The sequence below is a fragment of the Pleurodeles waltl genome, chromosome 12 (assembly GCF_031143425.1).
Source record: "Pleurodeles waltl isolate 20211129_DDA chromosome 12, aPleWal1.hap1.20221129, whole genome shotgun sequence".
NCBI classification, from domain to species: domain Eukaryota; kingdom Metazoa; phylum Chordata; class Amphibia; order Caudata; family Salamandridae; genus Pleurodeles; species Pleurodeles waltl.
In genome coordinates this window covers 663,496,480-663,618,375 of record NC_090451.1, presented here as the reverse complement: position 1 = coordinate 663,618,375, position 121,896 = coordinate 663,496,480, and the positions used below count along the sequence as shown (strand labels likewise).

At 42.2% G+C, this 121,896-nt stretch overlaps 1 protein-coding gene across 1 annotated transcript; it reads right to left on the bottom strand.

Moving 5' to 3' along the window:
• Positions 1-271: 271 nt before the first annotated feature.
• On the bottom strand, positions 272-112,633 carry HCN3 (hyperpolarization activated cyclic nucleotide gated potassium channel 3). Its single transcript, XM_069218439.1, has 8 exons — positions 112,369-112,633; positions 58,586-59,015; positions 57,278-57,439; positions 30,840-31,058; positions 30,229-30,375; positions 29,227-29,467; positions 25,855-26,019; positions 272-18,582 (listed from the first exon to the last, which is right to left on the bottom strand). The coding sequence occupies exons 1-8, from the start codon at positions 112,512-112,514 to the stop codon at positions 17,273-17,275; spliced, it is 2,820 nt and encodes a 939-aa protein (XP_069074540.1). The 5' UTR covers positions 112,515-112,633; the 3' UTR covers positions 272-17,272.
• Positions 112,634-121,896: the final 9,263 nt, after the last annotated feature.

Genomic DNA, 121,896 nt, shown 5'->3' with positions numbered 1-121,896 from the left:
AGATCTGGCTCTGACATGCAGCATCCATACTGTTACCCCCACTGAACACCACACACTGCTCTGCAATGCACATCAGCCCTGACCGTCGACCACCTCTTACACTGTGGCACGGGGAGCTACTCATAGTCTTGCAAGCTTCCGTTCTTCCTGATCTGCAGAGCGCTCTGCGTTTGCAAAAATGCCAACAGCGTATTTGCAATCTACCCCTGTTCTACGGCACTTTTTGCATCGAGAACTACTGCATCTCTACCAGTACACCATATCCATACCTCACTTACCAAGCGACCCCCCTCTCTGTCAGGCGCCTTCAGGATCATTTTCTATGTGTACCATGGAAACAAATACTTCATTAATAAGTCATTTGGTTATTCAGATAGAAACATAGTAGATTAAAAAAAACAAAAAAACAGGAGCCAGTTTAAGATGTTTGTGCTTTTATTTACAGTACCTGCATTTACAAATGTATTTTTTGAATTATTTTTATTTTTTTAGTTAAATTCAGATATGTACAACGTTTAAAAAAAATTCAAGTGTCAGCGAAATGAAAACTACAAGCCCTGTACATTGAAAAAAATAAAACAAAAAAAAGTGCAAAGAGTGAGGAATCGTGGTCTTTGGCGACTAGACATGCGAGCACACTTAGTGCCTCTACTCCCCGATATGCATGTGCACACACGCCACTTGCACATACATTCACACTTGCACACTAAAAGTCAATTGACACTTGCTTTCAATTTCATTCACTCTGGTCGGTCACATTAGACATAAAACTGCAGGATCTTCACTCATCATGGACAATTCGACCTAAATTAAATTGCACAGGAAATTATAAGAGGGATTCTTTTTTGATAAATCGATGTGCCCGTCCCAAGTGAAGATGTTGAGATGCATCAATCCCTCCTAGGAAAGGAAGGGTCCACCTTTTCCCAAATGTCGCTTGAACAGAAATATGCCCCACTTACAACTAGCACATGCCAGACATCAGTGTGCAGCAAGGCCTTCCTGACCAGAAATAAACATTTAGCACCGGGCCAAAACAAATGTAAAAGTTGAGTGCGGATCATTTTTAGATTCATAATGACACCAACACCCAAAATTAATATTGTAAGTCAGACAAATATACTAAAAAGTCTTGTTTCAGTGCATTTCATCGACTAACACTAGTCATTTTTTAGCTTTCTGTTTTATCCGATACATGATTCGGCCCGGTGTGAGCGACAGATGTCTGGTCGGTTTTCAGGTCTCTTTTTTGCAGATGATGCTGGGAAGGCTGACGGTAAAGGGGTGGAGTTATGTAGTTGACATTAGTCCTGTAAGGGTCACCAGAACATCTAGGTCAGTAAAATGTCTCTACAGCAAGTTGTGCCCTATATATGTGCATGGAAAGTCCTGTAAACACTTTTTTTTTTTTTAAACCTGGAATGTTACAATATACGCCTTCTACTAGGCTATAGGTCCATCTTGAGCAGTTTGGGTTACCATGGTGCATGGAAGGGTCAATGGTCAATGTTTTGAACTACTTGTACAAGGCCTGGGGAAATTACTGGTCTTGTTTGATGGAATGGTCAGTGTGATGGAAATTCCAAATGTCGCACTGGTCACTTATATTGGTCAGTTGACCTGTTATTACTGAATCTATTGAATGAGAAAATTCCATGAACTATTTGTGAATGCAGATTGGTTAGATTTGGTACTTTTATTTAAGGAGTAGACTGCACATTTCCTCTGCTGGGAATACATGGTCCAGGGTTCAAAACTCATATTCAAGTCATTTGCAGATAGCCTCCTCGAATTTTCACTAGGGTAGTTAGCAACCAAATTGATAAAATGGTGGCTAAGTGCAAAAATTAGGGAAACAGGTGGTGGGGCATGGGGCCACCAGTCACATCCATTTTAGCCTCTATGTCTCAGACTTTCGGGTTAAAGTGGAGGGACATTTTGAGCATACCAATCTCTCCACTGGTATGAAGACACACAGTTAACAAAGGTTTCCCTGCTGTCCAAGCACGCCTCTGGCAGGACACGGGATCTCTCCAGTTGGACGTAAATGAGCACAGAAAATTAGGGAGCGTCAGTAAGTGAGGGAGGACAGAATGGGAGAGTAAGACGTCAGCTGGGGGAGCATTATAAAGAAACATAGAAATCGTGGAGTTTGAAAGTTAGTTTGTAGGAGTACAGGACATATGGGGGCAAACAGTGGAGGTGTGCAAGGATGTCTTTCGGATGTGCACTGTGGATGATGTCACAAAGAACTCGTTCTGTGCAGCACTTTTGCTCATTCCATGCAGCATTGGTACTCACTGCTCTAGAGGGATTATAGCTCCACAGGTGGGTGTTAGACAGCCAACCACCCCAAAATTACAAGGAAAATACAAAACATGTCCCACCATTAGTCATTTTCTTGTTAAGGGTACTGTGTTCAGAATAGGTATAAACTAACACTGTGACTACATTTTTCCTCCATATAAATATGTATCTATAGATTCCGATATATTAGTTAAGTATATATATATGTATAAGACTTGTCACTTTTGTCTGACCATGTCAGTGACCATTGTGACCATTCAGTGGCCTGCAGAGGGAAGAAGGTGCTTTTTTCTGATGCTTTCCTTGGAAAATTAAAGCTTCAGTTTTACAGCGCAAAGTCAGGTCAGAAGAGAAAAGTAATACTCGCTCCTCAGGGGTATCGATCTTCAGGGCTAGCCCCCAGGCATCCTAAAGTAATCACAAGATCCCATGCAAATTTCCACAGTTTATTGGCAGGGCAGGGGTCTGTCAAATTACTAGGCAGTATGTCCATACAGGGAGAGAGGACAATACCCATGTAAATGAAATTATTAGGCAGGGTGGCCAGAGGAATGGCATGAACTGTCGAGAGAGTTTTACAAAAGTGCCCGAAGTACAGGGCGTGACATGTTTCTAGGACATTTCAAGATATTGTTATCAGAAAGCTTCAGAAGGTGGCATAAAACCAACACCTTAGTGTCTGACATTTCGAGGCATCTAGCAGGAGTAATGGACCTATGGGTGTATCGTAGCAACTGTGTCTATAAAAGTGCAGAGCAATGAGCTGGAGTAACAGAGGTGGCATGGTTTTGCTGTGCCTGTGACACTACAAGACCATCTGATCAAGGGTATTGAGAAGCCCATCGCATGTCCTGAGACTATAAATTTTAAGTTCAGGGTGAGGGAGCAATTGGGTAAACACATGGATTTGTAACTCAACCAGATCAAAATTGGAGAAGATAAAGAACACAGTACCTGAAAGAAGGAAATGCATCATAGGACAACACATAGAATATAATGAATATATCATTGAATCAGTGACAAATATTAAGGACGTAGCAAGGTATTGGCCACAGATGATCAAATGAATGTTACTTTAAAAGTATAATCAAGCAAGATAACGATTAAGCCCATATCATGGAACAGATAGTGGATAATAGAAATATCGAGTAAAGGACAGAATGAAATAAGATCAATTAAATAGTTTAGGGTCAAAGAGAGAAGACTAGCCATATAGCATAGGATCAAAGATGGAAGATCTACAAAATGTTATAGGAATCAAAGTGAAAATTGAGGAAATAACAATGAGATATATGAGAAAGAGAATATTTGAATTAAGAAATAGCATAATCTGAGAGATAAGAGGTGTTTTAGTTAGCGTAAAGTATTGCATTTGCAGCAAATGGCTTTATTGGATTTAAGACAGTAGTTGAGGATTGTATTATCAGATTAAAAAAAGAAAGTAATGTAATGTGATGTGGTCTAGGAGAAAAGACAAAACAAATGTTATGGAATCAAAGACGGACGATCAAGGAGGCAAAAGAGGGATTGTCAAGGAAATACAATGGATAGATAAAATAAAAGTAAGGGACAGCAAGGCAATCGAGAAAAGGACAGCAAGGACATATGGAACCATGCAGAGAATATAATGGAAATAATATGTGACAAAGGGAGCAAAATCAATTAGGCCAGAGAGACATTTAAGAATGTAGCATTGGATTAAGAAAAAAAAAAGACAAAGATCTTTCAGGAATGTAAGGCTGGGAGAAAAAAAGGAAACCGTATAGGCTCAAATACAAAACCTAAAGAATTTATGTAATGGTATCAGGTAGAGCAGTGGTTCCCAACCTTTTGACTTTTGTGGACCCCCACTTTATCATTACTTGAACCCGGGACCCCCACTGAATGATTATTGGAATCTGGCCCCCCCCCCCCCACTGAGTCATTAGTGGAGCTGAGGACCTAATCTGTTAATATTATTTCATTTTCTAAGCAGTCGCGGACCCCCTGAGGGAGCTTTGCGGACCCCCAGGGGTCCCAAGACCACAGGTTGGGAACCACTGAGGTAGAGTAAGGAAACGTTATTTAATTCAGGAGAGATTATTGCATAAATATTTTGAGATTATGGACAGAAGATGAAGCAATTGATGTAAATTCAATGAAAGAAGCAAGAATATATTGAGAGCTAGAAAATATAAGCAATCAAATATTAACTGGATTTGCAAGAAAGCTTGAAGACTATGTTAAAGAGGTTACAGAAGATAAACAAAATATGGAGTCAAGAGAGAACTGCAAGGCTATTTTATGGAGTTCAAGGTGAGAAAAGCAAAGCAATACCAAATGTTGAGCGACAGTCAAAGAGCTAGGGGGATAAGGAACAGGGACATATGGGTAAATGGAGGCAAAATCAAAGGAATATCATTGGATCAAGGAAAGAAGGGCTTTACACTGTGACACAACCAACAAAATGAAAGACAGCAACATATAATTGGTCCAAGGAGAGCAGATCACAGGTAGAGTGATTTAAGAGTAAGGGTAAGATTTTAAAATAAAAAATTAAAATAAAAAACAAGTACTGCAAAAAGAGGATTTCCCGCCACTGAGAAGATTCAAAATTGTGGCACCTTGCACAAGGGAAAAAGAAGGCGTCTTATGTTAAGGTAACATAATGAACCAACTGTACACACGGCCGAGCTACAATACAGAGTTTAGCCTCCCAGATGCTGTAACCTAGGAGCAGGCAGACCTGAAAAGACCGTATTGTGAATGCCAGACACTAAAACACGTACTCTAGGGTCTTATGTACATAGACTGCTTGGCATTTGTCTTCAAACCCACAATTCCGTTTTTATAGTTTTGATGACCATTTCTTCTTAGAAGATGTGGCAGCACCAGCTCTTCAGAAGACCAACACGACGTGTGCGATGGGAACAAAACCTAGATTTGCAAATTTTAGGTTTCTGAAGGCCCTGTTTTCATTGCTTGTGAAACAGAATGAAGCCTCGTTTCTCTTGGATGCCTTGACGTGCTTCCTTGGTTTCTTGTGTTTATTTTGGCAAGGATCAGGGCATTCATCTTCATCAAGGTCCATCTCTCTTCAGAGTGCTCAGTTTTCTTTACATGTCAAGCATTCTGCAATTTAAATGGACTTCTTTGATGCAACTTCTATACAAGTTACATAAACAATAGATTGGAATGTTTGAGTAGGAGCTTCAACCATGTAATCAAGCAGTCAAAACAGACATCATGATTCAAGCATGGGAAAAGGTGGAGACAGTCAAGAGCACGCAATGGTTCGTTAAGAAGAAACTAAATGGATATACTCTGGGACTACGGGAGCAATTCTTAAAAAATCACGAAGGACAAAAGAAGATGGTAAAGGTCATAACTTACATATTATTGATATACAGAGTGCACATTCTGATTATACCATGAAACAAAGTTAAACCATTTTGTCATAAGAAAAAAGAAATTCATATATACCATAGAACAAATGTAACTAATACTTGCCATTGGGCGATGGAGAGAAATGAAAGATGCATAATAGAAAAGCGAAGTTTAATTATGGCATGAAAGTAAAGGCAGTTGTATCCATTGCAAGGTAGAGAATATCAATGGGATACAGTTGGACCACTGGCAAAAAGCACTAATGTATCACGGAAATAAGTAAGACCATATATTCCAGGGTAGTAAAGAGGCGTATCAATAGGACCAAATGCCAACAAAGTACCAAGAAGAAGGAAAAGCTATACGGACTGTGGTAGTAGGAAGAAAAAATTAAGGGAATAACCAGTGCCTGAGGAGGATGAATGGATGGCAGCTAGGAGACCAAAGATAGAATATCAAACATGTACAATAAAAGAGCAAAATACTATATACGGGAGCAAGGAGCTGACATACACATAAGGATGAAGAAGAAAATATTGAGGGAATTCTAAATGGATGAAGGCAGACAATAATCTACAAAACCAACAAAGAAGGCCGCAGGTACTGCCGAATAAGTAGGGACTATCAGGCAGCTTTGTAGGAAGAAAGAAAAAGTAGAGACAGGGTCCATTGAGTAAGAGAGGGTCAAATTTACTTGGGACTCTGATAACAGGATCATGGTCAAAACAGAAATATAAGGTTATTCGCTTCAGCTCGAAAGGGGATCAAGACAACACAGGATTGTGAGAACATGCAGAAGTCTATCACTGGGCCATAAATGGAGGATTGGATGTACAGCATGAAAACAAAATGGGAAATGGGTAAATGAATGAGACTAAGTAGGAATGGTCAAGAATACAACATTGAATCTTGAAGAATGTCCAAAATCTGCCCAGTTTTGTGCAGTAGATGGATGCTGGACCTTATCGAAAATTATGTTTCTTATCTTATTCTACTGTTGTAAGTGTCATAACATAGCATATTGTTGTTGCTTCCTTCCAATAATTCTATTATATAGATTACCCTAAAAAACTATTTAACAAAGAAAACTACCACGGACCCAATGTGAGATGACTGAGCATAGACAAAGAACCTACAATTAGGGTTAATGATATACCATGTGATTAAAGCGGAAGTGCTGGAGCTATAAAGGATACCTTCCGAGAGGATCAAGCCAGACCTGAAGAACCAGCTATAAATACCTTTGTGTACCAGGCAGCCAAGAAGATGGAATTAGGATATACTTTGATGCTATGGAAAAGATGAACACTGCAACAAGGGAACAAATCTATAGGATCAAAGGAGGGAGTTTTTATCACCAAAAAGAGATGAAGAGATCAATAAAATCTCAAAGGAACAAAGGAAAAATCCATTATAAACCAAAAAGGGAGGATTACAAACAACTTTCTCATACTCCACATTTTCCTAAATATAGTAAGGAATTGGTAAAATGGGCTAACGTGAGAGAGGATTAGTCATCTACCAGGCGAAACAGGGAAGAGATTAGGAATATGCCAAGGGATGAAGGGACACAGCACACATCATGAATCATAAAGATCTGGGTCAGGAAAAAAAACAGTAGCACAAACCTTGACAAAGACAGAGTGGGCGTGAGGCTGGTAAAAGAGGTCAACAACTAAGCAGGGCATTTGGGGGGTTGCAAACAGGCTGATATTCTGAAAAGGCACCATTCATGTCAAGTTCATCAAGCAATATCAGATTTGTTGATGCAGCACCCTAGACCATACCTCATTAAAATAGGCCATCTGGCCTATCTGCATGTGCAAGGGCAGTAGTTGTACAAAAAAGAATAATTCACATTCTTTTGTTGCTAAACCATACATAACTACTATAAAAGCTTACAGAATAATTTCCTCTTGATATTTTTATTTCAAATAGGTCTTGGTCACAAGTATCAGGCTGTACTATATGGTTACCCCAACCTTATCCAGGCTTGGTAATAGAGGCCTGTCTGTACAATTAACCAGCATAATCTAAGGTAGGAAAAAATGACTCCTATCTACAACAGTGTTTTAGGTATTAAATACATTACCATTATCTAAGGTTTGTGACATTTATTTTCCTTGCATCAATCACTGATTGCTGTGCCTACCTGGTAAATTTCACTTATTCGCTTACACTAGTTCAGATTTACTCTATGTTAATTTTATTTACTTGTTATTTCTTGCTTTGTTTTCTATAGGGAAGAGTTTATGTGCCTTTCTCAGTGCTCACCGGCCATGCTTAAAGTATTTCCTCCCCCCCACCTGTCTGTCCATGTGGGTTCATGATTTCTTCACTCCATGCTGTCCTTTTTTATATTATATTGTACATATACAATAGAGTGAGCTGCCTCATACTCCACATTCTCCTCAACATAGTAGAGACTGGATACAGTGGAAGAATGTGGACAATGCAATAATCTCAACCTAAAGAGGCAAGCTGCAATGGTACCCCCATACAACTCAAGCTAGGAAAATGGTCCTGTGCCAATAAATCAGATACAGCAAGATAACAGCAGAGTAGTTAAAAAAAAAAAAAAGGCAATCTAAAATGAAGTAAGGGTCCCGGGAACCTTACGATTACCTTTACATAGTCTGTGCTAAGTAAAGAGGAACTGTGCATACAGTACTTTTAACTCAACATAACATGGATTTTGTAAACATCATCTATGCATGGATAAGAATCTATGTATACAATGGAGCCTCTTCATCATAATCTAAACTTAGTGATCTGAAAGGATGAGGTACCAGAATATCATATTCAGCGTATCATTTGACTTCAACTTCACTTTCTAAATATTGTTTACAAAATCTCTCCACTCAAGGTAATAATAGAAAATTTACTCCCACTGGAACAATATTTTTCTGAATTATATTTAGGACAAAGTATTTATGTCAGACAGTATTCCTGTATACAGTATTCTGACAGGCAACCAAAGACAGCCATTGTGTACTATATGGTTTTCTTAAACTAATCTAGGCTGTAGACACATCTACTAGCACAATACAGTAATCACAATAAGGTTATCTCAGCCTAAATACGGCTTGTTTGTAGGAATGTATATCAGACAGTGACGTTGTGGACCAAGCTCAATTTACTTTTGAGACTGGTTTTCAGTAACGTTTACAAAAAAGTATCATTAAATTCTCAATAGAGGTCATTGGTATGTTGGTTGAGGCCCTGGGACCTATGCAGGAGTAGGAATGGTGGTGGTTAAAATGTTCACACTTTCATGAGTGGATGATGAACCTGTTTTTCAAAACTTTAGGAAGACACCAGTGAATTAAGTCACCTCTGGGAACTATTTTTTTACGAATAGACAGAAATTCTCCTAAAAGCATTCTCTGAAAAAGAATTTCAAGTTCCTCAGACATCTTTCTACTTAGCCACTGAAGGCAATAGAAAAGCTTATGGATATTGTTTCCTCCTATTTGGAAAGTAAAAATTGTCACATTGTAAAAGAATACCTGGAAATGTAATGAAATTCAGCTGAGCCTTTCGGATAATGCGCCAAACCCGGGAGACAGAGTATTTACAAGAACTCCATATGTGATGAGCCAATCACAGGAAAATAAGTTTTGCTTCTGAAAAGTATTAATCTTTACAAATGAATCATTCCAGACCCTTTTGAGACATTCCATATTTCCCTATATGCTAGTAGTGCCCTCTTGTATGATATATTAGTTTCCTTATTATTACTATCAGGTCTGTTTTTTTAAAGTGCTTATCACTGAATCGCCTCCGAGCGCCAGAATAGTAAAAAAATCCACACTTGTTCTTCCTTCCTTCCTTTGGGAATCTGGAGCAAGGCTCAGTTAACACAGAAATACCATTGAGGAAAATAAACAAGATTCTTTGGTATTTCCAGTGGTATGCTGCTGCTTGATAAAACCAGCTCCAGTAAGAAAGAAGCAACTGTTTTGGTGCCATCATGAATCTCAGCAGTGCCTCCAAAATAGTATAGGGTTCAGATGCAGCCTAAATCTCCAGAAGGTGAACTCAGTTTGATTGCTCTGGAAATCCTTATTAAATAAAAGCAAACCACTGTGCTCCTTGTAGCAATTGCAGTTTATAGATACTACTCGGTGGCTATAACAGATGAAATAACAAAAGAGTTTGGACTGTTTGCTGGGCAGTAAATTGTAAACAAAGCATCCCTGTTTTGGGGTATAGACCTTAATGGTAGTATTCATTGTCATTCAGAGATAGATTTTGAACCGTCTACTTTGACAGGTCTGAGAACCTTGCTCGTGGAAATTTTTGTGACTAGAAAAGACAATTTCCCATGACTATTTACAAGCCTAAGGCAGCTCCTAGCAGCCTTTAAATAATTTTACTCTACATCAATGATTGAGTATAAGCTGTTGGCGCACGTTTTCACTCTGAAGATAACCCTTTTTAGTTTCAATTATTTCACGCGAAAGCTGAGAACAATGTCTCATGCCAATTGCAGGACACTTTTCACCATGACTTACTCAACCAAAAACAGACTTCTTGTAAAAATATTCAAAAATTAAACATATTTTGTGACTTATTGTGCCCTGTCTATTGATTTGGTTACATTTTTCGAAGGCAGCATATTTGTTTCTATTTGCACTTTTCTCATGTTTTGACTGGAGAGAATATGGCTGCTGAATCAATCTTTGTTTGAAGAAGTTACATTTTCAAGAAGGTCCAACCATGCAAAACTGACTGTAAACTTTCAAATATATAAAAAGCCTTCCCGCTATTTTGTATAAGTTTAAAGGCTTTGTAAACACGTGGGCTTGCACAGGGAGAATAGTGTACTTCTTTTTGTACACCTCCCAGACATGAAGTCTTTCTTCCATTTCTCCTTCCGAAAGAGGCAGTTCTGTGATTTAGCCCCTCAGTCATAGGAAAACTGATCCCAAGGAAAGTATGGAGATTTTAAGATGGTTAGGAGATTTGATTTTCTAGTAAATAATGTTATCTTCCAACTAGATGGGTCCATCTTATTGACCGCATAAGAAGAGATGTGAAATCTCACTCATCAGTGAGATTCACACATTTGGCGTTCGGGTTGAGCTGTCACTCACAACAGGTTAAATGTCAACCACTGCCTTTCAGCCTACCGCTCATGGTCCCAAATTTCAGTTTTGAGTAGGTGCAAAGTGACTTTTCAGGAAATTTTATTTTCTCTTTACTGTCCAATATCTTTTCACCAGGAGGTCTTTGGCGCAGATTACTTACTTTGCAATGGATTTGTATCACAAAATTGACACCAAATGGCATGAAGTTCACAACTGAGATTTACTGCCCAAACTACTTAAAGTAATACACAATAGCACTACAATAATGCAAAGTAGCTTTATGCAGTATTTTGTTTCAGTGGCAGATAACGTGTGGCACATGGGCACTCCCATACTACCACCGATGGATTTTGTCACAAAAAGCTATCTACTAAAAAAAGGAAGCCATGAACTTGTGTCAAAATAATTACACTCCCTCAAGGCAGCCATATTGTTGGAGAAAAGTTTTTTGTTTTTTTTAAACGTTCCCAGCTTTGCATGTGTGCTGCACTAGACAGGACAAATTCAAACTTGAAAAAGTGTAAACCTCTGGCAAGGAATAGTATTTTGTACTGGAAGAGTATACTTCTAGTATAGAACCTGTGCTAGACATCCCCATGCACTAGTCAAAAGTGCGTCAGCGCAGAGGGAGAGAGTGAAACAGCTACATATCTGATAGGTGATATGGCGTTGTTCTGCCTCTTCCTTCAACGCAACGCAGCTTTGTTTCATCACATCATTGTTACGCACCTCTAAATGAAAATGCTAAACCATAATTAACTACACTCCACTAATGTTACATTTCCCAGTTTGATTAATTATTTCTGTTTATTTTGCTGTTGCAGTATAATGTAGTGGATATTTTAAAAAAATATACAATTTCAGCAGCAGTGGAAAAAAATGATCTTTAATTTAAACCTAAAAACCTTGTTCAGAAACAATTTTATTTAGTAGCCTACGATAATTTTGAATCTGCTTTTTTTCCGCTGCAGTCGAAATTCAGCTTCTGAAATTTACATTGCCAAATGGCCTCTCTCATGCGGCAATGAAGTCTCTCGAGTTGGCATGCATAGCCTTACCAGAGCCAGCTGCAATACTGCAATCCTGAAAGGGTGTGGGGCAGACAGCAAAACCACAGCCACGCCCAGTTGCCCTTGTCATTACCTGAAGGGGAGGGGCATGCATTCCAAGATGGCTGCTTAATTTCAAACTTGATATCAGTCAGGGCTCATTAAGGCAGGTCTGGACCACATTTTAAAGTGCTTTCGTCTTATAATTATTGTTTTACATTTGAACTGATGAGGTAAAGAATGCCAACTTTAGATGATTTTCCTAATTTTTGTACCAGCTGGATTTTGAAATACTGGTGGTGCCGGTAAAAAATGGGCCAGCTGGCAACACTGTGTCCTTTTTTGTTGTTGCTGTTTTCATGGATAAAAGCTAATCTTTGTAAGTCTTATGAATCATGGGTGAAGGCACAAAGTACGATGTTTCGGGTAGCACTACTGCTGAAATAATACAGCAGCAAATTAACTCCATTGTTAGGCACAAACACTGCTTTGGGGTGGAACCCTTCAGTTACATATCATACCAGTTGATAGTGAGGGAAAGGCGGGTACCCTGCTAGTTTTTGACGGATAAAGGATGACATGGGTGCGGGAAGACTTAAATTCGGGTCCCATCTAAAGATGGCCGTCGTTGCACACCATCTGCAGTCAAGCGAGGCACAACGTGTCTTTTCTTATTGCACAGCCGCTAATAAAATTGATGATAGCAACCATTTCTGTTGCGGACAACACAACCATCTTGTCTCCTGGTCCGTAACAACAGGTGTTGATATTACACAACACACAGTGGTGCTCATTCGAAGAACCACTTATTGATGAAGGCTTTATTTGGCCTTGCTGTCAATTCCAGATTCAGATTACTCACAGTTCTGTGAGGAGGCGTGCTTAGCTCACTGAGGTTTCTTCCCCAACATAACACAGAGACTCTAACATAAAGAACTCTCAGAAATGGATGGTCTACTGACACATTGGGCTGAAGGCGAGGCGAGCGGCAGTTCTGGGATGTTTCTACTTAGAGTATATGCTTTCTCATTTACAGGGCAGAGAGGGAAGTCTAGAGTGTACAAAGCTGTGATGCTCAAGAGATATTATGCAGCTGGCCATAAAGCAGGGCCACTGTAATTGTGTGACGGGGAGGACCAAATTATGGGACAGGGTTTACTAAATTATGCAACAAGAATAGGTGAATTATGCTGTGTTATGCAGCACATTTTTTGATAGCATTACTTAATTATTTTGTCAGTAGAAATAGTTTAACACCCAGATACAGCAATCAGCAACAGAAAGGTGACCAGCGAGAAACATTTGTTTAATGTTAAAATCTGCAAATTATGCAGCTGTTGGTGGATATTTTTTTAAAATGCAGCAAACATGCAATTATATAGAAAATGCAGCAAAATTGCATAATTCCATTGGACCTGCCATTGACTGAGAGGAACTCTACTGAAGGACTGCTCACTGGTCTACAGCATCAACCTATTGCCACGAAAGCCCCGCTCCAGGATGCGTTGGACTGTGAAACAAAATCAGCCAGACAAACATTTTCAAAGCCACAGGCCAAAGGTAGAAGGGGCCTCTGGGGCATGGCTTGTCATGGCTATCCAGCTGGGTTGAAAAACAGCCCCCTAGCACGCTGGAAAAATGTCAGGGTGACAGAATGGCCTGTCCATCTCCACCCACAAGGATAAACATTGTGACAGATACAAAGACATAAGAAAGAGATGGCGATGGAGGGGGCATGGTGCCATCATAACTCCCCCGGCTTCCATTTTTAATTGATTCCTTAGTTCCCTGGCCCAACCAAAGGCATTCAATGAGTTTTGGAATGTTGGCAAACTCCTGATATATGGTTCCTCTAGAAGGCTAGTGGTCCTAAAATAATCTCTAGTCCGTCAATAGCCTTTTTAGAAACACTTCATCTCCCTACAAGAAATCACGACCTCTGTAAGAGCATCTAGGTTCTTTATTACAGCGAGTTGGGAACTCTTCGTGTATGCCACTAACCCCCAGAGCTATTATGCTTTTTTCACCACAGAGCAGCACACCGTTTTCAACTTCTCTGCTTTGACAGGACTAAAGCTATACGCCAATCATGGCCATTAGAAGAGAGTGCAGAGGGGGAAGTCTGCCCAAGGCCCTGCGCTTTCAGAAGTCCTGTTCTCCATCAGTAAAGTTTATTTATAGATATTAACTGCAAACAAAATTACCATTGTCATTTATAACGACGACGCTTAGCTGGTGACACCGTTTCATGGCTGCCGAAACTGTGTTTAGTCTTTCCTTGCACTACACTTTTTTAATACTTCAAAATAAATGCTTGTGGTCCTGGTCAATGGGGGAAAAAGCTTAAAGAGGTCCCTTCATAAAGTTTTGTCCCCGGGCCTGCAAAAACGTCAGACAAGCCTGCTACCAATTAATCTGATGTGCCCTAAAAGAAGCAGTCCAGCCAACGCTAATAGGCCATGACTTCTTTGCCTTGGTTAACAAGCAGCCCCAATGCATGCATCCCTTGTCATGGTTCATCAGCAAATAATTTTATGTTACTTCAAACCCCAAAAAATGATGACATGTAGACAAATATAACAGCCCCAGTAGTTTATGAATAGTGGTGGAAAATAGTCATCAGGTTTGGTTCAAGCATTTCACACAGCTCACACAAGGTCGGTGATTATTGGCCTGATTAAGAGTTTGGAATACAGAGTAATGGCAGTCAGGGTGGCAAATGACTTTATGTCTGCCAGTCTGCCTTTACTCACCTGCCAGATTCGGAGTTCACCTCTTACCATGCATTGAACCCTATGGGTTTGTATCAACCACAGTCATAGCAGTTCACTCAAAGCCATTTAAAAGTTTTGTGTGTCCACCATTGATGATAAACCCTTACACCAAACTTTTAAAATTTTTACTTTTCCCAAAAACAGACTCCCAGAAAGGGATTTGTTTTTGATAAAACAAAATACTAATGGCCATAACACCTTGGGGATTTTCTGTCATGTTTCAGTATCGGCGTTTCCCATGTCGGGGGGAGCATTAAAAAGTTTCACCGTTCCAGGTTTTACCTAGCGGTAAGAAAAGTAAAAAGAAAATGACTACATGTCCGCCCATTCAAAATGGGTGGCACAGCTAGTCATTTCTTTGATGGCCCTTGCACCCCAGGGCGATCGGAGGGGGTTAATCCCAGTGAAGACAGACTAGTCTCCGCCGTGATAAATCCGAAGGTCCGCCCACGTCTAAATCCACTGTACCACAATCTTGGCAGTGAGGACACTTCATTACCACCAATAATTACATTGGTCCCAAAGTTCTCTCTAAAGGAACCTGAGGTAAAGACAATCCCTGGGCCTCTCACAAGGACAGTGACAAGGCACCAATTTAGAGTTTGGCTGACTGAGTATTCTTTCAAATACAGGACAGAGGACTGTACTAGCTAAACCCTCGGTCCTCCTGCATCATGTAGAGACAAGCAGACCTTAAGGAGCATAGTTAGTCTTTAGACAATGGGCTGCCATGCACCAACACAGGCACCCTTACACCATGGTGCAGGGGTGTCTGTGTTGTGGAGATGTTTGCAGAATGAAGCACACCTAGAAAAAGGAAAAAAATGAGAAGAACTAAAGGTATTTCTGCTCGTTGCTCCTCCCTTACGCCACCCCTGTGGAGGCGTAGGCTTTTGATGCATTCCCAGGTTTACAAATCCTTGTAAATCTGGGAATGCATCAAAATCTATGGGGAACATCCACCACAACACTCATAGAACCTCCATATCTACAAGCTCCTGAAAAGCCACGCCAAGTGGCATTGCGTGGTCTTACAGATATGCGCTGTTGGGGCATCAAAAAAAGTGACTCACCGGCAGTGCAAGCCACTTGTAAATATGGCCCTAAGTTTTCAGTCAAAGGGGTCCTTGTTGCCTCAGTCAACAGAAACTTCCTTCAAGGGCACGACAGATCAATAGCCATTGGAAGGACATTACACCACTTGCCCTATTTAGGGTGAACGTGTAATGTCTCTCTTTCCTTTCTGTCACTACCAGAAAAAACACCAGTGCTGCCAGACAGGGAAAAACATGATGATTTTGCACACTATGAGAAAACTCCTGTGGAGTGGCGGATCACTAGTGTTTTGTTTTACACAAACAAACTCCAGTTTAGGGAACTGGTTTCTGAAAAGCACTACATGTAAAAGGGTTGGTGAATGGTTGCCAAAAGCAACAGCGTCCATGCACCAAATCTTTTGTTCACTGAAAGGGCGGGGGTCATTTCTAAATTAGACGAAAGTTGTACCCGTCAGGATGTTGGAGGTAATGTCCTCCACCACCCCAATTGGTGGAGTATATTCATCAAGTGCATTATCATAAACTGGCCCACTGTTTTCTCTAAATGGACCCCTAGTAAGGAGAATCCTTGTATCTCTTTCTAAACCAGTTAAATACTTTCCTTTAAAGGAGCCCTAGGTAATTCCCTGCATCTTTCAACTGGACACTGATGAGTTCCATGTAATTGTCACAGACCAAGACAATCTTATACATTTTATAGCACATCAGTGATCACCTTTCCTCTAAGGTGGCTCCGAGTTGGGGTATCTGGTCATAACATTGACAACAAAAATGTCTATGATGCAAATGCTGACAACCAATATATTGACAGCAATAATTATTCATGTATCAAATATCTATAAAAAATATGAAAAGGGTTTCCTAATTCCATTTATTAACAGTTACCACCAAATATGCTAGAAAGTTAAATATAAAAGCAACCCAGCCGCTTATAAAGGGGGGTGCCAGTTTTTCCAGTGATTTACAAATGGCTAACCGCATATATTATAATAGGTCATTAATAAATGTCCATTCAGTTTGCATTTGTACAGTAGACATTTTGGTTGTAGAAATGTGACCTAAAACCCACATCAGGACATTTCTCATTCCTGAAAGGTACCACTATATTAGAGATGAAGCCTTAACACCACCAACCCCTCCACTAATGCCCTCTGTCATGCCCTTGGAACAAAGTGAGACAGATGAGAGACACTGCTCCCCTTGCACACCAAAGATTGTTTCACACATCAGGCAGCCAACACGCCTGTCAGCAGGTGTGAGGTTCAACTTGAAACAATGAAGAGCTTACTGCTTGGCAGACTGTAATATCAACAAAATTAAAAGATATGCATATATATATTAAAATAACAAAAGTAAAGCTGTAAAGAGATGGACTGGAGTTACAGATAAGGCATGTCCATGTTCTTCTCGGGGTTGACCGAGGCACATCCTTCAGGATGTGCTTCTTATAGTCAGGCATCATGCCATCTTCCTTGAATGTTTGCCAGCGGGGGTGTTGCAGCTATTTCTGCCTCCCCATCTGGTCCCACCCTGCACGGCTGATGGCACAGAGCTTCATTGCTTCTCCTCTGCCTGTGTTCCCTTTTTCCTCCTTTTCTCTTGGCAGCCATTAACCCAACTGAGTCTCACATATTAGATGGCAATTTGGGCTTCACACCAGTTTCTAAGTCAGGGCTGAAAACCACGGAGCCTTTCCGCGAGCCAGAGGATGATGCAGGCCTAGTGGTGGACACTGGGGACTGTAGGGCTGCAGCTGCGCTTGCAGGCCTAGTTGGTAGAACTGATGGTCCTGAAGGCATTTGTTGAGCATAAGGTGGCTGCCCTGGCACAGCACTCGGGCACAAAAGTCCAGGGACAGAGGGGGTAGACTTGTTAATGGTACTCGATGACTCCGTGGGCGCAGAAGGCATCTGTGAAGGATAATATGGCTGCCCAGGGACACCGAGTGAGGGCTTGGCTAAAATTCCTGGAACAGAGTGGGTAGACTTAGTGGTGGTGGTACTAGGTGATTCAGTACCTTGCTGGGAAAGACAACCTTCTCCCTGTTGGGCATCTTTATTAGGCAAAGATGGTTGAGATGCTGACAGGAGGCGGCCATCTTGAGTGAGCCTCCCAAATGGCAGGCCTTGAATGCTCTTGTGTTTGACAAGGTGCTGTGGGCTGCTGGAGGCTTGCTGCATCAGCAGAGAGATGTGGGAACCTGTAGCCCGGGACAGGCTGTAGTGTAGAGTTCTCCCGCTCCTGTGGCCAGAGCTCCGTTCAGCACCAGAGGGGACCCCCACTGTCTGCTGGAGAAGAGAGGTTGAGGAGGATGTACCTCTGGATTTTGAAAGCTGTGGCTGGGAGCCCATGAGCTGTGGTTTTGCCATTGTTGTTCGGTCTCCTCTTTGGGGCTGTTGGCTCAAACCTGCTGATCCCTGAGGTGGCAGTCCTATATTGGTGTGTTTGCGCACTCCGCTTTCCAATGGCAGCTGGGTTTGGAGCATGGATGAGGAAGGGGAGCTGGCGACTGGTGTCTGGTGTTGTGATGGGACTCCAGAAGGAGAACTAACGGATGAAGGTCTAGAACCAGCTAGACTGGGCTGGGACCTCCGGGCCTGGCGTGTGAGTAGAGCTGCATCTGGGGACAGTGGGCTTGACAGGGAGGATGGTGGCAGGAAGACATGGGCTTGAAGGTTCTGCTGATGAGTTAGCGCAATGGCCACATTAGTGGTGGCAGCTGCTGTCTGCAAAGGTGCGTGTACCAGAGGTTCCCAAATAACGGCCCTGCCGCCAGGCTCCCGGCCGACTGAGGCCATCAGTTGGAAGTGCTGTAGGTCCTGGATATTGTGTGCCGTGTCCCTGTCATGCTTCACAATCTGCTGCACCATGTCAGTGTTCACCGAGCCTGTGCTGTTCTCCGCTCTTTTGCGCAGAAGGATAGAATTCTTCTTTCCTTGAAGAGGTGATGACACAAAGAGAGGCATGTGACACAAGGAGAAGTATATAACACCAAAGGAGGCATGTGATGATGGGTGGCATGCGACAAAGGAGAAGGCATGTGACACCAGAGCATGCATGTGACACCACCAAGGTATGGAAACAAAAGAGGCATTTGATGAAGGAGGGCAGTTGACAAAAGAGGTGGCATTTGAGAGCAGAGCATGGGCATGGCACAGCTGAGGTGTGTGGCACTAGGAGTGGTATGTGATAGAGAGTGTTATGTAATGCAAGGAGATGTCTGTGACACAGGAAGAGGCAAGTGTTTGAAGTCGACATGTGCCACAGGAAGAGGCATGTGACGGGGAGGAAGGAATGTGATGCAAGAGGAGACATGCGACTCTAATAGAAGCATGTGATGAAGGGTGATATGTGACACAATTTGGGTCTGTGACACCGGGAAGTGCATGTGAATGCCGGGTAGTATGTGAAACCAGAGGAGGGCGCTTGTGATAGACCATGGCATGAGGCACAAGAAGAGGCCTGGGTCACCTGAGTAGGTATGTAACACCAGACATGTCCTGGCGAATCCCAAGTGATACAGGAAAAGGCATGTAATAGCAGAGAGGGCATGTGAAGGAGGGTGGTGGCATGGGAGACTTATATCTCAATGGAGGTATGTGACACCTAAAGAGGCTTGTGATGGAGGGTGGCATGTGACACGGGAGGAGGCTTATGACACCACAGAAGGCATGTGATAAAGTGCAGCATGTGGTACAGAAGGACAGGTTACACATGTGATGTATGTGACAATGGGAGAGGAAAGTAAACACTAAATAGATGAGAATCCATTAACAGCATGCACTGTTGGGTGAGACGTGGGAAGAATCCAGGAGATACAGTGGAAGGAAACTGGCACAAGAAGACAGATGGGTACACATTTTTCAAGGAGACAAATGTCACATGGGAAGGCTGCTGACAGTGAGAGGATATAAGGTGCAGGAGTGATATTTTACACAAGGGGAAAGAGTGAAAATGTGGGAACCAAGTGGTGCAGGGGAGACGTGTCAAGGTGGACATAAGGAACATGGAAGATACAAAACAGTAGGGCATCATGAGACAGAGTGGATAGGTGCTACATATCAATTTCAAAACCATTCAGAAACTGACACCGGGTGGTCACCTTGCCTCGAAAACTTTCTTGAGGAACTAACTTCACAAAATCTAGCTCGACTGCTGAAACTGTACACAAATGCACTTCTTTTGGGCACATCACATTGGTCTGCACCATTTCCTCTTGGTATTGGAAAGGTATCCTTGCCTTACGTGTTAGACCAATGCCACATGATAGTTTGCGTGTTGATATTCATTTAAAGACTACAATATCAAGAGACACAAAGACTACGTGTTTCATAAGATTGGTTTGGGGAGTGAGGCTGTGGAGAACTCATATTAACTTAGGATGCAGGAAGTAGCCCAATCATTAGCAAAATAAACTGACCAAATTCCCGCAGAGCTCTGGAGTACAGCAGAGAGGGAACAGAGGATGAGGGTGCTATATCTCTGAAGGGCGCAGGACCCAACTTGATCACACAGAAAGGAGTACCTCTCTAGGTGGTAATACAATATAATAAATGCTTTACAGGCATGACTAAGGGTTTGCTAAAGGATGACTATTTCCAGTAGAGCGTGTCCATTATTTATCTATCTAGCTATCTATCTATATGTGTGTGTGTGTGTATATATATATATATACATATATATATATATATATACATACACACATGTATATGTATGCATATTCACACATATATATGTGTGTGTGTTTATATATATGTAGAAATATATATATATACACACACACATACATATATACATACATACAAGGCTGTCTGTAGCGGCTGAAACACGTCATGCAGCTATTCTCAAATAAAGGAGAGGTTTGAAGCAAGCTTAGATTGTTGGCACCTGTTTCTTGTTAAGCAGTTTGGTGGGATATATATATATATATATTTATTTTTTTCCCGTGGTGAGTTTTTAGCTTAATGTGAAGGAATCGTGAATGGTACTGAGTGCAGGAACACAATAGAGGATAGTACTGTAATACAGTACTTTTAATGGGATATTATTGTGTTTATAGATTGATATATATCGAGATTATCATCACTTAAATTTACTATAAAATTTAGGCTATGCTATAGCTATATGGTATTATAGTCAGGTTGTATTCAGTAAGGTACATAGGTGCCAATATTGGTATAATGCTATAATGCCAATACCATAGCGATGGTTTTATGATTAGTAAATTGAATATTTCTATAATCTTTGTGGTGTATAAAATAATTATGATTGGCACAGTGTGAATGAAATAGTACTTATACTGGAATATATGTGATTATTATCATGGATATATTGCAGCCTATGCTATAACCATTCGCAAAATATATAATGCTATAATTTTAAAGATTCAAAATGCACTCAGAATACTGATTTGTGATAATTGTAGAAGATTATGTAATACAACAAATAGAGTTGATATCTCTGTTGCCCAAACAATATATGTATTGGTGATTCCTTTAAATGTTTTGGATGGGAGGGGCTTTTGTGGCCTCCTTTTAAATGCACTTTATTTGTTTTCATGGTCAGTCGAAGGCTACGGCTGAAACGTGTCACAATGTCTTGTGAACAAAAACCACTCGTGCACTACTATGTTGACGCAATTATGTATTAAAGGTACAGATTTTGACCTGAATTGTGCCGCCTTCATCTACGATTTCCGCGTGGCTGTGTGGTGCCTGATGAGAAATTGGCCTACATGGGGAGCTGGAAAGGGGTGAAACTATATATCTATATATATATATATATATATATATATATATATATATATATATATATATATACACACAATTTTATTTTCAAGGATTAACATTCTCCTATCAAGGGCAAAAGAAGGGCAATCTACATTGGATAAGAAAATTAGTTTTCATATTCTGTAAGATCCATAGGCCTTGCTTAAAGATCCTGCTTTCCTCCATTCTCCAAGACGTTTGCCTATCTTTATCAACAGTCTGTGGTCACTTACTGTACATTTTGGTCATTATTTGCCACTATTTAGTGTTTTTTTTTTTTATCCTCAGTAGGTATCCTTCAAATTAGTGACCCTTGTTTAATGGTCTAAAATTGTGTGAGGTATCATTATGTGACTTTCCCCAGTGGGTTACTCACCTTCTTAATGCCAGGACTGCAGGGATAGATTTTCTGTTTTTTACGCTCCAGCTGGATGTTCTCAGCTTTGAAGTGGGGGATCTTGCTATTACTTTTGCTTATAAGTCCTGAAATGTGTGCTACATTTTCCTGTACATGGATTACATTTATCTGCTACCGGATGCTTCACACACACTAGTGGGGAGCTTCTGTGCACTTTAAGAATTTGTTTACAAAATAGAAGATACATCTTTTGTTGGGGGTTAGGCCTCACTTAAAGTCTTAGTTATGAGTAGCAGCCTTATTTACAGTTTGGCAGATGGGGTACTCTTTCAAGACTTGGTGGCTATTCCGTCCACTGCATTACGAGTGCCATGGGTTACAATACTGTAAACAAAAAAGTGACAGCAACTAATAATTACTTGGGGCTAAAGCCCAGTTCGTCTTTTTTTTGCTCGCCACACAACCCCAGGTTAGACCCAGCCATATGCAGATCATTCTTGGCTCTGCACCCATAGGAACAGTCCAGCTTGAACTTCCAAGCCAGGTCCTCTCTCATCAAGAACACGAGCAACACAAGACCAGATTTGCCCTAGTTGGAGCTCTTCAGTCAGGCACATCATGGTTCTGGTGGCACAGTGAGCACGGGGCCCTCGTATGGGCATACCTGTTGCACTGAAGTAAACAAATGGATGGGTGAAATGCTTGAATTAATCTCCGCCACTGATAATTACTAGGGACCTCATCCATACCACGTCAGGTTAGACCCAGCCAAGGCCAGTGGCTGAGATTATTTAAAGCATTCCATCCATTATCTTGTTGTTGCAGTTGTTGTTGCAGTTGACACTCTAAATGTGATGTTTATGCCCAGACCTAGATCCAATGCTCTTTGTGCTATATGACTCAAGGAACACACTAGTGACGAGCCCCAACTAGGGGAAAACTAGTCTGCCGGTGCTTATGGACCATTCTCCAGGAGGCATCACCTAGAAGTTCAGGACAGGCTGTTCCCTTGAGGAGAAGGGTTTGAATTGATTTGCATAGGGCTGGCTTTTGAATGCTGTTGCATGGTAGGTGAAATACAATGGATTGGAATGCAGCCTGACCTATTGGCAGTGGCTTGGATTAATTAAAGTATTCAAACCATCACCTTTCTGTTGCCATAACTTATAATGCACGCGTAATACAGCAGGTGGGACATCAGCCGTATTTGTGACGGAGTACCCCATCGGCTAAATGAAGCCCTATTGGTCTCCAGATTCTCTGCCATACAGGGGGCTTGGGTTGATGATAAAGTCAATATTTTATTGATGGGCTTATATGGAATAATAAGGATTTTACAGCATGTATGTATCTTTGTATAACTGTGCTGTGTAGGGGAATGTAAAGTGAACTTTAATACATTAGCAGAACATACACCATGCCACCCCACAGAGATTGTCATGGTTGTGAAATGTTGTGGGACAAGTGTCCAACGGCTGCCTGTCTGTTCTCCAGTGTCTATTAGTTCATCTTCAGTGGTTAAGGGGTTACATGATCCAATAGAACAAATAAGGGAAGAATCAGAGAGACCCTTTGCCTTTGACTATGGTCCACTAGCTCACAGACTTCATCTACTACTTGAACGCACACAGGTCTAATACATTTAATTACATGAGGCTTGTCAAGGTGTCTGTTGCATGATGCTTTTGGTTGGTATATGAGTGAGCATGTTTGCACCACATTGCAGCTGTGAATCTGACTTCAAACATTTCTGAGGCTGAAGAATTGATTTATCAGACTTCATGAATAAAGTTGGCCTGCAGTACCTGCCCAGTGAAATGTATCAGAAAGTGTCATTCTGTAACATGGCAATGGTTTATTTACATGTGACAGCTATTGTGACTGTTGATCAACATATCTTACATGCACCAGACCAGTCTGAGAGGAAGGGCTCGTCTGAGACAGGTTTGAATATGCCTCAAACAGGCCATGGTCACAGGACTTTGTGTCATATGGGTGGTGGGATTTGCATAATGTGAAAGACCTGATTTATAGAGCAGTCATCATTCTAGCCCGAACACTGTGACAATCTGTAATTAATTAGTTACAGATTGTTCGCCCTAAACAGGTAATCACAACAATAGATTTTGTTATGATTGCATACATATTTAGGTACAGATTCTGTCACCAGGAACTGTCTGCTTTCACACATCCATAAACAGGTGACTTTTTGTGTGGGCTGCGGGATGCATTGATTTTGTGCATAAGAGGACTTAGAGCTTTTCTAAGAAGCCCTAAGGGAGAGTCAGCATTCAGTATACTAGGTAATAGTTTAAATTAGGATTTACCTAATTGACATCTAGGATTGAGTTGGGACTAATGTTTTTAAAAGATAACTTTCAGATCAGTCAATCATCTTTAGAAAGAGACAGAGCTCTTCTCCTTAGAAAAACCTCTGAGCTAATAAGCCATAAGAAATTGCAGAGGCTCCTTTGCCTGTTAAATGCCCTAGTTCTTTTCAATCTTGACAGTCTACGTAGCTGTATAACTCAAACCCACCACCATACTAGGGTGGAATAATGCATCATGGGAGTGAGACCAGCATTCTTTAGACTCTTGTCTTACAACACCAATATCTATTATGAATTCAGTCAAGTGATGTGCCTTGAACCCCTGAAACATCACTGTGCTATACTGGTGTGTCTGTACATTTAGAGTAGTGCTTAGAGGCAGGGCTAGCACCTACGAGTAGGTAGGGATATGTAGGAACATAGCAGGATTAGTTAGTTTTCCAGAACCCGAGTGGTGCAACTCAGCATGAACAAGGTGCTGAAGGAAGCACTGTATTATTAACAAGTCATGGTATGCTTCTGCAGCAAAGCATGAAGAATGACTGAGATGTGTTGATTGTAAGAAGCCAACATTTTTTAGATAAGATTTAACTTTGGAACAGAAGAAACAGATCCTGCTAAAAAACAAGTGTCCATGTTGCTACAGTACAGCTTTTCAGAGCGTGAGCATGCAGGTGAATGGTCAGGTGCTATTTTGACCTGTGACAGTCTTGGGACCAGCCTTCACAGGACGTGAGAAGGACCAAAAAGGTACAGCAAAGGGCTTGGTTGGTTTTGAGCAAGAAGGGTTTCAAATGGACAGTTGCCAATGTGTCATCTATGTAAGCCAAGTTGCATACATGTGGGAAGAGTCTGCGTAGACTTGAGCCACATTGCTGCATCATAAGGCTGATATTATTCCACCCAGTTATTTTTTATTATGATAAATGTCCCCTGTAACCTCTACTCCAGGATTAGCTTAGTTCCTTGAGTTGGGATCTATGAGGTCACAGCTTTTTCCAAAGGACCCAGTGTCTGAACTCTGAAATTCCAATTGTTGCTTGACAGGGTTAATTTCTTAATAGCAGACACATGCTGGACAGATGTTGGCATCTTGAAGTATATAACCATTGATCTAAATATACCGTCTATCACCGGTCTAGGCAATTGTGGTTCATTGCATATTCCCAAATAAAGTAATCAGTGGCATAAACTACAGGTCTGTGGACCAAAGGGGAAGACGTGGCTCAAGCAGGTCTTGAATCACAGGTCGACCATAGTCCATACTCGGCATGGTAAGAGAAGTTGGACATTTGAAGAATACATCATTAGACAGACAATGCAGGTTTCATCTGTGTATAAAAGGGGCGTGCTTATGAATTAGCAGACAGGATGGTTGACCAGTGGGACTAGTGATGTGTAGAATTCTTGGATGTACACCAAAAGGAAATAAGACAATGTGAAATTGCATTATTTCACCTTGATGTTGTGAAGTGACTTCTTTGATGTGCCCAAGTATCTTTTGTTGTTCAAAACAATTGTCAGTTTCCCTTTGTTACCTTCTGGTCTATTCATGCAATTCATGCAGCAAGACGAGAAAGGAATGATACTGCCCTATCACCTTCTCAACTCACTTTCCTTGTGATGGTGGTCAGAGACGGCGTTATAACTTTTTTGCTCCTCAAATTCCATGAAATTGACTCAGCTTTTGGAAATAAGCAATGAGTATTAATAAATATGAGCCTAAACAGTGAGAGTGAGATGCTCCTTACCTATTCGGTCCAGCCGGTCCATGGCCACAGTTTCAAAAGCACGCCTCATCATGGGGTACTCCTCAAGCACTTCGTTGAAGTTGTCCACAGAAAGGGAGTAGAGGCGGCAGTAGGTGTCAGCCCTCACGCTAGCCGTCCGTCTCCCCCTCGTCAAGAGGCAGATCTCTGTGTGCAAATATATCAAAAAATAAGTGTTGCATTTCATGTTTGTTTTTTGGTTGTCTTTTTTAGCAGGCACTCTGTTTGCTAGCCTAGAGCAATCTACCCAAGACATTTTATCCACAAAACATCCTGCTCCTAATTTTGTACGCCAAACATGTTTTGTCAATAAGAGGAAATTTAAAAATTAACCATAACGACCTGCACAAATATTATTCCAAATTGGGGAGACATTGTTTGCTTTAACCCCGCATAAAGTGATAAAACTTTGACAAGAATAGAAAATATTTGTAAGGCCCATACTTTTCACACTTCTTTATTCAACACAATATTGTTTTCTGTCCCGTGACAGAACCTCCAAATCAATTGTGACATTCAAAGCCAGGCTCTGCTGAGAAAATGCTCTGGGCGAAACCAAATTTGGCGCCTTTCCTGGTCCTTCAAGACGCTCCCCTCTCGTTTGCTGTGGCTGGTGATCCTAGTACGGTGGCTCTCTTCCGTTTATAGGTCAGACCCTCACTGATTATTTTAGAGCAATGACTGCATCTGAACACACATTTCCCCTCCTCCGCTTCATGTGAATGGCCAATGCACATCAAGCTCCTGTTGATCTGGGTCAGACAGAAGATGAGAAACGAGGTGAGAGGCTGGTCAGAGAGAGCAGGGGGTAAAGTGAGAGATGGCAGGGGATGAGAAAGACAAGGAGGGAGATGTGGAGGAAGCGGAACCGAGGGAAACTGGAGCTAGTTTTATGGAAAATCAGGAAAAGAATCAACTGCCAAGTGTGGGTACAATTATTAAATTAGTTCCTTAGGTCAGCTCCCTGTATGCCAATCTGAATTTAGGTACTCTGGACCTGTGCCCATGCCCATTTCCAGCCCTGGTGCCCATGCCCAACTCCGACCATGGTGACACTATCAGTAAAGGTCTGTGGTCCTTATGGTTCATTATTTCACCAACTGGGGATGCTGCAATACTAGCCCTACTCAGTTAATCATTACAACGATAACTTAGAGTTATAATTAGTACAGGAAGTATATTATAGTATGCTTAAAAGACCTTCAGACTGGGTGGATTCCAGAGGAGGTAGTTGGCTTCGGTATCTTTAATCCCATCTTGGCATTTGTGTCTGAAGGATTTGCGTCTTCTCCCATCATTTAATGTAGTAAAATGAGGCATTCATTACTGTCTCTAATGTTAAATAACATGCTTACACTTTTGGCGTCCATCAACAATTACTATTGTGTTATTGCAGACTGTAAGCAAGTTAGGGTAGAGATGCATCTTTGTTGTCCAGACGAAGAGCTCATTAGAAGTGGAGGTCAAAACATCACCAAATTTGAGCAATGGTGTGATCTCAAAATAAACTCTTTAAATCAGGCACATTGAGTTACCAGACCTTTGCCCTGTCTGGGCTATGAACAGCACACATACATTGTCATATCTCTACGACGGTGGGGGAAAGGGAACAGGTTCCCTACCAGATGCTACTCAGGTGGTCTTGAGACTCAGGATAAGCTCCCTTCGGGGCATGGGGTGGTGGAGTCACCTGATGGCACAGATGCCCCTTTGGCACATCCGTATGCTGCCTCAGGTATCCCATTTGGAAGAATTTTGATCCTGGGACATCGGCATATCAACCCTGGGAGACGTTGTGCAGGGTGAGGAGCTTAAGTCATACCAAGACTTCCAGTCAGAATATACCCTACACCGAAGTCAATTTCACCGATCGCTCCAATTCAGACATGCCCTTACATAAGACACCTTCCAGAATTTAACACCCTTGAGGGCAGGCTTCTCTTGGGCAACATTGAATCACACAAAATTACTTACATTTACCATACCCTGATTAACTATAGTACTAGCACACTACACACTATCCAGGTGGCATGGGAACAAGACTTAGACCCCCTTGATAATGATGATTGGGCAGAGGCTCTGGGGGCTCCTAGTGGTGCCACAGTCTCAACCCGCCTCCACCTCATCCAGTGTAAATATCTGCACAGGGCCTACTATACCCACCACTGCTTGTGATGTATGGGCCTGGTGGCTTCCTCACTGTGTCAATGATGTGGTGCAGCCAAGGGCACCTTCCTGAATTCGGTTTGGAGCTGTCTTGCACTGGAGACTTTTTGGAAAAAAATATTCTCAAGCCTTGGTGAGATTCTCTCCTGGACCATAGAACGAGATCCAAAATTGGCCTTGTTTCACACTTCGGAGGGCCTTGGAGGTGGGGAAAGGAATAGGTTTAAACACTCCCTTTTATTTTAGGGCCTTACCTTTGCGAAGAAGGACATAGCCAAACACTGGAAGGCGGACGCTCTGCCTCCACTTGCGGGGAGGGACCAATGTATAGGGCTTGAAGTAGCTGTGTATGAATCCCAGGGCTGCTTGCAGAAACATTGTAATATCTGGCAGCGATGGGCTGACTACATAGGAATTGTTCTGGAACCAACACACCTCCATGATCCCTTGGCTGCCAATAACATTTAACTGTAAGTCTGAGAGAGGGAGTTGTGGTTCCCGAACTTTCTTTGTTAGTCCAGCATTGGTCGATGAGGGGATGGTCTGGGGGAAGAGGAGGGAAACGGGGGCTGACCTGCGCATGTAGTCATTCTAACTGTTTTTCGTTTGTTTTTTGACATCTACACACTCTTGAAACTAGGCTTTCAGCTCATGTTAGGTCCTTTTGGATCTTTGTATGGCTTATATGTAAATAAAAACCTAATAAAGTCTGTTCTTAAAAACAAATTATGCAAGATTGACTTGCAACATCATTTACCTCATGATGTTGAATACAGCAAAGTTTGATAGGTACACACACATATATATATCACAGGACGTATTTGGTAAGAAATATAGACCACTCAGTGAAGCCTCAGTTTCTACTGCCACTTCCACTTTGTCCCCAGTTTGGAAGTCTCTGCTTTTTCACCTGACTTCATCCTATAAACTTTGCTAAACAAATCTCAAACATACATGATTCTAAATCATTTATCCAACTTCCGAAGACCCTCTGTTGTCATAAATCATATTTTCAATGCCCTGTCATTAGTAGATTTTAATATTTTTGCATAGTGCTCTCAAGTTTTAAAGTCAAGACTTGCCTTTTTCTCAGGACTGAAGGTACACAAGTGTGTTATCCAGTCAAATGCTTTAAAACATCTTACAATATTGCCTTAAACATTCCTGGAGTTCTGTAATGTGACCCACCTCCAAAGTAGGATCCATCAGACAACTTGGTCTCCTTGTTGCCTTTGGTGAGGATACTGACCACGCCATGTTGGATGAAGTACATCTTCTTCCCAACAGTCCCCTCACGGATGATGTAGTCAGCCGGCTGGAAGACCTCAAAGCGCAACTTGGTTAGCATGGCTGTCACAAAGTTTGGATCCGCATTGGCGAACAGTGGCATATTAGCCACCAGGTTCCGGCAGTTGAAGTTGACAATTTCCTATTGGGAATAGAAAATAGTCTGTCAGTGGTCGAGGTCATTCTTCTTTGACAGTGTGACTTTCTAGCCCCAGACTATCCTATAAGAAAAACAAAACACTTCTTAACAGATAGAAGCATTGTGGAACCTCTGAATCATAGAGTTACTTAACAGAAGTATCTTGTGTAATCCTGGAAGGAAACCTAGAATTAGACCGTTTTGGAAATGCTCTGACTCCACAAAAAGACTATCTTTCACTTTGCTATCCTGGACAGCAGAGAAAGACTAGTGGTCTGCATAATACTTCTTAGAAGCTAAGTATGTGTGGGTAAATGATCCTCTTTTGGCTATTTTATGAAAGGCAATCTTATAAGCTACTTTCAGTTTCCTGTACTACAAATAATGCATGGGATAGACTGTGTGTCATGTAATGCCTTCTGGGTATAGGATTTGCTGAGATTTCTAACTCCTGGGCATAGTAAACATTGAAACAGCCCACATTGTCTCCCCCACTGGTATAGGCTGGAATACCATGATCTGTCTGCTTTAGGGCATCTTGACAGTTACCCAACATAGCAGTACTCATATCAACCTCATACAGATGAAAGGCTGAATGGACCGCCTGGAATTTGAACCTGTGAGTATGCTGTGGATGCATTATTCCTCTGAGACACAAAGCCCGTGTCAGGCTAGTCAGATGCCCTTTGCCTCCTGAGTCTGCCAGTTGGATATATGTCTGGTCCTCGACTGCATTCTCAGGACTAGACCTCTTGGTCACCTACCTCCTTCAATGGTTCACTCAGCTCCCCAAGAATATTTTCTTCATCAAACATCTTGCCCTGGTACCGGTGTTCATAGTATTCATGTATTCGCTGGCGGGTGTCAGCAGGCAGCTTGTGGAATGACATATACTGCTCCACTTGTTTGTACTGAAAGAGAAAGTGGTCCAGAGTGTATATGAAATGGCACAATTTTATAAGTAGACCTTAATAATAGGTTAGCTCATTTCTAGGTGACCCTAACATTTCCAGGCCAGGCCGTCTTGGAGACAAAGTATTGTGTCCCAGAACACTGAAATGCATCCTAATGCGGAAGAAGGGAAAATAAGATTAGTAAGAGGCCCATTCCCCCTTGGTACTCTTGACACTGAAATAACAGATGTTTTTTGCTAACAGTCACAACTGTGGTCACTTTATTGACTTCAGAAGCATGAACAACTGACTGGACCAACTGGGATTCAATCCTGTGACCATAAGGCTAAATACAAGGTCACTTAGTGGATACTTTAGTCCTGAGCCACCACTTGAATGCATATCCACCAAGTAAGGAGGCTTGATAGCCACCAGACTGTAATATCTAGGCTGTCTATTTGTTCTAAAAAGTTTCTGCTCACCTTTTCCTGATACTGGCGACGTGAGGAGTCCAGCGACTGTATGAGCGCTGTGGCGTGGCCAATGAACATGGCATAACAGGTGGCTCCAACAATCATGCTGAGCATGGTGAGCCAGACATCAGTCATGCCCTCCGGGGCCTGCTGTCCATACCCAATACAGAGCATGTGGCTCATAGCCTTGAAGAGTGCGTGCGAGTACTGCTTCCCCCAGGATTCATTCTGCAGCAGACAAAGAGATCAGAGAAGAAGGGAGAAGGAGGAAAAATACATGTGCACAATGAAGGTAGGGAGAGCTGGTCCAACACTGTACGTTTCGCAGATATCTCTTAGTTAAGTTTCACATTGCAGTTCAATAGCCAGATTACAGTTCATCGGAGACATTCAAAGGAAACACCTATTTTGCAATAGGTGTACTGAAGAGAATACAGATTTCAATATAGTCTTACTTACTGAAGACAAGCGCAGTAGCAGTTGAGAAGTCGGCATCCCTCAACCATTGGAGATCTCATATATCTGAGATGCAAAAAAGAATCTGTATTTATTTTACACAATTGGGGTCTTGTGGATCTGAGGCACAAAGGGAATACATACCTCACAGTGTGTTGGTCTGTGGCCAAAGTCTATAACCTTCCAACCCCATGCTGCCCATTGCCTTCAACCATGAGTGGCAGGGGTTGTTCGCAAGGCCTATCCTGTCACCAGGCCTTATGGCCAACTCCATTTAACCATCCAGAAAGTTTTTCTAAATTCTTATTAATTATATAGTTAGAATGATATATTTTAGTACAAATTGAAAAGAAAAATGTAATTGTTAAGTTAGGAGTGAGATCACCTTCCAGTGTAAACCTTGAATGTTCAACTTTGAAAATAAATTAAGTTAGGCAAACAACCAGAGACACACTAAGACAAGAACCCTCAACCTTAATTTTGAGGGTCAGAGACCTTAACCAGTAGTTCAGAAAAGACTCCTTAGTATATATAGTGTTGAGACATATCTTTGACATTCAATCCAAATATTGTGTTGGTGAAAAAGACAAATGTTCCATCACTAAGAATATTTAACATTTAAAACACCTGTAAATAAACAGACACACTGCACAAGATACCAGGCCTTGAACCTTCCTTCTAGTGAGTGACAGTCCAATAGCGTTACCAGTAGGCCAGATGTCAGTCAGTCAAAATACTTTATTCGGCTGCAATCTGCAAAAAAAGATGCACCAAATCCATATAATCATCACACTGTAAAACCATTAAAACTCTACTATATACAAGCTCAACTACTTAAATAAGAGCTCCGTAACTTAAAAACACTTAAAATAAAATTTAGCATGGCCACAGTCACTTCATCCTTGCCCAGGCCTTGCAAATAGGCAAATGCTGCTTTATGAGCCCTGATCCAACGCCCCGCAGAAGTGGGCGCAGAAAGCGCTTTCTCTCCTTCGCATAGAATGTACAAAATAAGGTCAGATGCAATGTTGATTGATTTTCCGCGGGTTTGCAATGGCATGATAGCAGGGATGAAAGCCATGTCTCTCTATTAGGGAAAGCCAACAGAAAGTGCAATGTTCCAAGACGGAATCTGGTCAGCAAAAACGTGTGCCTCTCATTATTCACAACCTGTTAAGAAAGTGCCATGGACACTGTCCCACATTTCTAGGGCCTTCCCTTCCTCATGATTGGATTACAGGGGTTCATTGAGCATAAACTCTAGACACAGTTCCTTCACCCTGCTCAAGGACATGCAAGTCAAGGTGTCCGGATCGGAGTAATACAATGGAAACTCCATCCTCTCAAAGCTCTTCCGAACATAGTTCAAGCAGGGAATCTCCAATGCTCCATCCATCTTTAGGCAATCCTTCAAAATAAGTCTGTACCGATGAGCTTCGAGGTTCTTCCAGATATGTGCCCATAATAATAGGGGTTGCAATTTAACAAGATCTTCTAAAAGAGTCAGCCCCACCTCCTTGTGCCAAAAAGATGTTGTAGTGTATTGCAGGACTGCCAATAATCTGCATATGAACTTATTCTGCACTATGTGCAATAAGGTGCAATTAATGTATCCCCAAATTCCTGCACCAAATAGGGCAATAGAGACACATTCGTTTATATAAACGTTAAGCATATCTCTCGCAGATTTATGACCCAGCCTTTTCGCAAACCTAAAGACCGCATATACAGACCTTAGAAACTACAAACCTTTAGATTTAATATACATCTCCAATTGAGATCAGTATCAAAAGGAATACCTAGGTATAAAAAGTGCAGAATTTTCCTAATTTCTTCACCTCCCAGTAAGAATGTTCTTGTCTTGGTCTGCCTAGGTCCACATTTCATTGCAAAATATTTAGAGCGATTAATTACCAGGCCTAAGTTATCCAGAAAAGAATTACAAGCATTCAGCAAACCCTTAGAGGCCATTAGCTGTTCGATCCATAAGTACAGCATCGCCCGCATAGAGCGGAACTGGTATTTCCCGAGTGCCCAACTTAGTGATATCTGTCCTCACTCTTTTCAGATGATTTTCAATACCATTTATATAGAGTTAGAAAAGAAATGGTGCCAGGACACATCTTTGTCTTAACCCAGAAGTTATAGGGAAGTCGTCAGTTAAATCGCCCTGTCTTATATAACGGACTCCAGCTGTGGTATGAGCATGTAGTCTCTGGAGCAGAGAAATAGCAGCATCAATACCCCTCTGTGCCATAATCCCTCACCGCTTAGAGCAGCCTTTATAGTCAAAGGCACAGGACAGGTCCATGAATGCAAGGTGTACACTGCCTTTTTTTTGCCTTAGCATATTTCTGTATTATCAAGGACAAATTTAGGGACTGCTTAACTGTACACAGCCCTGGGTGAAATCCAAACTGAAGATCCGAGAGCCCACGATTCTCTGCCACCCAATTTTCCAATTTCGCCAATGTCACCCTATCCAGAATCTTAGCTGTGCTATCCAACAATAAAATTGGCCGGTAGCATTGTGGTAATCTTTTATCTCCCTTTTTAAATATGGGCACAATCGTAGCCTCCCCCCATGAACGAACCAAGGGGCCACAAATAGCACTGTTCAACACATTGGTAACTATAGGTTCCCCAGAACTGTAAATTAGACTTTAAAACATCCATGGGAATACGGTCTGGACCAGGGGCCTTACCAACAAACTACTCTCTATTGCATGATTTATGTCCACTACATTAATCGAGCTGCACAGATCTAGAGTAGTTGAATCACTTATAACGCCTGCCACCAGAAGTAATTATTATTATTATTTTTAATTATTTTACAGCTACAGTTCCGCGGTAGGAGCCTCAAGGCCCCACGGTCTTAGCCAGCTCCCCGCCTTTTGTGGCAGCCGTCATTGCTCCCGTAAGCAGGGAGCTATTTGAAATAGCAGCTCCTGCTTGTGGGAGCAATGTTTTAATTTGTTTCCCTGCACACATATTTGCATGCAGGGAAACAGATGAAAACTCTGCTTTCACCAAGCAGGCGCCGTTTGACAGCTCCTGCTTGCAGAAAGCGGTGTTTGTTTGCTTTTTTCTTGGTGGGAGCTGTCAGCTTGGACATAGCAGGAGCCGGCCTTAAGGGGTGGTGGTGTTCCCCGGGGGTCCATGAAAGACCTCCTTCCTTCTTTAAATTCAGCCCCTGAGAGGTGGCTGACCCTGGGCCTGTGAGGGAGGCTGCACATCCCCTCTTGATTAACATAGTCAGCCCTGAGCCCCGGAGAGGTGGCGGTCCCTGAGGCTGCAGGGGGGCGCCCTTGCACTCATTGTGATTAAAGCCCTGGGGGGATGGCCGTCTTCAGGGCAGTGAGGGGGGAGTGCATCCACCCGCACTCATTATCATTAAAGCTCCAGGGAAGTGGTGGTCCCCAGGGCTTTGGCGAGGGCGCTTGGCCCACCCACATAAGTATAAGCAACAGAGACCCGAGGGCATAAAAGTGCCCTAGGTGGCATGCCCCATGCACCCCCGTCTTTATTTTCATATGCCCCCAGGACCTTGCCCCCACCAGGGGCTTCAAAAAAACAAGGGCAGGAGTACACCCTTGTTTTTTTCAAAATATTTTGCTGAGAATGACATCACAAATTCACTGAAATGTTTTTTTAAAGTGTTTTAAGCCCAGGGGTGCGGGCATGGTGGGGGGTGCCCCTACCGTGGCCCCTTTTCTTATTTTTTCACTTTTTTGGTGGAAATCTGTTTCAGCCAAGTCCCAGATGGCTGCCAACACTTCCTAGTTGAAGTGTTGGCAGACAATCAGAGCTCTGCCTTTTTCTGGGGACCTGGTTAGTGTTCACAAAGTCATCGGGGAGTATCCACGCCCCTGGATATACAAATTTATTTCCCCTTTAATCTCTCTAAAACTATTGAGCAAATTTACAACAAATATCCAAAAGCACACTCTGTGGAAAAAAATCTCGCTTTCTGCCAGATTCGTACAATTCCATCTAGCATTTCGGGCTTTAGTTGTGTTCAAAACTCCTATGGAAATTAACATGGGAAACACATGTTTTTTCACCTTTCCTTTTTCTCGGCCCCCGCTTGACAGATCACCTCAAAACTTTCAGCGTGCAAGAAAAATCACCGGCATACTTTTTGTGAAAGTTTCCGAAAGATTCGTCAAACAGTGCCAAAGATATAGGCAATTCAATAAACACTTTTTCTATGGAAACACAGCCCTAACTATAACAACTTCATGGTGACCGCCACAAGGTAATGTATAAATAGTCAAGGTACATGTATGTGGAGTTAAGTATTTGAATTCTCTTCCTTCTTGCCCTTTTCATTCTCGTTTTTGCGTTTGGGTTTCCCTTTTTTCCACTTTGTGGATGCTGTAATCACTTAGTACCACCTCGCTAACTTATCTTGCTCAAAATCAGCCTCTTCCTTCCAGATCTTTTTCTTTCACTTTATTTTTGTCTTTGGTTTCTGCACTATTTTCCCTCCCACCCATTTTACATTTTCAAATAAACTAAAGGAAATACATACATTATATAAGCTGGATAAATTGTACTTAAAACAGTTGGAATTTGGAAGTCAGGGCCCTACTAACTAATTGTTCACAAGTCTTTATGGCAATCACTCCTCAGCGGGGCAGGCGCAGTCACATGTCAGGTTTGAAAAGGCTGGGAGGGCAAATGCATGGGTAGCACAAATAGGTATCGGTAAAATACGTAATCTTAGCCATCGGTAATTACTCTGGACTGTATTAATTCCATCACTTCTTGGCTTGAAAGTGTCACTACTTACTTAGAGAACAACCACAAACAAGTCAATGTTGACTCAACCCCAAAAGTGAATGTCCATTAGAAACTGCAAGGCCACGTTCCCTCTAAAATGAATTGTTTTGCAGCCAGCTATTCCGCCTCTAAAAGGCTATTATTTCTGGGCACAGCACATACTGTGTAAGTCAGTGACTGTGAAAGGAAAACTTAGCTGGGTCAGAGCCAGCAACATGTCGTGCTTGGCTTCTCTGCCTGAAAGGCCTCTGGGGTTGATACAGAGTCAGTCAAATACTGTCCTTCTCTGCTTCTGAAAGGCTGGCAGGGCTAGGGTAGAGGTGGTCAGATTTCTTGCTTGTTTGCCTCCGAAGTGCCAGTAGGGCGGGGGTAGTATCATACACATCATCCTTACCCTTGTGGAGTTCTAGTGGTGTCCCTTGCCGGGCCCGTACCATCTTAAAAACCATCACTACCAGCACCCACCCTTATTTTGCTGATTTGCGTACCATCTCTGGTGGGACTTGGCACACCCTCAGCCAGGGCACCGCGAAAGAAGTGCAAAACAAGGAAATACAAAGCAACAGGCCTTCTCCTTCTATACACCCAAGATCAGAAACGGCATTTCCATATCCATCAGGACTGCCACAACCCTGTTCCAATCACGTTATGGGCTGTAGGCATACCTCTTTAAAGTACGCTACATCATGGCCCACTAACAGCCGAATTCTCCACTCAGACGCCACTACCCTCCAATCTCTTGTTGACTGCATCTTTGATTTTGACTCAGTATCTGCTGCCTCTTGGCTAAATTTTTTGTTCGACTAATAACAAATGCAGTGATGCATAAAGTCTAGTGCCTGGCAAAAAATAAAAGTCTAGGGCCTGACTATCAGCGTCAAGTATTTGTAGCTAAGGGTAGGTCCTCCTCCCTGCTGGTTTGCACTTTCCTACCACTTGTCCAGCTCTTGCTCCACCTGTTCCCATGGGTCATAAAGACAGCAGTGGGAAAAGAAACTAAACATAGCTCTCAAATTCCTGTTTTGTTCGCACTTTCCACGTCCAGTCCTTCACCAGCAACTAGTGGGCTGCTGAAGGTCTAAGAGAGAGCAAAGAGTTAACCTGTGTTTTAATAGAGGGTCAAAGGGCGTGTGATGTCACTTCCGCTGCCCCTAGCATTTTGAGGTATCCATGTCCTTATGGTTGCCACTCCTGAGTCTTAGCTAGAAGTCATCAAACTACCGATTTCACCACAGGTCCATATAGTTTTTTGGTAATTTTATGTGTGGTTGTCTGGAAAGCAGAAAACAAAATATAATTCTCACCCCCAAGTGCATTGCGGTTATTGTGCCAGGTAGAGCATTTTCACCCCAGGCACTGCCACGTGGAGCAGCCCTGCGTTTATTTTTTCCACTTTGAGCAATGTTAGAACAAACTCTGCAGTGAAGGCAGAAGCAACTCGATGCTGTAAACCCAAGGGACGTTTCCAGGAAAATGTCCCTGAATAAATGCTGTCAAGACGAATACAGAACACATCCCTTGAAGGCCACAGAGATAAAAGCAGGAGCACAGTGTAATACGACGAGAGCGGGGGAGAGAGAGATAAACGGAGCGACAGACAGACAGACGATAGATAGATAGATAGATAGATAGATAGATAGATAGATAGATAGATAGATAGATAGATAGATATGTGAAGCAGAGAGCAGCCAGACGGAAGGTATACCCTCTTAAAGCAAAAAGTGGATAAAAAAAAATATTTCATTTAGGAACCTGAATCACTGATGGACTATCATACAGGAAAGTTTTGAGATTTTCCAACATCTTATATGTCTAGTAGGCTGGAAGAATTTGAGAAGGGTCAGTCACATGTCACATCTGTCTGTGTATGAAGGGCTAGTGTGGTTAGCATACATTCAGTCACAAAGCAGGCCTACCTTTCTCTGAAAGCCATGTGGTGCTGGACATCATCACATGATAGGCTCACCTCCTTCTGAAAGCCCAGTGAGGCTTTAGCAGAGCCAGACATGTAAATGATGCTGCAATAAATGCATCCCTATGCTCCACGATAACTGCCAGTATGCTGAGGTCACTGAAGAAATCTAATTTCAATAAGGTTGCCATTTTAAGAATTACAAAGGGTATGTTAAGAACAACGACCTTGCCAAAGTTTGCAGGCCAAGCAATACTCAGCAAACTTGCCCCAAGCCCGGTGCCACAAATACCAGTACTGAACTGTCGGACAATATGAAGCTATGACAGTCATGTGGCAAAAAAAGGGACGAAGTGCCTTCCACATAATGTATGTTGTTGAAGCCTCTGGTTCAAATTGCAGGTCACAAGCTAAGTGCTGCTTCACTTTCTAAGGACACCGTATTATAGAGCTGATCAAGACTGGCATGTCTTTGAGCTTAACAGTTCATGACAAAAGCTAGACATATTTACCTTTAGAAATAACATGGCACAGAAGGTATTTCAGTCAAGGTCGACTATCAGAGTCACCTTTATTTTTGTGCAGGCTCAATCTGAAGGTATTGGAGTGCTTTACACGAGCACCAGTTAGATCACATCAGGTCACATTACTTTTTAATTTTTTTGTTTCCTGGACAGGGATCTCAAGTGATTTGCTCAGAATTACAGGATGTTCAGCCGAGGCTCGAACCTGGTTTACCAGTTCAAAAATCAGCAACTCTGGCTGTGTCACCACATCTTCTCCCCACTCCCTCTTTTCTGAGACTATTCATTTAAAAGACAGGCTGTTTATGGTGGGAGAGTTCCTGGAGCTTTTCCGAGACACTGAGGCCCAAAAGAACAAACAGGCAAAGGTGCATACCAGTGAATCTGCTGTCCTGTCACTCTGTAATACAGAAAAGAAGTGAAAAGGGGCCAGAAAAGTTGGAGAGGGCTGTTGTCATAGGTGGTATCCCCTTGTAGTTGTTGCCCATAAACTGAAAGAGGCTGATGAAGTGTGTATCCGTGACAACATATGGGAAAGAAGCACTGGTACTTCATTTTGCTATGGCAATCTCTGAGCTACATGATCCAGGGTGCTCAAGTATCTGAGGACCTTTTCTGAGTAGCTCATCCAATCCAAGTGGTTTGCAATCTGTAACTTAGGGCGTTGATTTTATGATAGACTTGACAAAACCTAGATCCTGGAAAGTATAGAAAATACTTTGAAAACTTGAAAGAGCTGAAATAATGAAGGAAAAAAGAATCCTTAGAGAACCTGAATGCATTTCACTAGTAGGTGCAGAAACTGGGACAGACATTACAAATAGACTGAGGACTTGCTAAATGTCCTTGGGAGATACAGGCAATGAGTGTGATGTCACAGGAGTCTTTTGGATTTGAGAGAGACATTGTTTGAACCTGGACCTGACGGAGATGTTGTATGAGGTTCTGAGCAAAGGTCTTATTTTCATTTGATTGACTTGTTAAAGACATAGAGAGATGCAGGACCTGTGGAAGACATAATTGAGTTGTAAAAGAAGGGGAAATTAGCAGGTATGATTATCCTTGGAATCCTGTCTGCAGGAAAATGTGAAACACAAAAGATGATGGGAGGGATGCTTGCAATTTGTTTAACCACTGGCAATAGCTAAGGGAAGAACTTAATTCCATTGTTCTTTTGCCCACCAAGCTACCTCAGGTTAGACCTAGACATATGCAAATCAGTCTTGGTCCTTCTCCAATAGGCACACTAGAGCCCCAACCTTCCCTTTTTAAAGTGGCTGCGGTCGAAAATCCATAGGCCATTTCTCTCTTTCCACCCTTGATGAGTCCTAACTTCCTATATTTATATGTTATATAAATATATATGCAATTGTAAGTTATTTTATACTTTTCTGTATTAAGTAAACATTTTAGAAAATTAATCAAGCATCAAAAGGAAAGTAGGCTTTTACGATTAGAAAAAATTGTATTTTCTACTTCCAAGGACACAGCAAGGATTAAAATACTCCTACCTTAACAAAGTACTTTCCACAGATAGCTTTACTCACAAAAGCACTCTACGCTTGTAGAGAAAAAGACAAATACATGATCCAGCTCAGCATTATATAACACTTGGAAACTGATTAGTAGTTCACAAACCTGGGGTGTGGTTCATAGACACACAGAGTTTGATGATCCGGCCTTGCAGTTCTTCGGGTACAAACTGGGGAAGCAAAGTTGTTCAGAGATGTAGGGACAAGAAGAGCTCAGCCGGTGCGTGCTAAGAAGGCATTGAGCCGAAGGAGAAGGGTGGGCGTGCAAGGGAAGGAATCCATGCGTTAACAGGGTGGGCATTGAAGAGATGTGTCAAAGTGGAAGACAGCAAGAAACCAAAGGATCCATTAGGGATATGTCTAAAATGCAACGTGCAGACTGCAAAGAACTCTTCGATAAAATGACCACCAGATCAAAGGTGGACTGCTAGCCTTGGTTAATATCTTGCGACTTCCTTACAGGTTGGTGTCTCAGAAGAGCTGTCAGCGTTGGAGAAGTATTAGTTTAGCTTACATCCAATATCTGAATGATGATGCTATAGCGGTAGAGGGTCACAGTATCATGGTCAAATATCGATCTATATCAAAATCAAGTCCACATTATCGCCTATCTCTACAATGTCAAGTTACAGTGATGCGGGGTAAGAATAGTAAATCTGTACTTCCTTGATCCACTTACCTTGATATAGTGGTAGCCGATATTGTGGAGTCAATATTTGTAGTTGATATTCTAGACTTCAATATTGTGACATACAACGTGCCTTAGCACTGTCAGCTTTTTAAAGTCACCTGTTTGCCAATAAATCTCATAATTCATTTAAAGGCTAGTCCACATTTGCACGAGATCTGTGTTATTAAGGGTTGTTTTTGTAATGCAGAGGTTCAAGACATGCAATTCAGAAAAACAGGGTATTAAGACAGGTTCAAACATTGAGGATCTTCAAAAACAGTTCTATCGCACATGCTCCTGATGCTTTGTGTACTTAGCAAGCTTCTTAAATCTGCTGAGCATGCACACAATCCGAACCAGGCACCCTTTTAAACCCAATTGAGAAAGTTCAGAATCTGTATACATTGGGAGTACAGTTGAATGCTAATAAATAAGGCATGCTACTGAATCCATATTTGTGAACAGATAATATTCCAAAACGCATGGAAATTGGACACATCCCTAAATACTGAGTAGGCTCCTGATTGCTCTATGACCTGGGCATACTACTGATTGTATATTGACTTAGCATGTGCCTGCTGAATTAAGGCAATTGACTAGGATCCTGGATTTATATTAACTGGGAGCTTTCGCAGGATCATATGAATTTACTGTGTTCCTGAATCTTTACGTGTACCTGAGCATGCTCCTGTATCTATATGAGCTAAGCATTTTTCAGAATCAGAATGAACTGAACATGATGCACATTGCACGTGAAATGAACATGCTCCTTATGAACCTATCTACCTATATATACTCCTGAATCCATGCTCCTGATCCTACATGAACTATTCATACTCTTCATGAATGCATATAATGAAGCAGTCTCCCGATTCCTTAAGAAATGAGCCTGCTCTTGAAGCACACAACTAGAGCATCCTTCTCTCTAACCAATCTAATCTGAGTAAGCCACTGGATTTATATGCACTGAACCTGCTGCCAAATCAGGATAATTGAGCATGTTTTAAAATTTGTATGAATTGTTCATGCTTGTCATAAACCTAACTTTATTAATCTTGTTCTTGAAATCATAGGAACTAGGCATGCTTCTCATCGGTCATGAACTGAGGTCGCTCCTCCTAATGATTGAGATTTGAGCTAGTCATACTCCTGAATCCATGTATGCTCTTCCTGAATCTATTGATGACGACCATGTATACTATATATATCCTGTGCATGCATCCAAACTCACAGAAGTGAACATCCTCACAAACCAGACCATGTTCTTCCCAATTGTGAGCCTGGTCCAAGTCTATATAAACTGAGCAGCATTTCAAAATGTTTATGAAATGAAGACTGGTGTAGACAATGTATAAGCTAACATATATGCTACTGAAAGAACCCACATTGAGCATGCTTCTGAATCAGTGAGCATTCAGTAGGCTCCAGAAGAAGAGTACACAAACATTGTACACTTATGGCCTGATTTAGAGTTTGCCGGAGGGGTTACCCAGTCACAACAGTGACGGATATCCTGTCTGCCAAAATTTAAGTCCTATGGGATGTAATGGGATTTATATTTCGGCAGACAGGATATCTGCCAAGGTTGTAATGGAGTAACCCCTCTGCCAAACTCTAAAACAGGCCCTCAGTCTTCAATTGAAGCATTTTATACTGAACACGTCCTCATGCAGTCTGCATTGAACATGCTTCTGAAGCCGTCTGCATTGAACATGCTCCTGAAGGAGTCTGCATTGAACATGCTCCTGAAGCAGTCTGCATTGAACATGCAGCCTGGATTGAACATGCTCCTGAAGCAGTCTGCACTGAACCTGCTCCTGAAGCAGTCTTCACTGAACCTGCTCCTGAAGCAGTCTGCACTGAACCTGCTCCTGAAGCAGTCTGCACTGAACCTGCTCCTGAAGGAGTCTGCACTGAACATGCTCCTGAAGCAGTCTTCACTGAACCTGCTCCTGAAGCAGTCTGCATTAAACATGCTCCTGAAGCAGTCTTCACTGAACCTGCTCCTGAACCAGTCTGCACTGAACCTGCTCCTGAAGCAGTCTTCACTGAACCTGCTCCTGAAGCAGTCTGCACTTAACCTGCTCCTGAAGCAGTCTGCACTGAACCTGCTCCTGAGGCAGTCTGCATTGAACCTGCTCCTGAAGCAGTCTGCACTGAACCTGCTCCTGAGGCATTCTGCACTGAACATGCTCCTGAAGCAGTCTGCACTGAACCTGCTCCTGAGGCAGTCTGCACTGAACCTGCTCCTGAAGCAGTCTGCACTGAACCTGCTCCTGAAGCAGTCTGCACTGAACCTGCTCCTGAAGCAGTCTGCACTGAACCTGCTCCTGAAGCAGTCTGCACTGAACCTGCTCCTGAAGCAGTCTGCACTGAACCTGCTCCTGAAGCAGTCTTCACTGAACCTGCTCCTGAAGCAGTCTGCACTGAAAATGCTCCTGAGGCAGTCTTCACTGAACCTGCTCCTGAAGCAGTCTTCACTGAACCTGCTCCTGAAGCAGTCTGCACTGAACCTGCTCCTGAAGCATTCTGCACTGAACCTGCTCCTGAACCAGTCTGCACTGAACATGCAGCCTGGATTGAGCATGCTCCTGAAGCAGTCTGCACTAAACCTGCTCCTGAAGCAGTCTGCACTGAACCTGCTCCTGAACCAGTCTGCACTGAACCTGCTCCTGAAGCAGTCTGCACTGAACATGCTCCTGAAGCAGTCTGCACTGAACATGCAGCCTGGATTGAACCTGCTCCTGAAGCAGTCTGCACTGAACCTGCTCCTGAAGCAGTCTGCACTGAACCTGCTCCTGAAGCAGTCTGCACTGAACCTGCTCCTGAAGCAGTCTTCACTGAACCTGCTCCTGAAGCAGTCTTCACTGAACATGCTCCTGAAGCAGTCTTCACTGAACCTGCTCCTGAAGCAGTCTTCACTGAACCTGCTCCTGAAGCAGTCTGCACTGAACCTGCTCCTGAAGCAGTCTGCATTGAACATGCTCCTGAAGCAGTCTGCACTGAACATGCTCCTGAAGCAGTCTGCACTGAACCTGCTCCTGAAGCAGTCTGCACTGAACCTGCTCCTGAAGCAGTCTGCACTGAACCTGCTCCTGAAGCAGTCTGCACTGAACATGCTCCTGAAGCAGTCTGCACTGAACCTGCTCCTGAAGCAGTCTGCACTGAACATGCAGCCTGGATTGAACATGCTCCTGAAGCAGTCTGCACTGAACCTGCTCCTGAAGCAGTCTGCACTGAACCTGCTCCTGAAGCAGTCTTCACTGAACCTGCTCCTGAAGCAGTCTTCACTGAACCTGCTCCTGAAGCAGTCTTCACTGAACATGCTCCTGAAGCAGTCTGCACTGAACATGCTCCTGAAGCAGTCTTTTGTGAGCATATTCCTGAGCCATTGTGTGCAGAACATGCTCCAGTAAACAGATATTACTAGGACATCTTTGAAGCTGTGTGTTTGAATGAAGTTCTAGGAACAGTATGCACTGACCATGCTTCTGTAACAGTCTCCACTGAACATTCACCTGCATTAATTGTACTCCTAACATGCAGGCTACTGAACATGCTCGTGACGCAGGTGCCACCACTTACGATTCTGAAGTAGAGTGGACTGAACATGCTCCTGACACAGACTGCACTAAGTATTCTACTTAACGAGTATGTACTGAACATGTGCCTGAAGCAGGATGCTCTCAGCCTGCTTCCGAAGAAGAGCTTTTGAGTATGCTCATGAAGGAAGATGCTTTGAACGTACTCCTGAATCGGTGTGCCCTAAAAATATTCCCTGGCCCTCCAGTGCATATTCTCCAGACGCAGTGTGTGGTGAGCATGCTAATGGAGCCTTATGAACCAAACATGCTCCTGTAGCAGGTTGCATCAATCATGCTCCTCATGAAGTGTGCTGAGTATGCTTCCGACAGAATCTGTACTAAACATACAGCTGATGCAATGTGACGACCCATGAAGCAGTCTGTGCTGAAAATGTTCCCAGAGTCGACACTGCAAATGCACCTTGAAGCCTCCTTCACCCCATCTTAGTCGTGCCTCATGCACTCATGACATAGCCCCTGCTTCGCCATGCCCGCTCATGCTCTTCCATCATGGTTTCATGCAGCAGAGAAACAGTCAATGAATATGTACGATACCTAGGGAAGACCTAGGAGGTTCATTGTGTCAATACCTGAGGTTAAAAAAATGTGACTGATTAATGCTTTAATTCACAAGCCTCAAGATCCACTTGACACACAATCCTCAGTAGAAATGTTCTAGCTATCCATCTCAACCATAAAAATTACTAAACAAATACAAGTAGTTGCACAGTCAAAATTATTTTTAAATGTCAAATTTACTCCCTTTACAGTCAGATGGATGAACACGTGACTATTTTCAGAGAAAACAGAAAACATCTCGGAGTCCAGGCTTAGGTTTATGGGTTATCAGTGACTTTTAAAACTCCTACTTAAGGGCTATGGTTCATAGTTAGGGGTTAAGAAAATACATTGGTAAAACTAGTCATCTGAATTAAGAATGGGGTTTTCTGCTTTGCGTGCATGTTCACAGATAAGAGAGTGCAGCTGTCGGTGTGGGTAAAGGGTTTGGAATTATGATTCAGTTCATGGTTGTATGGCTACTATTTAGTTTGGTTTGGTTTACTATTAGCATTAGGAATTTAGATTTGTGGTTTGTCTTTAGTATTGTGGTTTGGGTTGGACTTAAAGCTGAAAGTTGAGGGATTATGGACAGAGCTGAAATTAGTTTTGGGGTTAGGTTTAAGAATAGTTTTAGGAGGTTCATGGATAGGTTTGAGTGCTAGTATTGGATTTGTAACTGTCAGCATAAAGTTATTTTGGTTTGCACTATGGTGGTGTTAGAGTCTGGTTTAAAGTTTGGTTTAGGCTTTTGTTAAAGTCAAGGTTAGGTGTAGGGTTGTGAAGGTGGTTTAGGAGTTACATTCAGGGTGAGGGTGAAAAGTTGTTTGGTAATGTTTGAAATATACGGTTAAGAATTGGACAGTGCAGTGTTCGAAGGGGTGCTTAATGGTTAGAATTAGTATTAGAGAAGCGGTAAGGGCAAAATTATGGTTAAGTGATGTGTCCAGACTTTGGGTGATGGTAGAGACACAGGCTTGTCTTTAGAGTTATGCTTAGCAGTTAGAGTTAAAGTGGGCGGTCAGAGGTTAATCGCTATGTCTGGGTTAGTAGTTAAAGTGAAGACTAAGGGACGATGGTTACCCTAAAAAAACTGCAGCCAGAATTGGTCCAATCAGTATAGAGAAACACCTGGATGGGAAAGAGGAATAATGACCATGAGCTAACCTTTCATTCATTAATTCATTCATCCGAGTGATTTATTTCCTCCATAAAATCAGTAAAGTTGCATAAAACCCATACAGACAACAGTTCCTTTGAAAACAATACATTTCCTTTGTCATTGATTAAAAATCCATTATTTCATCAAAACAAGCCTTTACAAAAAGTGAAAACAGTCCTAGTATAATGCCAGACAGAACAATGCACAATAATGTCCATAACAAACAAAACACATGTATAAGTTTCTTAGAATGTTACTAAACCTATTAGGGAGTTTAGCCTTGAAAGTGGTCAGAGCAATGCATTAATTAAGTAAATAGTCCCAAAAGGTGCATTTACTAGGTTAATCAACCCTTGATCAAATTGAAAATTTGCAATATAGATATATTTGCAATTAAATACACTGCTTACTTTTTGAGGCATTTCTAATGTATTTCCCATTCTATATTATTACATTTGAAACTGAGTTTTGTACTCTATCAGTATCTTCTTTTTTTGCATATCTGAGCTCATCCCATGAATTATTTATGCTGAACTCAATAACGAGAGGATTCAACCTGCAGTTTTAAATTCCATTGTACAGGAAACTGAAAGATAAGGATGTAATTTAATTTTCCCTGCCTTTTGGAACCAGGCATATATTCCAGTGTTGCCAGCTATAAAGCGGAAATGTTCCTCTTCTGGTTGTAAAGAGACCTTGCTTCAAAGGTTGGATCAAAATGTCAATGTAACTTTCTCTAGACTGAAAGATATTTCGCTCTAAGGTTGTACACGGAACTCAGCACTTGAAGTTCTACCTGCCGTTTACTTTTGCAGGGTCGCCTATGAAGAAGTTAGTGCTCTCACTCAAATTTCAGACATGGATTGGTATTTCTGGACATGACTTCTACAACAAGTGGCTCATGAGCCACTAGTAGCTCTCAAGCTACCTATAGGTAGCTCTCGTGTGTGCAGTCCACCCCACTAAATTAGAAGTTTTTGATTGGTTGAATTAATACATGTAGACCAAAACTGAAACGTGTGCATTCAAGATGTAAATATGTGTATTCTCAGAACTGATAATCTGATGTTTGGAGACAGATGCTTGCATTTACAAAATATATTTAAAGCTGTTATTTCAGTGCTGCATTATGCAGCGTTGGGGAGACTTATTATGAATATCAGCTATGGCTGTTAGTATGCATTGGCATTAATTGTGATACGCCATTTTTACATTACCTTTTGGTTACATTTTTTACCTTCTGACATCACACTTAGAATGAACCAAATAGAATACAACCTCAGTTATCACCACGACAGAGTTCTCAACTCTCTTGATTACATGGGCAGCTCGCCCATTCAAGAGTATTTTGTATTCTAGTTCTTGTAGTGTTCCTATCTCATTAGAAAATCTGGTTCCCGAGCACTAGGATGCTAAATCTATTATCACTAAAAGCCACCTTTTCGTGGTATTTTGGTGGACATGCTGATGACCATTTAACCTATATGATATCATAATATGGTGCATTCTGATCATACACATGTCCTGGAAGGCTTTGACGAATAAGATCATGTTTTAGGTCTTTTTATATCACCAAGCGGGTTATATTAATGCAATCTGAGGGTGGTACAATAAAATCCGGGTGAGAAAATAATAATCATCTCTCTGATCCATAAATACTAGTCTTCACTCATAATTAGCATTATTGCTACATGTATATTTATCTTATTTTGTGACTTGTTTGTAACTGTTTACATCAGTAAAAAAGACAACAATTTTTTGGGGACACACACAAAGTGCATAACATTAAGGTTCAGCCTGATTAAGAGACAAACGCTAGCATGCTGGATAAGCCCAGCACTACACATTTCTGCCACTTAGCAGCCATTCTCAAACCCATCCCCAACCAGAATCAAGGCCTCAATTAGCTCTAACAAGGTCAGCTATGTCTCTCAAGATTAACACTGCACGAAACCCAAGATCTAAAAAACAACCTTAATCCATTTTACGGCCAGATCCTCTTTGAGATGGAAACCAGGTGACGTACTTCCAAGAAGGGTTGAAGTTTACAAGGATATGCCCCTGCGTGTAGTAGCATGATCATAGTCTAAGAATAACCGAACTCTAGAGCCTTAGGACCTCTGAAAAGAGTCCAGTTTATAAGACATCAGAAGCCAAATCACTCTTATAAACAGCCCCAGATTCTTGTCAATAAAGGCCCAAATACCAACTCTAAGACACCACACCAAAATCTAAAGGATCATGTTGTATCACATCTGGACATGACCCAAAGCTCCTTAACAAATACAATCCTTGAAAAACTCTTCACTATGGGCCAGCATGCCCTGTTCAGCTCATATGTACATGGCTCAAGCCACATAAATGCAGTTTTACAGGAAAATCCACCCAGACGTGATATTCATTTATGGAATGCATGGGCATGCCCAGAATGCCACATGTCTCAAACAATACACACTTTTTATTAAAATCTGTGCACGTATGTACTAGAAAATGTACACTCCGATAAACTACAATCCAAAGGGCACTGACTCCCCTCTTGAAATCATTACAATCAGGTGCAGGATGTTAGAAATAGCCTGGTATATCGGTAGGTATTTAATGTATCCCAATTATGAAAACATACTCATGGCACAGCAATACTGGCCTCACTGTGAGGGGTGTTTCGAGTTGTTGCTCCCAGCAGGATTATAAAATCTGCAGTAAGTCCACGGGTCTTTTGTGTTTAACCTGGAAATGTCATAAATGGAACTGTCCAGGTGAAACTGTGGGGAGCAATGAGGTCTTCCTGCAACTTTTGAACCATCATAGCGTCCTCTTTACGGCAAACACAGTCTGCTGCATGTATTTATAGAAAAATGTCTTATAAATGAAGAAACATCCGGTTGCAATGAATCACCGCCTTGTTTGGAGCTGGTTCACTAAATAGCTCATTCTTTATTCTTCAGTTGTTAACATGTTGAAAAATACACACCTTTGTTATCAACACAAACCTAAGAACAATTTTCTATGTAGATAATAATTTGATTTTCAGTATTCTGACAGAGCAGTTTTCTCATTGTTTTCTTATTGTTGTTTAATGGTATGTTCATTCACGATGAATTCTTCTGTGTTTATTGGTGCTAATTAGCTGTAATTAAAGCTCGCTGTTGGAAGTAATTTACTGTTCTTAGTAAAATGTAGACGATGCTGTCAACTTAAAAATAAGCATTGGCAAAGCTAATGGGTCTCGACTTAGGGACCTGTTGGCTTTGGCAACGTTTTTTATTGACGCTATACAGCATCGAAGATGCTATGCAACATGGCCAAAGAGCAAATAAAAATCCAAAAGGCACTGAGACAAGGCCACATCATTTTATATGCATGAGCCATGCATGTACGTACCAACAAAATGGCGCCGGTGCGGTTTTCTCTTTTTATTTACAGATACAATCTGAGTAGGTAAATAGAAAGAAGTAGGTGAGGGAAGCAAAATGGGGTTGGGGAGGAAACAATACAGGGGTGAGACAACACTGAGGTGTAAGCAACACGCAGGGTGCATGTGGGAAAAGTAACACGGAGGGAGACAGCTGGAAACACACATGCACTCTCATGGAATGCTTAACCAACAAGCATTAGGAAAGCCAATAGGTCTGGCCTATGCAAGAGCTATTGGCTTTGCTAATATATTTTAGCCATTTTGTACACCAGAGTGGTTGCTGTTCAGCATGGTTAAAAGTCAGTAGAGTACTAGAGGGTCACGTGGAGTGCCGTAGAATGGAATGGTGAAGAGTGGAGTAGAGTGTTATATAGTGGAGTGGCAGAGAGATTTGTGTAATGGGGTGGCATAGTATGGAGTTGTGTAGAGTGGCATACTCTACAGTGGCTTAGAGTAGGGTGGACTGGCGTAGAGTGCATTGGCTTACAGCTTTGCAGAGTATAGTGGTGTAGAGTGCAGTGACACTGAATTCATCTACATACAATGCTGCGTTGTAGAATGCGGTGGTGTAGATTAAAATAGAGTGGCACAGAGTGGAGTGGTGCAGAGTAGAGTGGCATAGATAAGAGTGCCATAGAATGGGTCAGAGTGGAGTGGCATAGAGTTCAGTGATGCAGAGAGAGGTGGCTCAGAGTAGAGCCAAGTGGCTTAGTGTTCATTGGCGTGGAGTACAGAGCAGCGTTGAGCTGAATAGAGTTAAGTGGCGTAGAGTGGTGCAGAGAAGAGTAACACAGAGTGCTGCAGAACAGAGTATAGTGCCATAGAGTGAAGTGGCATAGATTGTACAGTGCAGTGGTGTACAGTGGAGTGGGGTAGAGTGGCATAGAGTGCAGTGGCATAGAGTAGATTATTTCAGAATAGAGTGAATTGGCGTAGAATGGAGTGGTGCGGGGTAGAGTTCAGTTGCATAAAGTGACATAGAGTGTAATGGCATACAGTAAAGTGGTGTAGAGTGCAGTGGCATAGAGTGGAGTGGGACCGAGTAGATTAGCGTTGCTTACAGTGGATTGGCGTACAGTGCAGGGGCACAGAATTGAGTATTACAGAGTAAAGTGCATTGGCGTAGAGTGTATTGGAAAGGAGTGCAGTGTTGCACAGTGGCATAGAAGACAGTGGTGCAGAGTGGAGTTGTGCAGAGTAGATTAGTGTGGCCTACACTGGAGTGGTATAGAATGCAGTGATGCAGAGTAGAGTGGTGCAGAGTGCCTTGGGTACAGGGTAGACTAGAGAGGCGTAGCTTGAAGGGGAATAGAGTGGAGTGGTGCTGAGTGCAATGGCGTGGAGCAGTGTAAAGTGGAGTGGTGCAAAGTTGAGTACAGTGGTGTGGATTGGTGCAGAGTTTAGTGGAGAGGCGTATATCGGAGTGTGCATGGTATGGTAGCTCACTGCCATTACAGACAACACATTTTCAATTGAAATGACCATTACATATGCACAGACCTACAGTTTTGCTTGTAAAACTACACAGTGCACAAACAAATAGGTGTGGAAATTGCATCACCTAGTGTAGTGATTTGTTTTGATCACATTAAAGTATTTGTTTCAAGCACACTTCAGAAATATCAGAATAGTGCTTAATGTGTGTTCCTGATACATTCTGAAATACTTACACAGTTCATTTAAATATTGTTGTGTGCTAGAAAAAAAAACTATTCCCTAACCCCAGTATCCAGCAAGAGTGTCACATAAATCAGCTCACTTTGAAGTCAGAGAAAGAAAAGTAAACAAGCGCCATTTGGAAGACAGCACCTGACATTTGACCTCAGTATTTGAATGCACAGGAAATGTGACAAGATAAGAACAAGATTTAAAGATCTGTTTAGAGAAAGGGAATTTGTGGAAGAATACAGTGAACAGGGTATAGGCAATGGGAGGGATGAATTAAACCTGAACCAAATACAGCCAGCAAATAGAAAGCCAGAAAATGCGAGTTACAAACCACAAAGCCAATGGTAATCAACGGGCGGAATGCATTCCTAGTCAACTTTCTGTAAGTCCCCAAGATGTCGTTAGCAAACCAGACAGCTGCACTGTCTGGTAGGCTGCAACCTAAAATGAAAAAAGTAGTGCCCGAAAAGTAAGCAATGGAAGGACACAAGTAATGATGCCATGCTCCAGTTGAGGGGCAAACACAAAAAGAGTAAGGAAAACACCCACAAACTGATGAATAAAAAGTAAGCAAATGAGAGTAACAATAAAACCAATCAATGCCAACCAATGGGTGGGCACTATAGACTGTAAGCTGACAATTGATCTTTTCGTAAATAGACAGCTTGAGCTGTCTTTCATGACTTGTATTAGAAAGCTTTTTGGACACGATCACCACTTAAACCTACATTCAGACTATAAGGTGGTGCTAAATGGATAACATTTGCAGCAGGTGATCCATTTATACCATTTCTGTCAGACCTTGCTGTGTGATACAGACAATTATGCAAAATGTATTGATTTAAGATTTTATGCTGATTTTAAAATATGTCCCATTATGAAGATCAGCTCATCGTTATATGTTATAATCGAGTTGTGAGAACCTTAAACTTTTTTTAAAATACATTCAAAGCACAACCACCATGCTTTCAAAACTATGCATTCTAGAATGTAAGCACATTCCTGTTTTATAGGGCATTAACAGTATTTCACTGCAAGTAGTTACTTTTCAAATGGCTTAACACCTTTAGTATGTCTACTAAAGCCAAGAAAAATACCTTTAGCACACATAAAACTGTTCGTCTGTTTGCCCTTTATGGGTCCGTTAAAGCACAGTTTTCTATCATGTCTACTAAAACACAGAACCAACCATGTTTTGCAAATTTGCTTCACTGAATGTAACTTTGCAAATGTTATAGGATTTCGTTGTGTTTTGCAAAATATCCCAAGACGAACCTCCTTGAGGTACCACTACCACCTCAAACCACCACAAAGCCGAAAAATGTCACATTTCGTCTTGGATGGCATATGTAGGATCAGACAGCTGGTCAGGCATTTCAAATTTCGCAAAACAAACAAAACACATTAACCCAGGACTATTCAACACCTAAAGTGCGTTTGACACGCAATTTTTATTCTTTTAGGCTATTTTAGGCTATTCTTTGAATTTCAGCCAAATGTATTACTGCATAAAGTAATGCTGACTATCATACATGTGATGGCTAAACTATTTTGTGGTTTAAAAGCACATACAGGCATGTCCAGAGTAGTTTTACGGGCCACATTAAATTGGCCATATTTATGCCTGGACTTGTTCGAGCCCTATTCTGAACATACTCATGCAAACATTTCTTAATCCCGCATTCCTGTGCTGGACTGGGCAGGTGTGGACACGCTCCATCTCTGACCGTCGCCTGTTAGGACTTCTCCATCATGCACTACCTCTGGTTGGTTAAAATCTGGCCCGATCCTACCACATGATCCTCTGGGCTGGGATATGAGTCCTATTTTGTTGTTTATTACTCGCTTTCTTCATGCAATCTATTTTAAATACATAGGCCTTCATTATGAGTACTCCTTATTGGGCCTGGGAGATCTTCCTGTGCTTCCAAGAGCATCATTTAATGCGGTAATTACTCATTCGGTTTTCATTTTGCATCCTGGGACTTGTGGTCTTGCCTTTTCAAATACAAAACCAGGACAAATCCTAAATTCAAATAAACAAAAAAATCGACTGAAGCAGGTTATCTGATAGACCTGTGAGACTTGACAGCTATGTTCTTAGCTTGGGCCATGTTTTGGTAAGGTAACCAACTCGAAAATAGGTCTTTGCACTTAGCTGTCGAACCAAACATTTTTGCGGAAGAGAAATACTTCACGTGGCCCAAGATTTTTGATGGTGACTGTCAGCTTTTTTTTTTTGGCCTAGTAGTTAGTCATTTTGAATCCAAACTCTGTGATGCTACCCGCCCTGCCCCAACCCGGCTGTCTTGCTCAGAGCGACGTTCTGGCGCCACTAGAAGATTTTCACAAGATGCAAAGTTTTACTGCCTGCGTCGGTTCAGGCTTTATCGCCTTCATCAGTATATCTAAAAATAAAATAAAAGGTCTCAACATCCGTGAAATAAACAACTTAAGGGACAAAATTAATGGAATCACGAATATTTTCACGAATCGTTTATTGTCATTTTTAGCCTTCGGTCTGGGAATCTGTCCACAAAAGGCTTTTTAAGGCAAGAGTGAGAGAGGCGTTTCCTCTGATGTTTTACACTGAAATAGTAAAGTTCATGCAGGTCGATTGGGAAAGATTTGAGTGCTAATTTGTGGTGATTACTGTAATTAATTTGTAGGCTCAAGCTATCCTGCCTGGTAAACTGATAATCACGTTACAAACTGACACCAGAAGAGAAAAAAAAGTATTGGGTTTTAGGGAGATTAGCCCTGTCTCGGATAAATCCAGGCAGCGAAAGCCGAGATGGAGAAGAGGAGAGGTCAGACTTGACCAGGGATTCTACTTCTTGCCTAGAGACCTCACAGACCACCCTTATCCAACACTGCAAGCCTAGAAGAATTTGGGGAATATCACTGACGTCGAACAGATTTGTCCAATGAGAGCTTAATTGCTGGTTAAGACTCTGTAGAGACCGCATTGATGATGGCAGTCCAGAAACACCTTCACCAGAGACCCCAGGTGACCTCTAGAGAGCTCGGGAACAACAACTCCTCAGAAACACCTTTCCGATGAAGATTATTCAGAAACACCTGTCCCTGCAGACCTCGCAGATAACTTCCAGAAAGTTCTGTCTACGGAGACCTCAGCGATTGAGATAAGACTTTCAGAAACACGTTTTCCTAGAGACCACAGAGATCACAATTCCAGAAACATCTGTAGAGACTTCAGGGAAGAAGGCAGTCCAGAAACACGTCTATAAAAAACACAGGGAAAAAGGCAGTCCAGAAAAACCTATCTCTAAAAACAGCTGTCTGTAGAGCCTACAGGGAAGAAGGCAGTCCAGAAACACCTGTGTGCAGAGACCCCAGGGACTAGAGCAGTGCATAAACACCTGTCTGTAGAAACCTCAAGGAGGAAAGCAATTCATAAACACCTATCTGTAGAGAACTCCGAGAAAAAGGCAGTCTAGAAACACCTGTATGTAGAGACCACATGGATTAAAGCAGTCAAGAAACATGACTCCATAGATAACTAAGGGAAAAAGGCAGTCCAGAAACACATGTCTATAAAGAACAAAGGAAAGAAGGCATTCCTGAAACACCTGTCCGTGAAAAAGCCACTGAAGAAATATATGTCAATAGTAAACTTACAGAACAAGGCTGTCCATAAACATCTGTCCATAGATACCACTGAGAAGAAGGCAGTTGTCTATATGGAGTAGAGCTGCAAACAGATAAGTTGGTCTTTGGCTGACAGTCATGTTTGGCCCTGTTGAAGTTGACAACAGGAGTTTCCAAATGACGAGTTGGATATCCTTACTTTCTTGGTTGACAGCGGATCTGGATGATTCTTTCTAGGAAGGCTGTGCATGGTACAGTGGTAGTGAATTGTGTGGGCTTTGAGGAGTGTAGATGGCATGTGAAGTGTTTTTATACTGCACTGTACAGTTGATACTTTTCACCCCACTCATTTTCTTACCACTCAGTTTCACAGAGTTAATTGCAAATCAATGTGTATACACTTGCCCACTCAATAATGAAGGGTTAACAAGAAGTCTACCATCAAATGTTATTTCTTTGATTTCTTGGCTGGTGGATCTGCAAGTTAGATTTAATGACTCATCCTTGACGGTGAGCCCTTACCAGGGAAGGTGAATTTTCTCATGTGCCTCACCATTCTTAAATATAATAGAAGACAATGGCACCGTCATGATCAACTTAATGCCCTTCAACATTGGGGGAGACAAACCACCTACACAAATCATCCAGCATCCACCTCCCATCACTGACAACAGCTCCAGCCCCTCCTCCTGGTGCAAAAGGAGATGCATGGTCTATATCATGTGCATGTTGTAGACTTCCTTTCCCATCAACCCCCTGTGTGGTGACTTAAATTTGCTGCTGTTGACCTCATCTCTATTCCCAAATCCTCCCCTGAAATCATCCCTATATGATCATCGTGCAGGCCCTCCCCTCCAGAGAATCTTAGGGTACATGTGAAATGCAACCTGAAGATAAATATTTTGAAAAATCAGAGACTCCAAAACATGAACTATCAAACTATCCACAGTAAATATCACTAAAACAATTCTGGAAAATGCTCATAAATCCAACACTAACCTCTAATTGTTGGAGTTAGAGTGGTCAAGTGTCTTTGGCTGTATTTAGAAATTAAACATAGGTCAATATTTTAGTGAAGGGATATTTTTGTAACTCCAGTGTTTTGACAATATTTATTTTTGAGTCTTTGAGGCCTAGTCACCAAGGTTAATCCACACGAGTAAATCTACACATGTGTTGTCTTACATTTTTGAGTAAGGTTACCACTTTTGGCTTTCCACCATTTACAAGTTAAATATACTCAAAAATATAAACATGCATTTCCTCACCCCCTGAAACAAGTAGTCCAGTCAGTAAAAACATCCCATTCGACTATTAAATTACTACTAGCAGTGACTTTACAACCATATTTGATGTTAATCAAACTTTGCAACAACCTCTGCAATCAGGGCTGAGATCTCCCTATGGTAAGGTATAGTACATTTAAAAAAGTTAAAAAATGTAGGTTGAATGTTAATGCAAATTAATATAATGTATGTATTTTAAATGTAGATTCTTTTTTTTTAAATCCTATAACACTAACTACATTTTGAATTGAAACTATAATAAATGTAAGCATATAACATTAAAATCATTTTTTTAAAGATTTATTTAAAACAAACACGTCACACATGCTGCTTCCAGTAACCAAACTGAATCATGCCTATGTGACCAATTAACAGGTTCAGTTTTGAGAGAAGGTTGTAGTACAGGAGTACTCCTTTACCTTCTCATGCAAGCCTTTGTCAATTGGCCCCAAAATGCCAGACTCCCTATTAGTAAAAGTGCATTGAGGGTACAGTGTTTTCTACCTGTACTAGTTGTATATGAATATTCCTTAATAATCACATTTTATTCCCATTTTAGGATTTTCGTGGACAATTCACAAAGATATATAAGAGTAAGCAAAAGAGTATTACAGAAAGACTATTTTGCGTAATCCAAAATGTCTTTACGGTTAGGCCAGTATGTGTTACTACCTCTGAAACAGATTCAGATTCTTCTCCTGTTCCTACATATTCCAGTGCTTATGTCTCTCCCTTAGACCTTCGCTTGTAACACATAATCTAATAATTTAACAGCATCCTTTCTTAATGTACCGTGACCGGTTGCTAAGGGCAATAGATGTTGTGAATAACAATGTTGGACATTGGGAAGAGGAAGTGAAATTTAAGAACCTAAGAAAGCATGCTGGGAAGCCCTTATACACCAGATATTACCCTCTCTTTGAAATGTTATTGAAAACAAATAATAATTGTACATTCTCCACAAAATGCATGATTAAGGTTGCCTGAATAACAGCCTTTTACCATTTGTTAACGTTCTTAGATTTCTCCTTCTTTAACAATTAGAGGGTGGCATTATTATCTCATTTCCCTGGGCCACAGCATTAGGTTTAACATTGACTTTGTGTTCTTCTTTGATAGGGATAGGCTGAGAATGAAATGTCAGGGTAGCTTGAGGGTGAAGGGCAATCAGTACAGCATCTTGTTTTTAAAGACTGGTGGGTTAGAAGGGAAATGTATGCCTACCCAAGGGTGTTGGAAGAGATAGACGTAAGGAAGGAAATGGGGTCCAAATAATGACTTACCACCATGTGGTTAATGGAGACCCAGCAGTCCTCTGGGAAGTCCTGCAGCATTGGGACCAGGAACTGCAGGCAGCCATCCCAGTGACACAGCAGCAGCATCATGCCAATCAAGTTAAAAATCCGCACCACAGCGCTGGCGAGGTCGTAGGTCATGTGGAAAATCTAGCCAATGTGGTGAATGGAGGAGAAGAAAGAAGTCAAAATAATTGTTAGTAAGTGGATACCAAAGGGTAAAGCTGGATATACTGTATTCCCTGCGTGGTAGAAGAGGCTAGCTAAATGACCAATCGGATTGGCCTTCTTGTTTTTATCAGTAGACATATAATGAGGCAGAATGTTCCTAACTGGAGCAGGTGGCTGCAGGAGGTGATCACCGGCACACCTTTTTGAGGCCCACAACTCCATCAGACATAACCCAGAGAAAGAGTAAGAACGGTGGGAAGAAAAAGAAGAATGACAACAAATAATGGAAAATAGTGACAAAGGTAGAAAGTAGGAATGAAATAGAACCGCCGTAGTGAGCTAAACAGTCTGGAAGTGTGGAATGAGGGGACAAAGAGATATGAGGTGGGAACAGATTTGGCAGCTAAGTGAATTCAACAGCTTTGGCTTTCGGCAGCACCTGCACCAGCCTACTACGAAAAACATTTGACTTCTGCTCTTACTGGTTCACATATTAGCCAGTGTGTGATTTCATTGTCTCAGGGGAAACGAGCAGGTGTAAGGAGCTTTATTTTTAACCGACGGAAACTGCCAGCCAGAATGGACCTTTGGCTTTTTCTAATTTTTAGGAAATTGAGCAGGATGGATGGTTCTCATAGTTAAAGAGAAATTGGCCTATTGTTAGTGTATGTAGTTCACAGGATGAGAGTGGCAGGAAGGTGTGTAAACTACATGTGTCAAGGGTTTTAAGTATTAGACAAAGAACAGATAGGTCCTATCTGTATAGACATTTGGTCTGGCCAGATTGGTTGGGTCTTATCTCACTCCTGGAGTCCATCTACAGGGCAATTGGTGTGTGTAGTTGGCCTGGTGGTCTCCTGCAAGTGAGATAAGCAGGGTGAATGGGTGTGGTGGTCCTACTGTGCAGGGCCGGGTGATATGACCCAGTGGATTGTAGCTTTATGGAAATGAGCACACTGGATAGATCTAACCCTACTTAGCGAGCCTCAGACTTGGCCAAATTCTATTTTTCTGTCTTACATAAAGACTTTTTAGGGAAAAATGTGCTTTCAGATGTCAAACCCCATCATACAAAATACTGCTAGTGGCAAATAATGTACACGCCCTACTGCTATGGGTACACACCTCTTCCCACTGATGGATGTACCGAATCAACCGGGAGAGCCGCAGCAGCCTCAGCAGGCTAAGGATTTTGGTGAAGCGCACAATGCGGAGGGCCCGTGCAGTCTTGTAGACCTCCGAGTCCACCTGCGTCTCTAGGTCAACGATGAGGAAGATGTAGTCCACAGGGATGGAGGATACAAAGTCCACCAGGAACCAGCTGCGCAAATACTTCATCTTTATGGTGTGCGGCTCCAGAATTATCTCAGTGTTGTCCTCCACTACGATGCCCGTCCGGAAGTTCAGGACCAGGTCAGCCAAAAAAAAGGTGTCAGAGAGGACATTAAACACAATCCATGGTGGAGTGTTCTCATCTTTGAAGAAGGTGATTCCCACGGGGAGGATAATCAGGTTGCCCACCATCAGAAGCAGCATGATGAGATCCCAGTAAAACCTGCGGGAGGTTGGGGTGGGAGAAAGGGGGCAGGAAGAGAGGTCCATAAGAGGGACAGGCAGGGATTCAAGATAGGGTGAGAGGGAGAACAAGAGAAGTAAGTGAGAGACACTTGAAAAAATGGAGCCCGACAGTATGGGTTTACTTCTTAAGCACCATGCATAACTCACAAGCCACCTACACTCTGACTTTATTCAACATATATAGGCAAGTGTTCCAAACAGGCTTGTACCACTGACTGACTAAGGGTTTGAGTGCCATTAGTTATATGTCATGCATGTTTGAGTACCATTAGTTATATGTCATGCATGCATGTCTCTGAAAAGACCAAAGTTGGTCACATACCAGACCAGACCAGGCATGCCGTGTGACAGCCTAGTGGCATAACGCAAAATGCTGGGGGCACCTGCAGAATGTGGTGAGGGACTTGAGAGACTACTATGTCTAACAGAAATTCATAGGTCTTATGCTAAATGTTGCCCGAAGGTGGGAAGGGCCTGTGTTACGCCCCTAACTGTGCCCCTGCCCAGCACAGCCCCTCATGAGTTGTAAAAGGACTTATTAGTCACAAACATTTGCAATTTTCTACTGGCAAGGACGCGGAGCGTATGACTCAATTCACCATGTTGGATACGGCGCGGATAAAAGGGCTATGCTAACACAGAAGGAGAGAAAATTAACTAGGTCGCCAAAAATAAAACTCAGAATTGCATCTGAGGGGAAAATGTGACCCCTTAAGTATGTATATGTAATTTTATACGGCAACACTATTGTCCACCAATATCATCTACTAGTGCCAATGTTATGATTTTACCTTAATTTCCTGCCTTTTATTTACACAAAACGCAGTGTTCCGTGTGTGAATTATATTTGAACATTCTCACCCAGGGTGGTTTTAATATCTGATCACATTTCAGTGGTGGTTAAGGAACTACATTGGCTCTCAGTCTAGGCCAGAATAAAAGTCTGAATTTCCTATCTGACGTACAGTGCTTTTACGGATACCCCACCTTGTGTGAAACTTTCTTTGGTTATCTCGGGAGGTCTAAAGGCGCAAGAAACAAAGACACTTTTTTGACTGAAAGTCCAAAATTTAAAACATCATTGAGTATGAAACAATCTTTCACTGGTGCTGCATCCAGTTTAGAGAACTTTCTTGTGCTCTACCCAGATCACAACCAAACCTTCCCACTTCCATGAAAGCGTAGAAAACACACTCAGATTTAATTTAAGCGAAATGTGGATTATTCAATGCTCTTTGTACCCTCCCATCATTTCAACATTGTCATTGTAAACATTTTGGTTGCTATGTCCAGGAGTATGTTGAAATATGAACTTCTATTGTCATATGTAGAGCCAGGTCAGGGGGGTCAGCGTACTTAATGCAGTCACTAGAGGAATCTGTATTTGATCTCATGGTTATGGGTTCAAATTGCAGTGGCTTCACTCAACTTTTCATCCTTCCGAGGTCAGTAAAAGGAGTACTATTAAATTGTCTAACAATAATGATCTGGTATTCAATGCCAAGGTATGAATATGCACTTTACAAATATGCATGTTATGTTACATTGTGGTGCTGCCTTTATGGTACAGCAAAACAACAGAAAAATGGAAATAATAAATAAATAAAATTGTGTCAACCCAGGGAAAGCGGGGAGAATGTTGGTTTTGTACCGGGAAGATCCTGTTTAGACCTGAGTGCCACAGCTTAATCAGTCCCTAAGAGCAGATCTACTGGAAGACCAGTGTGTTTTCCAAAAGCAACTTAATATGAAGAAGATGATCATGTCCCCCATCCACACCTGCATCTAATTTTCTGCTTTGGAACTCTATAAAGGTGTGAATTAAAATGTGTGTTTCAAAGGATCAAGGTTGGAAATGAAAGGCAAATCCGAATAGACCAAGCTCAGACCTGCTATTGGTTCCTTTAAAAAAAAAAATCTTTATTAGCTTTCACAAGTAACTGACAGTAAAGTAACCAAAGACCTAGGTAAGTGTGTATATACCACCACTCACCAGTAGAACATCCTGGTGAACCAATGAGGAAGACAGCAGAATGTTACATATTAATGCCACCCATGCCTGCCAGTCAGAGTGGTGAGCATACTCTTTGAAGCAACCTCAACAGAATAACAACACACTGGTCCCTTTTTAAATACACATATGAAAGGTACATTGGCTTTTCATTTATTTTATGTAGCTTAGTGTCACCTGAGAGCCACTTCAGTGTGCTTTCTGGCAAATTAAATTGGTAGACTTTTTGAAAAACTAGTGCTTGATGGTTGGTGTCCTTCCTAAGAAATTAATCTCCCTTTCCTCGACTTCACACACTTTTCTCATTTTTATCCCCTCTTGTGGCCACACACACCAGGAAGCAAATCACGTCACCTCTTTGTTACTCTTGCTTTGCTTATTACGAAATGAGAGTCCGTGTGCCTTGTCGACACATCCACATTTAGCACTTTGACCATAAAAACCCCATACCAAGCTCTTGTTGTAGTTGACCCAAGCCCTGCAGAACACAGTTGGCCTGGTCCCCACAGGGTAGGAGTGAGGGTCTAACTAATCAAAGTAAGAGTCAGAGTAATTCAATTACCGGTAAGTATTTGAGGCGTTACAGAGAGGTGGAAGCTGTGCAAATGTACCTTCCTTAACAAAGTCAGAACTGCTTGGTGTATGTTAGACGGCTTGAATCACATTCACCAGCCGTTATGGGGAAAAAGTGCACAAACAGGGTCCACTCGCCCCACGTAGCAACACTGGCTCAATCCCAACAAAATGATGAACCAACTCTGAAGTCACTGCTCAACAACAACATTGGTATGTCTTCCAGACACAATTAAACCAGACGTGCAGTACTGTTTTAGCGGGATAGAGTCTATGAGTTTGAAGTTTCATCCTCTCTAATTGGGGTTTAAGGCCATCGCTCCAAACTCTTAGCAGATGGGTGCATGCCTCGAAAGCTTTAGTCTATAGAGAAGCCAAAGTTCCTCGTCCAGCAATGGTTGAGGGCATTTCAACAAGTGTCATGTCTTCTCCATACCACAGTAACAGGGGGCATCCTTTTTAAATATTATTTATAACTTTCCAAAAACAGAAACTATAACAATAAGCAGGAAGAAGGGGTATCCTACATACAGCAGTACCTACGCAGTGGGCTTATGAAATATTTCACAATTATTACATCAGGAGCCTCAGACGCAGTAGATGAGAATATCTAGAGACTGGTATAATGCTACAGTGCGGATAGTGAGGCAAACCAGGCAGAGCCCAAGCAAGCATGTGAATGAGTGCACTTATATCCCTGCTCTGTGTCTGAATTTTGCAGATCTGAATGCTCACAGGTAATGTACCTTCTTAGAGGGACACATGATTGCTCATGGTTTTGCACATATGCAACCTCAACATGCTCTGTGAGTTCCAGATATGCACGATTTACTGTGATCCATGTCCTTGCCTCTGCATATATGCATACTCTGCTGTGGTGCATGATGTGGATAATGTACACGGCTCTGATGTGCTGTAGATGGCCACTGAAATTATGCAAGCGTACAGCTGCGCCATTTTCGCATAATTGTTTGCCACAGACTCGATCATCTGCAGATTTTAACAAAAACTTTAGTTTCTAACTCAAACGGTTCAAAAGTTCCTAAAAATGCAGTGACACGTTGTCGCAAAATGGAAGCCTCATAGCAAAGGTTGACTGGTCACCTTTCTGTTACTTATTGCTGTATTTGGGTATTAAACTGGTACTAATGAGGTGCAACCAATACCTAGAAAGTGTAAAAATGACAAAATAATAAAGTAATACTATAACAAAATGTCCCACATTATGCTGCTAATTTGTCTTTTCTTGCTCCATAATTTACTCAACCTTGCTGCATAATTTGTCCCTCCCATGCCACATAATAGCATTGGCCCTGACTGTAGTGGACAGTGGTTCATACAGTATACATGCCTGAGTTTGCCACATATTCATGCTGAACTGCATATTTGCATGTTTGCTTTGCCCTAATGCATTCTTTAGATACTGACATAGACATGCTCTGTTGCAATCACAATGCATGTGCTATGGCGCTTTGTATGTACTTATTTTACAGGATGCATGTATTTTCTAGCTACTGACATAAGCATGCTCTGATATGTGGATGATATATCTCGTTGTAAAGTGCAAATGAGTTTCTTCTCCCCTGGACACACATTTTTTGCGGAACGTATTCATTATCTTGGGGCCCAAGATGGACAAGTACTTGTGATATAAGCTCTCTATGTCATAAATGTGCAAACCTTGCTTGGGTGACAGCCCCATATAATGCTCACATACATGGTCTCCTGTATTTAATGTTCTGGAAGCTGTATATGTGCATGCTCCGCGGTGCTGGGTGCTGTACATGTGCAATGCAGTGCAAGTTTTAGCTACATAAGTGCTTGCTGTTCTATAGATCATATATTTGAATTAGCGTTTGTGCACGTTCCTCTGTCTTGCTTTCTCTTTGTGTAGACTGCACCTGAATCTGCTCTGATGTGATGCATGCTCTGCGTGTATTCTGTCTCTGTGTGCTTCTGTGGTGCATGCTTTGCATTCTTCATATGTGCATGTCCCTCTGCCTTGATTGCTCTGGTGCCCCAGACTGCACCTGTATCTGCTCTGCAGTGATGCATGCTCTGCGTGTAGTCTATCTGTGTGTGCTTCTGAGGTGCATGCTTCATATGTGCATTTCCTTCTGTCTTGATTGCGCTAGGGCCCCAGACTGCACCTGTATCTGCTCTGCTGTGATGCTTGCTCTGCGTGTAGTCTCTCTGTGTGTGCTTCTGTGGTGCATGCTTTGCATGCTTCATTTGTGCATGTCCCCCTAACTTGATTGCTCTGGGGCCCCAGACTGCACCTGTATCTGCTCTGCTGTGATGGATGGTCTGGATTTTGTCTGTCTGTGTGTGCTTCTGTGGTGCATGCTTTGTATGCTTCATTTGTTCATGTCCTCCTCACTTGATTGCTCTGGGGCCCCAGACTGCACCTGTATCTGCTCTGCTGTGATGCTTGCTCTGCGTGTAGTCTCTCTGTGTGTGCTTCTGTGGTGCATGCTTTGTATGCTTCATTTGTTCATGTCCTCCTCACTTGATTGCTCTAGGGCCCCAGACTGCACCTGTATCTGCTCTGCTGTGATGCTTGCTCTGCGTGTAGTCTCTCTGTGTGTGCTTCTGTGGTGCATGCTTTGTATGCTTCATTTGTTCATGTCCTCCTCACTTGATTGCTCTAGGGCCCCAGACTGCACCTGTATCTGCTCTGCTGTGATGCTTGCTCTGCGTGTAGTCTCTCTGTGTGTGCTTCTGTGGTGCATGCTTTGTATGCTTCATTTGTTCATGCCCCCCTCACTTGATTGCTCTGGGGCCCCAGACTGCACCTGTATCTGCTCTGCTGTGACGCATGGTCTGGATTTTGTCTGTCAGTGTGTGCTTCTGTGGTGCATGCTTTGCATACTTCATATATGCATGTTTTGCTGTGGTGCATGCTTTAATGAGGCCCGTACAGCGTGCATTCTCTATTGGTGTGCATGCATGTGCATGTTGTTGCAGAGATGCATGCTTTGCTATGATGCATGCTTTGGATGCTGCAGAGGTGCTGGACTTACACAAAATAATGAATAAATATTCTTCTTACAAACCGTTGTCTTTTTCAACAGAAATGTATCTCATAGTGAACATAAAATGCAACAATTCAGCTCAATTCATGGCATTTCTAGAGCACACAGCTGCTTCCGAAGAGGTGTTCAGACGCTAGCAGTAAACTCAGGAAAAAGAGAAGCTTAAACAGGGTCAGATTAGAAGCGCCCATCAGTGTTCTGTATTCTCCTTTTAATTCCAGATGACTGGCCCTCTTGCCTGCTACCTGACATTTCACGATGTCGTGTCTCCATTGGCTTGTTTCCAATCACTGCTTATTGTCCACCACCACCTCTCCCAGGCAACTTGAAACATGTGGGTATTTGTGGTCCTGACAAAATGTGTGATGTCCTGTTTGTCACCGTCATTAGCTGGTCCTTAACCACTTCTTAATGGTGTGTGGTTTCTTATTGAGCAGCAGGAGCATGTTTCCTAATTAGCAGGACTTACTATCTTAAGTCTTAGTTTTCCCTTAAGTAACCTAAAACAGTATATGATCTTTCTACCTTAGTTTCAACATTGCAGGGTTAGTTAAGCCCTAGAATAGATTTAGTGCTTGCAGGTACCACATCTTTGCTTTCTACATATACAAAGGTTGCTGCCAGGTTGAGAATGGTCTACTGGACAACCCGGGTTGAGAGATTAGTGTGTGGGCTGTTTTTTTGGCTGTTTGTTGGCCTGTTTTATTATCTGGTGGAGCGGTGTTTACTGTTGATTTTCCTAATATCACCATGAGCGTTGCTTGGAGCAAGCACACATGCATGCAGTCTCCAATACCGTGCAAAATACCTATACCAGTGGTTCCCAACCTTTTGACTTCCGTGGACCCCCATTTTTTCAATACTGGAGCCCGGGGACCCCCACAGAATCATTATTGGAACACGGGGACCCCCAAGGAGTCATTACTGATAGCTGGGACCTAATATTATTAAATTTTTTAAGCAGCTGCGGACCCCCTGAGGATACTTCGCGGACCCCCAGGGGTCCCCGGCCCACAGGTTGGGAACCACTGACCTATACACCATGTCTTTACAAGTTCAAGAAAGTCCATTTGTGTAAATGTGGGCCATGTTTTATTAGCTATCTAACTCACTAATGTGGGCTACTTTTATTTTGATGCCCAGGCCTAGTTTCTGTCCCAGTCCGTACCTAATTCCTGCCCACTGGTTTTCAGACATCTGACTTCAGTGATGCTGAGCATGCAAATGGGGTTAAATCGAATAAGGTTTTAATTTTAAGGCTCTCACATTTAGAATCTTTACAGCTGGCAAATATTACAAAGCAATAGAAACAAGGAGTCATTGTACATCAAAAAGATGAAAGCTGCAGAGTTGGCCAGGGCAACTTCACATGCTCTGTACGTAGAAGGTGACACATTTCAACCTGCGTTGTAGGATGTGACTGTCGACCATATTTAGAGGTAGGAGAGATGTACCCTCTGGTACAAAATCATGTGAGATACCAACTCAGTCTATTTGGGTTGGTTCACTGAGTGACATTTTCTACTCAATTCAGTCTCCGTGGGAAAAATAAATATGTAAAAAACATATGCATGACAAAAATCATAAATGCAAGTGACATAGAAAAGCAAAAATCTGGATTTATGCTGGAATACGCTTGTGGAAAAAAATGTGCTCTGGCCTAATAATTGGGTAGTAAATTATAGCACAAGAACCTTGGTCACCCAAATGGATTTTTATCAATATTGGATTAGGTTCTTAGCTGCAAAACTAAAAAAATATTCTCCTTGAGAACATTTTTTCCCAGTTGACTACATCTAACAGATGACGAGACTTGGAATGTAAGAAGCAAAGCTACAGCCATGAGTTAGGAACCAACTTTTAATGTTTGTATTCTAGGGTGTTCACAGATAACTGAAATCGGAAATCTGCAGGCTTTTTTGAGACCCTTTTATTTGTTTTGGCTGATTTTGAAGTTTTATAGAGTGCAATATATTATCTTTTGATTTCCTGGCAGACCTATTAAGTTTGGACGTGCACAGTTTAAAGGAAAATGGAGGGATCGTTAACGTCCTGTCAGATGCTTGAAAAACCCAAGTCTAACGTTCTTGGATTGAGACCCTATCTCCCTACCTAGTTTGGTTAAAAAGAAGTGTTCTAAATAGCTCTGTTTGCATGACTTTCCAGAATGAATTGCATTTGGACTCAAATGTCAAGGTCAAGGATGTTTCACAGTCTTCAACTCTGTTCTATGAATGAGCTCTTCACATGTTCTCTGATTCTTAAGGAGAAAGTGCATCTGTTCCTTGGTGTTGGGGCAGGTACCCAATGCTGTCAACCGACACAAATAGACCAGATGTTGTCATCATCCAACACAATGAAACCAATACCACGATTTTTAGATGTGAGACATTTAAAAACGGTATTTGCTGTCACAGGACTGCCCCACTAATTTCCAGAACAGGCCACTCACCTGGCTTAAATTTGCCACTAAGCACCCGGCAATGACTATCTTGAATGTGAGCTTTCAACATATGTTCATGTACCAGCTTAGAGCCTTAGGATTAACTAAGTGTCCCACTCCCTTCGTATAAGTGGTGTGAGTAGCCTTAGAGAAATGCTGGTATGTCAAAAAACTAAGAAATAAATATGTGCCATCAAATCTGGAGTTGTCCAGAGATCTTTTCAACTCATAGGCCATTCAGATAAATAATAAAGTTCTCTCCAGAGCTTGGTCTGCTTTGGCAGAACTGTAGAGAAAATCGTAACATCCTTTTAGTTGCAGGAGGTAAATTTAAAACTCACTTGATTTTGTTAGTAAACTCATGCCTGCGTGTGTAGCAAAAGGAATGTTCTTAACCAATTCTTGTAGTTTACAAGCATTTGCTGCGAGCAAAAGACACATATGGGAAAGACGGAGGAAGAAAAAAACGAAAAAGTGTCACAAAGGGGGGAAGTAGAAAGCTGCAAGAGTGAGCTGAAGGGGCAGGGAGTGGCTTTATATGGATAAAAGAGGCCCGAGATGGCTTCAGGTTTACGCCGCTTCAGTATTCCATGTTCCCACATTTAATTGCAGCAGTCCTGTGTTTAAGAGGAGGGCTTTGGGCGCCGGCACGTTTTTATTTACAAATTAAGCACTGGTTTACAGGAATGTTCCACAGTATCCTTGAGCAGCTAACTTCTGTTGCAGAACTTAATTAAAAGGAATGCAGGCAGCTGACCTGTGCCATCATCACAAAAGACCACAATAGGGCTCCAGATTGCAAGATGTGGCCTTTTAGTTAGGGGACGAAAAATTTAATTTTGCCTGAGTCTCCGAAAAGCCTTGCACTAGAGAGCACCTCACAAACAGGCACACCCAAAACAAAACTTCAAAAGACATGGATCATAAATATCTGATTGGACATATCAGAATAAAACACTGGAACATCCCGTTAGATACAGATTTGCAGAATAACCACTTATTATGTAATGGTTGATGTTTGGATTCAGTGTACCCCAAGTGGCTATCTTAATATTCAGTATGATGTGATTCTCATGGACAGATGGTGGACACTCAAGCAAGACTCTTAATATCTTTGTGAAAAATAATTTAAAAATAAGAATTGTTCAGATAAAATGGATCGCTATGCTTCAATAACTGGGCAATTAACTACTTCTGATGGAGTCCCACCAAGACATGTTCTTAGATCAGCTGTTTATAGACTGCTCTTGGCAGAGCAATACTGTAGAAAAATGTAAAATAGAAAAATGTACCTAAAACAATCAAATATGTGCCAGTATCTGAATGGTGGGTGCAGGATGTGACGTAGGGGAAATACCTAGCATAATTAGTAGTAATCATATAATTTCCTGAGAATGCATCCAATATGCCAATTGAGAGCCTCTTGTGTGTTTCATATGCCTAAAACGTTTTATTCAAGTTTTTTGTTAAAAAAGGAACTCTTTTGCAGTGAGAGGGCCAGTCTGTGACATTTCTTTGCTATGGTTTAGAGGGAAAACAGAGCTTTATTCTCAATGCTGAGCAGCCCTGGAGGCTTCAAATGTAGTATTCGCCATGGCGTGCAATATGGTTCAGCCATTCCCCCATCAAAGCACACAGCCACATTCCAAGACTTGGCCTTTAGATGAAGAGCAAATCATTGCCTTCTACTGTGTAGAGGTGGTGTTGTTAATATTGCACTTAGGTTATCTCGCCCAACCAGATTTAGCGCAGTGAAATAATTCAATATAGTATCTGTATATCCCCACCATATTGTCCCACTACATCTTAAGGTACTATTTATTTCCGGTAATTTAATTAAGGGTAAGGCTTCTTTAAAACAAAAAAGAAAAATGGAAATAAATATAGAAAAGTGGGGCTTGGGGCACCTTCACCCCTAAAAGGTGTAATGACTCACGATGAAGTGGATGCAATGTAGTGGTGCACAGTTGTGTAACGTACAACCGCAACTTTGCCAAATTACGCGAAGTCCAGCAGTAACAGATTGTTTAATATATACATAACTTTTGTAGCTTTTACAACAAGTTGTGAAATTTGCTGCCAGAAAAAAACACAACCTCCCATTCCTTCTGTTGTATACGAGTAGTGTTTTTAACAGCATGAAAATAACTAGGCCAATAGTGATATTTTTAACACTAAGGTGATGTTGCACTGAGCCCATTCATCAGAGTAAGGTGTCTACAGAGTAGCCAGGAACTGGGACAGACAGAGGTATCACAATTCTTTCTGTCTAAGTCCACGGGGAGTAGGTACTGTGTGGAACTTCTGGGACACGTAATGATGAAGAGAACCTTCACACCTGTGCAGATATTTTTGTTCACTTTTCAAATTTACAAAATACCTTCAATTTCTTGCAGCAGCAAAGTTATCAAAAGGTCTTCACTGGACTAGCAATATTTTTCGAAATTTAACTTGCTGCAGATTATCCAGAGGAAAATGGTTAAATCTGCTTCCCTTCTGCAAAGGTTTAGTCTTTTAAGCAACCTCTGCTAATTTGCCATTTTTGTTTTAATGATACCTGCACATTTTAGCAATTTGAAATCAAGCTCGACTGTTAGAGTTCTAAACGTTGTTTATGAGCTTGGAAGAAACTTGGATGTGGAAAGGAAAATGTTATGGAAGTTGCTTTAGATCCAATGATTTGCTGCCTGGTAAAATAAAATCATCTCCTTTACCCAGAAAAGTATTATTATGTTTCAAAATTGAAGTCCTTTATATTTGTGAATTTGTGGAGCAAATAAATGTGGGTTTTGCCAGGTTTTTCTCAATTTTGTATCAAAGGCCAAGTTTAAAGATTAATGCTGCCTGAGACTTGAACTTTGACAGGCATACGAAGGGCTCCAAGCCAATGTCTCAGCCTACAAATGAAAAGTTTATCTCTTACAAAGAATGATTGATAAACTGATTTTATAGGCAGCTGTTGTTATTTTGCCACATAGAGGAACACTTTATCAACCTCCGAAGTATGGTTAGGTGAATTCAACAATCTGAATTCTAGCAAAGATATCTGCCGGAGATGCATTAGCCCTATTGTGGTGGTTATTCTGACATTAGCATTCAGTGTTAATGTCGCTCACAAAGCCCAAACTGATGCAAAGTCCCTTGCAGAAATCTGGGAACTTGCAGGAACGGATGGCTCATTACACTCCAGTAATACCTCCAAGCATTCTCAGACCACCTGAACCATCAATGATTATTCCACAAGTCGTAACATGGAAGCAGGTTCATGGTCCCACACTGTCAAAGCCGAAAACCTTACCTTGCGAGCCGAGCACAACCATTTAAGTTTCAGGAATCTTCGAAAGACTGGGTTATTCTGGCTTATTATTTAGGTAACCTCATTACTCACATTTCCAGGGTAGAAATCAAAGGTTGTATGTCTGAATATAGAGGTCAAACATATTGACTTCACAATACTAAATATATCTCAAAGTTAACCATCTATGGATAAGTATAGATTCACTACTCTTAACTCTATATCTTTGTACCTTGTTGTATATTTCAGGACATTGATATAAAACTACTTGATATTCTTCTAGCACACCTAATCACAAAGCATTGGATATTTGCTCCAACCATCCAATCGGACTCTGGCACCTTTACTTCATAGTAACCCCATACATCTGTATATAGTCAATTGCAACAGCCCTTGAAGTAACCAAAAGGTAACGCATAGCACTTTACAGAACTCACACAATATAAATAAAGCTCTCTACACATGAACACGTGTTGCAGCTCAGGCAAATGTACCCTACAGTGCCATTTCAGGTAATTGTTTTCCTAGTGTGCATCCAACAGCTTCTGCTAGAGCTGTGACCCGTTATACGATTCCCTTGATAAAGGCGACTCCACAAAGATGAGCTGTGTGGTCAGTAGTTTACTATTGAGAATGCTGCTGGTCCATTGGTTGCATCAGAATGCTGTCACTGTCCCTCGACTCATAGTTGGTCTATAATGGTCGGCCAGGTTCTACAGATATTCTGGTCTTTTGCTTTCTGGAAAAGTTTAATATGCATGTTTCAAACATATTCTAGCCACTCAATTTTGTAGCCTTTGCAACCTGTAAGTGAGATTCTTTGGTAGGTTTGTGTTGATCATGAAAAACGAGACTGACTCGGAGTCCCTCAAAAAAAGAAGAAACGGATCTGTGAATCCTTAAGGAGAAGAATACCAAATCTCATGACAATCTTCTTCAACTAAAAACACACCCTTTCAAGCTATTTCTGTCTTAGTAACTCTCTAAATTGTAGCTAGGCCAATTCACAATGTTTATCATAGATATCTATATATATATATAGTTATTGTAGGCTGATGTTATAAATCTCCTATGTAGCAAAATGTTTAACTAAGAGCACCCCTACACTTGGGGCGAGGGCTCGCTGTACAAATAGATACAGAATTACTGTATGTTATAACTAGGGCTGTTGTGAGCACCGACTGACACTGGCGGTATGAAGGTGCCCGCGGCCTCTGCAGTCTTTGAAAAAGACCGCTGAAGACGTAATGAGGGCCTTGGTGTCATTGAGAGTGTCCTGCCTTTACCTATCTCCTCTGCCCACTGGGAGGCCCAACAACGCTTCAACACAAACCAGTACATGAATAAAAACTGCTACTACTTCAACACTACCATTATAATACTGCAGCCTCAACTCTGCAGCAATAAGACTGCAACTCTGTATCACTACAACTACTGCACTACAATGATACAAGAAAATTATATTTGTTTGTAATGTTGAAGGCAGTAGCTGAGTACCACAAAACTATAACATTACACCATAACAACATTACAACAGCACCACAGATACAACACTTCAAGACAAACACTTCAAATAGGAAATTACACCAAGACTCAGTACTATAACACTATGGCACCACCTCATTAATATCACTGCACCTCCACCACAACAATGCTCTAATACTAATATTTAACAGTTACAACTAGAACTATAACATTACAGTTGCAGCCATACAGTTAGAACTAAGGCTCCCAGTTTTCTGTTTTTACTGATTTTTACAGGTAAGAGACCGAAAACAATCTGTATTTATTTTTAAATGCGGAAATATACATAAAATGATGCCTCTTTTGAGGGACTCTCCATGCTGTCCCTTATGAATTCTAGGCCAACTGCTGAGCAGATAGACATCTTGGAGAGTTGAAAAAAAACAGCATTAAATGTATTTAAACACAGGCTTATATTAACAAATATTTATACATAATATACATTTTTACCTGTGAGTGTAGCGTTTTGTTATATTTGGCTGCTTAATTACCTAAAAACATCAGATGCAGCAAAGTATGAGTGCATGTTTATCAGTTAAATAAAGGCAAAAATATAACATTTGTACATCTCCATTTGCTCTCAAAACCCAGAATTAATATGGAATAATACCAATAAGATGGACAAAAAAATAATATCGGTAAATTCAGTCGGAAATGTTGAAAAATAAATACCATAAAGCCAGGAGCCCTGGTTGTAATACTAAAAATGTAACAATATTACAATTTAAAACGCTGCCACTATGATGAAGGTAGCTTTACAAGTACAGATGCCACACCAATAGTGAAAATATAACTCTCTTACATTGCAACAATTGTAAATATAAATTAATATAACTATAATCTAACCTCATAACAACCACAACCTTATGGTTCAATAACAACTCCTTAGTTGAAATTGTATTACACCACAGCTCAGGGACACCACACCACATAACCATCGTAGGCCATATCTAGAGCACTACAATTACAGAAAAATACAAATGCATCGGGACCACTACATCACTACAGTTACAACCACAACACTAGAAGCACATTACTACAGTGCATCTGCAGCACTGCAACACTACATGCATGGCATAGCACTTCTTCATTTCTACAGTATGACAACAACACAACTGCAACGCAACATTACGGTGCTACAATATGAAAACTAAATAGCACTACAATAAGATTTTTTTTTTAACTGCCACCATAGAACCCTGTCATTATGATTGCAGCTACCAACCAACTGTAACTATAATGCAATGCAGCAACTACGTTATTGTAACACCACCACCACAACAGCAGCATACCATAACTATGCAAGATGGCGACAAAAGCAGTAAGTAGAACACACTGCAATAGTACGACTCGAAAAGCAAGAATACAGATCTTGAAAAAGTAGTGGAAAACAGATTGGCACCAACAGATTAAAAGAGCACAATAACTTTATTTTTCTTCTTGAAAGGGTTTCACATGGGTTGTTGTTAGCAAAAGTATCCTGTAAGCTAATGCTGCAAAGCAAAGCAAAGAAAACACACTTTGTGGGGTTGAAAACAACTTGACATGGTAGCAGCTTGCAGAGATGCACCCTGCCACGACATGTAGCAGGTATTAGTGTCTGGCTTTCTCACTGAGAAAGTTTCACTTATCCGGTTCTCTGTCTTCACAGCATGTATATCTAATTCAGTGCCTTTTTGTTGGAATTTCTTTGTTACGTTTTATTATGTGCTGTTGTAGTTTGGTATATTTTTATGTGCATAATAGAAGTGTTGCTCCGTGCCTGCACATTTGCAAGTATGTGTGCTGTGTGGGTAGACAAGTGCCTCTATGTTGTATGTCACGATGTGCAGGCACTATAAAAAGCCAAAGCTTTTTGCTACATTTGTGATTGTTTCTTTACATTTGATAACAATGAAATAAATCGACGTTGACATCCTCTCGAGCGGTCCCCATTTATTCTGTCAGCCTCTTCAAGTGAACGGAGTGCCTAGAGGCGATCAGGACATTGCCACATAACCCATCAACCAGTCATCTATCACATGTGACTATTACTTCTGCTTAGAAACCTGTGTGATCTTCAGACTGAGACGCAAGGGCCCAACCCGCCTGAACCACGACTCTTACTAATAAGGAAAGACAGTGTTGTCTTTGTGGAAGCCTCCCCATAGACACAGATGAGGTCTGGCAGAGCCAGAGTAATTGACCGTAGACGTTTAACAAGAGAAGAACCCAGTGGCCTGATTGGCTGCTGCCCTGCGCTGTCTGTATTTCCAAGTGCTCTTCACTCCAGCCATTAGAAGTCGTGATGAAGACAGTCACCTGCACGAGCTGCACCTTCTGTCGGGCTCAAGACAGCCGGCACAACCACACATCACCGAGGTAGAATCAGAGACCTAGGCATTCCCTAAAGAGGACACTGCCAGTATATCTGTGAAAGTAGTCATGAAATATATTCATAACAGCTAAAGATTGGGCCTGTTAATGCTACCGTAGGACTCAGTTCTATAGCATCATAGCCCGATGCCGAGCCCTATACTGGTTGTTAAATGCCCTTGACGTGTGTAATAGACTCCGGCACAGAGCTGTTACCAAGCCACAACTGGTCTAATTTCGGAGTCATTTACAGTAGCATGGCTCCCGTCATAGAAGTTACATGTAAAAAGTGACAGAACATTAATTATTGATTATTGGACCTCAAACATAATCACTTTCGGGCTAGTAACTTACAACAGCGATTTATAAATACCGATTTTATAGGATTCACAAAGCATCTACTGCATAAGGACCCTAATACATGAAACTGTTGTTTTCTGTTCATGCCCCGAATTTGTAGATCTTTGCAGTCTTGTATTCCTTTTTAAAACATGTCAGAAGTTGCCCACACTTTTTAAACTGTCTTCTCTTTTTGTAGATACATATCGGAGCATGCTTGATGGCACGTTGATCCAAGACCTGATTAGGTGTTGGTGGAGTTCATACTGGGGAAACCCATAACCTTATTCCACCTGGCAAGTATGGTACAAGCTTTTGGGACTACACATTTCAGGCTCCATAGGGTGATGAAGATGACACAGCTGTGCTTTGTGTTTATTTTCCTTTTTGTCCTACTAGAGAAATACCTTTCTCCAAATCTATAGAAAATATTTGGTTATTTGTGTGTTTTCAGCCTAGTTTGAAAACTTAGAACAGCATTTATGGCAATAAATGTGAGTGTTCATAGTGGGACTGAACATTGGGATTGTTGATGAACAGTTAAGACTTTCTAGGTTTTCCCAACATTCACAATAGCCACACCTTTGTACCTCTCCTGGAATATCCATTTTCCTACGTTTAACTCTCAAACTATGACTTCAATTTCTGGAGGTTAATGAGAACAACAGTATGAAAAATTGTGTTAGTTAGGTTTGAAGAATGCAGCAAATACTCCAAAGGGAATCCTGGCACTAAAATGGATGCAATCTAGAAGGAATCAATCACCCTTTGTGACCCTGCTCTTTTAATCATACTTGTTGAAATATATATATGTGGAGGTTGGGATCCGGTGCCTACCCTACATTCCTGTATTAGAATGTTGTGATGTAAAATTGAGTATTACAAAGGCAGATCTGGAGATTTGGTCGGTGTAGCAGCAGCTGTTCCTGCTCCATTCTATTGTGCCAGGGTATTTCTTTGGCAGTAAATCAACTTCAAAGCTTAACAGTGTATTGCCTTTACTACACCACCTACTCTGAAAAAGCCAAGGTTTGAATTTCCTTCTGAACTGGAGATGGCAAGAAGATTGTCAGCTACAGACTGAAGGAGAGTTCAGGAGCTTAGCAGGGGAAAAGGAGACCACCTTAGTGCAAGAAATGTGAGGGACAAAGAAGGGATTGGCAGATGAGAAGAGGGCGAGTTGGATGTATGCATTGAATTTGCACCGGAGGGATACAGGTCCAGTATCAGAAAAGGGGCAGTGATTGATTAAAAAAAAAAGGTTATGAAAATAGATTGCTTCTGGGTAAGGAGCCCGTGCAGAGCTTGGGGATGGGGGCTGACCAAAGAGCACAAAGGAAGATCAGAATGAGAAGGGATGCCACAGTCTAGAGCTAATTATGGGATACCAAGGTACAGGGCATTACCACGGCTAAGGCAAGAAGTAATCACTGAGCATGCTTAGAATTGAGAAACAGGCAGCAGAGACCTGACTGATTTGAAAAGAAAATGAAAGGTCATTGTCAAATATGAAGCCTAGATTCCAATCACTAGAAGAAGGGATCAGGGTAGAAATGCTGAAATAGTATATGATATTAAATCCCCTCAAAGGGTAGGAAGTGGATATTCAAGATGGGACTTTCCTGGTAAGTCTGGAACGACCTACAATATGGAGAACTGTGGATATTATCCAAATACTCTCTGACCCCTCCCTATCCTGAAATGGTCATAGGTTTGATTTACTACTGGCAAGAGCAGGAGTAAATCTTTTTCCAGAGTGGGAAGGTGAACGCAATTCCCCCAAAATGTCTCAGTGTGTAGGAAAAGTGGTTGGAAGAATATTTACTGGAGAGCATCCAAAGGTCAGGATACACTTTTGGAAAAGTTGAATGCTGATTAAGCTTCCGTGTTGTTAGTGGTTTATGATCAAAGTTTCCAATTCTTAATTTCTACTGATTGTTACACATTTCTAATGGCAAAATACTTCTGTCTTTATTTTAAAATCTTTATTTAAAATTTCAGTAACTAGGTTGGTTTTCAGTGATTCTGAAATCTTTCAGGCATGATTGCAAGAACATTATCTTTGCAGATGAACATGAAGGGCTTTGTGTGAAGGTTAACCTAAAATAGCTGGAGTTGTGCATATTTTTCACTTAAATGGCAATGGTTTCATGTGACAATAGTGTTGCATTATATATGGCTATTTGCAGAGCTAGAACCAGTCAGGCAGCCCGTTTGAATTAACATATAATGGTTGAATAACTGTGGAAATGTACTAGTTTCGGAATCGTTATTTCACAAATCACAAAATAAATATGGATAAACGTAGATAAAATGAACAAAAAATAAATATGTATTAATAAAAACAGAAATGTCAAAAGAGAACATTGAATAAAACCGGGAGCCCTCTTCAAGATGCACATTCATTTCCATTTTCAATTTGAAATTCAGATTTCCCAATTATAGGGAAAGAGAAAAACTGAAATCTTGACAGTGGAGATGTGCAGTGTGCACAGTAGAGATGTGTCCTGGCTGGCCCTTTATCCCTCGCTCTCTCCTACCTCTCTGTCTCTCCCCTCGCTCTGTCTCTTACCTCTCTCTTTGCTTTCTCTCTTTCTCCCTAACCTCCACCTTCTATTGAATTTGCATGAGATGCCTTTCACATATTTATTTTGTGTATTGAATTGGGAACCGCAATTAGGATTATCATATTTCTTAGAAAAAATGCCGGCCATTTATTTACATTTTGCTATTCTGGAACAGCCAAAAGCTGGTAGATGAAAGATAGTCAGTGGAAGATTGTTAGGCTTCTCTTATAAGGTGGGATGTATCTGTCTGTTTGCTCTAATGTTAATTCTGGGAGGATTTAGACAGCACGCAAATCCTTTTTAACAGATTTCCCTTTGTGTTTGCTGTTTTAGGTTTTGTTTCAAAAGGGAAAATACCAGATTGTGCTGCTTTTCTAAATATGTTTGCTGGCATGGACTTAAAAGTACTGACCTGGCGGTACTAAGACAGCCTAATACTAAGACAGTACCTCTCACCAGGACACAGGTGGCGCCATTGTATGTTCATTGTGTCTAGCACCGGAAAGAAGCATTTGCTTCCAAAATCTATTTGGGTGGGTGGAGCCTACTAGACGCGGGCATCTTGGATTCTGGGAGAATGGGAGGCGCTGCATTTTAACTGGCTATATGACATGATGTCACCTATTGGGGGGGGGGTGAATTACTCCATTATCTCTCTGCTTTGGCCAGGAAACAAACATATGGTAGCACCTGATCAGGTCATAAATGATGTTGCCCTTATTCTCCTGTACTCCGGTCACTTGTGAAGAAGAAATATAAAACAACTTATGTGCAGTGATAGTATTTTAAATAAAACAAGTGTTTAAAAAACCTTTCTAATTGTATGAAGGAGAAAAGCTCCACCAGTCCATAAGTATTGTATTGCAACATTTATATAGCGCTAACTACACCTGTGTGGTGTGCTGAAACTTTGAATTTTTTCCATGCCATGCTTGATGACAACGAGGGGCAGATATCTTGGTATGGGATGCAGCGCTTAGCAGTGTGATGAATTAAGAAGTGTGAGAAAGAGCCACACAGTTTATGGTTTTCAGTGTGTTGGCAAGTTTGAGCAGCTCTGCAGGTCCCTTTGTGGCATTTCTGTGTTCCTATTCAACTAAGCTGGTTACTGCACTGGGTTGTCCTCTGTGATGTACTTTATATAAAGTTTATGGTCCTGAGCAGGCATAGGTTAAAGAGAGAAGTGGTGGCGAGATCTGCTGTGATGGACTTTGTTAATGTCATCCCATATTTGATTGTCATTGTGAGATATCAAGAAGCAGTTATAGTATTCACCTAGGTGAGACCTGCAATGGTGGGCTAAATTAGCCCTCTGTCGGTCTGCGGCATATGGAACGATCTCCTCAGTTATTCCACACCTGTTCAGTTGGTGATGGTTGGTTTATTGTTGTGGTCTGTTGTAGTACTGGGTGATAGGCATGGCCTTTACCAGTTTCGGCTTTTGTAAGTGTAAGAGTGTCTAGCAGTAAAAAAAGAGAATTATTATACATGCTGTATGAGCTACAGTCAACAGCCGGACCACTGAGTGTGATGGTGTTAGTATCAGTGTAGGTTGTTTATATATTGCATTGTAAATGCATTAATATACCAAGGCACTGCAGTACTTTACACCAGGCAGGACCCAGGTTTCATGTGTTTTTTGGTATTGTTTGTTAATGGGATTAGTTTAGCTGTCTTCAGGAAACCATGCCATGTTTTTACTGCAGATTCTATGTGGTAGATTAAATTAATACGAGATAGGTGTGATCTTTATTGCGAGAGGGGTATGTCCATTCATGCTTTTGTTGGTAGTATGAATAGATGACCTACAGGAGATTAGGTATTATTAGGTTGCAGAGGTATGACGATTAAAGGAGAGGTTGTGATCTTTGAAAAGAGGTGTGGGCAATTTGCTGGGGTACAGTAATAGGGATTAAGGCAAACATGCATGTGACTTAGTTTAGGGTGTGATCAGTTGGAGGAGGCACAGGGTAGAAAGGAAGGAGAGAGTAATCCTAAAGAAAAAGGGAAGTTGACAATCAGAAGTTTTAAGTCAAGGCCAATTTTCGTGCAACATTTTTAGGAAAATTGTGGAGGCTTTTTGAGCTAACATGCAAAACTGTAGAAAGGAGCAACATTATTTGTATGTGTTGCAATATTGCTTTGGAATATAAGAATTCGAGCATGTACACACCACCACCAACAATGGGTAACTAAAATTAAAATACATATGTGTTGATTTTCCCATAAAATACGGTGGAAGGAAAATGCAATACCAGGAATGTTGTCTTTTAAATGTTTGCATGACAGATGCTACTCCACTTTCTCCCACAAGATCATATGAAGGAGAACAGGGACTCTTTTAGTGAATTTGTGTATAAAGTAAAGTTTCTCAAGGTATGTGGAACTGGGGCTGTCTCCAGTCTGGGCCACCAAAAACATAGGCCCAATGAAGAGTGCAATATTCCATCTAGCTGTCATTCAGCCTTCCTGCAGCAGTAATCAAACACACAAAAGGAAAGGCCGGTACTAGAGACTTCTTCACCTGAGCAACATAAACTGCAGATCCACTTCTCACACTTAGCATCTTCCAAACCTTCAGTATTAAGGAAAGCATGTAATCAACAGCACCTTCCTAACAAGGCCCTCATTGAATTTCTAAGGAGAGATTTGTCTCCGTTTTTCAAGCTGTAGGAATTCAGGCAATACAGTTCCACTGTCTGGAGAGGTGACTGCAAAAACATATGTTTAAGCTCTGCAGAAAGCCTAGCATTTCCTTATCAGGGTATGCACTGTGTCCTTTAACCTTTAGCTCAAAATAAAATTTTTATGTTCAAAGAAATACTTTAAAAGGATCTGTATCTGCAGGCCCACGCCTCCCACAATGAAACGCATTCTCAAAATTGTAAAATAAATTAGATTTCAGAGGCAATATTACTCACTCATATAGACTGTATATGACATGTAACTATTGTTGCTTAAACAGTAGTGGTTTCAGGCATTTATCTCACTGGCATTATGTCACTCCTGTAAATTATTAATTTCCACCAATGTGAAGCTCAGAAATAAACGTGTTTACGTTTTGTAAAAAATACATAATTGATGACGTATGTAAAATATTGAAACAGTGCATCTAGGTCTAATGAGGCTTCTCAAGCATTCAATGCAGTACAGTTCAAAGAAGCAACACCACAGTTCCATAGTTTCTGTATTGCTGTTTTTTCATGGTTAATTGTATACTCCCTATACACTCTGTGCTCCTACTTGCATCTGTGTACCAGTTATGCCTGTCTGCCTTTATCTCTGTGCAATCTGTTGTTTATGCATAGGGCTCCTGTTTTTTTATTTTTTTTTATTTGTATCATTTCTGTCCATATTCATCTATATTTATTTTTTGGCCATCTCATTGGTATTTATACATATTTATTTTGTATTTTTAGAATAAATAAAGTCTTAAAATGGTATATTTCCACATTTATTTAACTGATAAACATAAACTCATACTTTGAAGCCTTTCATATTTTAGAAAATTAAGAACTCAAATTTTACAAAACCCTACATTATGCTACACATACAACTTCTCCTGTTGTCTATCTTCACAATTGTTGGCCTGGATTTCATGCAAGGCACCACAGAGAGTCACTCACAAGAAGCCCAAATTTCTGTATTTTTCAAGCTTTATTTATCAGTAAAAATAAGAAAAACTGGAAAACTGAGAGCCTCTGTTATACTTCTTCTTTCCCCCTTAAATTCCACCACAGGTTGCAAGGCAGGTCGTCCTCACTTCTCTCCTAAGTTGCCCTTTAGCATTTCTTCCTCTGTACTCTGTATTGAGGGGTCCCCGGTTTCCAATAATGATCATTGAGGGTTCCCCGTGTCCCAGTAATGATAAAGTAGGGGGCCCACAGAAGTCAAAAGATTTGGAACCACAGGTCTAGTGTGAAAATAGCAAATTGTATGATGGCAAAACCAGACCACATCAAAGTAAGATGTAGCATCCTGTGAGGGTCAGAAGGGATGCTCCCTAATTTGAGACAAATGTATAGCACAACAAAGGGGGTGTAGCCTTCCTGTATTGCTGAAATGCAAAGACTAGGATACTTGTTGGTGTGGAAGCACCAGTGCTTTCCTTCGGCCTACAAGTGGCTATCTGCATAGTATGCTGACCAATACACATACAATGCAGACAGATCAGAGATTTCATAATGTCCATACTTTGGGTAGCTCTATGACTGTGTTAATTAATACATCACAGGATATTTTACTAAAATGATCTTATGCCTTGAAAAAACTTACAGGCTCACTCAAAGTTGTTGGCTGTTCCGGAGTCTCCTTCCACCGACAGTCGCTGCTTGCATAGAACTGCATGAGGAACATTTTACAACTATAGCCACTTTGTACGCTCCTTCAAGCTCCCAGTCGAGTGTCTTGCTCAAATGTGTAAATGCGACATGTGTTAACATAATAAATACAGATTTATGGGCTTCTCGTATGATTGTTTTAAAAATCTCTGCGAAATTCAAGGAAGCAGAGACATCTTTAGTAAGCGTTGAGGTATTGCTTACTTAAGGGTTTGAAAGGTATTTTTGCTTCTGCAGGGAAGGGGTGCAAAGTCCTCAGTTGTTATCTCTCCTAATCGTCCCAGAACGTCCCTGTTTAACTTTGTCAATGCACGATGTTGCTTCGCATTGACAGATAGTTTTCACCACATTGCACAGTGATTTTCACTCTTGTCAACCCTAACCAAGATGGAAAATGTACGAAGGCTTCTTCTTTCCAAAGCTACATTCACATAGAATTTTTCTAATCGCGATGGCAAACGTATTACATTTTCATTACATATATTGTCCCAAAAATTCATTTTTTCTTGTAAATTTGACAATGCATAGAAATTTGAAAGCTTTACAAAGTGGCAACATTTTGGAAATGAATAAAGCCAATAGACATGGCTTGCATTCTGAGTCCTGAATAAACCAGATGAAATAGCCTGCTCCCCTGAGAGACCAAAACTAAACACCAGTACTTTCTGTATACAGTGCATCTATGAGATAAATAATTGTATGCGTGATGATGATTCAGTGTATTGATGAGATACAAAATAGACCCTTGTGCATTATAGTGCAACACTTGTAACTTCACACATGACGTAATTGTACTAATCCATGTGTCCAGTCAGCAGAGATGGAGTTGTATTGGGCATGAAATGGAAGGCCAGGAATGCTCTAGTTTTGATGACCAATATTTCCCTCAGTAGCTGTGTGTCTGTTTTTACTTTAATTTATTTAATATCAATTGGCATACAATTATCATTATTCCAGCCTCTTTTCCAACATGACTAGGAATTCTGTCCTTCACATCAATCACGTGCATAAAGTTAACAGCAAAAAAACATATTTACTTGTTTCTTATGTTCCTTCAACACTGCTGACCTTCCTAAAAACTGTGTCTCACATACAAGGCCATTTATTTGACTTAGTTTACGAAATCCTGGGAGGATGTAAGACTTTGACTTGCCAGGATTCGGACCCAAGTCTCGTGGACCACAGCATTTGTCAGAAGGGAGCACTAAATTCAAGGGCCAACTTATTGACCCGCACAAGGTAATTAATAGAAATAGGTCTTATTTCATTGTGTGTGTGTGTGTGTTAGTTGGTATTTTCAATTGATGATGGGTAATCAATATACAATTAGGAAATGAAATTGATACAGAAAATGTGCTGCCAGTGATTGTCAGGTGAATAGTTGGAAATAAAGCAACCTGAGTCTTCGTCCGGGAGGCTTGCACTGATGCTTAATTCATGAGACATGCCTGGTATACACCCTGCACCGGGCGATCGATATGTCCAGAGCCGTAAATAACATCAGTGCAATGATCTTCCTGGAACTTTGAAGCAGGTCGAGCAAGGCACCCCGACCTTGTAAAAGAAGCGCTGCTTTTTAAAGGGCCAGATGCAATAAAAACGAATTATAATTCTTTTTATCCAGGTTTGCGTCTCTCCCATCAAAAGCAGGCATTCTAGAATGTCCCATTGTTTGACGACGTCTCTGGCAATGCTTAGCTTGTAGAAGAATAAGTGCCAGGGCCCAAAGTTTCAAATGCTAGGGTGCTGCATGTCTAGGCTCCGTAGTTTTGATTTCACCTTGTGCCTCTTTAATCCACCACCAGACACTTTCTGTCCTGTTATCTTCCTCCTCTAGGTTATTTCCATCCCTGCTTTCTTTCTTTTTCACTGATGTTCTGTCTTTCAGTTCCTTTTTCTGGCCTACTTCTGTTTTTTTTTTTCTCTCTCTCGCTTTGTGTCAAATTCTAATAAGGAATAATAAGTGTTTGTCTCCAAAATTAGTGCTGGTCTCCCACCTGCAACCACTGGATGAAATGCTTTTGAGACATATTGCGGAATTGTTTACAGAATGGCATTTTTGTGCCCAGAATAGTGCTCCCCTCAGAAAAAAAGTAGATGTTTAGCCTGAATAATAAGTTTAGTCCTCACTCTTAACAAGCTGAGCAAACTGAAATCCTCAGATCCTGAGCGAGCGCTGTTAGATGGCATGTGCAGACTCAATTCATTGGTGAGTGTGCTAAAAAGCAAGTGAATTAATACAATTTTGAAGTATTAAAGTACTAATTAATAAGGTAAAATGTGTGTCAAAACGTGTATCATATAAAATGGCAAAAGTGGTGGACACCATAAGCAATACACGGAAATAGAAAATATTAACGTTTAATGTATAAATGTCTTGTAATTTATTAATATGAATTAATATGAACACTAATGTGATTACAAATAATGATTATTAGGTTTAAACGTGAATGAAAATGGTTTAATAAAATTGGGCCTACATGCCTAAAGTTAATCCTACGTTTAAAGGCCTTTGTAATGTGCCTAGCTCAGCAGTTTCTAGAAGCTTACTGTTCATTGTTCATTTGTTTGCTGACCTTTCAAAAACGGATAAAAATTGTATTAGGCAGATAGTTAACATCTTGTGTGACTCGCATATTGTGGAAAAGTTATGTTCTTTTGTTTGTAACGTTTACTCTTCCTGGTATGAGATAATGTGTGCCCAAGAACAATAGTCTTCAGTGCTCATGTATAACCAGCAACAATAGTATTCTACTGCAGAAACTGGTGACTGATGGCGAAAGAAGATGGTCCAATCATGAATGCAGAAAATGAAGAAAAGATACTTCTGAAACGTGAAGTAAAGCTTATTGGATGTGACCCAAACCACCCCATAGACTGTCTAATGGTATTCTGGCTAGTTGCTTTCTAGGGTTTTAATATAGCAATGTTTAGATGATGTAAGCAGATGATGATTTTTCCAGAGTTGTTAGAGGATTGTCCAGGATTTGTAGTTGTGAAGCTGTTCCTGGGTGAGAAGATGCATTATGTCCTTAGTTTTCGGCCATTGACGGTTCAGATATAATAAGGCCAAACATTACTGAACTGTGTCCCTTGTTCGTGTACTGGCCGAGTGAAGACCGAAGATGCTCTACCGATGAAGACTTCGCTGCTTGCTGACCATTACTGAGAGGTCTAACTTAATGTGTGTGTGTCTTTTTGCAGGTTTTTATGTTTTCTCTATTCTAGAAATCCAACTGCACTTTTAGTAAGTGCCCTAGGTATATTTTTTTCAAAATTAATTTTTGTCTTCTTCTCTTTTTGTATGTAAGTATGTATGTCCCAACATGCACTACTAATTAGTGTAATAGTTAAGGATGTCACATTAAAAATTTGTTCAAATGAAATTGAATTGTTATTAATTTATCTGTGCTAACTAAATGTAATCAGTTTCTATGTTCCATATTCTTTTATTGTTGTTTGGCATTGTTATTCTTGAGTGTCTGATGTTCAGCGCTTTAGTTAGATTAAGGTTTTTTAGACGTTTTGGTCAGCTTATGTTATTCTTGTACTTGTATCATTTGGTTCTTCGTATGATTTATGTGACTTTAGCGTTGTTAATCTAGAGTAATTGATGGTTACCAACCCACCTGAGTTATGAGATGCAGAGTGTTTCTCTGGATCCAGGGAACTTGTGCCTAGAATTGCCAGATCCCTGTTATTCCTCCTTCCTAAGTGGACATTCAGGATCCCGCTTGTAATGGCCTCAATTTTCTCCATCCCCAGAATGAGCTTTACTCAATACTCACTTTATCTGTAGCTCTGATTAGGTTTAAAATCGTTTTTTTCCCCCAAGGCAATTCATAATGAGGGACTTTGGGTTCACAACTATTTTTCCTACATCTTCAAATCTTCAAGAGACATAGAAATGTTTTCCAATAAAATTTAGCGCAAGTGTCCTTTCATGGTAGGATGGTGCATGCAGTAGCATAAAGCAAAATGATGCCCCCCCCCCCCTGCAGAATGTGATTAGGGGCCCCTCAGTCTCCCTTATCTCTAAGATAATCATTGACCTGGGCTGAATAGGGCCTCTTGAGAGTTTGGGGCCTCCCTGATGGGTTGGGAGCCCCTCTATTCTGTAGAGACTGCAGGGGTGTTTGTTACGCCCTGGGTGCATGGAACACAACTATGTTTCATGGGAATAAGGGGAAAGGAGTTCTCCACAGGGAAAAATATAATCCCTAAACAATATAAACAGATTACCCTAAACCTAGATCCAGCGATTGTCAGAATTTCTGCAGTATCACAGACACAATTTGGTGTTACCTATTGTACTTCAGGACACCTACGAAAGGTGTAGGTTGTCATGTCTCACACTTGGTCTTTTTGATAAATGTGGGCGAGCAGTCAGACATCCTAGGAGGTGTAATAATATTAATATTAATAATTTAATTATAATAGCTTGTGTATTGCTATGTAGTGCTTAACAATTATCATTAAAATATTTTTAGAGCGCATGTACTATTTCTAAATGCTGTAAGGGAAGCTGGGGATTTATTATCTAATGCAGTGCACAATTTAAAATCATCAGAAAGATGAAAGGCTTTGTTGGGATTTTCATTGCTAGGTGTAAGGCTAATTGTGCTGGGGTTTTCCCCTCTTGGTGAAATTACCCATGTTTGTCATCGCCCGCACCATGATGGAGTATAAGCAGGGCCATTGGGAAAACTCAATTCCACTTCTGTAGCTTTTTGATATAAAAATGAATTTGTCTTATTTCACACAATCCCCCATCAGATGCATCATTTGCAGATTTGAAACTAATGTGTCTAACCAAATGGATCACAAGTTAATAGAAAAAGATATTTACTGGATGCAGCACCATGGGAGATTCTATGTAGAGTAGCTGGTCACATGTCAGCTGCTAATTGCCCTAACTGTGCTAAGGGGGGGGGGGGGCAAACAAACAGACAACCATAGAAAAAAACATAAACAAACTTCTATGCGAGTTTAATTTTTTCTACTGCTTAGCTGTATTTGGCCATGCTTTAATCTCCGCCAACCTAGGGGTGGAGCCAGCATGATGGTAGAATGGTTTCTGTCACCTGAACACTTGGAAGGAGATAGCTGAGCTGTGCAGTTGGAACCAGGAAATGTTTTCCCTCAGTATGGGCCAATGGAATTATGATGCTGTGGAGGTTGAAATTATGCAGATTTGATGATGTGGCAAGAAAGGGCAACCTATGCAGCGTAATGGGGCACATTTTGTGATAGTTTTAGTTTATTATGTTGCCATTTTACAAATATTAACACTGTCTGGGCAAAGCTTTCACCTCATTAAGTACCCGTCTAATACCGAAATACAGCAATAATCAACAGAAAGGTGACCAGTCTTTCACTGTGCTGCAACACATATAGTTGTGTTTTAGTAACTTTTGATCTGTTCGAGCTAGAAACTATTTTTGGGTAAAAAATCTGCAGATTATCTTGTAGGTGACGGATTAAGTGGCAAATCCATAATCATGCAGAAAACACTGCAGCTGCATATTCACATAATTCCAGGACCATGTCCTCAGCTCACAACATGCTGGATGTGCATGCTCCCTGGGGCAGGTGACAAAATGGGGTATGGCAAAGTCCAGGGTGTATGTAACGATTAGAGTGGTCCTTGCACCGACCTAAAGCTGCAGATATAATACACAAACGAGGCATTCTGATTGGCTGTGTAGCTCCAACGTTCCCGGCGCTAATTACGTGTGAATCAAAGATGGGTGAACAAGGTGAAGCTTCTGTGTCCTGACAATGTTTTGTTTTATATATTACATACATCTGTGTTAACATAAGACACTATTCTAAATGCAGAAGCCATTTTAAGAAAGATCACGGCCTTCAGAAGAATCTCATATTTTTTAAGGTAGTATACGTTGAATCTTAAAGTATTTTTAATGGAGGTACAGACAGAATAAAAGTAAGATATCATATACTGTCCAGCACTGCTTTCTCAGTAAAAGGTGTGTATCGGAGGCACTATACTGTGAAAAGTGGGTAAACGCGAAAGCGAGGACAAGTGTTAAAATATAACTGGGATGCGTTAAAAGAATAAGGCAAATCTTTTAATATAAAAATTAATACATGTAGGCTTGTTTTTCTTCTGACTGCACATTGTACATTTCACACAATCCATTTTACTCTGAAGGGTGGAAAGGACAGTTACTAAAACAGTGTTCCTGTGATTTCATGCGTGATAAAATTATTAATTGCTAGTGCATACCATTTTAAGTCATCTGACAAACTCATATAATTTTCTTTCTTAGGAATTCAACGCATTTTAATCGCCCTGGAGACACGTTTGCATCTTGATGTTGAAATGTAAATCTAGGTAGACTACAGTGCGGAATAATGTATGCATTATTTGCATTAAATCACATGCTATGTAGCAAAATGTTCCTTCCCTCGCCACAAAATTTGCATTTCATGCTCCATATTGTAGCCGGCAGCAGCACTTTAGGTGGGCTAGATCCTCCTGGTCACAGACCCCGTTGTAATTAAAAACGGACATTGAAACGAGTCTATTTTAGGCCTGTGTATATGACCTTAACTTTGCAGACAAACATGCTGACTGATTTCTGAAAAATTAGTGTTAAAAACGGTAAGGTAAGCCATGAAGTTCCTGTTTATATTTCCTATGCTTTACTTAACCTTGCATTCCCTAAGAGTGTTTTCTTTTTCCAGGATGTTGTGCAGTGGTCTCCAAACTTTTTAATGCCGCGCCTCCCCAGTTGAAAAATAAAAATCATTGGCCCCCTTCAGAATTTTTCACGAATATTTTATAGAGATGGCAGTGTTTAAATATGTCCATATGTATTTAAACATTGCAGTTAAGTACTGTTGCCATTTTAAAAATGAAATAACATGTTTCTGCTTAAAACAAAACACTATTATCTGTGAAATGCTTCTTTTGGCCGGAGCCTGGTGCCCCCCCTAGGATCACTGTTTGAAAATCCCTGTGTCGTGGTCTTTTTTTAAAAGGCAGCATATTACCCTTGAATAATGCGTACTTTGATTTGAGTCGCATCCAAGTGTTCACAATGAGAGACTATTGAGGTGAGGCTGAAAGTTTCTTTCTGTGCCTGTCAGGGGGTAAAAAGGTGTTCAGAATACCCGGTCATTCAATCTTTGGCCTCTTTGTAAACCGCACATACTTATTATAGCAGCTGTGACTTAATGCACATGTATAGGTAGGGTGGCCCTAAATAGGAATTATTATTTACGTGTTTAAGCCACGTCCTTTATTTTATAGTCCGCAACCCTTTCAAGGACCCCCACTTTTTTATCCCAGTTAAAGCCCTGGCGAACCGTGCCATACACCTCGGTCCTCCACGTAATTCAAGTGCCCATGGCTATAAACTGCATCTTTAAATGTAGGTTGCATCTTTAAATTTAGATTGAATGCATTTCAGGCGATGGGAAATTATCAGTAACGTCTCCCATAGTAGATTATTATGTGGTAGTCCCAACCACTTGATTAATTCATAGAAATCATTTCCAATGACGGTCATGCTGGTGGATTATTTTCAGAAGTCACTCTGCTAGGGAAGGGTTTATTTTTCCTTCACACATGGCAGGAGGGGTCATTGTTCGCATTACGCAGGTTCTGTTAGTCACCGATGACCCACCCGCCCCGCAACACACATCTCTTGCGTCGTCAAACAACGGCCGCTGTTCCCTCAGTAAGGAGCTTCCGGTCCACCTGTGACTCATTCCTTCTCAAGGCTCGTGACGGCGCCGGAAACCGTTCTTGGCGCGAGCGTCATAGAGCAGGCGGTTGGACGAGGCCTGCACCAAGAGTACCGCTCCAAGCCGAGGAAGGGGCGCGCGGCCAGTACTGCCGTGGCGCCATCTTGGACGCACCGAGCATTTAATGTACCTGGGGAATAAGAGCAGGTGGCAGCGGCATACTCAGGCCAAGGAAGCACTAATCTTCCTACTGCCTCGGGAAGACATAATTAATAATGCCATGGGGCAGGCCATAGTTTTGATCTATCTGTTCTTTGTATAGCAATGAAACTCTCAAATGGACACTGGGGTAATAGCATACTTGTCAACCTCTTGCCTCAAGAATGCAAGTAAAGGCATGCATTTAAGAAGGTGAATCCATTTAAGTTCACTGGGGAATAGACACATTTTTAGTGTGTGATATAGGTTTGGAGCCTGGGTGACTTAATTAAAGTCTTTGGATGCATTTTGTTTGCCATATGGGTGAATTAAAGTAAAGCAAGCATTGGCAATGTAATGGGTCTCGCATTTGCTCAAGTTAGAGCTATTAGAGTTGTAAACTCCTAACCGTACTTTTATTGCCACATAAATCGAAAATGAAAAGTAAAACAGTTGACATAAGCAAGCCGATTCAAAACGTTAGGGCTGCCATGAGCATGAACCTGAAGGAGAGACACAAAACAAAAAAAAAAATCACTCACAGTCAAACGTATCTGCAAAAGTGCAATTAGCCATGTAATAAGGTCGATGTGTCCATGTCTAAGGCGGTAACCAAACCGCCCCAAATAGGGATAAATGTATATACCACTTAGCAATGTTAAAAAAGTATTTTTGAAGGGCAAGCTCATAAACAAGCAATAGTGATGGGTGTGAGGTGAGCGTGGTTAAAAGCCCAAATAGATAACCTGTTGGCGTACCTATGCTCGACATAAAACTGAGGTTTACTCCCACAAAACGCATGAGTTAACAGGTATGTAACGGGGTCTGATCGCTAGAAGAATTAACTAATGCATCTACTGCCGAGATCTGTGGTTGACGTCGCTATCACCGACCCGAGTTCAAGTGGATCCACTCAGCCTTTCATCTAACCAAGGTTCATAAAATGTGTGTCATTGAGTTGGGCAGCAATAAATAGCTGTCATATGCCTCCAAACGACCATGCAATGTCTTTTGTTGTACACTGTATAAATACTTAGGTGGACCCTTACATGTCCTCAACACCTACTCAGGGCTACACAGCTGTTTAGAAAAATTTAACAATATTAACAGTTAATACATTTTTGACACATAAGGAAGCAAAATGTAAAACGTAACATTTTTAGAACACTCTGTAAATGTGAAAGTATTTTAAATTGAAGGCTGAAATTTACGTTGATATCCTTAGCTTGATTTTTGGGAATAGCACAGGAACAGCAAACGGAATCTACTGTTGACGACTGACCACCTAAATTTCAGCACTGGCATGGACTGGACAAAAGCATGCATTAAGAGCAAAAATTACAAGTTACTATGCTACTTAATTGTGAAAAGCACCAACCTTTCCATTAAAATCAAACTTTAGATTGTTGAATATTTTTTGTCTGTGAATTAAAGGAAATATTTCATAATTTGTGTGTTTGTTTGATTTATATTTTTTTCAGTAGTTTTATACATATTTTTGAGGTCCACGTCATAGGAGCGGCTTAGGCTGGGGCCCCTGCTTCAAAAAGTGGTTCAGAACATGTCCACAAAAGTCAATAGGTTAAGACCAGCGAGGATAGAGGCATACACCCCGCTCTGCAGAACAATCCATGTCCCTCAGATTTTAGAGGAGCTTAGGTAGAACACTGTGTGACACTGATGTCACTGGCTTGTACATCATACAGCAACGCTGTCTCAGATTCTACAGGTACATCATGAGCCTGTCTCTGAGATTAGCCAAATAATGCAGTCAACTGCTTCAGGCAGCTAAGTTATATCCCTCAGGCTAGAGCGATGGCACAGACATGCTTGCAGATCTAATCTTCAGGTTACAGAAATCTTACATCCATACACCTAAAACAGTCCAGTTGCACTTCATATTATCCACGTCACAGGTGTGTACCCAGGCACAGCAGCATCTCTTTATTTGAACAACCAACATAGGACAGCTCTGTTTACAGCAGAGCTAACTCTGCAGTTGCACTGCTGTGAAAGGCTAGCTTTTTACCAAGCAGTGTTATCGCTCTGGTTGTTCAGGTGCTGCAGGCCAACAACTGAGGCACCAGTACTAACGCTTTTAGGTTACAAAGATATAACGTGCATGCACCACCTCACACCACAGTTGTGCATCAGATCATACAGATCTGGGGGGGGTGGAGTAAGGGGGCCGTGTTCTGCTAGAGAAAGTCGGTGGTGACCCAATCAGACAGGAAATGCTGCTTTTAGAAGGCAGCACTCTGACTCACTTTAATTAACCTTTCTGAAGAAGAAGCCCTGGAAGTGGAACTTGGCAGACCTCATCAGTCATCATCTGAAGGCAGCTTCCAGTAGCTGATCGGGAGTACCAGAGCTCTGTAAGATAATGTGGAGGAGGAATTCTTGTGTGATTTATGAAAAACAGCAGTGTGTTTTTTCCAGAATGTCCAATATAAACTGCACTAGAATGTGTTTTTGTTTTCAAAACTCTACAACATTGTGAACTTGCACTCATCCCTACAAAAAACAAGTGTGACCTAAATAAAAGCCTGCAGTCTTCCCCCAAATAATGTAATTGTGGGGCACAGCTGATGAAAGATATTAAGGTAAGAGCAAATGGAAACCGAAAGGACTGCGAGCAATCAGCAGGAGAGCTGGAGGGATCGCAGATGCAAGGGAACATCTTTGGATCTTCCAGAAAAGTCTCTTGGGTGATTCAGTAACCGTTAATGGAGCAAGTGGGCAGCAGAGTCAATCACAGCCTGGACCGCATTATGAGTGCCCTGGTATTTTAAAGTGGTAACAAGGCCCCGGGAAATACCAATCCAAAGGGGAGTGGTATGTTCTTTGGTTGGTAACAGCGAATGATTGCGAGTTGGGAGTGGTCGGCATTAGTTATAACGCGTGGCAATAACTGGAGAACGTATTGTGACCACAAATGTTATATCACATAAATAGTGTCTCCTAAATCTCGCTTACGAAAATATTGCCTCTCTGGGTGTAGATTGTCCAGTGTTAACTTTGAAGGGAAGATATTTTCGTAAACAACCTTTACAACACAATATTTATGTCAGATGCTATTCGGAGTGCCGTATTTTACACCATACCACTTTGCGAGCAAGTGATATAATAAAGCTGGGCATTAATTTTAAGAAGAAAATTGACGCACAGGAGGGATGGCTAGCAAGCTGGGAACAATGCATGCCCATGTAAGTAGGAAAATAAATAAGATATTTCTGGTAGAACCCTTTGAATCATGGACCTTACTCTCAATCGACTCAAAACAAAATTACAAGATGAAGCTCATCCTGGAATCAGATTCTACTTTAAGTCAGAGCCAAGCCCTTTAACCTTGACAAACCATTTGACACCTGGTGTTATATAATGGTCAGTTGAGGAAGGGATCTGATAAAGTGATTCCACTGCGAAGTCAAAATGCGAACCCCAACTTCTGCATTTTACCAAACTGTATGATGCTGGGCAAATTATTTGTTTCCCACATGCCCAAAGTTCCATGTTTACCAAACTGTCAGCAATTGGAAAGGGCTAAATTGCCATGATCAAGAACGATGTAAAAAGTGTCCATTTACATATAACTGTAATAAATTATGAAGGTACCTCCTCAAGGTAGGTTTTGCCTTGGGACCTGCAACACACATTATGAGACAAACAAGTTTGGTCGATATAAGATTGTAAGGAAACTTGACCTTACATAGAGAACCTGGGAAAAAAATGCTGCCAAGCAAATAATTCACAAATCAATTAATGAAATTGCAATATGCGACTACATTTATTTCAAGCCTCTGTCTGAAAGAACAAATCCTATATCAAGCAACATTCAAACTACACTTTAAAGAGCAGATTAACACAGATGCAGTCCACATAAATTACATTCATGGTCATGAGTACAATATTTTGCAGGATTAGGACATACAGAGGAACAATGTAATGGACAGTGCAGTGTGTTATCAAATCCAGTGTGAGCAGAATTGATAAAGTTCTCCGCAGCAGATCCCTTCACACACCACTAGGCAGAAGGCAATCTCCAAAGGGCTGAGGGTCCTCTGACACGGTAGCGATAGCCAAGAACTCTGCTTCCTGGTATACTCTATGGCAGCGTACAATGGACCCCAAAGTCTTATAAATTACCAGGCAAACCCCAATTGTGGGACACACCCCACCAAGCAGTGTTCCCACTGTTTAGCCACATTCCCACACCAATACCCAACTTGAGTATACAACTGCAGCAATGGTCAAAAATCTGTTGATTTCAAATTTTGGTGAGGATTATGTAGGCGGGGCAAAGGTAAATGCCTCTCAAAATGGCCTCGGGAGTGGATGTTCAATGTAAGCTAAGGAGGCCGTTTCTAGTGAAATGCGGTGAACTGATGCACTAAAATGTCAGGGGTGACAGTCGTGATGGCATACAGGAATTACCCTCAATGACATCAAAGGACTGACTCACTGCCCCACTAGAGCTGAATTTGTGCTGGTGGTTGCAAGTGGTGGGCACACATTTTTTTGGGACTTTGAAACTGAGTAAGAGAGTGAAAGACCGAAAAGGGGGGAGGAAATATATGGAAACTGTGACAAAAGGAGGAGCGGGGATTAAGCAAAACCTGCAAGAGTGAGGTAAAGAAACAAAAAGTTACAGTGGTTGAAAAAAGAGACATAAGATAGAATAGAAACAACGTAGCCTTGGTACTCGGCACTACCAGCATTTGATAGCACCAAAAGCAGGCTCCTATCAAAAACTGGATTTATGGAATATCTACGGTTATATATATTTTTTTACATATTACAGAGTGGTCCCATCACTAGCCCACCAAAGCCTCAGACCTGCTGCTAAAAGGTGAAGACCACGAACCTGCAATAACATATAGTGAATACAGTTATATGCAGGGGCATCTTAAGGATTTTGGGGGCCCTAGGCTAAACGTATTTGGGGGCCCCCGTTTGGAACAGTTTTGAAATTATGATCCCATTTTAGCTCTTTCATGCCCTTTTTGGCCATGTCACAGACAGTGCATAGGCACACTCGTCTAAATGTGTTTACATCTAATATTCAGGGATAGTGATGTGTGTTTGTCAAATATTGTTAACTGCAGTAGCTAACTACTATTACTGCAAATTGTCTCTGTGGCACCTTCCCATTTCTCTCATGCGAGGTCCTGTTATGATCCAAAAAAAACTTTTTTATGGATGTTGCATGAAATATAAACACAGGATTTCTCTGCAAACTATCTGTGATAGAGTCACATGTCACCCACATTAAAAATTCAGGAAAACAGTATTTAAAACAATCCCATTTAGAATTATTCAAGATCGCCAAGGCAAGGCTCTCTGCAGAAGAGAGTTGCCTGTATCAGGAGGCCCTAGAAAGGCTGTGGCCCTGGGCTAGAGCCGAGGTTGCCTATGCCTCAAACGTCTCTGGCCTGGTCACGTTTTGTTTGAATATATGCCAGAAAACTACAGACCAAGTATTATTTATGAAACCCATAGCAGCCTCTCTTTGGGTGTAAATGATTATCCTTTATGTAATGTCTTGTTAATTGGGGTACATCGTGTATACTTTGTGCTACATTGGTAGAGAGAGAAGTCTGAAATCTGTAGATCTATAGATAAATAAAATAATTCATAGAGCATTTGTTGAAGTATTGAATAATTTCTACATGTAATGGTACATCATAAATATTTTATTTTAAAAAAGAGGGGTTGAAGGAGAGGGTAGGAAGCCTCATTAATGTCAAACCTTAATTAAAATTCAATATAGACGACCTACTTTTACCTCCAGGCCACTTATTCTTAAAATAAAATATATGTTAAAATGTACTGTTAATACGTTTGATAAAGATAATTGGGTGGAATAATAAAGTGTGTTTTCAATGTGATTTTCTTTTGTAATACAGGAATGTTATAAGCGAGTGGTGCGTAAACATAACAATTATTTTCGCCCAGTAGCTTCTGAAAGCACAGAGTCATGATTTCAGTCATTATGCATTGAATGGCAAGTTGTCATCATGTGATCTCTAATGAACCAATCAGACATATTGGAAAATGTCTATCACATAGACAAACGCTCACATACACAAACACCGTCTCACATGCTAACTGGAAAAAACACTTACAAAAAAGGATGTTATGATTAAGATACAAAAATCAAACTTTTCTGAAATAGTCCAGCAGTTATTGTTGACACCATTTCCACCCTATTGCATTACAAATTAACATCCTTTTAATTGTGGTTTCTCTACTAGTGCTTTATTGTTTTTGTAATTTATTTTTAAAATCTGTAAACTACTCATGGGCACGTTATGGAAAATATGGGCCAGATTTACAAGGCTCTAGAGCCTCCTTGCGCCGCACTAGCATAATTATTTTTTAAGCTAATGTGGCTCAAGGAGGCAATTTAGCTGCACCATTTTTACAAAGTTTAGCAATGCATGCATTCCGACACTTTGCGACCCCCTTGCGCCACATTATGCCTGCGTCAGGCATAATGTATGCAAGGGGCGTTCCGGCATTAGGAGGCCCACAAATATGGCGCAAGGAGGCGCAAATATATACAAAATTTCACTGCACCATTTTTGGTGTCGTTTGTAAGGCCTGCTCAAAGCAGGCATTGAAGTGTCGCACCCATTTTAATCAATGGTCCTCCTTGCACTTTGTTGCACAAGCGTCAAAATTTGGACTTTAGTGCAGCAAAGCGCCACAATAGCTTCAACAATTTTGACACTATTGGCCTAACGAGCGCCATGCTGTTGTTAGGTGGGCAGGGGCAACGCAAGAAAACTAGCACATCAGCACTGATGCACCAGTGTCTTGTAAATATGCTCTATGTGTGGTAAAAATTTCATAGCCTGCAGTGAATGATGATAGCAAGTACTAAAGTTTTGTATAAAAATGTGGCTCCTGATTTAGTGTCTGCAGACAAAAAGTCCTCACTATCCTTATTTTTTCACTTTCTAATAACTTGTCAGTTTAATCCTCATAATAAGAGTTATTTTCGACTTCTAGTACAGTGTCCTCATCCTCCCACCACTCGGGCCTCGTATATTAACAGACTATCTTTACGTGGCTTCATCCAATTTTTTTCAGCCATGGTCTGCAGATCCCCTAATGGCAGGTGAGTCAGAACATCTCAGACATTCTGATGGCCACTCAGTTTAAAGTGGGTTTGAAGATATAGTGCACGGATTTGTGAACCACAACTCACAGCAAACAATCATGTTTTCAACACATGATTCGTGCACCAGTTCTTCAGTCTGTTTTTCAATAGTATTGATTTATCATTTATTACCCCTTTTAATCTAGGATTACCATTCAGAGTTATCTTATAACATACCATCTTCTCTTATAGCATTTAGTTAATTTACACCAAACCACAAAAAGTATATATTCTCAGACAAGATTAGTATGATGCTGTCCAGTCATTTTATCTATTAGTAAGGGAATTTTGTATGCACACTCGAAAAATCGATTTTCTTAAATAACTATTGAAATATTTGACATATCTGTATTAAACTTAAAAACAAAGTACCATTTCGAAAAAGATCCCAAGAGTACTGTCAAGCTTGGTCCAGAGACAACAAAGGTGACAAAAGTCATTACAGAAAAGATCAGCAATTATCACCTCAAGAACTTCTACAAAGGAGCTATCACTCATTATGGATTAATGCCAGATACAACATAAACCCTAAAAAGACAACAAATACAACAGTGAAGGAGCTCCTCACCTGTACCTTGACTCCCACCCCTGCCATCATGTATGAGGGGTGACAAAGAGATGTGAATGTAGGAGGCCTTTGTTGAGTGTGCAAAACTTTGTATGTCCGCTTGCAAAAGTAGCTGGAGTGATACTGAATTTTAAGAGCAATTAAATGATTGTTTATTGGGACTATACTGTTATTTCCTGGATGCGTTCAAGATTGAGGGAATGAATGTTATATTTATTCTTATGATGATGATGAAATGTTGCGCATTGTGTTTCTATGATAGCACATTTTCATAAGTATCAGTGTATGTAGGAATTTTGGGTACGGTATGGTTGAGTTCCATGTTTTTTCTCATGTCAAAATATGCAAATATTGTTAAGTTTGATGGTGAGCATGTACCTTGTTTAATGTAAATTTGTATGTGTGACATATAGGGCTGGGTGAGCCACTGAAAGCTCGACTCAGATTTGAGCTAAATGTCTGGCTCTGTTTCAGCATTAGGCCCTCTTCGATCCTCAAGCCCAAAATGAGCCAATCTTTCATGGGAAGTGATGTGGCCTGGTGGCTGCCAATCAAGTAACATAGGGAACCAGGTTCCAAAAATAGCTTGGACTTGTCATTTTGTGAATCACAGCAAATCTCCCAATGCCAAAAAAAAAGTAACACACTTATATCCTTGAGCAAGGTTCATGCTATGAAAAATGACCAAAAATGAAAAAAGGATTCTACCTGTCAACCATGCACTAATCTCATCCGCCAAGAGTTAAAAACAAAGCACTAACCTTTGAGATCAGAAAGAGACACCCATCTAGTGGCCGAAGTGCACAATATGAAAGGCCAAAACCTTGGATCAATCTAATTTCCTCGCATTACCAAACTGTCTGATCCTAGTGAAATATTTAATTTCACTGAGCCTCCATTTTCTTTATTGTCTCATAAGACAGCAGCTTCAACTAGGTAAGTCCTGGATGTAAATTGTTTAAAAAAAGCCTTTTGTGTTTGATTTTATAGCCTATAATGTTGCTTCATCTATAATAAGAATCCAGGCCACATATAGGGTACACAAGGTAAATTACATGCCTCTTAGTTTACTGATGGCATTGTCTTTGGGTGGGGGCAGGAATTGTTCTCAGTTCATATTTATAAAGTCATTTTTAATAAATACTCCTCAGTGCAGAGACATAGGGCCATATTTATACTTTTCGACGCACAACTGCGCGAACGCAGTTGTGCGTCAAAAAATCTAACGCCGGCTAACTCCATTCTGAAGCGCCATGCGGGCGCCGTATTTATTCAATGACGTTAGCCGGCATTAGCCGGCGGAGCTGCTGGTGTGCGTCAAAAAAAATGACGTACACCAGGCAGCGCCGGCGTAGGGGAATATGGAGCTTGGGCGCCAAAAAATGGGGCAAGTCAGGCTGAGGCAAAATTTTCGCCTCAACCCGATTTGCGCCATTATTTTTGACTCCCAACCCCCATTGAAATGACTCCTGTCTTAGCAAAGACAGGAGTCATGCCCCCTTGCCCAATGGCCATGCCCAGGGGACTTCTGTCCCCTGGGCATGGTCATTGGGCATAGTGGCATGTAGGGGGGCACAAATCAGGCCCCCCTATGCCACAAAAAAAAAAAGAAAATACTTACCTGAACTTACCTTATGTTCCCTGGGATGGGTCCCTCCATCCTTAGGCGGTGGGCAAGGGTGACAGGGGGGTCCCTGGGGGCATGGGAGAGCACCTCTGGGCTCCTTCCGAGCCCACAGGTCCCTTAACGCCTGCCCTGACCAGGCGCTAAAAAACGATGCAAAAGCAGCTGGACGTCATTTTTTTTGACCCGCCCACTCCCGGGCGTCATTTTTGCCCGGGAGTGTAAATACGGCGCACATGCCTCAGAGTCACTTTTTTAGACGGGAACGCCTACCTTGCATACCATTAACGCAAAGTAGGTGTCCACGCTAAAAAATGACGCAAACTCCATGGACTTTGGCGCTAGACGCGTCTAACGCCAGAGTATAAATATGGAGTTTGTTTTGCGTTAAAAAAAACGACGCAAATCCGGCGCAAACGGAGTATAAATATGGCCCATAGTTTGATGCACTATGTTAAAGAAATACACATTTTTTAGTTTAAAGACACTGTATGATATTGTAGTATGTGTTTGTTCCATGATTACATGCCAAATATTTTCAAGGCTATGCTCATGCAGGGGCACTTAAACCCAGAGCCCACCCTTGGCTTGGCATTTCCTGTTACTTTGTTGGCTCACCCACCTCTAAAAAAGACACTGGATGTAGTAAGATTGTATGGCAACGGTGGTAGTTATAGTTACGTAGTATTTTCACTGCTGCATTTACCATCTCGTCTAATTGTACTTTGAACAGCCAATTTACTACTTATCACTATTGATAGACCCTTACCTATTGTTTTTTCAGTGGATTTGCTTACTTAGTATAACTTCAAGGCTGTTATAAAGTTAATTAGTCAAGTTTATTCATTTGTTTATTATAAGTAATGTTCAAACGTTTGATTGATGTGTGTGACATTTTCTCTCGATTAAACGTTTGCCATTATTGCTTGATATTTTAATGTTTTTTGTTTCTTTTTGTTGTACATAAGTAGGATGTTGCTGATCGTGTTGTTGTAGGCACATTCTCACCTCTTCGTGCAAGTCATAGATACCTGATAAGTCAATATAGGCAATATTTCCATTTTCATCTTGTGTTCAGAGATATTTACTACTTATTTATATTTAACTCAACGTAACTTTTGCTATTTAGGTGTATGGGGTACAGTTGGGACCCCACCTCACTTGTATCCCTATTTATTTATCTAACAATCAGTTTGTGTGTTAATATATGGGTGATGAACCTGGTCCGTGTCTATACCACCGGCTTACTGAGCTCACGTAGGTCTGTAGCACTTCTTTAGTTTTATAGTGGTTAGCCTATATGTTTTAGAACATTTAATCCCATAAAGCACCAATTTATAATGTTCTGGTGTTGGCTCTTCCCACCCCACACAATGTAGGCCTTTAGCGTGTGGTTTACATCTCCATATCGGTGTATAGTGAAACTGTGTGCTATGTAGTGGCTTATAATCACTATACACAAACATTAAATTCCAAAGAGCTCCTGTTAGCCTCAGTGGGGAGTGAACTCTACTACACACCAGACTCCAGGGGGGGTGTGCAGCACCTGTTTGTGGCTTTTTGTAGGTGTAGAGAGCCTTATTGGCAATGTGCTGTCCTTTACATATTACTCATAAATATAAAATTAGATGTGGAGCAAATTTAAAGTGTCGGAGATGTGGGGTTATTTTTTAGACGTTCACTATCTTGTAATGCTTATGAATATAGACAATAGTACAATACTGCTGATTTACTGGCTCGGTGAATATGTAGTGGTCTGAACTTCTGTTCTTCATGAGGGATTATCATTTATTCTCAAACATTTATGGATGTATAGTGTACTGTTGCACAATATTAAATTCTTGGTCTTTTAGTAAAAACTCAAAAATAACTACACGAGAATTCCCCAAGCAAGAAAAACCACAGAATGGCGCAACGTACAACATACATGGCAATTCTGGTGTCATTTTGTTCAACACAATTTTATTTCTTGGGGTGAAATTAATCCATTATAAATTTTATTTTTGGGGGGGAAAAGTCACAGCATTTGGGACCCCTGTTATAAAAAATACATTAGTGAAAAGTGGTCAAAGTTTTAATGGTGCAAAACGGGTTTTCTATATAACCAGGTGTCAACCTTAACTTTATAGGCGCAAATAATTGTCTGTAACATAGGTAATACAGTGCCCGAGTAGTTCCATAACACATTTCACATGCAAATCAAATTCCGGGGGGCATATTTATACTCCGTTTGCGCCGAAATTGCGTCGTTTTTTTTGACGCAATTTCGACGCAAAACTAACTCCATATTTATACTTTGGCGTTAGACGCGTCTAGCGCCAAAGTCCATGGAGTTAGCGTCATTTTTTAGCGTGGACACCTACTTTGCGTTAATTATATGCAAGGTAGGCGTTCCCGTCTAAAAAATCGACTCCGAGGCATGTGCGTCGGATTTATACACCCGGGCAAAAATCACGCCCGGGAGTGGGCAGGTCAAAAAAAATGACGGACGGACGCTTTTGTGCCGTTTTTTAGCGCCTGCAAAAGGCAGGCGTTAAGGGACCTGTGGGCTCTGAAGGAGCCCAGAGGTGCCCTCCCATTCCCCCAGGGACACCCCCTGTCACCCATGCCCACCCCAGGAGGACACCCAAGGCTGGAGGGACCCATCCCAGGGACATTAAGGTAAGTTCAGGTAAGTGTTTTTTTTTTGTTTTTTTTGTGGCATAGGGGGGCCTGATTTGTGCCCCCCTACATGCCACTATGCCCAATGACCATGCCCAGGGGACAGAAGTCCCCTGGGCATGGCCATTGGGCAAGGGGGCATGACTCCTGTCTTTGCTAAGACAGGAGTCATTTCTATGGGGGTTGGGAGTGAAAAAAAATGGCGCAAATCGGGTTGAGGCGAAAAAATTGCCTCAACCTGACTTGCCCCATTTCTTGACGCCCAAGCCCCATATCCCCCTACGCCGGCGCTACCTGGTGTACGTCGTTTTTTTTAACGCACACAAGACGGCGCCGGCGGCTAACGCCGGCTAACGTCATTCAATAAATACGGCGCCCGCATGGTGCTTCAGAATGGCGTTAGCCGGCGCTCATTTTTTTGACGCAAAACTGCGTTGGCGCAGTTTTGCGTCAAAAAGTATAAATATGGGCCCGGGAATCCAAAAATCCATCTATATGTATCATTTTGTCATTATTGGCCTAGTTTACTACACTTCAAGGAGACAGTAAAAACACCACTTTCTAGAGAAATTGTTGAAAACTGTCAGCATCAAATTTGATCAAATTATACACGTAAACTGGCATCAGTTTAAAAAGTATAAATGGTGTTATTTCACAGATTCAGAACCTTAAACAGCCTACCAATGTATCTATATTGTGGACATCAGAACAATCAATAGTTATATTTATTCAGTGGTCAGAAAACGCGATGGGGCCAACCATTTGGCCACCGAAGTTCAACTTACCTGAGCAAAGGTCAAGACAAGCAAATTCACTTTTGAAATGGACAGACTTTGAATTAACACTCATAAGTCAGAAAAGGCACTTGTAATGTTACACCAGGTAGTATGTAATATTAGCTAGTAGTAAATATGCTTCTGGGAGTGGGTAGTAGGCATCCTACGACGGGAATGCCACTGAAACAGCCAAAAGCTTGTGAGATTGTGGACATGCACAACCTTTCCCACTGCGCATTCCCATCCTTAGAAATTTACCTTTGTTAAGCACAGGAGTAAATCTCTATGGAAGTTGTGAATGGGAAGGGAACCCCCAAACTGGTGGAGGTGTAGGGGAAGGCATTTCTTCAGGTGTGTAAACATATCTTCTGCATCGAGAAAAAAAGTTAGGATGTTCAAATTCACTTTTAATGGGCATTTACACATTCGTAATTGTGCACTGTATATACTAACTCAACTTAATCTAGATCAGCTTACAGACCTGAGTACTCCTGAAAAGTTGCAACTGATGTACCGTCCCAATAACAATAATTGATCACCCGGAAATTCCTCATTTCTTCAGGGACCCCAGGGTCACTCTTGCAATCCCTGTTAATTCCCCCAGTAACAATGCCCAGTGTGTGTACAGTTTGTGTCAACAGAGCTTTCAGCAGCCTGGAAAGATATCTGGTGGCCAACACCGCAATACAAATCATAAAGGCAATAGTACTGTCAACCTTTCTGTTTTCTTCCTTCCGCAGCCAAAATGTGGCATAACTTTGTCTGTCTGCCTGCATGCTTTCATATTTGCCTGTGTGCCATGTGTCCGTTTGATTGCTTGTTTGTCCTCCAGAATTTGTGTTTATCTGCGGTTGCACCTACCAGCCATCCTGTCCATTTGCCTCCTTGCACGCCTTCCTTCATGCCTTGCTACATCTCTGCATCCTACCTGCATTTATTAGCTGTCCTGGCATCCTCCTTACCTCCTGTCTCACCTCATTGTATCCAAACTGCAGTCTTTCCTTTCTGCCTTCTTTGAGTCTGCCTACCATTCTGCCTTTGTTCCTCGCTCCTTTTTAACTGCCTGCTTTGTTGTCTACTTGTGCGCCTTACTTCAGCCATGCTTCACACTCATCCTGCTGCCTTATTGTCTGCTAAAAGGGGGTGACAGGAAGGACAGGAAGAAAGGCAGGCAGAAACGATGGTACATCCCATTTTGGGGGTGGTGTGGCTGTGACTACAAGGTGGAGTTATGATTGCTGAATCTGGAAAACCTTTTCAGTGCAGATCCCAGCATGGACACTGGACTGGACCTTGTTACCTACTCACAGCAAAGGTCACTCCTCTCTTAAATCTCTCTTAAGTAGTCTGCTTTTTCTAGGTGTTCATCGTGCTGGGAACACACTAGCTTCACCTCCTTGACAGTCTGGTCTCCCGCATGACCAAGCAGATTATTTTACCCTCTGAGCAGGCATGCAGGCTTCTAGGCACGTGGGAGTCCCTCATCTCCTCTGGCACCAAGGGAAACTTCAGGCGATGTCCCCTCACTTCTCAAGAATGGCCGTGAGACAGGAACCGACCCTGATCTCACAACAGCCCTTCAAATACTTTGCAGAGCATTGCCTTGATCATGAAGAATTTGGAACTGAAATAAAGAGTTGTGGTTCGGATCCAACCTTTATACACATTTTCTAAATGAGGATGTGGATCCACTGTCTCAGACTTAGAACTGTTTGGGTCAGTTCTCTTTAAAGTGTCCGTTTTAGGCGGCTCTCCAGACACACCCTTTGTGTAAAGTGAGGATTTTTACAGCAGGCAGGGCTGGCTTCAAGCCAGGACACCCACAAAAAAACACGTTCTTACTGACAGAAGAAAAAGGCCTGCCCAAATTTTAAATTACACACTACAGTATGTTGCCATCACCGCCTTAACTGATACGCCCAGAAGAGGGATAGTACTTGAATGTCTTTCTTAGGCACCCTCCAGGTCACAGGACTGATCTCGGACCTTGCATTAACATGAACAGGCCTCGACTTCTGCACAACCAGATTAGAGTGATGCCAGGGCTGAAATAAAAGTCAGGATACCAGTTGGCCGCTCAGGGCAAAGGTTTACGCCAGGTCACCATGTAGGAAACTTCCCAGTCCTAACACCACCTTCCAAAACCCCCATTTTCAGACCTGCCTTACTCCCCCTGTGGATCCATCCTTCTTTTGTGCATCCCAGCCCGGGTCATTCATTGCTGGTCTCCATTTTTCAGCTCTGCCTCCTTCCAGCTTCCATCCCAGCCTGCTTCCATCCGCCATTCCTCCCGTTCTTTCCCTCCCTCATTTCCGCCCCTATCATTCATTCATTCATTTGACCTTTCATGTCTTATTTCATATGTACAAGCCTTCTAACCTTACTTTGTTCTTTCCTGCCTGATTGCCAAATCTCCTTCCTTCCACCTTTCCATCTCTGCCTGATTTCTTCCTTAGCTCCTACTTCGATCTTGCCTTTTTTTCCTGCCTTCCTTCCCTCTTCCCCTACTTTCCCTGATTTATTTCAAGCTTTACTGCTTCTTGTCTCCCCCTTAATTTCTTCCTTCATTTCTGTCTTCTTTCCCGCATGTCTCCCATCCCTTCATGTCTGCCTTTCTCTCTGCATAGCTTCATTTCTGCCTTTTTTACTATCTCTTTATTTCTCTTGTTCCTATTTGATCTATCCCCCTTCCGTCCTAACATCCTGCATGCTATTTTTCCCTTCCTGATTCGACGCCTTCCTGCTTGTTTATTCTTTTCCCTCCTGCCTCCCTTCCCTGCTATTAACATTCATTCTTACCTTTTACCCGTCTAATGTCTTCCCTGCCTCTCTACCTGCCCCTTTTTCCTTGCCTTCCACTTGTTTTCCCTCCCTGCCTTAGTTTTATCTTGCTTGGTTTATCCGTCTGCCTTCTTCCATCTATTCTTTCCAGTGGATTTCCTAGAAGTGCTCCCAGCGGGCTCTGCCTTCTGTCTGCCTGTTGATTGGCTGCCTCTCCTCCTGTCTTGGTACTGCCTGGCTGTCGGCTCTCCTGCCTGCCTCGCGCCCTTGCTTATGGACCACCGAATTGTCTGACCTAGGTACCGGTGGGCAAATGCATCCCTGGCTTGGCCCAAATGGGACTTTCTGCAACCCATCCTGGCACAGAAGCCAAAACCTCATGAGTCACAAACCTCTGCTAGGGGTAAGAGTAGATCACGACAGGTAGAGGGCTATATATTTTTTTCTGAACCGGACATCACGGTGTGTCTCGGGTGTTACGACACTGCCGGTGAGCTAGCTGAGCGGGTTAAGCGCGCGCAGTACAGATGTGCATATAAACTGCTAAGTGGCTTGTTCGAGCCCCCTGGGGGCTACTTCCCGATTGGCTAAAAACCTGATGAAAGATTTGTGTATGTCATTCTTCCAAGGTCGATAAAATTAGTATAACTGCGTTTGCTAGTGTGACCAGTTATAGTAATTAGCCAATAAGTAATAGAGGGTGTGACGTGTCCTGGAAATGGTGAAAACGATTGTTTTGCTATGTCACGTACTCATTCAAACATTCTCCGGATTTTTTGGGGGGAGGGGTCTTTTATTCATTCTGCTATTTCACGGTGGAAGCTGGAGGAACACAAGCTGGCAAATGTCTGGCAAGCAGATTCGCATCTAGCCATCTGCTCCTTGGTGTGAGGCGGAGACTTCCAATCAGGGAAGGAACCGAGGATGGGGAGGGGCGGGAAGAGGGCGCACAGAGGGAGGTGGGGCAGAGGAGGCTCCAGGGTGGGGCTGACCTTATTCTGACTGCCCTCCCCCATCCTATGCTGTCCTTGAAGAATCTCCTCTGGGAAGGTGCCCTGTCACCTGGGAGAGAGATGGGAGGGTGTATCTTTGGCATGGAGAGTGAAAGGAAGGGGGGGGGGGGGGCGGACAGAGAAGCAGATGCTTCTGGATGAGGTGGCCCTGCCTAAATGAAGAGACCCCTTTCATGAAGGTGCCCTCTCACCTGGGATGGAGGGAGGAGACTCTGCGGTACAGGCTGAAACTGACCCTGTGTCTGAATGAGAGAGAGAGAGAAACTGAACTGACCTTCCGTCTGAATTATTATATAGGTGGCAAGGGGGAGTTAATACCCCTTCATGACGGTGGCCTCTGACCTGAGTGTGCATGTGTCTGTGGGGGGCACATACGGTGACATTTAGGCACATCTTTATACTTTTTTTGCGCCGCATTTGTGCCGCTTTGTGACGCAAAAGTGGCGCAAATTTACAAAATACAATTGCGGCGCTAAAAAAGTATAAATATGGGACTTAAAGTCATCGAGGCAAAGGAGAGGTAATGCCCCTTCTTGAAGGTGGCCTCTCACCTGCGAGTGTGTGTGGGAGGAATACGGGCATAATTAGGCCCATATTTATACTTTTCGACAAAAATCTGTGCTAGCGCAGATTTGCGTCAAAAAAGTTTAACGCCGCCTAACACCATTCCAATGCGCCAGCCGGGCGCCTTATTTATGGAATGAGGGTAGCCGGCGCTGCAGCCTGGTTAGCGTCAAAATAAATTACAGTAACCGTGCAGCGAAGGGAAGACTGGGGGTTGTGCGCCAAAGAATGGTACAAGTCAGGTTTGAGTCAAAAATATTGGCTCTAACCTGACTAGCACCATTTTTTGACGCACAACCCCCTGGGAAATGACTCCTGTCTTAGCAAAGGCTGGAGTCATGCCCCACTGCCCAATGTCCATGCCCAGGGGACTTCTGTCCCCTGGGCATGGCCATTGGGCACAGTGGTATGTTAGGGGGCCCAAGTTAGGCCCCCCTATGCCACTAAAAAAAAAAAAAAAAAACTTACCTGTACTTATCTGCACTCACCATGGATGGGTCCCCCCATCCATGGGTGTCCTCCAGGGGTGGGTGAGGGTGGCAGGGGGTGTCACTGGGTGCAGGGAAGGGCACCTGTGGACTGCTTCCATGGTCTCCCCCCATGGAAATGAGCCCACAGGTCCCTTAACGCCTGCCTTGACCCAGGTGTTAAAAAAAAAATCCGTCTGGGCGCCATGTTTTAAGGCCCACCTCCTCCTGTGCGTCATTTTGACATCAGAGGATAAATAAGGCGCACATGCCTTAGAGTCATTTTTTGCACGGGAACGCCTACCGTGCATGTCATGAGCGCAAGGTAGGTTTTCACATCCAAAAAATGGCGCACACTCCATTACTTTGGCGCTAGACGGGTCTAGCGCCAAAGTATAAATATGGAGTTAAGTTTTCTCTGAATTTGCGTCAAAATAAATGACGCAAATCCGGCGCAAACAGAGCATAGATATGGGCCTTAGAGTTGTGAGGGCAAGGAGGAGGTAACAGAGAAGTTGACTCTCCTGTTATGACGAACCTTGTCCTCCCCCCACCTAATGAAGATACCCTTTCAATAAAGGTGCCCACTACCCTTGTGGTGAGCAGTCCAAAGGAGGGGTAGCTGGAGGGGTGTCTGAGGGCGCCAAATGGTGCCTTCTCACCTTGAGGTGGGGTGTATTGGAGCAAGGGCGAAGGTATCAATAATGCAGCTGGTGCGGAGGCTTCGGAGCCCACAGGAACGAGGGGTCCATTGCACCCCAATTTATAGCTTTTACTTGGGTTGGGGCATTTTCTTTGCTTGCATTTGACCTCATGCTACCCTTGCTAGACCTTTGTGCTGCAGGAAGGGGTGCTGGGGCAGAGACACGGCCTACGTCAGGGAACCCGCCCTTCCCTCTCATTGTCCCGTCACCCCCCCATGCATTTGATAGTAAACCATCTAAAACCTGTACCCAGGGGCACGAAATAATACGATTTTGCAGCAGCAGCGTTTCCCGCCGTAATTATGTATTTGCCACATATTCCATTATCTGCTGCTTTTACCGATGAACATGGTTTCTAACTCAAACGGATCAAAAGTTACTAAATAAAAAAGCGTCCACACGTGTTGCCGTGCAGTGGAAAGCCCTTTGCAAACATTGAGCGGCCATATTTCTGTTACCTATTGCTGTATTTGGGAGTTAAACTATTACTAACGGGGTGAAACCTTTGCCCAGGCAGAGTTAGTATGTGTAAAAATGATAAAATAATGAAGCAGTACTATCAAAAGATGCGCAGCATTACGCCTTTGCCTTTCGTTGCTGTCTAATGTGATCCTCTGTGCCGCATAATTTGATCATCCACTGCCACATAATTCCAGTGGCCCCCGACCATACATTTAAGCGTGGATGTATTGGCGGAGTTATGAATGGGTGCGAGGAGAGGTAGGGCAAGGTGGGCGACCTGGATGAGGCTTAATATCACTCTCACCCACTCCACATAACTCGCCGTCATTGCGAAAATCAAAGCTTCCATACTTGTGGACGGGGTGCATGAAAGGAGGAAGGATGCTGACAGACTCCTCCATCTTACCCCCTCCCTGAACCCCAGAGTATCGTCCCTGCCCCAACTTGTTGGAATGGGAGACATTAGAGAATCAAATTATCGCCTTACGGCTGGCAAGCCTGCAGCCCAGGCGCAGATCCAGGGCCGTCTCTTGGTATAATTACCAAAAAAAGAAGGTTGAATAGCGCCATGCTCTGTCGAGGCTAGAATGAGAGAAGGGTGTTGATTGGCGGGCTGAAGGTGTGAGATGAGTGCTTCACTGGTTGCAAAATAGCACCGTGCCTTAAATCGTCTGCTGAACACATCTTCATACCACGTGCAGTTCACAGGTTTAAAGCCCCACAGGGATGACTCAGCCTTTTATCCTTCTGAAGATCTGCGGGCTAAATCCCCCAAAAGCGCTGCAAGAACTAAAACAGATTGTGACGCTGGAAACACATCCTTAAATATTTTCAAGGGTGAGGGGTGTACTACTAGACAGCCCCTGTGTGCTCCCCTCGACCCTGATTTAGGATTAACAAAAGGCATATGCTGTGTTGAGTCATGAAGGAGAGATGCGGGCTAGTTTCGGAGATGTGGGCTAGTGAGACAGAAGAGTGAGAGAAATGCTGTATGGCCGTTCTGTTGCCTTATGGAGTAAGGACTGCTAAGTAGTGAAAATGTGATTTAGGGGCATATTTATACTCCGTTTGTGCCGGATTTGCGTCGTTTTTTTTACGCAAATTTGACGCAAAACGAACTCCATATTTATACTCTGGCGTTAGACGTGTCTAGCGCCAAAGTCCATGGAGTTTGCGTCATTTTTTAGCGTGGACACCTACTTTGCGTTAATGATATGCAAGGTAGGCGTTCCCGTCTAAAAAATTGACTCCGAGGCATGTGCGCCGTATTTACACTCCCGGGCAAAAATCACGCCCGGGAGTGGGCGGGTCAAAAAAAATGACGTCCAGCCGCTTTTGCGTCGGTTTTTAGCGCCTGGTCAGGGCAGGCGTTAAGGGACCTGTGGGCTCGGAAGGAGCCCAGAGGTGCCCTCCCATGCTCCCAGGGACCCCCCCTGTCACCCTTGCCCACCCTAGGAGGACGCCTAAGGATGGAGGGACCCATCCCAGGGAACATAAAGTAAGTTCAGGTAAGTAATTTTTTTTTTTTTTGTGGCATAGGGGGGCCTGATTTGTGCCCCCCTACATGCCACTATGCCCAATGACCATGCCCAGGGGACAGAAGTCCCCTGGGCATGGCCATTGGGCAAGGGGGCATGACTCCTGTCTTTGCTAAGACAGGAGTCATTTCAATGGGGGTTGGGAGTCAAAAAAAATGGCGCAAATCGGGTTGAGGCGAAAATTTTGCCTCAGCCTGACTTGCCCCATTTTTTGGCGCCCAAGCTCCATATTCCCCTATGCCGGCGCTGCCTGGTGTACGTCATTTTTTTTCACGCACACCAGGCAGCTCCGCCGGCTAACGCCGGCTAACGTCATTGAATAAATACGGCGCCCGCATGGCGCTTCAGAATGGCGTTAGCCGGCGTTAGATTTTTTGACGCACAACTGCGTTGGCGCAGTTGTGCGTCAAAAAGTATAAATATGGCCCATAGTGTCAAATATGTGGTACTTGAATGAGGTTAAGTGTGGAAGATATAGTTGCAGATGGTTGGTCCAGTAAAAAGAAATATGGTCTGGAGGAGATGTGCCCCCTGTGGATTAGATCTAGTGTGCTGGTGGACATGGTTTTTAGTGGTTTATCTATAGTATTTTGGCATAGATGTGGCCTAACAACGGAGATCTGACCTAACGTATGAGATGTCTAATGGTGGAGCCAAATTGTCATGCAGCTGGGTTCCAGTGGCGTTGATTTGGTCTAACAGGAGAATGTTATTTAATGCATGGAATGTTGTCTAATGTGGGATACAGGATGTGGTCTAATGGTGGAAATGTGACTTCATACATGAGATGCTATCTAATGGTGGAAATGCGGTACGGTGTAGTTGTGATCTGGAGGTGGAGTTTTGGCCTAGCTAAGCAGATTTTGTCTAAAGATGGAGGTATGGTCTCGAGGAGGACATTAAACCTTGTGGTGATGTTATATAGTGATGGAGGTGTGTTCTGGTGGTGCTGCGTTGGGAATAATTTTATAGTGACAGAAATCTAGTCTAATGATGATCTATGGTCTAGTGGAGTGGTTGTGGTCTACTGAGGAAATATGGTCATGTCAAGGTGTGGTCCATTAGATTAAGTGTGATCTATTGATGAACATCTAGTTTAGCGAAGGCAGTGTGTTCTACTGGTGAGGGTGAGGTCCTGAAATAGCAGGAAGATGTAGTGTAGTAGTAGGATGGTGATCCTGTGAAGGAAAAGTTGTGTAGTGACAAAGCTGTATTTTCACGGAAGTGGTACGATCTTGTGATGGAGACAATGTCTAGCTAGGACGATGTGGTCTTGTGGTAGATTCTAGAGATAGAAACATAGTCTTCAGGAAGGGATGTGGTCTATTTGTGATGGTTGGCACCGTGAAGAATTATTGACCTACTGGTGTGTGAACTTCTAATGGATATGTGGTCTAGTAGTGGAGGCATGGGCCTGTGGATGAAAAGTGGTGTAGTGTTGGCATTATAGTTTAGGTATTGTGATCACCTGGTGGTGTGGCCCTGTGGGGTAGATGTGGTCTAGTAACACTGATGTGGACTAATGATGGAGATGTGGACAGTGGAGGAGATTTGGTGAAGTTACGGAGATGTAATCCAGTGGTATAGGTGTGGTCCTGTGGAGTAGATGTGGTCTAATGATGGAAGTGAGGTCTTGTGGAGGCACTGTGATCTAATAGTGAAAGTGAGGTCTTGTGGAGGAGCCGTGGTCTAATGGTGGGAGTGAGTTGTTGTGGAGGAGGTGTGGTTTAGTGGTAGAGGTGTGATCCTGTGGCTGGGATATAATCCTGTGGATATGTGGGGTAGTCACAGAAGTCTGGTCTAGTGACAAATATATTCTAGCGGATGAGTTTGGTGTAGTAGTGATGTCTTCTAGAGGTGAATTATGGTTCTTTGGGGCAGCTGTCGTCTAGGTGTTGAGATGTGGTTTAGTGACAGATGTGTGGCCGAAAGATGGAGATATGGACTAGTGAAAGGAAATTTGGTCTGTGGGTTGAGGGGTGATCTATGTATGACAAGTGGTTCAATTGTGAGAATAAGGCTTATTGGAGGAAATGTTGTCTAGTGTTAGAGTTGAGGTCTTCTGTTGGTGCGACAGCCACTTGGAGAAATGGCTTTGTGACAGTGCTATGGCATAGTGGCTGCAGGTGGTGTGGTTTAATGTTGGTGGCATACACCTGTGGATGGTGTGTGGTCTAGTCAGTCAGGTGTAGTACACTGATGGTGATGCGATCCTTGGGTGGACGTGTGGTTCTATGGAGACTATCCGATCTAGTGGCACCAATGTGGTATAACGATGGAGATGTGGTCTCTTGGTGCTGGTGTAGTCCAGCGGAAGATGTGGTTTAGTGATGGAAATGTAGTTTAGTGGAGAGGATCTCATGTGGTGGTGCACATGCTGTGGTATAGCGATAGTGAATATGTTGTCTATTGGTTTGGGCTTTCTTTGTGGGACCAGAAAACATGAGTTGCAACCCAGACTTTCCATGCTATGTGTGATCCTGGGCAAATCACTTCATCTCCCTCTGTATCTGATATTCCTTATTGGAAAAACGAAAGATTTTGCAAATGGTCCGGATGATAGCTTCATGTCCTTAACATGAAATGTGCAGTTTGCATTCGTTCCCCTTACCTGAAATCGCTGTAGGGGTGTATAATCCAGAATCCCGCCGATTTCACCCTTTGCTGCTCGATTTCCACGGCTTTGTGGCTGCCGAACATGCGCAGGGAGAACTTGTTGATGGCTGGCTGCAGCATGGCCCCGAACTGCCTCTGCATGAAGGTGTACTGGCTGGAACTGGGATCCTCCAAGTCCGGCAGGATCTGCTCGCCCGCCTCGGACTTCTGCTCGCCGGTGTGCTTCTCCAGCGAGGCCTGAGCCGGCGAGGAGACCCCCGAGGCCGGCTCGGCTTGGCCCAGGCTGCCCGGGGGTGGCTGGCTGGGGCCCGAGGTGGAGCTCTTGGCGCTGGAGAGGGTGGTGGCATCCTCCGAGGGCAGGTGGGCCTCCCCGTCCACGATGGGCTGCTTGTCCCCCAGCTCGCTGTCCTGGGAGACCCTGTTGGCCAGGGAGGGCAGGCTCCCCTTGACCCTCCGGCCGTCCTTGACGAGGCTGGCCTTGCGCTGGCCTCGGTTGCCCGCCTCGGCATCCATGCCCGGCACTCGGACGCGCGCTTCCTCAGGGGGCCCTCACGTTTCCTTCAAACGCCCTTGCCCGCAGGTCCTCCCCGCCGTCTGCGGCGAGGTGCATCGTCCCCGGAGCTCCTGGAACCCGCCCAGAACCAGGAAAGCGCCCAAGTCCATTGGGGTCCACCGGCGGGCAGCCCACCCGGTGCCAGCCGCTGCGGTCTCAGTAAAGGGGCCGGTCAGGAGGGGTGCAGGAGTGCCAGGCAGCCGCACTTTCTGCCTCGCATTGGGCGCCTAGTATCTCACCTTGGCAGACACGGATCCCCGGCAGAAGCAGGCTTTAGCTGAGGTGTGCAGAACGCTGAATAATCTGACTGTAAGCCCCCTCCGGCATCCTCTTAGGGCAGGGCAGGCTGTGGCGCACCCCAGGTAGGCAGAGGTGCAGCCTCCCCGACCGCTAGGAGAGAGAGGGGATGGATGGAGACGGAAGGGATGTGCATCTCTTTGCAGCAGCGCAACGAGGAGGATGCTGGCGGCTCAGCAGCGTCAATGCTGCCCTCCAAAGGCCTGCCAGAGCATCTCTGCCGCCGCTGGTACCCAGATCTGAACAGCCTCACTGTCAGCGCTGACGGGCAGGTGTCAGGCGCTGATTTTATGGCATGCATTATGCAAATATTCCCTCGTTGAGTCGAGCAGCAGCCGAGAATTCGGAAATATAACTGGCCTTTCCTTCTTCAGAGGGGGGTAGGATAGGAGCAAAGCCCTGCCCTGCTGTATGACCAGCCATTGCACAGAACCAGTTCCAAAGCAATATTTGGCTATTGATGATTAGAACATGGGATGGTGCGAGCTCCATGTAAGAAAATGAGTGCCTGAATGGCTGGTACACACCTTCTGATCCAAAATGTTGTCCCTTTTTATCTCCCTGTTTCATTCAGTACATTCTTCCCTCAATTGGTGGAATGCTACAATGGAACACAGCTACCAAGTTTTCAGGTCTGTGTGTGATGTGCTTCTCCAGTCCAAGTTCTTTCCCTTTGAATTCTGGGACTTGTAGTCTTGTTTCACAGTGGAATAAAGCCGACTACAAGCCGTAGAATTCAATGAAAAATACTTGGATTGCAGCATCACATCATGCATGGACCTGGGCTGATAGAATTATTGTAGCCCACTGCCAATGGTTATATCGATTGTTCAATACCTTAACCGCTACAGCTCAGCCTAGAATCAGAGAAACGGTACTGAACAAACGCCTGAGGCAGAAGGGCTTTAATGCTATTAGAGCATTCCACCAACCGAGTATGAGCAGCGTCAGGATTGGCTGGGAGCCCAGAGATAGCTTACTGCGCATGTGTGTTTGGCCGGTCAAACACACATACCTTCTGAGGGGGCCCTGTGGCCCTGTCCTTTTACCAAAAACGATAATAAACAGTTTATTATCGTTTTTTTGGTAAAAGCTTTGCAGCTGCAGCTGCTGCGTGGGGGGGGGGCATTGCTTTTCCACCCTAATTGAGGATTCGCCCCTGTATATCAGCATCTTTTCGAGCGACAAACGATAAGAATAAGCTGTAATTAGTATCATAACTATACTGCATTTAAAATGCTGCCAAGTATAAATGGGTTAAACCAGTGCTTAATTTGAGCTGGTGTTACGACTCTGTCGTCCTATTTCTAGGGGATGCTCTAAGGGGACTGTCAGAAGCCTGGGAATCACCTTGAACGCTTATATAGAGTCCCTTGCTGACTCCTGTTTGTTTCTCTTTTCGCCATGGTATGCTTTTGTGGTATTTACATTTGCTTCCTGGGACTGCAAATCCCATAATGCACCGCCTGGTAGTCAGGAAAGCCTGGATTCTGTTTTACATTGTTTTCTATGGGAGAAATCCAGTTGCTCCTTTTCACCGGATCCTCTCCTCCAGGACTTGTGAGTGTCTGAAACTACACACACCTGAGACCTCTCTCCTAGTCATGTGATTCCACCTGAGGTTTTCTGCAGCTTGGAACTGTTTATAAGAAGCCATTTCCTCAAGATCCTTTGTCGTGCATTGGAGTTCGATTCCCTTATGTTACAGACCCCTATTCGGATGGTGTTGTAGTCTTGTTCCTATTCCTGTTCTGTTCCAGCTTGAACCTGTTTCCTGTTTCTCTGCCCAGCTCTGATTGTTCCAGCCAGAGTCTGCTCCCTATCTCTTAGCCTTGTACCTGTTTGTTTCTTCCAGAACCTGCTCCCTGTTTCTCTGTCCTGCTCCTACCTTGTTTCAGCCTGAACTTGCTTTCTGTTTCCCAGTCCTGTTTTCTGCTTATTCCTACTCTCTGTATTCCAGCCCTGTCCTTGTTTGTTCCAGCCAGAGCCTGCTCTCTGTTTCCCAGTCCTGTCTCTGTTTGTTCCAGCCAGAAGTTTGTGCCCTGTTTTCCAGTCCTAGTCCTGCCTTTGCTTCAGCCTGAGCCTGTTCCCAGTTCCTGCCTCTTAGTTTGTTCCTTCTGTTTACGTTTACTCTCGGTATTTGTGTCTGGTAAGTGTTCTATCAGTCTTCACCAGTGTATAAGTGTTCTCCTTTGCACTGGGGTTGGCTCCTGGTTTCCAGGAGGCGATTCCAGCCCCTATCCTTGGCTAGTGTTATACGTTGTCTTTCGTGCCTAACAGTGACAGTGTGCTATTGCTGTTTTTTCCAGGAATTGCCATTGTGTTTCCAGCTGGACCCAAAAGAGCGTGTCTTTGTGTATGTAAGTACTATCCTTGTTTGTGCTCTAGTGTCCAGCGACAGAATCACTTCTGCTGCCACCTTTCTATGGGGATGGCTGGGTGACTATCTGTAAGAGCAAACTGCACAGAGGCATTGACATTCCCTGTCATTGTGGGAGGTTCTGTGCCCTACTCTGTGTACAGCCCCGGAGTGTTTGTCCAATAGTAATCCGTTTCCTGTTTGTTCACACAAGGGTTGCTCTGCTTTTACTTTCCTGTTTCCTGTGCCTGTCCATAGCTGTCCTTTCCCGTGTATGCCTTTAGCTGCTCTTCTACCCCAATACACTACCTCTTTAGGATATTCGGTGACCTCAAGGGGTGTCCCAACCAGAGTCCTGCTCAGACCCGCCTGAAACCGTGACAGAATGCACAAACCAAAAATTGCAAGCTTCCCAGGCAGCAAAGGCACACTCAGACCTACAATGTTTTCCTATCATGTTAAGACACCTCTTTCTATACCTATGCATTCTCTGAAGACCTCTAAAAAAGGCCTTAGTTTAAAGGATAGACTTGTTAAAGAAAATAAAAGATTGCAAATTCAGTACTACATTGCGTGGCTTGCTGATCCATCAATGTTCAGCTATTATCATATCTGTTATTATGACACCCCATCCCTGTCTGTAGAAGAATTACAAAGAAATAATGAGTTTTTGGAGATTATATTACTTCAAACAGGGGAGAATGTTCCTAATAGTGAAAGTGCTTTTGCTACCTCTGCACAAGACACTTACTCTCAAGAAAAACTGGTTAATTCCTTGCCTCATGCTAGTGCATCCCAAGTTCACTTCCAGGACTCTGCCATAACAAAGACCCTGACACTGTCCAAGAAACACACTAAGGATTCCCTTGTTTTCTAATGCGTGCTTCAGCCCATCTAGGTCAGTTTCTCAGAATTCAAAGTGCAGTGCTGACTCTTATAAAGACCTATCAATCCCTCAGAGCTTTCAAGTCAGCAGGCTAGACCCTGTAAATAAGGGATCAGTAAAGACTGTGGGATTCCTTAGTTCCACTCATACGGCTTGTGCTCTTCCCAGACTTGATGATAAAACACCAGTCTCAACCCCTAAAGGCTCTGCTAAACCCTTTTCAATTGTGAGTGGGTTTGATATCAATATAGACATACACACACTAAAAGAGCAGTTTTGGCAGATTAAAAGGCAGATGTTGGACTTCTATGATGAATATGTTGTAACATACACAAGAAATTCTTACACGTGGGCTTTTTTCATCAATGCATATTTCACTGTTGCCAGAACCAGAAATTCTGTTTATTTGTAAGGTAGAAGTAGTAACAGAGTAGCTGATGGAAACTACTGCAAGGCAATTTGAAAACCTGAAAAAAGAAAATGATCACCAGCTTTGGCTCAAAGACCAGCATGCTACTTCATGTTCCTCTCCAAAGACTACTATAGAGCAGATTTTCCCTTCTATTAATGAATGTCAAAAGACAGCTCCAGTTATAGATATATCAGCCTCTGCTTCAGACTCTCTCTTCAGCTTGTAGTTCTCCAGAGAATATCTCTGTACAGTTGACAGAATCTCTGACATCTCTGAGAGATTTGACACCTCTTGATTCAAAAGATGAATCAGAGTCTTCAGAAGGAAGTGTCTCAGCCCCTCTATCAGAACAAATAAAGCCAAAGGAAGAAGAGAGTTCTGATGCAGACTCCAATAGCCTCACCTTAAGAAACCAATATATGCCTTTACTGGGGATTAAGGGCAAATTGTGCAACAGTGTTGAAGAATCTGAATCTAGTGATGACAGTGGTTCCTGCCCTGCGGTGAACAAACCTGCAGATAGTGCTGTTCAAATGACGCACACACCAGAATTTTCAGATTGTGGGGATACTCCTGCCCTTTCAAACAATATCATAGAATTTTCAGATAATGAAGAGACAATTCCTGTTTCAAGTGAATTAATGGATTTTTCTGTTTGTGAAGAAATACCTGCAGTTACTAAGAATGTAATGGACTTCTCAGAAAGTCTAAAAATCTCTTCTGTGTCAAAGCAAACCGTGGAAATTTCAGACATGGAAGAAAGCCAGCAATCTGAAACTGAACAGCGTGTCATAAGAAATGATAGCCGTCTCCTAGAATTGGACACAGTTGCAGCCTCAACCACTGATCCTGACTTACTGTTCCCTGCCGCTGTGTATCCTGTTTCCAGCCCAACGGTTAGTGAAGAACAGATCTTTGATCTACCGGTATCTGATCTTGATGTAAAACCAGCCACACCAATGCCACCTGCTGTGTCTCTGAAATTAAAAACTCCTGAAAACCAGCACTCTGAAATAGAAGTGTTCAAGAAAGTAATGTCTCCCACCAAAATTAAAGACGTGAACTTGAATCTTGTATTCGAAGATCTGATGATAAGTACTGTACTTAGTGTTTTATTGCAAGAAACCATCATCAGTTCAAAGGCTAGATAGAGATGAAAATTTAGATAACAATGTAAAGCCAATTTCTGAAGAGTCTCCACAGAACAACCTTTTAGTAGTAACAGAGTTGAAGATCAACTACCTGTAGTAGAAACGCTTTGCAAAGAAAACATTTCTGATACCATAAATACACCACAGAGCACTTGCAATGAAGAAATCTCAGTCTTGTCTGAAGATCACCCTAAAGAATTAGCTTGTGGAACTTTTACATTTTCAGATGTTAATCCAGTTCCTAAAGACTTAAAAACTCTTGTTGCTCCTGAATTTGATACTCCGAAGTCATCCAAAACTAAAGAAAATTCTGACTTTTTCATGTTTACCCTTGAGAACACCAGTTATCCATGTCTGCAAAGTCTCTATGCTTTGCAAGCCTCAGACCACAATCAATGCAAATACTGCTGCAGAAACAGACATATCCTGCTTGTCGGAAGGTGTTACAGACCTGACAGTTACTAATACGCCAATAATCTCTTCCAAAGAAGAAAGTACTGACTAGGAAACTAATGTCCTAAAGAATACCGCCCATAATGCCATTCCAGATCTCCTTGCTCCTGAATCCACTTCACCAGAAACCAACTCCATGCACTCCTCCTCTATCAATCAAACAATACAGAGGAAGGACATCAGAGCCCATATGGGTATTAATACATGCTCTGCTCATTAGAAGATTCACCTATGGCAGGACTGAACTTATCCACCAAGGTTGGCGTTGGATTTTCTTGCTGTGGCTTTTCCTCTTCAACTTTTTTCAGCCAAAGGATTGCCTTCTCTTCTTAAGCAGACTGGTGGGGTGGGAAGTGGGGGAGGTATACTGTTACGACTGTGTCGTCCTATTTCTGGGGGGGTGCAGTAAGGGGACTGTCGGAAGCCTGGGAATCACCATGATCACTTATATAGAGTCCCTTGCTGACTCCCGTTTGTTTCTCTTTTCGCCATGGTATGTTTTTGTGGTATTACATTTGCTTCCTGGGACTGCAAATCCCATAATGCACACCCTGGTAGGCAGGAAAGCCTGGATTCTGTTTTACATTGATTTCTATAGGAGAAATCCAGTTGCTCCTTTTCACCGGATCCTCTCCTCCAGGACTTGCGAGTGTCTGAAATTACACACACCTGAGACCTCTCCTGTACAGCCTAGTCATGTGATTCCACCTGGGGTTTTCTGCAGCTTGGAACTGCTTATAAGCAGCCATTTCCTCAAGATCCTTCGTCGTGCATTGGAGTTCGATTCCTTTGTGTTACAGACCCCCATTCGGATGGTGTTCCAGTCTTGTTCCTGTTCCTGTTCTGTTCCAGCTTGAACCTGTTTCCTGTTTCTCTGCCCTGCTCCTGATTGTTCCAGCCAGAGTCTGCTCCCTATCAATTAGACTTGTACCTGTTTGTTTCTCCTAGAGCCTGCTCCCTGTTTCTCTGTCCTGCTCCTGCCTTGTTTCAGCCTGAACCTGCTCTCTGTTTCCCAGTCCTGTTTACTGCGTATTCCTACTCTCTGTATTCCAGCCCTGTCCTTGCTTGTTCTAGGCAGAGCCTGCTCTCTGTTTCCCAGTCCTGTCCCTGTTTGTTCCAGCCAGAAGTTTGCACCCTGTTTTCCAGTCCTAGTCCTGCCTTTGCTTCAGCCTGAGCTTGTTCCCAGTTCCTGCCTCTGCCTTTTAGTTTGTTCCTTCTGTTTCTGTTTCCTCTCGGTATTTGTGTCTGTTAAGTGTTCTATCAGCCTTCACCAGTGTATAAGTGTCCTCCTTTGCACTGGGGTTGGCTCCTGTTTTCCAGGAGGCAATTCCAGCCCCTATCCTTGTCTAGTGTTGTCTTTCGTGCCTAACAGTGACAGTGTGCTATTGCTGTTTTTCCAGGAATCGCCACTGTGTTTCCAGCTGGACTCAAAAGAGTGTGTCTTGTGTATGTAAGTACTATCCTTGTTTGTGCTCTAGGGTCCAGACACAGAATCACTTCTGCTGCCACCTTTCTATGGGGATGGCTGGGTGACTATCTGTAAGAGCAAACTGCACAGAGGCATTGACATTCCCTGTCATTGTGGGAGGTTCTGTGCCCTACTCTGTGTACAACCCCAGAGTGTTTGTCCATTAGTAATCTGTTTCCTGTTTGTTCACACAAGGGTTGCTCTGCTTTTACTCTCCTGTTTCCTGTGCCTGTCCATAGCTGGCCTTTCCGTGTATGCCTTTAGTTTCTCTTCTGCCCCAATACACTACCTGTTTAGGATATTCGGTGACCTCAAGGGGTGTCCCAAACAGAGTCCTTATCAGACCCGCCTGAAACCGTGACAGCTGTCGGTTACCAGTGCAGGGCACCAACAATTATTTTTGAGGCCTGTCGCTTATTTTTCTACCTCAAGCATTTTCTGCGAGCAAAAGAGACTTATGGGAAAGACTGAGGTAGAGAAAATTGAAAAAGTGCCAAAAAGAGAGAAAGCAGAAAGCTGCAAGAGTGATGTGAAGGGGCAGGGAGTGGCTGTAAATAGATGAAAGAGGCCCGAGATGGCCTCAGGTTTATGCTGCCTCAGTATTCTGTGCTCGCACATATAACTGCAGCAGCCGCATGTTTCAGGGGAGAGGTTAGGGCACCGGCACATTTTTATTTACAAATCAAGCACTGGGTTAAACTCACTCACAACATTCCTACAGTTCCTTTTCCAACCACAACTTCACAATGGACAGTTCAATAAAGCCTGCATCAGTTTTATTCATTGTGATTAGTGGTGGAGAAGCAGGTTGCCACGCCCCCCTGGGCCCATCTTTTGTGATATGTAAGGAAGGGGGTCCAAATTCTTTCAAGTTGTGCCACCTTATCTAGAAGTAGTAGTGTTAATGTTTCCATGCTATAGAGATTGCAAGTCTTAGTCCACCATAGTCCCAGTGTTAGAAGTTCAGGTGCCTTTCATTTTTTGAGACACCGTCAATTTGGCCGCAGGCAAACGCTGTGATATGAGTTTACCAGTCCGGGTTGACAATGGATAAAAAGTAGAACCTTTATGGAATCCATTGGTTTCTGAGGTAATGGCTTTAATTGTTTTGTATTACCTGCAACCAAACCCTGAAATTAGCCCCGTAGCCACCAGGTATGAGCAAGTTTTGTCTCACCCTGTCCAGCAGAGATCTAAATCCTCATTCATTGCTTTCAAGCAGGCTGATCTCAAGTACCACCTAAGCATTATTTCGTAAGTAGTTTCATTATATTTGTCACAAATTTAATATCTCACTGCTCATTTCTAAATTAATATTCAAGAACTCTGAAATGTCCAAATTTATATAATCTGTCAATTTTTGACATACGTCAGTGTGTATATGGGTAGCATGTGTTCAAAGGCACTGTATAGTCATTTTATCATTCTTACCATCTCTCCTCCCTGACATATATCTTCCATCCTAGTTATTTCTCTAGTTCCACCTCGCCGAACTGAAGGCACTATACCTCATGTAACAATTGTGCGATTCTATAGAGATCATATGGTCTCAAGAGGAAATCATTGGCACATTGGGCTCTACTCTTGGGCTTCCACACCTTGTACAACATAATCAAATGAATGTCTTGTGGATCTGCCCAGGTATGGTATCTTGGTGAGTCATCCCCGGTGGGAAGTAGGCGTTCCCACAATAAAAGTTAAGGCGGAGGGATGGATCTTATACTACAATTTATTGCACAACTTTTAGTGCTGAAGAGACTGGATTACTTCAACAGTGTCTATTTGGAAGACACAGGTTCTCATATCATTTCAGCCCTCTACAAATGCACCGGCTCCCTGTGAGCCAGTGCTTACTTTGTAACTGAGTAAGTGCTGAGCCCAAATGTTTTCTTCAGAAGCCCATGAGTGAGACTATCAAAGTTTGGAGTGTCTAATACCAAGGCT

Bases quoted from the DNA above. Each gene is read 5' to 3' on its own strand.
- HCN3 (XM_069218439.1), bottom strand. From the start codon at position 112,514: ATGCAGAGGCAGTTCGGGGCCATGCTGCAGCCAGCCATCAACAAGTTC. The intron at 31,059-57,277 runs GTAAGTCATTAT...TGTCTGCTGCAG, and splicing joins TCTCCATTAACCACATGGTG to AATGAATCCTGGGGGAAGCA. The intron at 29,468-30,228 runs GTAGGTGACCAA...TATTCCCAATAG, and splicing joins TGAGTGAACCATTGAAGGAG to GAAATTGTCAACTTCAACTG.